The sequence below is a fragment of the Cibotium barometz genome, chromosome 56 (assembly GCF_041138505.1).
Source record: "Cibotium barometz isolate CiBa-2024 chromosome 56, ASM4113850v1, whole genome shotgun sequence".
NCBI lineage: Eukaryota > Viridiplantae > Streptophyta > Polypodiopsida > Cyatheales > Cibotiaceae > Cibotium > Cibotium barometz.
Genome location: NC_141101.1, coordinates 11,420,864 through 11,538,668, shown reverse-complemented (window position 1 = coordinate 11,538,668; position 117,805 = coordinate 11,420,864). Strand labels below are relative to the sequence as shown.

The 117,805-nt window shown below is 41.0% G+C and overlaps 2 protein-coding genes across 2 annotated transcripts; both read right to left on the bottom strand.

Moving 5' to 3' along the window:
• Positions 1-5,491: 5,491 nt before the first annotated feature.
• LOC147606900 (uncharacterized) lies at positions 5,492-9,376 on the bottom strand. Its single transcript, XM_086791459.1, has 5 exons — positions 9,078-9,376; positions 7,731-8,048; positions 7,184-7,655; positions 6,655-7,088; positions 5,492-5,504 (listed from the first exon to the last, which is right to left on the bottom strand). The coding sequence occupies exons 1-5, from the start codon at positions 9,374-9,376 to the stop codon at positions 5,492-5,494; spliced, it is 1,536 nt and encodes a 511-aa protein (XP_086647585.1).
• A 41,326-nt stretch (positions 9,377-50,702) lies between these two features.
• Positions 50,703-77,189, bottom strand: LOC147606899 (zinc finger CCCH domain-containing protein 11-like). Its single transcript, XM_086791325.1, has 8 exons — positions 76,951-77,189; positions 76,487-76,571; positions 76,236-76,373; positions 76,053-76,141; positions 75,614-75,802; positions 75,359-75,489; positions 75,092-75,218; positions 50,703-51,268 (listed from the first exon to the last, which is right to left on the bottom strand). The coding sequence occupies exons 1-8, from the start codon at positions 77,155-77,157 to the stop codon at positions 51,119-51,121; spliced, it is 1,116 nt and encodes a 371-aa protein (XP_086647451.1). The 5' UTR covers positions 77,158-77,189; the 3' UTR covers positions 50,703-51,118.
• Between the last annotated feature and the right edge of the window lie 40,616 nt (positions 77,190-117,805).

Genomic DNA, 117,805 nt, shown 5'->3' with positions numbered 1-117,805 from the left:
GTGTTTATTGGATACTCCCTTGAGCAAAAGGGATACAGGTGTTATAACCCTGCTACACGTGAGTTGAGGGTAAGCAGGGATGTTGTCTCTTTGATGAGATGAGCAGCTGGTATGCTACTGAAAAAGAAGCTGTTGGGGCTGATGTGAGTGGAAGTGTGGTTGCACAGAATGCAAGTCAGCAATCACAGTCTTTGAGTGGACCAGGAGAGTCCTCATCTAGTGGGTCTGTTGATAGACCATGGAGTGGCAGGCTGCGTCATAATACCAGTCCTGCAAATGTGATTACTACATCACGTAAAGGAAAAGAGAAAGTGGTTGAGCCCCTTGGTATGCCTGACATTTCTGCAGGGCATTCTCATGTTGATGGAGAGTCTAGTGGCTCAGATATGAGCCTTGATGAGGAGCTTGGGGTCCCAGCTATGAGAACACCTGGTGTAAAGAAGGCTATGGAAGCCATGAATGAAAAGCTACAAAGATCAGGGAGAGTGAAGAACCCTGTGCAGAGATTTACATATGATGGTTATGTGGCACATCACTATGCATATATGGCAAAGGTCGTGCAGGTTGTTGAGCCCACATGCATTGATGAGGCTGTTGGAAATGTGTGTTGGGAGAAAGCTATGGATGAGGAGATGGATGCACTATATGGAAATGAAACTTGGGATTTAGTGCAATTGTCACCCAGAAGGCAAGAAAGCCATTGGATGCAAGTGGGTGTACAAAGTTAAACATAACAGTGATGGAAGCATAAACAGGTACAAGGCTAGATTGGTAGCCAAAGGATATGCGCAGACATATGGGATTGATTATGAGGAAACTTTCAGCCCAGTTGCCAAGATGGCAACGGTGAGAGTTGTGATAGCAGTGGCTACGTCAAAGCAATGGTCTTTACATCAGATGGATGTAAAGAATGCATTCTTGCATGGGGATTTGCAAGAAGAGGTGTATATGTTGCAGCCACCTGGTTATGAGGATGTGGGTCACCCCGAGCATTTTTGCAGGTTGAAGAAAGCCTTGTATGGCTTAAAGCAAGCACCAAGAGCATGGTCTGACAAGATTTCTGAATATCTTGTCACTATTGGCTTTCATGTAGCCAATGCAGATTTCTCATTGTATGTGAGACATGGTGATAGAGGGGTTGTGCTTGTTGTCATCTATGTAGATGACGATCATTACGGGGGACCATGATGCAGAGATCTTTGATGTAAAGATCTTGCTTAGACAGAAGTTCGAGATGAAGGATCTGGGGGAGCTCAGATATTTCTTGGGCATTGAGGTGATTAGGTCACCACATGGTATTGGATTACTGCAGAGACAGTATGGCTTGAACATGTTGTCCAAGTATGGTATGACAGGCTGTAAGCCTATTTCTGTGCCAGTGGATCAGAATGGCAAGTTGAGTGCAGATTCAGGAGAGATCTTGGAGGATCCTACTATGTACAGGCGCATAGTAGGAAGTTTGATCTACATGACGATCACCGGACCAGATTTGAGCTATGCTGTTGGGTTGGTGAGTCAGTTTATGCAGGTTCCACGGAAACCGCATTTGGATGCAGTGAGACGCATACTGAGGTATGTAAGGTCTACTTTGCATTGTGGACTATTCTATGAGACTGGGACAAAGATATGTGTACATTGGTACACAGATGCTGATTGGGCTGGTAGTATCTCAGATAGAAGATCTACCAGTGGCTTCATGTTTTCTTTGGGGAGTGCTGCTGTGACTTGGAGCAGCAAGAAGCAGCCTACGGTTGCTCTATCGAGTACAGAGGCCGAGTACAGAGGAGCTGCTATGGCAGCATGTGAGGTAGCTTGGTTGAGAAAGTTACTTGCAGATTTGGGTCTATCAATGGATAGACAAGTTGTCATTTTTTGTGACAACATTAGCAGTATACAGTTGGCCAGGAACCCAGTCTTTCATGCTCGTACGAAGCATATAGAGGTCCACTACCACTTCATCAGAGAGAAGGTCTTGGCCAGGAGACCTTGACCTTGTTTATGTCAGCACACAGAGGATCAGGTAGCTGACATCTTCACCAAAGCATTGGGTACAGAGAAGCTCCGCAGATTTAGGGCTTCACTTGGTGTACATGAGATGGAGTTGAGCTCGAGGGGGAGTGTTGAGATATCGAGCTCGTCTAGTGAGGCGGTGGCCCCCACTGATGACCCGCCTGGGGGATAGGCCCCACACTTACACCACTGGCATGGTTGGTGAGATCTTGGGTGATATGTGGCCACTGGGATGACAAGCTGTGTGACACCCATTCTAGAGACTGGCATAGTTATAGCGCCAGCTCATTTAGTTGGGTTCACACTATAGAGAACCCGTGTATGTATTTGGTTGAGTACCTTTCATATGGTGTGTACTCTTATTCTTGTATATGGTGTGTTGAGTGTTGAGTAGAGAAGAAGAAGATTTGAGCCTCTCACCTTGTGTGTTCTCTATTAGGGTTTTGTGAGTGTGTGTGTGTGTGTGCTTGCAAGAGCTCAAGCTCTCTTCCCCCCTGCATCTTTTCAGTAAGGATGTGCATGCAATTGAATAAACTCTATCCTTTGTGAGGCCCTTCGGTCGGTTTCTCGTCCCAATCTATTTGCACAAGTTGGCTGCAAGAATACATAACAATTTTTGAATGGCCATAATAAACTCTATCCTTTGTCAGGCCCTTCGGTTTCTCATCCCAATTTATTTGCACAAGTCGGTTGCAAGAATACAAGAATACATAACAATTTTTGAATGGCCACAATATGTATCATATAACTATTTCTTACAAACTATACACCAATATATTGTACACAGCTAAAGAACTCCTCGCCATTCTCTAGATCAGCCACATTGTTGCTAGCCGTTGTGCTCTTTTTTGACACCTATGATCAACCTTGTAAAAGGTTATTTGCCATTTCTTATTAAAAGTCTATGAGTCCATCGTATCCTTCAATGCTAGAATGTCATGCTATCTGGCTTGGTATTCACCTTGACAACATCATATCATCATTGCATTTAATTATCTGAATCCCTTTTCTTTGTTCAATGTATTCAACAAAATAGATACTTGGAATACAATCTATAATAGTATAAGTAGTAGACATTGGTACCAACAAGGATGTTCTCCTTTCCCGCCTTCTGTCTCCAAGTGCGCTTGGCCCACTTTCTATTTCCTCTAATGCATGGTGTAATAAGGTCTCTTTTTGAGTGCACTTTAATGCTCAAATCATGCAAATCTTGTCTGTGACATGAGATGCTATTTATCCATGCTTGTTGATGCTTCGCACAAACAAGGCAAAGGTAATGGAGGTTAACAATAACATAACACTTTTGGAACAATTAAGATGACAATGGTGAAATAAAATTATACCTATTTAGCCTTGCTATCCCATTGATAGTAGTTCCCTTTTGTTTCTCTGCAGACACTTCAAGGAGAGAGGCCTCAACCAATGGGGGTGGTGTCCCACATCATGAGAAAAAGCTACCAAGAGAAAACTTGTTTTTAAGATTGCAATCTAGCCAATAATATAATTATGTATTTCAATAATTGTTGGAGGCTTACCTTGCTTAATCTCCTCCATCTAGGCCTGAACACGGTGGTGGTTACCATCCCACATGTAGAAAATCTTGTTGCTAAGGGATTTCCATTTCATGTTGCGTATTGCTTGCTTGAATCGTTCGTTCTTCTACACCCATATGTCATTCCACTCACAAGAGCTTGTCTATGTAGCACCATTAAGATCTTATGATGCTAAAGGAAGGCATGCTCATGGAGTAAATGAAGTGGCCCTTATCTCGTACGTAACCGTGGTTAAAGAACTCAATGCAAAGCTTCTTGTATCATTTATTGACCCTTTGGATAGAAGGATTGAAGACAAGGCAACATAGTGGAATAAAAGGCAATGGAGTTTCCTTTCTCACCTGTACAACTTAATATGATTATTCATATATATACATTGTGATCAACAAAGTAGCAAGAAGATTGTTTACCATGAGTCAATCTAAGACCTTTTGTACTTTGTCCATGTCGATTTCACTATGGTAGTTTATCACAAATATGTCTTGTTTGTCAGCCTCATCCTTCTCTTCACATTAAAGCAACCTCATGTGTGGAGTCCTCTTTTAATTCCTCTTCTTTTGTTGGATTCTCCTCTTTCCCTTCTTCCATGTTTAATATCTTCCTCCTTGTAATCTTCATCACTCTCACTTTGAATGATAACTTTTCTTTTCTCCCTTGGAGATTGGGAAATTTGAAGACATTCTCTTTAATATGGAAGAGCTATTCCCTTGAGGAGTAGGCAATATCTCCCTTTGCCTTCACCATTTTCCATACAACATTTCACAAACCTAATTGGGGAATGAGGTAAACCATGTATGAAATTGTGGAATAACTTACCAAACTTGACTTTGTGAAAATTCAAAATGATTTCAAAACATTATCAAGCATGTTTAAATTAGCATGCGAAAATGAATGGGATAGAGGAATATATTTTTCCAAAGATTTCTCTGCCATTACCTCAACATGTCCTTCTATTAAGAGTACACTATGCATGGTTTGACTGGTGGAAGTATGCATAACTTTCCTCTCTCCAACTTTTGATGACCATCTTCTAAGATACTTACAGCATCCCCATGTAGTACAAACCCTAATTAACATGATCCCCTCACGACTACCACAATTGACGGGAATTTATTTACCTCTTTGGCCCATTATCACATCCCTTATTGACTCGATGACATGGTTGACCCCTCTTGTGGGGCATTGCAAAACTCAAATAAATTAACAAGGTTTCTCCTAAATTTTTAAGTACCTATGTACAATTGAAGTTAGTGCTATGTGCATGTGCTCTCTCTCTCTCTCTCTCTCTCTCTCTCTCTCTCTCTCTCTCTCTCTCTCTCTCGTACCGCCATACCATTGACTTTATTATCCCATGTTAGTAGTGGCGAGTTTGAGTGGTCCTTTACCTTCCTTAACAGAAGGTATTTTGCTATACTTATATATATATATATATATATATATATATATATATATATCATTCGAATAATATCCCACGCTAGTGGCAAGTCAGGTTTCCCTTTACCTTTCTTAATAGAAGGTGATTATTATGTTATACTTACACACACACACACACACACACACACATATATATACACACATACACACACACACACACACACACACACACACACACATATATATACATATATACATATATATATATATATATATATATATATATATACATATATATATATATACACATTATATATACACATATATATATATATATACACACACATATATATATATATATATACACACACATATATATATATACACACACACATATATATATATATACATATATATATATGGGGGTGGTCAAAAAGCGAGCCAAGAGCAGCGAGCACAAAGCAATGAGTAGAGCTCATGTTCTTGTGAAAGTGAGCAGGTAGGGGCATGGTATGATGTTAAGTGAGCATGAAATGTTAAAGAGAGGAGTGGAATCACAGTGCAATTCTGTAGCAATCAAACAAAGAAGACATGAAATGTTCTAAAATGACCATTGCAATATTTTTTTTTTCGAACCAATGGTGCAGATACAAAAAATCACTATTAAACCCATATTGCTTGGCTCGCTAAAAAGATGTTGAATCTATAGTATTCACAATGTTGGAGAGCCATTAGCAAACAAAAGACAATAGACAGGAAAATTTATAAAATAACCAAAACATTTCCAAAACAATAACTAATAAACTCGTACTACGGTTCAGCTGGTATGACATGACCCCCATACATATTTCAACTAAAGTGGGTTGCAGGTTCCTAAAGCTGTTGAGGATGACTTCTAATAGACTTAGTTAGCATGTCTTTTACAATTCTCTCAGAAATACAAACTTGATGAATATGCATATTGTTGTTCACATCCTGTCCAAGAATCATTAAGAACACAAAGTATATGTGCTTGCATGCAAGATATGGTCTTTTCTTGGCCACTCTATCTCTGAACTCCACACATGAACACATTGGATTCTTCTGAATAGTGACCTCTATCAGAGATGTGTCTTGGCTCCCATTGGTCAATGGATTAATACTAAATGTTTCCTTTACCCCTTCTATATGTATATGGCTGCCTACAACTTCTGCATGCATATCTAAGGCCGCAGTGATTTGACCAAATGCAGCCTTTGAAATTCCTCGTCGATATGGAAATTGTTTCACCTCCTTGTTTGTCTCGCTAGTGCCTTTTGCAAGCTCCTTTTCTAGAAAAAACTCAAGAGGAATACCAATGTCATATCCTGCTCTAATAAGCTTGCAGGCTTCTTTCACTTGTAACTTGGTACCTTTAGCAATGGGCCAAACACAAGGGACATCCTCTGGTGGATGTAATATTGTCTTTGTAATTTTCCAAGTGTGCCTAACATCTGTATTACAAAAATAGCAATACTTCTCCTTTTTCCAGGAGGATAGTTGACAATCACTCCAAAAACAAGGACTGACATCACCCCCTCGCAACCTTGAGCTACACTTTTTCCCCGATGCCCAGTGGTTGCACTCAACTCGATTCACTGTTGGTATCCTCCGCAAGGCCCACTTTGTATCATGCACATCACTTTCAAGGCTCTCTAAAACTTTGCATTGCTCATCGACCTCTATTGCAGGCTCTAACCTCTCTCTTGTCACATAGTTAAACTCAGGCCTATGGCTAGAGTTGCCAAAGTTTTCTTCTGTCGAGTCGTGTAGTGGCCTTTTGGCTCGAATAGTTTTATTCTCACCCTTGAATTTTACCCTATTTGAAAACATAGGGGTCCCCGCCACTGCATCATCCACTGCTCGTGAGGTAGCTATTGGGGATGGACTTGCTTTCTGTCGAGAAAGAGCTCTCTCAACCAAAAGCTCCAATGTAGGCCCACAACCTGTGTATTTTCCTTCTAAGAAAGCCAGTTGTCTGGCACATTGGAAGTAAGCATTGATTAGATCTGTCACACAAGCATCATAAAGACTAATCTTTTGCCTATACCCCTCCCCTGCCAACCAGCTTGCATGCTTGGTCTCTGACATATTTGTCCTTGGGACAAGAGCATTGACAATAGGCTCTCCATCCTACAAGAGAGTGGTAGAAATTGATTAAAAACAATGCAGTGCACATAAGTAGGAGGCACACAATAATACAATGAATAATCTCTTACAAACATTACCTTTAAAATGAAATGACCCCATCGACTAACCCTATAGTGCCACCAACTCAACCAGCTAAGAAGCTTAGGGATGTTTCTATCAGCTGCCTTGCCAGTTGCCCACCATGCTCGTATCCTGCGAAATTGCTGAAGGGCACTTTCTTTATTTGGGGCAGTCCTCCACTTCTCACACATCTCCCTGTGCTTTTCTTGATGTGGGCTATAGATGTACCTCTGCGTGTGGACACGAAGGTTGTCTTCCCAATGCCATAAACATGACCTTTCCCTTTCAATCATCTCCTTTCCGTCGTTGAAGACACGTCTCACTGCATTCCAGTTAGCGCCAGCCTCATCCGCCATAAACCCAAAAAAATTTGCTACCTTTCCTGTGTGCTCCACCATTACCAAATTCATATTTTCCCAAAACATGACTTGAGCATCCTCATCCTCTTCTCTAAATTCACAAGTTGCTATTGTCAATAGCTCACCAATCCTGCATGCCACAAATGGAAACAGAGTTATATTAAAGACACAAATTAAGCAATGCTCTCTACCGCTTGTAACTTACATGTGGTCATAAACATGTGCTCCCATTGTATGCCATCCAGTATCCACTCGATGCACATGATCAAAGCAGACCCATGCTTGATTAAGATCCCCATTACCATCCTTGTCCATTCGCCGAACAATGTCAATCCCAGAACCAGGTCCAGTAGTAGACATCTTAAAGATAAAGCAACGCTCAGTAGTAGTGGTGGCTTGCAATGGAAATCGAGAACCATGGAAGAACTCAAAATGGCATGTTCTTTTTAGATTAAGAATGGCTTCATATCCTTCACCCAGAGGCCGTGTTGTTTTTCGTGTTTGCATTACCATCTGCTTCACCCTGCATTCATAAAGCATACTTAGTGTATTAAAGATGATAATTGCATACTATTCTTTGCTAAATTGCACTTTCTACATACTTTTTGACATTTATCAAACTTTGCAACTCTTGCGACATCTCCTGTAGCTCCCTCTCTGTCATGAATTCTCCCTGTGCCTTGTCATCATCAGTGAATGCTCTTAGAACCACCTCCCTTGCCACAATCATTTGTACCTTTCTGGGGCCAGCGTTGTGGTCGATGCCCACTGCACGTGCTACAAAGGCCTTGATATTTCGTATCGATGCTTGGCACATTCCCTTGGAAACCATGTGTGTATGTTTGCCATAATGAATAAATAGTCTGCTGTGCATTGATTCTTTTGGCATAAAATAATAGACACAAGCAAGACATTCTTTAAGACACATTGGCACATGCTTGCAGAAAAAACACTCAAGGTTCCCGAAGCTCCCAATTGCTAAATTCCCATATTTTGGAGGTTTTATCAGCTGCCCATTCCAATGGAGTTTGTTTGGTTGATTCATACGTGTCCTAAAGGAGCAGTGCTCATTCATGCACTGGAAGGTTCCCCCGCAGAAGCTCTTCCTAAGAACAAAAGTTTTATTGGCCCTAGTTTGCGTTTGTGGCTTTGTCCAAATGTTGCCCTCGTATTTTTGCTCCATCCCTTCCATACCTTTCCCACCTTCAAGCTCATATGTACTGAACTCTGGGTACACCTTGGGAAGCTCTTTTACCTTGCCTTTGTAATCACAATCATGGATTAAAGTGTGCAAGACACCAGTAGGAGGTAACATGCGGATTATTTGAAAGCAAGAGACCGCAGTATCAAACTGAACATCTTCCTCTTCCAAATGTTGAAAGCACTTTTCCATAGGAGAGACCTCTATCTCCTCTTGCAACAATGACCCATGTGCTTGGACATTGATTTCTTCTATCTCTTCAGTGTCCAAGTCACTGCAAAGCACAATGCTCTCTAATTCAATGCACAATGCAAAACAAAAAATGTCAAAGTCAAAGTTAATGCCACTTACATTGGAGTACTCTTTCGAGAACCGGGAGAAAATATAGTTGAGGGCCCTTGTTCTGGGGTCTCAAAATAATTCTCTGATTTAGCAATATATACAGAGGACAATGAATGCTCCAGGATAAAATATGCCTCGTCTCCAATCCCTGCATACAAGTGTAAAGGACAAATGGGCTCATACTCTCCTCCAATTTCAAGTAAGGCCTCCACATTTATCCCACCAATAGTTCCAAGCTTCCCCCGAATCATGTTGATTGACACAAGACATTTGCCATTCAAGAAGGGGACTCGGATGTATGCACCCATTGTAGAATGGAGGAAAACACGAGCCTCCCTGCATAATGCAATCACAACAACAATTAAGGAATTTACATTGAATATTAGCCAAAAATATTTTAATACTAGATGTTCTTGCTCTAATCAATAGCATATACTAGCCATAATACAATTTTACCAGGCTCATTTTAAGACTATGGGTAGAAGCAAATAAAAATATTTATTGCAAAAACAGTCATAATGAAGGGTATCAAAAAGAGTACATGTATATATGTATATATGTTTGTGTGTGTGTGTGTGTATGTATACACACACACACACGCATACACACACCCACACACACACACACACACACACACACACACACACATATTTGCTTTGGGTTAGTTCTTGCGCTTTTTTATAATCTCTTGATGAATTGATGAATTGATTTGGATTCTAATTGAAAGATGATAATTTTTGAATTATGGTTGAAAGGAGATAAGTTGAATAAAATCATGATGAGAATGAATGGAGAGAATCCCAATGATGATGTTAGTAACCTGGAAGATGATTAAGACTTTCAGCAGATTACTATGAGATTAGTAGATCATGCTGATAGATTGTTTGCAGTTGACCTTTGACCCAATGGACATAATTAAGGAATGACAAATTGAGATCTTGTATAACTGAAATTCCCATGGGGAATGTTCAGAAGGAATTTTTGGTTTGATGGACCATTATTGTGTTAAGAATATGAATGAACTATTTTTTGATAATGAGTTCTCTATGTTCTTCTTGTAGAAGGGATCTTTATCCCAGGATTCTGTGAGGGTCGACCAAAAGGAACCCGAAAATCAGTTGGATGATCTAAAGTTGGATTTGAATTTTAAATAAAGTGGTCTTTTCACCTATAAAAAGGGACTGAATTTTCATATTGATAGGATCATGGATCGAGGTCATCATGGTAGGAATGTTATCCCCCAACTCGATGAGGAAGAGCTCAATCCAGATGTTCGCAAAGCTCTTCATCATAGATCTCAGCCTAGACCTTTCAAAGGTGAAGGGGAGCACTTGGGAGAAACAGTAGAGAAGTGGATCGAAGCCATGGACGAATACTTCGATGTCACTGGATACAATGAGAAAAGTAAAGTGGCTCTTGCCAGGCTAAAGATTGGAGGAACCACTATGAGACAAATCATTTGGATCGGAGCACCCAAACATGGAATGATCTCAAAGCTTACCTAAGGAAGAGATTATGTGCTCCCGGCTTCCTGGATACTAAGATGAATGAATTCGTGGAGCTAACCCACGGAAGCCAAACCACGGAGGAATTTCACCAGGCGTTCACTATCCTCCTCAAATACTCGCCACACCGCTGGATGAAGAACACCTGATGGCCAGGTTAATTCGAGGAATGAACGAACCCTTGAATACCCTAGTGAAGAATGCCAAGCCAGTTTCCATGGCTAAAGCAGTACGGATGGCGAAGGATTTCGCCAAAGCTTTTGTTGTCAAAACCAGTACCATCATCTTTCAAAATATTCCTAGCTCCAAAAGGTGACTCCAACTTTCCACACAACAAGGTCAAACTTAGGATATGGGAAGTTCCAGAATGGAAGAAAAGTCTTTTTCCCGGAACACAATCCCCTGGAATTCAACTTTAGAAGTTCCACCCTTGAACAAAGAAGTTAAATGCTTTAACTGCCAAGGATACGATCATCGCGGTATGGATTGCCCAAATCCTTTTGGATCAAGGTTTCCAAGACAAGGAAGCTAGGGACCAAGATTCCAAATTCCATCTCCTTCCTTCCAGAGTAATCAAGGTCCTTTTCGACAAAATCAAGGAAACACCAGAGGTACACCCCCACCCTCAGCTTCAATGCAAAGTAATGCAAGACCTCATGCTAAGAACTGGGGAAATCAAAGAGAGAAGTTCCCAAACCAACCATCCACTTCCAGGGCAGTAGAAGAAGAAAGTGATGAAAGAGATTATTCCACAGTTGTGAGATGAGGACATCTCACGTTTTTTAAGTGGGATAGGATGTAAGATTCCTCCCTCTAGCTTTTGAGATATAAAGGTGTAAGAACCCTCCCTTCAGTCTCTGTAATCATCTCCTATTTCAGAATGCAAGAAAATATTATTTTTCCATGTTTTGGCCTAGAGAGAGATAATGTTCTAGGGAGAGGTAATTCAAAATTGAGATATTTTTGGATACAAAAATATTTCAGAATGCAAGAAAATATTATTTTTCCATGTTTTGGCCTAGAGAGAGATAATGTTCTAGGGAGAGGTAATTCAAAATTGAGATATTTTTGGATACAAAATTTCTCCTAATATCTAAGATGAATTCTCCTAAAACAGAAATTCAAAATAAATTTTCAAATGTGCATTAGGAATTAATTGAATATGTGTATTAAAGGCCTTAGCCTAAGGGTCCACATTTTGAGAAATTTTTGGATTAAGGTCCAAATAAGGTTTCGATGGGCCAATAGGATTAATCCAAGTGTTGGGATGACAAAAATGCAAAGAATAAAATAAAATACCCTAAAAATGAGTAAATGCTCACATAAAATGAAGATTTGACTAAGTACAAGATTTATTACTTAAAAATTAAGGTTTAAAAATTGGGATATTTTGGTAAAATGATAAATCTTTGACACCTCAATAAGGAGGGAGAGCCCCATCAAGTAGGCACCTTTTTTACATCATTACTTGGTTTTTTTAATTCAAAAAAATGAGATATTTTTATCTCTCCTCTCTCCTGATGCAAACTGGATAAAAAAGGGAGCCAAACTGATCCAAATCTTGTCCAAATCGGGTCAAACTAAACTTGAAAGCCTCTAGAACCCAGTTGGACTTGGTTAGTGGCCTCCCACACCTATAAATATACCCTCATTCCTTTGTATTTTCATCTTTGAGTAATTACATGCCAGTATTATCTTCATTTTAGTGTAATTCTATTATCCCTCTATTTTGCCTCTACTTTTGGGAGCTTTGGAGCTTCTCTATTCTCCATCCTCTCTTGGAGATTACCCTCCCCAAATTGGTGGCCAACCCTTGCTTTGTGGGCTTCACTTCTATCCAAAGAATCAAGCCAAAATCAAAGGTAAACCCTAATTATTCAATGGTTTTTTCTATTCTTCTCTATGATTTTCTTCTTCTCAACCCCTCTAATGCTTGAGAAGTTTCAATTGAATGGTTTTCTCTTGAAATCAAGCTTTCCGATGATTCATAATGTTTAATTAGATTAATGCTAATTTTTATGCTTAATAATAGTATTTTTAATTAATAAATCTCTCCTTTGGAAGGATTAATCATCTTTATGTTTAGATCATTGTAGAAGGATGATTCTTAATGATAATCTCATTGTTTAATCAAAACTCTAGGCTTGACAAGCTAGAGAAAGAGATTGGATATTTTTATGATTTTAATCTAGCTAAAAATGATGATTAATTTCTTTATGCTAATTTATGATTAAGAAAAATCATATTAACTCGTTTTAAATTGAAAGAGGGTTATGCTAACATTTTTTGAAATGAGGAATGGTTATTTTAGAATAATCAAGAAATTTAATCATAATTATGCTTATAATTATGTTAAGTATGCATAAATAAATTTTAGTTTAAAAGAGGAGTTCCTATCACATTTTAATTACAAGTATTCATTTTAAAATAGAGAATTGAACAATCTCAGTAATTGCAGCAAAGATATGGTAAAATTTCTCAGAAAAGAGATAAATCTTATTTTTATGCATAATTTTAATAATGCAAAAAGAGAAATTCCTATCATATTCTAGGCATAGATATTCCTATGCTAAAAGAATGATTTTTGTCATTTTTATGGAAAATTCTTTTATAGAATTTATGCATATTTAATTAAATAGAGAAAAGAGAAATTTTTATTATATCTATTTTTACATACATAATAAATTTTATGCAAAAAGAGGAGTTTTGAGCATTATCCAATTGACAAAAAAAAGAAGGTTATGCACATTTTTTTTCTAGAATCATTCAATTTATGAGAATTATGGAAATGAATCATTTAAATAATTTGATTAGTGTTTATACTGAAAGAAGAAATATGGGTATATATGATTTTGTAAATCCCATGAATCTTTTATTCAAAAAGAAGAATATTGAGTATATCTTATTTTGAGAAATTTGAGAAAGAATGAGAAAATATTCATCGAGAAAACTTGGATAATTCTTAATCAGAATAAAAGAATTTAGAATACATTTAACCTTTGGAAATTCGAAGTATACGCCTACATTCTTGGAAAATAGAATTTTGGAGTACTTCTGAACGGGAAAAGAGCTTCCCAAAAAAAGACCAGAAACACGCTTAGTTGAATGAACGTATGACTGATTTATTTCTAGATTCCCTGGAAAAGGAATCTAGAATCCCTGAGAGGATCAAGGATCCAAAAAGTGAACGAAAATTTAGATTTAATGAAAATTTAGATTTAAACATGGGACGTCTATCTATAAAATCCAATTCATTGATTAAAAGTCTTCATTAATGAAGCTTAAGGAATGAAAACACAATACGTAAATGCTCTTTTTGAGTTTTTATTATATAAAGTTATGATAAAAATTATTTTTCCTTTTTAAGCCTTCAACAACACTCAGATACTTAGATTTAATGGAATCGAGAAAAAGTTACCTTTAACTAAGCCAAGTGATTGGTGGAAACTTAGAAAAGCTCTATTAGTATAGAAAGTAGAGTAGCTGTACTTTCAACCTGAGCGAATGGATGTGAATGTGATGTGAATGGATTTGAAGACGGAGAGTCAATGAAGGACATCTCGCGTGGCAAGGTCGACCGAGGTCTTGACCAGCCTCGATTCGATTAAAATGGTGAGCTTCTGGTATGGTGGATGAGGAACCAAGGAAGTGCCCTATGAGTGAAGCGCTAGGTGACCTATGAAGGAGGGTGCTGACCATACGGTGCTTGGGCTCTTGGTCACCGAAGATACCCATGCGTGCATTGGGGAAGAAAATGAGTTGGAGTTGTTTTCTGAATACGGGCATAGATCTGGTTGATTGGCCTTGCTGGTCTTCAACGGATGAATTCATGGCTCTTTTACATGGATCTTGTTGATTGATCTAGCTGATCTTCAACGGAGAGTCCATATGGATTTTATGTGATTATATTCCTAGGTACTATAGGCTAGGGACTCTTGAAAAGGCCCCTGAGTGAGCAGGTGGTGAGCATTCTAGTTGCCGATGATGCCATAGGTACACCGAGGAAATGATTGAAAATTGGACTGGATATTTTGGAGGATTATGATCTAAATACTATGATCTCATTTTAGTTTTGCTTTAAAGATAGCTAAATCTATGAAAAAGGCAATTTCATATTGGGTGTGTAAGTGGTGTGACTATCTTGAATTTTGCTTGAAGCGCCGGCTAGGGGACCTGATGGTACCCGGGACAAAACATAACCAAATTTCTAAATGGATCCTATCAATACAGTGGTTGTGGGCGGTTAGCTAACCCATGGTATTGGATGGGTGGACTAATGGATCCCTATAATTAAAATTTGATTCTGTTCAAAGCTGTTTACGATAGTTGAAGTAAATCACGGATAATCCTTGTTTTATGAAAAAGAATCAACGGCTGTGCCTCTTTGATGAGAAAAAAAGCGTTGGTATCTATTATCCAAGTGCAAGTTCCTCCCTTGATCCGGCCATGTGATCCACAGGTTCGGTCGGAATGAAAAAAGGAAGTTAAGGCCTTTGACTACGTTAGAATAATTCTCCTAGAGGAATTGCCTATACTTTCTGGGCGAGAGAAGTTTTTTTCAGGTTCGATCTTCGAAGAACGGAGGGATTAGTCTCTTGTCCGGATATTCGTGGTTGGGTGAGGCCCCGAGTGGGAGGCTCTGCCTTACGCCACAAGAAGTTGCTACTTCTGCTGCTAGCACCCCAAAATTCGATGCGTAAAGGGGACAGGGATCTTCTAGAGGGGGCATGGAGACCATGGTGGCATCAAACCCCACCCACGTGAATGATCCCCAAGGGCCTTACATAGCTTGGCTGCAATGGCTACATGCTAGGGTATGATATAACCCCATGAGGCAACATGTAGACAGACGACCCCCACCGCTCTCTTCTCTTCGTATAATTAAGATTGGCAACAAGCATCTGCACTGGCCTGAGAGCGAAAACCCTTTGAAAGCTCCTACACGAGGACAGCCATGGCAATATTTTGATATCCTTGCTTTTGAATCTTTCCCTCCGTCTCGATCTACCCAGTAGCCAAGTGCGAGAGAGAGGGAGAGTTGAGTAGCCGGCGTGAGAGAGACCCTACTAAGCAGCCATGCGCGATAAAGAGAGACCCTGGCAAACCGCGCGGGTGAGAGGGACGCAATCAAAATAGAGGAAGAGAAAAAGAGTCACCCAGAAACACTTGGAGAAATCCCACCACCTGAACTTTAAATGTTAAAAAATTTAATCAACCCCTTAAAGGTTCAAGCCCCTCACAACACTAATTAATCAACCAGCGAAAAGAAATTTAGGACCCATATTCTTAAAAGCAGGCAATGAATGGACTCTAATAGAGCTCCCGTGGTCTGGAAATACTTGAAAACACTTGAGTTTGCTAGGATTGAAGACATTAGGAAGGTGTTCTTCTATGACCACTACATAGAAGGCAAGAGAGCATGCTACTTCCTCATAGTAGGCACTCCTATAGATGATAATGTTAAGGTGCATCATGAAGAAGAAGCTATGGTGGGTGGCGAAGACGAGCATGGAGACCTTCAAAAGCCTCATGCTCCAAGCAAACCTTATCTTTGTGGAGGACACCCTCTAGATGTGGATATGTAGGAGTCCCAAATTTCTTTTCGCTCTTAATTAATTAGTGTGAGGGGCTTGAACCTTTGAGGTTAATTAATTTTTTAACGTTTGAAATTGAGGTGGTGGGATTTCTCCAGATGTTTTTGGGCAACTCTTTTTATCTTTCTCTATTTCGATTGCGTCTCACTCTCGATTGCGTCTCTCTCTCACACAATCTGCCATGGTCTCTCTTTGTCACGCATGGCTACTAGGGTGCGGACTCTATCTCTTTTTGTATTTTGATTACGTCTCTGTCATCCTCGCCTCTGCCCAGGTCTCTCTCTCTCGCGCTCTCTTTAAAGAGAGATGAGCATGGTGGGTCGCTAGTGGGGTGTATCTATGTAAGGGTCTCTCTCCCTCTCTCTCTCTCTCTCTCTCATGATTACGCAGCTTTCTCTCTCGTGCTTAGCTACTACTGGGTAGATCGAGATGGAGGGACCCTAACATTTCAACCTTAAACACCATATTAGGGAATTTGGGAAAATCCACATACTTTGGGAATCTCAAATATAGAGCCTCCTAGTAATTTTGGTAATTTCATTAAATTTGAGATTTATTCCTTCCAATGTGTCAAGAAGACTCTTACACAAGCATGAATTGAGTTATTGTTCAACGGGTCTATAAATGCTATGTTTGTTACTTATAAACACTATGTAACATACATAGCATTGTTGATTAAAATAAATTTACAAGTGGTGTTTATAAACACCATTTAAGTCAGTTGTAGCATACATAGCATTGCTGATCGTTGATCTAAATTATTTTTTAGGTGGTGTTTATAAACACCATTTAAGTTTATTGCACTTGAACAATTCCATAATTATTTAAAAAAAATGTATAAAAGATATACAAAAAAAAAAGTATGGTGCCAAAATATTAAAAAGAAAAAGCATGACCATGTTCTCAATATTTACATGACAAAATAAGCTATGGAACCATAAATGCATCGTCAATCATTCTCCACATCGCAACCACGTAAGCTCTGAAGTGCCTTTGAGAAAATGTTTTGGTGGTATTTTGATCCTTTGTGGAATCTTTTGTCCCTTTGTAAGCCATGCAAACACTATTGAGTTAACATCTTCCCAATGAACAGGATCTTTCCTATTGCACATCCAAAACTTATTCCAACAATCGGCATAAACCTCGGCATCACTTGCATTTCTTTATTTACTAATTGGTGCCCAATACTGTATCAATACTTTCTTGTAGTTCTTAGATAACCTGTTCACATCAATGTTACTTTGTGTTGTGCTTAGCCAAATCGGGTAGATTGGATCTGTTGGCCGAATAAGTACAAAATCTCCCTTCCTAACATCAACCATTGGTTAAAATGCTTCCTTAGGCCTTTTACTAATTGGACCACAGTAGTGATCATCCAATTCTTCCATTCCCAAGAAGTCATCATCAAGATTCTCCTCTGAATTCTCTTTGTGTCTATCCTTTGTGTTCTTGGCCAAAAATCTACATACGAACCAACTTGTTCTACATTAGGCTTCTAAATCTCTTGCATCATGGTTTTCCAATACTCGATCATAGGTTTGATGTACAACGTGAAATCCGCTTTTGGTTCTTGGTCATCTGACCATCTTTGCCAATATTTTGTGTAATCCTTGATTCCCTTGACTACCTCTGAGTGGTCTTTAATGTACTCAAACATTGGTAACAAACAAGGCTCCCCTCTTGGCAATATAGGCTTCAACTCAATATCCTTTTTCCATAGCTCAATGCCACCTTCTTTTGGCAGCCACTCAATTGATTTTGGGTGGACCTTGTATTGCATGATTGGCACATTATCTTGCATGAAGAACCGAAACTGTAGTGGCTTTTAGTGTCCTATTAAGGCATCCTGGCCATCACATAAGTATCCATCAATGAAGGTCTTGAAGTTTGGAACTTGTGTCAAGAATGGTGTTGGAGCTGAAATTTGACATTGCTTGAAAATATACATCGTGTGGAAATGTGAATGTTTGGCTTGTCCTCAACCTTTTAGAGAATCTACTAAACATTGCATCAATATCCTCGTGTGTATCACCCACCATTAGAAAACCCAATTGTATCATTTTGAAAGCTCCTCTAGCAACCAACAAAGAAAGGTATGCAAACAAGTAACGATTTTTGTTCTCAGATGCACAATTATCCAATTGCAACATTAGGTTCTCCGGTAGCCTTTTGAAATCATTGTGTTGTGTGTTGTTTTGTATTTCCTCAGTTGTAGATGCAAGATCTGGGTCAACTATATAAGAGGGTTTCCCAAAGCTTGAGGTATTATGGTGATCGAGAGCCACTCGTGAGTTCAAGGCGTTAAATAATGTGCTACTCAATCTTGGCATTCCATCATATGCAAGGTCCCCATAGTCATGTTTGTCACATCTCTCCAAGTTCCTTAAACACAAGGCAAGAGAACTAATTGTGAAATTTGGATCTGATGGTGGCCATAAGCCGATAGAAAAGTGCCCATAATGCCCTTGACCATGTCCATGAGTTATCATGCCTGTTAATGATATCGGTAACTGCATGGATTTATCTATTTCCTTGTTTATACACATCTGGAATAACCAATTGGGTCTCTCTCGCTCCATCAGCTAAAGTCTTGCTTTTGTGGGGCATGCGCTCAGAGTTATTCTACACAAAATCTCAAATTATTGCTCTACCCAACTCTGTATGATCCCATCTCTTTCTGACTATACCCTTGTTGCAATGCATAGGTGTTTGCATACCATTCTCGAATTGCCCCTCCCCTATACCGATAGAATGATGTCCTTGGAATACCATGCATCTCATACCATGCTATAGAGCATATCTCCTCACCATTCATTGCAAACCTATATTTCCTTGTTCCTATAGCATTAGTACGACATGCCATGCTGAGACAGTCGTACACATAGTTAGTTCTAGCTTGCAAGCATTGTCCCCAATAATGTTTACGTAAATTTAAGACCATTCCATGATCTACAAGTTGACAACATTTCTTTTCACAACAATATATGGTGGACTATAGGGATACTATGTCCAATGATATCCTTATAGAGGAACCTGCATTTGTCGACACCTCCTTACCCTATATCTTCTCTTTTTGATGGGCAAGGAAGCAAGGCTCCCATTGAACTCATTGTTGGCTATATGCTCTACTTGCATTTTTTCATCCAATAATGGTGATCCATCTTCGAAGGTAAGTCTTTTAATAGGCCATCTCACAAGGTTAACACTTTCCATTGTAGGCAATGTTGAGGAGCTAGTTTCACATGTCTGCTCAATAACCACACCCACATCTTCTTCTCCAAACACTTCAAAGTTTACTGCCTCATATGGAAAGACCAAAAGAATGACTCCACTACCAATGCAATTAGTTTTGTCCTCAAACCATAGCAAAACACTCTTCTCTCTCTAGCTTTCTTGAATATTAACATCATCATATGAAACCAATCCAATCCCATGGGTTAGCCAACCACCCAACCACTGTAGTGATAGGATCCATTTAGAAATTTGGTTATGTTTTGTCCCGGGTACCAGGGAAAAGAGTTCCCAGGCCCCCTAGCCGGGGCTTCAAGAAAACTTTAAGATCGTCACACCACTTACACACCCTATATGAAATTGCATGTTTCAAAGATTCAGCTGTCTTTAAAACAATCTTTTAATGAAACCATAGTATCACTAATCATAATCCTCCAAAATATCCAGCTTGAATTCTAATTTCCAATTATTCCTTCATTGGTGTACCTATGGCATCATTGGCAACCAGAACACTCACCACCTGTTCTCAGGGGCCTTTTCAATAGTTCCTAGCTTTTAGTACCCGGCAATATAATCACATAAGAAAATACAGATAGACTCTCCGTTGAAGATCAGCAAGATCAACCAACAGATCCATATAAAAGAGCCATGGACTCATCCGTGTTGAGGACCGGCAAAAGGACAATCAACCAAATCTATTCCCATCATCCTTCATCCATCCTCGTCTAATCATATCATATTACATCTAATCACATCTATCCATATCACCTCACATTCATCCACATCACATCTCATCACATCTAATTACATCTATTCAGATCCTCATCACATCTCATCCATTCACATCTACCCATATCCACATCACATCACATCTCATCTCATCCATTCACAACTACCCCGATCCACATCACATCCATTCACATCTACCCTGATTCACATCACATCCGTTCACATCACATCTCATCCATTCACGTCTCATCACATCATATTCACATCCATTTGCATCTCATCATATCATATTCACATCACATCACATCCATTCAGATATCATCACATCACATTCACATCTCATCGTATCCATTCACATCTCATCACATCGTATTCACATCCATTCACATCTCATCACATCCACTCACATCTCATCACATCCATTCATATCTTATCACACCCATTCACATCTCATCACATCCACTCACATCTCATCACACCCATTCGCATCCATCACATTCATTGCATCCACATCACATCACATACATTCCATCCATATTTATCCTTATCACATCACATTCATTCCATCCATATCACATCACATTCATTCCATCCACATTACATCATGTCCACATCTATCCACATCACATCTCATTCATTCCATCCACATTACATCACGTCCACATCACATCTCATTCATTCCATCCACATTACATCACATCCACATCTATCCATATCTCATCACATCCATTCACATATCTTCCACATCCATCCATTCATTCGCATTCACATCTATCCACATCCATCCATTCATTCTCATTCACATCTATCACTTCACATCTCATTCTCATCCATTTACATCACATCACACCATTCACATATCATCACATTCACATCCACATCCATTTACATCGCATCACATCTCATCACATCCACTCACATCTCCTCACATCACATTCACATCTTATCACATCACATACACATCTTATCACATTCACATCCACATCCACATCCATTTACATCACATCACATCTCATCACATTCACATCCACATCCATTTACATCACATCACATCACATCTCATCCACATCCACTCACATCTCCTCACATCACATTCACATCTTATCACATCACATACACATCTTATCACATCCACATCCACTCACATCTCCTCACATCACATTCACATCTTATCACATCACATACACATCTTATCACATTCACATCCATATCCACATCCATTCAGATATCATCACATCTTATCACATTGCATTCACATTTAGTACCGTTTTCTACTTTCGATATCGATGGGACTTTTCTAAGTTTCTGCCAATCGCTTGGCCTAGTTAAAGGTACTTTTTCTCAATGGATATTTTCATATTCTTTCTCAAATTTCTCAAGTGAAATATATTCAAAATTCTTCTTTTTCAGTAAAAGATTCATGGGATTTACAAAAATCAACTCTACTCATATTTCCCAAAAAATTTAATAATGCTTAAAATTTCACTTTTGATAAATACTCATAATTTGAATTATGCCAAAATTTCCTATTTTACCATTTAATTACTTGGATCTCAATATCATGGTAATTCCTCTTTTTGTATAAAAATAAATTTACCAAAATTTACTCTTTTCTCATAATTAATTACCTATGCATAATTACCAAAAAAAAATATTTCTCATGAATATGATGAAAAATATTCTTTTTGCATAGGATGTCCAATCCTAGAATATGGTAGGAAGTCCTCTTTTAGCATTATGCATAAAATAAGATATGTATTATTTTCTAAAAATTTTGCCAACTTCGCTGCTATTACTGATATTTCTCAATTTTTTTCTAAAGAACAAAAAGCTTGTAATGAAAATATAATAGTAGTTCCTCTTTTATGCTTAAAATCAAACTATGAATTTAAATCATAATTTTAACCATAATCATAAACTTAATTATTATTATCTCACTAGATTAAGCTAATGCCATTATTTCTCTTTTTCCAAATTGATAGGAAATCTATTTCTCATTTAGAATCAATCAAAGTAGTTTTTAACTACTTATAAATAATCTAAAATAATTAACCATTATTTTGTTAACACAAAATCATAAAAATACCATTTTCTTAATCTCTAGCTTATCAATCCTAGAGTTTAGCTTTGAATTAAGAGACTATCATTGAGAAGCATCCTTTTTCAAAGTATTTAGCCATAAGGATGGCTATTCTTTTAGAGAGAGAGAGAGATTTACTTAAAGAAAGCATTACAAATAAGCATAAAGATTAACTTTCTCTTAATTAAGCATTAAGACTTTAAGGGAAAGCTTGATTTGAATTAAAACATTTATTTACAAAGCTTCTCAAGCTTGAGAGGGGTTGAGAAGAAGAAAGTCATTGAGATAAATTGAAAAAAACCATAAAAATTAATTTTACCTCCAAGTTTGGCTTGATTCTCTATTAGCAGTGAAGCCCCTAACCAATCATCTGGTCCACCAAGAGGAGAAGAGAAACTCCAAGAGTTATTGTAGAGAGAGAGAGCTCCAAGCTCCCAAGAGAGAGGAAAATTAAGGGATAATAGAAAATATGATTATTTTAATATAATACTGGCATGGTATAGCTCTAATATTTTTTTACAAATGATTAAGGGTCTATTTATAGGTGAGGGAGGCCACTAACCAAGTCCAACTGAGTTATAGAATTTTCCAGGTTCAGTTTGACTCAATTTGGATAAGATTTTGACCAGTTTGGCTCCCTTTTTTATTTGGTTTGATCCAGGAGAGAGGAGAGATAAAAATATCACAATTTTTTTGAATTAAAAACCCTTCCACACATTTAAAATAGGTGCCTACCTCAAGAGTCCCCCTTTCCTTACCAAGGTGTCAAAAATGCATCATTATTCTAAAATATCTCATTTTTTTAGTAATATCTCATAATTTTTAACTAAGAAACCTTGTACTCAGTCAACTCTTCATCTTATGTGAGCATTTACTCATTTTTGGGTATTTTATTTTATTCTTTTGGATTTATCTCATCCCAAAACTTGGATTAATCCAATTGGCCCATTGGAACCTTAATTGGACCATAATCCAAATGTAAAGCCTTAGGCTACGGTCCCTTATACACATTTTCAATTAATTCCTAATGCACCTTGGAAAGTTCATTTTGAATGTTTGTTTCACGGGAATCCATTTTAGACACTAGGAGGATTTTTATATCCAAAGATATCTCAATTTTGGATTATCTCTCTCTAGGCCAAAATAGGGTAAAACAAGATCTTTCTTCTATTTCAGAGAGGGGAATAATTTCAAGAACAGAAGGGGAGGTTCTTACACCTTTACACCTCAAAAGCTGGAGGGAGGAATCTTCCAATGTGCCTGAAAGGTAACCTCTTAGAAGTAGTAGTGTTGAAAAAAACTATAAATTATAATTGAGATTACATTAGAAATCATAATCAGCAAAAAGTTCATCTCTAGCAGTGATATTCTTCAGCAGTGATATTCTTCGATGCTTCTACATTAATGTAGCCATAATCATCTACATGTATATTTCTTTCTCTATGCTTATACCATGGAGGTAATGATAGTGAGAATACATAACACACATTCTCTCTTTCTTTGTAATCCTTATAGCTATTTATATAACCAACCACATTTCCATCTTGAACATCACCAACAATGTAAACTCTGTCCTCCTTAGGACACACACTAGGGTCCTCAATGATCGAGTACTTTTGTGGTCTAGGATTCTCTACACATAATTTTATCCAATTGACCCTCCATAGTGCAACAAGGTCCTTCCAGCTTGCACATTTGAATGTATAAACAATCCAAGCAGCCCAACCCCTTGGATTGATGAAGGTTTAACCATGTAAGCCACATCTTCAATGTAGAAGATCTCTACAACTTTGATAGGTAAATGCAGTGGTCGCATTTCATCATCTTTGATATGGTATTCACATATCAAAGATATCTTGATTTTTCTTAAAGCCTTGAATTCTATGAAAAGAAAAAACATAAGTTAGTCTTTACGTAAACTACATGCCATATATAGCATAACTGTTACATGCTTCCTCCTACACATTTGAAGGGTTCATGAAAAAAGAACCTAGTTTCTCCCTGGTGGGGCTGATGTTGATAAAAATCTTTTAAGTGTAATATATAACTCTTAGCATTGTGACAAACTTTAGCAAGATAGAGCCACTCACCCCAAGATGTTTGCATATCATGACAATAATGTCCTCATGAAAGGCAATAGAGTGTTGCAGAAAAAAATTATGTTGCAAGTTCTTATACAATTTTCATCAGATGAATCTTTACGTCAAAAACCTTAAACAAATTTGTGGTGCACCAAATGCAACAAGGAAGGATGCATCTTGCCAACAATAATAAACTTCTTAGAGAAGAACACGATAGTGAAAGTTCACATCATTGATGACATATAAGCAAAAGAATTTTTTATGCACATTTAACGACTTAGAAATATAAGAAATCAATGCAAAGTAATCACCAACTTCAAGAGCGAGATAAGTGGCTTCTTTTCTTTTTCTTTATGTTCATATGCTTAAATTTTTCTTTTCTTTTCTTTTCTTATTTTTTATATATTTTCCTTTTTATACATTTAAAATATAATTAATCGCATATATTTTATCATCATATGGCAATCACATATGTAAGATTCCTCCCCAGGCTCTAAAGATGTCCAGTATCTTCCCCTGTAATCAAATCCCTCTTCAGAAATATAAAAGATCTTGTCTCTACCTGTTTTTACCTAGAGAGAGAAAATGTTCTAGAGAGAGGTTATTCAGATTTTAGATATTTTTGGATGGAAAAATATCTCTTCTTATTAAAATAAATTCCCTCGAAATAGAAGTTCAAAAAGATTTTCAGAAGGTGCATTAGAAATCAATTATAATCTGTTTAAAAGGCCTTATCCTAGGGGTCCAGATTTTCTAAAAATTTTAAATTAAGGTTTTGAGAGGCCAATCAGATTCATCCAAATGTGTGGAAGAAATAAATAGAAGAAATTAATAAAATCCCCCCAAAAATGAGTAAATACTCACATAAGATGAAGAGTGGACTAAGGACCAAATGAAATATTAAAAAATGAAATTTTGACACCTCAGAGTGGGGATTCCCCCTCATGAAAAGGAGACGCCTATTTCACATGTGTGGTGGAGTTTTAAATTCCCAAAAATTGAGATATTTCATCTCTCCTCTCTCCTAATTCAAGTATAGTTCCAAAAAGTAAGCTAAACTGACCCAAAAATGGTCTCAAAAATTGACCAAACTGATCTGGAAAATTCTAGAATCAGTTTGTTTGGTTAGAAGCTCACTTTTTCCTATAAGTAGAAGCCTCCCCCTTTGTTGAAGCTTAATAGTGTTTTATGCACTGTTACTCTACTACTACCCAGAGCCAAAAACTGTGAATTTCTAAATAATTCATTAGTTTTTGACCTTTCCCTCTTCTAAAGAATTGGTGGCCACTCTTGTTGCAAACAAGAGTAGATCCCTCAAATCATCAAGCCAAAGGAAAGCTCCCAGAATTTCATGTAAGTCAAAAATCCTACTTTTTCTTATTCTTTTAATGGTTTTCTAATTTTTTGTTATCTTTAAAATGATAATATGATGCTATGCCTTGCTAGAAAGGCTTTCCCCCTCTCTCATTCTTAAATTCAGCCCTTCTTTATTCTAGTTAAGTAATCAAATTGTTTGAATTAAACTTTTCATATTGTTTCTCTTTTAAAAGTGGAATTTGATTAGTTTAGAATGCTTTAAACAAATTGGGGATAAGTAAATTAAGAATAGGAAAATTGAAAAACGGTCAACCATACAAAGGAGATTATGGTAAAAATTTCTTAAATTTTGTGAAATAAGTATTACCTTTTATTATTCAAAAAGAGTAATCCCCATCGTTTGTGTATTCTAAAAGTGTTATTTTCATTCTATGCATAGAAAAATGCATAGTAGAAATATTTTTATTATAAAAGTGTTATTTCTATTAGATTTAAATTCTATACATAGAAGGATGCATATTGGTTATTTTTTTTATTTTATAAAAGAGTGATTTTCATTAGATTTAAATTCTATGCATAGAAGGATGTATATTGGTTATTTTTTTATTATAAAAGAGTGATTTTTATTAGATTTAAATTCTATGCATAGAAGGATGCATATTGGTTGGTTATTTTTTTATTATAAAAGAGTGATTTTCATTAGATTTAAATTCTATGCATAGAAGGATGCATATTGGTTATTTTTGTTATTATAAAAGAGTGATTTTCATTAGATTTAAATTCTGTGCATAGAAGGATGCATATTGGTTTTTTTTTATAAAAGAGTGATTTTCATTAGATTTAAATTCTATGCATAGAGAGATTCACATTGGATAATTTTTTTATTATAAAAGTGTTACTTTCATCAATATTGATTTTTATGCATAAAATGATGCATAAAAGAATTTTTTTGTTATAAAAGCGTTACTTTCATCATTATTGATTTTTATGCGTAAAATGATGCATAAAAGAACTTTTTTGTTATAAAAGTGTTACTTTCATCATTATTGATTTTTATGCATAAAATGATGCATAAAAGAATTTTTTTAATTATAAAAGTGTTACTTTCATCATTATTGATTTTTATGCATAAAAGAAGTTTTTTATTATAAAAGTGTTACTTTGATCATTATTGATTTTTATGCATAAAATGATGTATAAAAGAAATTTTTTTTTATAAAAGTGTTACTTTCATCAAATAATAATTTTTATGCATAAAATGATGCATAAAAGAATTTTTTTATTATAAGTGTTACTTTCATCAATATTGATTTTTATGCATAAAATGATGTATAAAAGAATTTTTTTATTATAAAAGTGTTACTTTCATCAAAATTGATTTTTTATGCATAAAAGGATTTTCTTTTATATAAAAGTGTTATTTCCATAGAAGTTGGATTTTATGCAAAAATAGATGCATACAAAATTTTTTATCAAAATAAGAGTTCTCTTTAATCCTATGTTCAAATCCCATGAATATTGGTAAATGAATAAGTAAATACTCTATGAGAGGAAATTCTACCATTTCATATTCTCTAGGATGATAATAAGAAAATTCAGAGAAACTATCGAAGTCGAAATTTTAGATAAATGATTAATTTATTCCTCATAGGAATACGTGTTTAGTTTTGAATTCAATTAAGCAAAATACTCAATGAATGAAATTCAGTAAAGTAGTAATTGAAATATTACCCTTCGAGAAAGATAGTTCAGGGAGAACCTTTCCAGACTCAAACCCTGAATCAGACTATGACCAAGACGTAACTCCTTTGTCAGTTTCAAGAAAAGATGATGTGGCCAATTCAGTAATCTACACTCAAATCACCCACCGAATCTGAAATTAAATTGAGATCTTTGATTTTTATCTAAGGATCAAGATTACAAAATTCAAGGAATTCTGCTTGGGAATCCAAACCTGTGATCTAGAAGTCTTGGGATACGGAATTAAGATATACTCATTATATTCAAAAGAAAATCAAAACTGAAAACTTGCATAGAAACCCTGTTTTCTTAAAGGACTGTCTTACGCCAGAATGCTGGAGGGAGCATTTGGTATATGTGTTTTTCTAAGGGAAGTTCGGTTGCAACAGCTGGCGGCGAGGAGTGTTCAAAGGATGACTCACGCGGCAAAAACTTGCCTAGGTCTTAACCAGCCTAGATATGGTGTAAAATGGTGTGCTTCCACAGTGTTGTAAATTTACGTAACAGCATTAGAAATTGCTTAAAATTTTAAAGTAAATCTGGGAAATAATGTTTTCGCTTGTTAAATTTATGTTGAATGAACTTCAAAAATTGAAACTCATAAGTTGAATTGGAAATTTATAGATGGATACCCTGAATCTATCTGGCATTCCTGAACTCTCCCAAAGTCAGGATATGATAGCCTTTGCATTCGAGCACCTCATCAACTCTGCTACGACCCGAGTAAGCAGAGTGAGACTCGCACATCATTTTGAGAGTCTTTACTTTCCTGATCCTCTTGAGCGACATCGGTATATGTGGTTTTGTGGAGGACGATGCTGTTAAATGTATTTTTATGGGATACAGCTCGAAAAGTAAGGGTTATCGTCTCTATCATCCAACTACCAAGCGGATTCTTGTAAGTATAGATGTTGTATTTGTGGAAGATGCAATTCATCCTTTGATTTCATGTAAAAAATAGCAAAATGTATGTTCACATGACATATTTGAAACTCTCTTTCCATTGTTCAATGCAAGACACATTGATGTAGAGCATTTGGGTAATCAAAGGAATGTTGAAAATCATCCCACATAGGTTACAAATCAACATGTTTTTCAATCCACAGATTAGCGTATTGATGATGTAAATGTGGATGATACAATTGATTAGGAAAGAAGGAAAATCGATGATGCAAATGTGGATGATACAATTGATGAGGAAAGAACAGAAATCGATGATACAAATGTGGATGATATAGTTGATGGAAAGAAGGAAAATTGAGGAATCAAAAAGCATGCCAAAATGGCTGGTATGAAAACACTACATGACAACAAATTGACCACTCCTTTGCCTAGTAGAACATGTGCAGGCTCTTATCACATATCTTTTGTTGACACAAGTTATGCTCTTATTACCAGTTTATGTGATGAATCCTTTGATGAAGCAAAGGATCTAAAAATTGGATGAGTGCTATGCAGTCTGAGCATAATTGGATACTCAAAAATGCTACATAGGATTTGGTAGACTTGCCTCTTAGCAAGAAGGCCATTCGTATAGCAAGGCTTGCTGCAAAGGGTTACGCACAAGATAAAGGCATTGACTATGGTGAAACCTTTGCACCTACATGCCGTATGACTACCATGTTGACTATCATTGCATTTGCAGCACGTAAAGGTTGGAATGTATGTCAGTTGGATATCAAATTTGCTTTCTTGAATGGAGATTTGCATGAGGAGGTCTATGTATCTCAGCCTCGTGGTTTTGTTCAGAAAATTCAAGAATCAAAAGTATGCAGACTAAAGAAAGCTTTATATGGTCTTAAGCAGGCTCCCAGAGCATGGTACGAAAAGATACATGCATACTTGATTGCATAGGGTTTTTGCAATAGCCCAACTGATAGTACCCTCTATATTAAGAGGACTAAGGATATTTTTGGTCATTGTGTTATAAGTTGACGACATGCTACTCGCATGCCCTAATGATAATCATATTTTAGCTTTTATAGTAGCTGATTTAGAGAAGTCTTTTGAGATGTTAGATCGTGGATCATTGCACTATTATTTGGGCATTGAGTTTTGGGAGCCTAATGATGGTATTATTATGCTATAGAGGAAATACATAAATGCATTGTTGAAGAGGTTCAATCTTGAAGATTGTAAACTTGTGGCTACACCTATGGAGCCAGGTTTATGACTAAGTCTTGAAGATGCAAGTGACCCTTTTGATACTAGCTTGTATCAAGAAGCTATTGGATGCCTTATCTTTTTGTGTGACATCAGGCTTAACATTCAATATGTGGTGTCAATATTGAGCAGATCTATGCATAGCCCAGGCACAAAGCATTAGCAGTCTGTCAAACAGATGTTCCATTACCTAAAGGGCACTAAACACTTTGGGTTATTTATCCTAATGGGGGTATATCATAGTTTCATGCATTTACCGATTCAGATTGGGCTGGATGTTATGACACACAACTGCATAGTTGTCTCACGATTATGAAAATACAATACCGTATGGTATTGTATCGTACGAGAATTTCTGGTACAATATGAAATTTTGGGATACCGTGTGATACAATGTAGTTTTTTAATACTTACAAACTATGGAGATTCAAGCTTGAATGTGAGGGAAGGTTGGGGGGGAGGGAACTTACAAACTATGGAGCTTCAAGCTTGAATGTGAGGGAAGGTTGGGGGGAGGGCACTTTAAAAACTATGGAGATTCATGCTTGAATGCAAGGGAAGGTTGGGGGGGAGGGCACTTACAAACTATGGAGCTTCAAGCTTGAATGTGAGGGAAGGTTGGGGAGGAGGGCACTTTAAAGGATTTTCTCAAGAGCTCAAGCCTATAACCAAGACAAGCCAAAAAAAGGTCAAAAACAGTAAGAAAAATAGACCAAAAGGAGCAAAAATGACACTTTTACAAACCATCAACACCCAACAAACATATCGTATTGTACGAACCATACAGTATCGTATTGTACAAACCGTACAGTACGAATTGGTTCATACCAATACAAGAAACAACCATGTACGAGTGTCCACGAGTGGTTTTTTCTTTCGCCTTGGTGATTCATGTATATCATTTCTCAGCAAGAAGCAACCCGTTGTGCATACTTCTAGCTGTGAAGCTGAGTACAAGGTAGCATTTACAGTTACAGTTGAGTATGTTTGGCTCAGGTGCCTTATTTGCTGATTTGGGTATTAGTGAGCCCGTATCCACTACCATCTTCACTAATAGTCAAAGTGCTATGGCAGTTTTATAAGGAATCCAGTGTTTCATGCTTGCACAAAGCACAATGAGGTGCACTATCATTATGTCTGGGAAAAATGCTCTGCAAGGGAACTTAGCTTGGCGTATGTGCCAACACAAGATAACTTTGGCAAACTTGTTCACGAAGGCTCTCCCATGAGAGAAATTTAAAGCTTTTCACAAAGCTTTAAACTTACTTCCCTTTGGGGACTAGTATGGGCTCCCCAAAGTCATTAGCTTAACTATAAGGGGGATGCCTAAGGCAGGGCTAGTGACTGGAGTGAAGTCAAGGTAGTCGTTATCGGAAGGTGCGGCTAGATCACCTCCTTTTGAGAGGGAGAGTTAATGCTTCTTTGGCACTCAGGTCTTATACTCACCATTCCAAACCTCGAAACAAGAAAATCCACACATCTAATAGATGGGATTCTATTTTTGTGGAGAAGCAAGACCAAGTCCATGAGCTTATTCTCTCAGGTTAGAAAAACAGACTAAGAGTAATCCCATACTTCCTCAGGAAAGTATGAGCCTACCCAAAGATGCATATCATCTAAGGAACGTTAGCATGGCATATTCTTTTTGTTGAGATATCGAGCTCGTCTAGTGAGGCGGTGAACACTGATGACCCGCCTGGGGGATAGGCCCCACACTTACACCACTGGCATAGTTGGTGAGATCTTGGGTGATATGCGGCCAGTGGGATGACAGGCTGTGTGACAGCCGTTCTAGAGACTGGCATAGTTATAGCGCCAGCTCATTTAGTTGGGTTCACACTATAGAGAACCCGTGTATGTATTGGTTGAGTACCTTTCATATTATGTGTGCTCTTATCTTGTATATGGTGTGTTGCGTGTTGAGTGAAGAAGAAGAAGATTTTCAGCCTCTCACCTTGTGTGTTCTCTATTAGGGTTTTGTGAGTGTGTGTGTGTGCTTGCAAGAGCTCAAGCTCTCTTCCCCTCTGCATCTTTTCATGGTATCAGAGCTTGGTTCGTGTTAGATGTTGAGCTGCAAGCAAGAGAACCACAGGAAGCGGTACGAGGGTAAGAGCTTCAGCTACTCTTCCCTATTTGTGTTGGTGATGACTACACCCTTGTCGGGAGCTCTACGGGAGGCACCGGCAAACGATCTCTGATTAAGGAGCTTTCTTCGCAGGAGTAAAGCTATATAGGGCAACTATACAATCCTATCGAATAATATTTTCTGGACCGAAAACGCGTTTCACGCATGTCTAGACCTTCGTTTTTCAAAAAGCAGGCGATTTCGAGCACTCCAGGTAAGTCATCGATTCTCTGCAGAAATCTGTTTTAAGAACTGTAGGAAGACAAATTGATTGTGCAGACACTGTGGGTGCTGCAAAGAGGTCAATAGTTGCCATTGGGTGTATGTATGCACATTGAAGTCACTGGTTGTGACATTTGAGAGTACTACAGTACTGCTCTACAGAAAATACAGCAAATTGTGCAGGACAAACCAGAGTGCTATTTCTGGTAAAATTGTGTGTCTGGCAAGATGTCAAATGATGGCACAATACAGATTGTGGCTGAGAATCTTGATAAGAATAACTTCCATGCTTGGAGGTTCAGGTTGACAAATTTCCTGATGGGAAAGGGCTATTGGGACTACATAGAAGGTGAGCATGAAGAGGCACCGGAGATACCGGATATAAATCCGACTGCTGCAGATGTGAAAGAGTTTAAAGACTGGAACCAAGGAGCCAGGAAGGTTCTGTATTGGCTCTCCATTAGTATACAGGACACCATGATTGGGAACATTCAGGATGCCAAGTCCCCGAAGGAGGCGTGGTTAAACTCTATGAGACAAATACCAAGGCACGCGAGATACAGTTGAAGAACGAACTTCATACTGTGGAGAAAAAGAGCATGTCTGTGAATGACTATGCATTGAAGATAAAGGGTATTATGGAATCCCTTGCATCTATTAGTGTGTTAGCAGATGATGATGATAAGGTGGAAGTCTGTCTACGTGGTCTCGGGCCACAATACAAGGCGTTCAAGGCGTTCAAGATGTCTATTCAGACTCGGGAAAACATTCCCAACTTTACAGATTTGGTGTCCATGCTGATTATATAGAAGAGAAGAGCTTGGGTGAAGACCAACACTCTTCACAAAACAAAAACAGTTCAGAGTAACAGGCCTTCTACACAAGTTCAGGAAGAGGACGAGGTAGAGGAGGCCGTGGATGCGGTCAAGGAGGTGGCCGAACAGGTAATCAAAATTATGGCCAGCAGTAGCAACAACAACAGTCCCAGAATACACAACAACAACAACAACAACACGCAGGTGGAAGAGGCAAATTCAGAGGCAGGGGAAGTCAAAGAGGCCGTGGAAATTGGCAAATGCAATATAATGATGCATGTGAATGCTATTATTGTGGTAAGCCTGGACATGTGTAGACAGAATGTTATAAGAAGCAGGCTGGCATGCAAAATGGGAAAGTGCAGCAGAATAACTATGCATCCTCAAGCAGAAACAATGAGGATAATGAAAGGTTGTTTGTTATGCAGCATGTCGTGAATGCCATGTCTGAAAATGTTGAAGCATCACAAAAAGATGATGTATGGTATGTGGATTCAGGTGCTTCGAACCACATGACAAGTCATAGGGAGTGGTTCAAGGAGATGAAAAACCTTTAAAGACCAAGTTTTGTGGAAACAGGGGATGACACTGCTCATCCAATTGCCCATGTTGGAGATGTGCCATTGTCTATGCAGGATGGCAAAGTGAAGTACCTTGCAGATGTACTTCATGTTTCGAATATAACAAAGAATCTAGTTTCAGTTGGCCAGATGATTGAGCAGGGTTTGCAGGTTCGGTTTAACCCTGATGGTTGTTATGTTGAAGACTTTAAAGACAAGTGCACGTTGGTTGTTGCAAAAGGTAACAGAGTGGGTAGAATGTTTACGTTGAATGTAGACATGCCTGAAATGAGTGCTGTGATGTTTGCAAATGGTTCAGGAATTGTTGCAAACACAGACATTTGGCATAAAAGAATTGGACATGTGAATGTGCAGTGAATGAAGTCTATGCAGACTAAAGGAATTGTGACAGGGCTGCCAAAGTTTAAAGTGGTAGGTATGCAGAGAATATGTGAAGCATGCCAATTTGGAAAGCAAACAAAGCATGTATTTCCACGTAATAGATATGTGAGCAGAAATGCACTAGATGTTGTGCATTCATATGTATGGGGTCCTACGAAGACCATGTCTATGGGAGGCTACAGATATTATGTGACATTCATTGATGACCACACAAGGAAAGTGTGGGTATATTTCATGAAGGAGAAAAGTGAGGTGTTCACTCACTTTCAGCATTTCAGAGTTTTGGTTGAAAAGCAAACAGGGAAATATGTAAAGTGCCTAAGGTCAAATGGAGGGGGAGAGTACTTCTCTAATGAGTTCTCTGAATTTTTGAAGAAGAATGGTATTCGGAGACAGTTTACATGCAGATACACTCTGCAGCAAAATGGAGTTGCTGAGCGGAAAAATAGGCACATTGCTGAGATTGCGCGAGCATTGATGGAAGAGAAGAATATGCCGCATAGCTATTGGGCTGAGGCTGTTTCTACAGCAGCATACATTATGAACAGGACTCCAACTGCAGCCATACATGATGTAACTCCAGAGGAGAGGTTTACTAGCAGAAAACCAGATTTGTCTCATCTGAAAGTCTTTGGATGCATTGCATATGTGCATGTGCCAGATGAGCTGAGAACTAAGCTGGATCCGAAAGCTGAAAAATGTGTGTTTATTGGATATTCCCTTGAGCAAAAGGGATACAGGTGTTATAACCCTGCTACGCGTGAGTTGAGGGTAAGCAGGGATGTTGTCTTTGATGAGATGAGCAGCTGGTATGCTACTGAAAAAGAAGCTGTTGGGGCTGATGTGAGTGGAAGTGTGGTTGCATAGAATGCAGGTCAGCAATCACAGTCTTTGAGTGGACTAGGAGAGTCCTCATCTAGTGGGTCTGTTAATAGACCATGGAGTGGCAGGCTGCGTCATAATACCAGTCCTGCAAATGTGATTAGTACATCATATAAAGGAAAAGAGAAAGTGATTGAGCCCCTTGGTATGCCTGACATTTCTGCAGGGCATTCTCATGTTGATGGAGAGTCTAGTGGCTCAGATATGAGCCTTGATGAGGAGCTTGGGATCCCAGCTATGAGAACACCTAGTGTAAAGAAGGCTATGGAAGCCATGAATGAAAAGCTGCGAAGATCTGGGAGAGTGAAAAACCCTGTGCAGAGGTTTACCTATGATGGTTATGTGGCACATCACTATGCATATATGGCAAAGGTTGTGCAGGTTGTAGAGCCCACATGCATTGATGAGGCTCTTGGAAATGTGTGTTGGGAGAAAGCTATGGATGAGGAGATGGATGCACTATATGGAAATGAAACTTGGGATTTAGTGCAATTGCCTGAAGGCAAGAAAGCCATTGGATGCAAGTGGGTGTACAAAGTAAAACATAACAGTGATGGAAGCATAAACAGGTATAAGGCTAGATTGGTAGCCAAAGGATATGCGCAGACGTATGGCATTGATTATGAGGAAACTTTCAGCCTAGTTGCCAAGATGGCAACAGTGAGAGTTGTGATAGCAGTGGTTGCGTCAAAGCAATGGTCTTTACATCAGATGGATGTAAAGAATGCATTCTTGCATGGGGATTTGCAAGAAGAGGTGTATATGTTGCAGCCACCTGGTTATGAGGATGTGAGTCACCCCGAGTATGTTTTGCAGGTTGAAGAAAGCCTTGTATGGCTTAAAACAAGCACCAAGAGCATGGTCTGACAAGATTTCTGAATATCTTGTCACTATTGGCTTTCATGTAGCCAATGCAGATTTCTTGCTGTATGTGAGACATGGTGATAGAGGGGTTGTGCTTGTTGTCATCTATGTAGATGACTTGATCATTACGGGGGACCATGGTGCAGAGATCTTTGATGTAAAGATCTTGCTTAGACAAAAGTTTGAGATGAAGGATTTAGGGGAGTCAGATATTTCTTGGGCATTGAGGTGATTAGGTCACCAAATGGTATTGGATTACTGCAGAGACAGTATGGCTTGGACATGTTGTCCAAGTATGGTATGATAGGCTGTAAGCCTATTTCTGTGCCATTGGATCATAATGGCAAGTTGAGTGCAGATTCAGGAGAGACCTTGGAGGATCCTACTATGTATAGGTGCATAGTAGGAAGCTTGATCTATATGACGATCACTAGACCAGATTTAAGCTATGCTGTTGGGTTGGTGAGTCAGTTTATGCAGGTTCCACGAAAACCGCATTTGGATGCATTGAGACGCATACTGAGGTATGTGAGGTCTACTTTACATTGTGGACTATTCTATGAGACTGGGACAGAGATATGTGTACATGGGTACACAGATGCAGATTGGGCTGGTAGTATCTCAGATAGAAGATCTACCAGTGGATTCATGTTTTCTTTGGGGAGTGCTGCTGTGACTTGGAGCAGCAAGAAGCAGCCTACGGTTTCTCTATCGAGTACAGAGGAGCTGTTATGGCAGCATGTGAGGTAGCTTGGTTGAGGAAGCTACTTGAAAATTTAGGTCTATCAGTGGATAGACAAGTTGTCATTTTCTGTGACAACATTAGCAGTATACAGTTAGCCAAGAACCCAGTCTTTCATGCTTGTACGAAGCACATAGAGGTTCACTACCATTTCGTCAGAGAGAAGGTCTTGGCAGGAGACCTTGACCTTGTTTATGTCAGCACAGAGGATCAAGTAGCTGACATCTTCACCAAAGCATTGGGTACAGGGAAGCTACGCAGATTCAGGGCTTCACTTGTGGTGTACATGAGATGGAGTTGAGCTCGAGGGGGAGTGTTGAGATATCGAGCTCGTCTAGTGAGGCGGTGGACACTGATGACCCGCCTGGGGGATAGGCCCCACACTTACACCACTGGCATAGTTGGTGAGATCTTGGGTGATATGCGGCCAGTGGGATGACAGGCTGTGTGACAGCCGTTCTAGAGACTGGCATAGTTATAGCGCTAGCTCATTTAGTTGGGTTCACATTATAGAGAACCCGTGTATGTATTGGTTGAGTACCTTTCATATTATGTGTACTCTTATCTTGTATATGGTGTGTTGAGTGTTGAGTGAAGAAGACGAAGATTTTCAGCCTCTCACCTTGTGTTTTCCCTATTAGGGTTTTGTGAGTGTGTGTGTGTGCTTGCAAGAGCTCAAGCTCTCTTCCCCCCTGCATCTTTTCACTTTCCAGTCTTGACTAGACTAGGTCTCATGGCCAAACTACTCTTTAGAAACAAATAGATGAGGCGATTCAGGTAAGATCTCATGGAGATTCAACCTCCCATTCACTTGTGGGATTTGGGCAATCCAGGGAGGACCGATTACCAGGTAAGGTTCTTTGCATTGCATCGAATTAAACCACATGCTCCATCACTTGTGCGGGCCCCCATCAATTCCTTTTAGTTCCATTCTTGTGAACGTACTCCCCAAACTCCGCGATAGAAAGGTTAATGAGAGTTTTCCAAGGAGATTTATCCATTTGTTAATGCGAATGACATTGATAAGAGTATAAACAGAAAGTGTGTGTGTGTGTGTGTGTGTGTGTGTGTGTGTGTGTGTGTGTGTGTGTGCGCGTGTGTGTGCGCATGCATTTGTTATGGGGGCTACCACACCTCCAAGAGGAAACTCAATGAATTCACCTAAGGGAAAAGCAATAGATCACAACTGTCATGGGGCACTTACCAATGCTTCAAACTTGAGTCCCTTGAGGCCTCCAAGCTCACTTATCAAGCTCCACCTCCATGATGTCCTCACCGTAGAGTCGCTCACACCGTTGCATAAGGCAATCTCTCTCTCTCACTCTCCCACACAAGCATGAATCATACAAGCATAGAAGAGGCACAAATGCTAGAATGCTCTCTCTCAATCTTTCTCAAGACATAAAGAAGAGCTCTCAATAGCACACAAAGGGGGATTGTGTCTTTTCATTCAGAAAATGCCTTATATACAGTTGGCCCTTATTCACACTTGGGCGCCCAAAATTTACTTAACTAAGGCCTTGGGTGGCCAATATCTCATAATGTACAACTTTTATAGTGCATTTTCATGACACTTATTAATGTCCTCAATTGGAGGAGCATACTTGTTAATCCAAAATGGGATTAACATCCCCCCCTACTTGATGAGGTTCTGTCCTCATTCAGAACTTGTTACCGAGGTCTAAAGACTTGGTCACCAAACTCATGACGGTAGAAGTTTTGGCATGACTGAAGTTTTTTGAGGGTTCTTTGGAATGCTGTGTGAGCACCAGAACCTCGTGTCCACCATGTCTTCGAATGTGACATACATGTATGTAGGAAGACACCACCAGCCAATGATAATACAGCATCATATCCCTGTCAAATGGGCCTTGATTCATGTCGAATTGCAGTTGTTCAGCTTGATATCCATCATAGGGATCTTTGGGTTGATCAATCAAAACCACGAGAAATTTTAAAAATCAAACACTGGCCACACGATTGCTAGGTCCGAGATACAGCACCATGCTTGTATCCAAGTGAGCATCTATTTTCTTTGCTCCTGTATGTCTGTAAAGGTTACTGGCATGAAGACTAGGAAATTGTAATAGACATGGGAGTCACACTGCTTGGCCTCCTGAAACTCCAGTAGTGGAGTCCATCTTCTCTTGAGTGGCATGTATAATATGGGTCAACTCGCTGAGTTGGTGGCACGCACATATAGACTTGGCTGTATTCTGGAATTGTTAAAAATTCTTTCCTCCAATCCGACTGTATTCCAAAATCTTCTAGTCCGGGATGTGCATCATCTGTATGATAGTGGCATAGCCTCCTCGTGTGTGTACTGGATGAGCTTTTCTCCACCTGCGAAAGCAATAAATGATCATAAAGGTAACAATTGGGATCTCAAGCAGGTCGGCCAGTTGGGGATTGGCTAATTTTATATGCCGCGCCACATTAGACCACAATGTATCCTCTCCAGCCAAAGGGAGTAGTTCTTCTAAATCTGGGTGAGGTCCTTGTAGAGGGTATGGTACATAAGGTTGTTTTGTTGAAGTGACCTCGGAGTAGGCTTCTGGTAGAATTCTTCGAGTTGGCTCAAATGGTGTTACTTGCATTAACACCTTAAACATCAGCTTCTTCGGCTTTAACAATGGATTGGTAGTGTGACATGAAAAATTGATATCTTTCATTTTCAGTTTTGTGCATATTTTGATGGTTTCCAAATGGTAATAAGGTGGAATCTTGTCCAAGAAGATTACGGCGCCCCCACAAAATGGAATAACGGCGTGGTGATGCGGCGGCTTGGCGGCTACCCTGATAACAGCATTCTATCTTCAAATATGATGGTTTTACTTGATTTAGGGTGCACACATTGTAAATGCCACAAGTATGCTTGATAAATACTTTGGTATGGTAGATAGGCTAGTGATGTGGAAAATAAAAGTGGACCTTCATGCTCACATGGATTTTAATTGTATTATTAATATAGTATTCACCATAAGGCTACAAGTTAGGGAGTGTGGAAGGCATGTGGAGGAGTGTGTGTAGGTGCATAATTGGGAAAGATTCTTCTAGAATGCCTACATGGAAGAGGAGAATTCCGCCATCATGTATAAGTGGGATCTCCACCTACATGCCACTTAGACTTGGCTATTATCTCATCACACTTTCAAAGTCAAAAAGTCTTCAATTTTATAATCAATAGAAGACTTAGCCTAAGAGGACAATTGATGGTGACATCTACCCTTACGTCACTGAAGGGTTGAAGATTTTTATGTTGTAATTTGTAACAATGGAAGAGAGGGTGATTCTCCACCTATAAAAGGATCCCTCCTCTCCCTTTCAAATCAATGAATGAAGCCTCCTCAATTGAGCATTTTGTGTCATTACCATTCTCTTATCTTCAAACCCTTATTCAAACACTCTCTTTACATGTGAATATCTCATTTAGCATTAGCTCCTCATGCTTAACCCAATTTTGGACCTCTTTGATGATTCATGAAAAGTGGGATAAGGAGTTATTATCTTGGTGGGCCTGTGACTTCTCAAGGTAGCCCTTGCCTTATTGTCGCCCTCCTTTGGAGGTACCAATGGTTTTAGCGGTAATGAGCATGTGGAAAGACTTTGGGAACCATAGGTAAATCTTTACGATTGTCCACTGAGCAATGTTAACCCTTACCCTCTAGCTTGAATCATGAAGGAGATGAAAGGCAAGAGGCTATGTGAAAATTGAGGTTTCATGCAAAGAGAGGGAAGTGCAGTTTTTGTGGTCTAATACCCAAATTTCAACCGGTCATCACTCAGGTATTGGTTTCTAAAATTGATCATATAGCTAGGAAGCTCTTTATATGCTCTTTCCACTCATGTAACTAATTTATTAATCCTTTACTTCATTGATGATCAGAATTTCTCCCAAAGTTGCTAACTTTTAGGCGAATTTTAGCAGTTTTACAGTCTTGTAGTAAAATGCTCATAACTTTTCGCTCGGTTGCCCATTTTTGAAAGTTTTTATATAGGCGCAAAGCTCTCTTCAAGCTCTACGTACTTATGTAATCCTCTTTTGTATAGTCTATATGGATTTAAAACTGCAATTCTCTGTGTATCTCTGTTTTTATAGACTTTTGGCCATTATTTCTTCTTAATAATGATTAATTCCTCCTAATCTCTTATCAAAAGGCAAATCCCATGTGTCTTATCCTCTTGTAAGTGATTGCTATATTCTTTTACTTCAATATGTTCCGTCCAAATCGCCCAATTCGAATGGATGAACCTTACCAACATTCCCCATATGTTTTTGTTCACATAATCCTGAGTCGGAAGATTTTCTTCCAACAAAGAATTGCCCTCTTGTTTGGAGCTGCCAGATTGGCCGAAATTCTTGCTTCTCCTAAGCCTTTTATCTTTTCTTCCATGAATTATGATCTCACCTTTGATGTGTTTTTATCCTTATCTTAACCTAGGGAGAGAAAGGGAGGTGAGAAGGCTATGAGGTTTCATACAAGTGTGTTTGCTTCGGAGAAATGCAAAACTTTTAATATGATGAATATGCCATGGTGAGGGCATAAGTTTGTGGTTGATGATTGTTGGATGCCTTTGGTGTTTGCATATACCTTTTGGTAGGAGGCATTATTTGGCACGTGTTCTTTGAAGTAAATCTTGTGTGAAGCTTGTGTCAAGCCTCTAATGCTAAGCCTACGAGTGGATATGGTACAATGGAGATGCTAGAAGCTTTAAGTGCAAGGTTCAACCAAATGGGAGACCAATGGTGAAGGGTGAACATTATTATGGATCTATGTCATGTATAAGCTCTTCAATGGGACCTTATTATGTATAAGAGACAAGATCATTGAGAATAATTTAACTCATGGGCAAGATTGATTGCATTTTGGTGAATTTTGGGATGATTATGGCACATTGCATGCATACTGGTGAATGTGGGATATGCTATGACCCATATAGATGGCTTTCATGTATTTCCTTGAGCCCTTGGTGAAAGATTTGGTATCGGATACATTGTAAAGCATATGCTTATGAGTTGTGATGATCTGGAAAAGCATCTATAAGTGCCATTTGTAAGTGATCTACACTCTATTTCATTTGATTCTTGCATAAGTAGAAAGCTATATGTGCACTGAGGGTACCTTGGCATATGGTGGAGAGGCCAAGGAGAGAGTCTTCTTGAATCTATCTATCCGTATGAGTTTCGTAGGAAAGTAGATAGATAGAGAATTAGGTACAATGGTGGTGAAGGATTGACCCAAACTCTTGCCCTTGGACCATCAAACTTGGGTAAGAGGGTTGGAAGAGCTTGGACCGGGAGTCTTCAATGCACTCCATCAACACAAATCGAGTGGCATTGCATTCATACAATGGGGAAAATGGATATGTGAGCTTTGCATGGGATTTTGATTTGATTTTTCCATTGAGATTTGGTTGCAAAAACAAAGGAGGTTATGGCAAAATTTTGCCATAATCTTATGGGAGCATTGGATTAATGCATGCTTGAGTAATTTCATGTTTCCCTATTGATCAAAGGATGCCTATGCACATGTGTCAAAGACAATGGAGTGGGGTGAATTGAGGATTTTGATATTTTTTTTCAGTAGTACACAAAACCCTAATTCAGTCAAAAAAGGTTCAGAGTGTTTGAATTTGAGCATAGGTTTGTGTTGTTTCCCACTCCTTAAGCTTCGTATCAAGCCCTTAAAATTGCCATTCGGACGACCAACCAAATTTTGTACCGGCTACCTTGTTTTTGCATATTTTGAGCCGTTCGGATTGAAGCAAAATTGGAACCATAGTGGATAGCATTCTCTTAAATCTCTCCATAGAACTTAAGAACTGACTCCGTTTCGATGGTCAAAAGGGGAAAATTCTCACCGGTTGACTTTTTGTAAAATTCCAAACAAAGAGTACTTCTACAAGGGCCAAGGTCAAAGTGTCACATACATGGATTTTACACTCCATTACCTGTCCATAGAGCTAAGGATCACACAAATCGGAGTTTGGCAGAATATCCAACTAGAAATTGGTAATTTTCATGATGGCATCAAAGTCGAAGTCCAAAGGCAGTTACAAATAGGTTGTTAAGAATGATGATGGTGCATCGAGGAGGTGAAGCAAGATGTGAGGTAAGATTCTTAAGGGGATATCAATGCACAAGTAAATATGGAAAGGCATCAAGTGATACGCCTATGGCTTAAGGGTCTAGTAGTGGCATAGATCAAATGTTGCTTTCCTTACAACATTTGCTTGAGAAAATGCAACATAATGAGCAAAACAACTTTCTAAGGTTTCAAAAGATTATGGAAGGCTTGAACCCCAAGAGCAAGTGCTCGTGAGGATCAATTATTTGATCACTTGGATCAATGATTGAAATCTATGGATCAACACTTTCAAAGAATTGAAAATACATGGCATGATGGCATTAAAGACATGAGGGAAGGGTTGAGTGGCTTAAGGTAAGATATGGGCAAAGATAAGGAAGTTCACAATGGACCAATGGTATCTCAAGCTTTGGGACTACAATTTATTGGGCATTCCATCGATACTCCAAATGTCAATGCAGCACACTCATCTCAAGCTAGTGTTCCACAAACTATTATGGCTATTGAGGATGCAAGCAAGTGCAAGGAAGCAAGAATGTTTTTGATGTATAAAGTTGCGTACCCTACTTTACTGACACCAATGTGCATTGAAGACTTCGTGGCATATATGATTATTACCACTCAACCGATAAGCTTTTGGTTTGACAATGGAGTGTCATTTGAACATGCCAAGTTGAATTTGATGGAGAAGAATTAACTTCCTCATATCTCATAGAATTGATGTGGAGTTGGGAATCCTATTTCTTTTCTTTCCCGTGTGATGGTGAGCGAGAGCAAGTTGAAATGGTGACTTCTTATTTTTATGGAAAAGCTAAGAAGTGGTGGTTTGCAAGCGAGGCAAGATTTTGATTGGTGTTGGGAGAGTTTAGCCTATGATGTTATGCAAAACTTTGTGGATGCTCGAGAGAAAATGAGCTTTAGAAAGGGATGTATGCCATTTCTACATGATGATTCCTTGCCTAGTTATGCAAAGGATTATTGGTATCTCTCCTTCTTTGAGCTACATCTCAAGGAGAAGAAAAACATTGAAGGATTATACAAAGATTAGGTTAAGGATTCAAGAAATGGTTTGTTGCATTATGGAGAAGGATAATCTTATTGCTCTTGGAAAAATTTTGGCATTGTGTGGACTTTTCCACATACACACTTCATCACTTTGTGGGCATCCCATATGTAGTTCACTTCAGTCCATAGCTCCTTTAGAACATCATCATTATTATGAGGAATTTTCAAAAGAAGATGGTGATACAAATGAGGCATATAAAGGAGATTTTATGCATGCCATTGTGGCTGAAAATGAACTTGTGGATAGCCATGACTATTCAAGTGAAGATGAAGTCAAAGAGGTGCAAAAGGAAGTCTCTCTTATAGGGAGTGAGGGCATAGAAAATGATTCAAGGGATGATGAATCTATCTCCCACAAAGAGGATAGCCAATTAGATCATGGCGATGGGTCACACATGTATGGAATGCCATGCAACAAATCAAGTACAAAGGGTCTTTGATTCTTGAAGCAAGATCGTGCTTGTGTTGGACTAAGTGGCTCAATTGAGATCATTCATTCTTGCAATTATTTTAAGAGATGCAAGGAGGGTGGTATACAAAATGAGGTGGTTTATGTGTTTGAGCACCCCATGATCCTTCTACAAGAAGATGATGATACTTTTGTGCCGGATTTTTCTCAAAGATCATCGAAGAGGGGAAGGAATGCTAAAGAAGGGTTGCATACAACCAATGTTAGAATGGCCAATGTGGGAACAAAGAGGATGAAAATTTGGAATGTTTCTATGGTTGAAAATATTGAGAGAATTATAGCAAAAGGCTCTACTTGGGTACCATTCATGGAGGTCAATCTTAAGGACACCACAAATCCTCTGCATCTGTGGCTGGTTAAAGGAGAAAAGAAAGCTGAAAATGGGAATGTTCGGAAAGCCATTATAAGTACTTCTATGGATGCATTTTCAGCTTATGATATGTTGTCAAAAATAAATCTTGATTATGAGGATTGCATTGATAAAGTGTTGGATGACACATTTATTGAGGTGTCACATGTGGAGAATGCAATCTTAGATGCCGACCCATGCACATGGAAGAGACTTATGAGTGCATCAATGACAAACTCACAATGTTCTTTTCACCCCTCTGGATGAGAAGCATGTTTGCATACGCTATGCAACAGACATAAGAACCCATTCTCTCAAAAAGAAGAGTAGACACAAGAACTTGTTGCTCGCAAGGTGGTTTTTTTTTTTAACAAAAACAAAAACAAAAAAAAAACAAAGACAAAGAAGAAAAGAAAAAAATAGACAAAAACAAAAGGGAGTCACAGTATGGCCTACCTAAAAATAGTAGAATATCACAAGAAACTCCCAACAATTTTCAATAGCCAATACATTTTTTTAAAGCTTATAGCTTACTATTCTTTTGGCTAAGTTAATGTAGCAACTGCTCCATGGGTACATATCCATACTCATGCTACATGATGGGAGGAAATTTGCACGAAAGCCTCATCATCATGACAACTTTCCAAGTACATCTCTGGATGGGGGGGGCATGGTGGGCGAAAGCCGGTCAATGGTACAACCCATCGTGCCTGGAATTTTCTTTCAAATTGCAAACCTCTTCAAACAAAAACTAAAGTCTTCACAACACATTGATCTAACCTTGCAAGTCAACATAATTCTTTCAGGCCTCACCAACATAATTCTTTCATGCAAGTCAACATAATTCTTTCATGCCTCACCAACATGTGGCTACTTCAACAAGCTGCAACTCAATAAGAGTCTATTTGAATCAGTTCATGTACTTCATGTATATCTACTTCATAAAGCACTTAAATATACATAAAATCATACAAAGCACATGGGAAGAAGCATACAGGAACAAGTCCTCCTCAACACCATTTGACAAGAGTCCTACCACACACAAAGGGACATCATCGAAGGCCAACTTCTTCAAATGATGAATGCCGCTTCAATAAATCAAATGAGGAACTAAGAATCACAATTTGATGATTATGCCTACGTTCCTCCGGTTCCTCCCTTCTCATCTTTCCCATTATTAACATCTCTTAGATTCCCCACTAACACAAATAACATGTAACTTTGCTTATGATTGCCAAAAACAAAGTGACCAAAAATATAACCCACATAAAAGCATGCCCACAAAAATATAAAAATGCAATCACTCGTCTCAAAACCCCCACCACCACCCCCACCCTGTCAAGAATTCTCGCTAATCTCTAACCTTCTCATTTACTAACTCGCCTTTCTTATTCCTTCTTGAGGAACAACGACCATTGAACGTCACTCAACATCAAAAGCTATCAACAAAGCTTGTCAATTCTCCCCATACAAAGGTCTTCAACGTGATTATGAGGATGCGATCGGCATCAAGAAGGAAAAAATGTTAACCCATTCCTAGGGTTAAGAGCTACCACCATTATCTTACATCAAGAAGTCAAGGTAGATACACCAAAGGTCATACATTCAAGATATGAAGCAATGGTGTCCAAATCTACAACTTGGACGGGCACCCGTAATGGTCCGATGGAATACTTATGGCGATTCTCATTTCAAGAGCGTGTGGTAGTAAGTTAGGATGAAGTCCCAAGTCATGTACTTCATGGATATATTATGAGAGTAGTCATTGTAATAGCATTATGCCTCTTATGAGCCTAAAGTGCCCGATCGGCCACAGTTTAAGTGAGTGTGAACACTTATGGCCATGTATATAAGTGAATATCTCTCATAATACAGAACACTCTCCCAGTGTGCAATAGATTCTTGCTCTTGCTAATATCTCTCTAATCCATGCTAGTGAGAGTGTGTGTGTGAAGTGAGGTGAGAGGAGAGGAGGGAAGAGTACATGTAGTGCAACGCGACGGTGTGACAATGCTGTGGGAGACGCGGTGGAATTTCTTCTCAAGGAGTTGTAGAGCTTGGAGACCTCAAGCGTTACGAGCTCAGCCATTGGAAAGATCCTCACGATAGTTGTGGCTCACCAGGTAATCTTCTTGTTAGATGTGTTCCAAGGGCGGTTTGGGTAAGCCATAACAATGGCATAACTCGGTAGAGAACGAGACAAGAGAGAGGCAAAAGAACTTTCGAATAAATTGAGGAGGGAAATTCATATCAAGTGAGTTTAATGTGAGTACAGAATCAAGAGATATTTTCGTGCTCGTACTCTACAACATAATGGTATTATAGAGTGTAGAGTTGTGGAGATGGTGTGGAGTATGCTCAAAGGTAAAGTATTACAGAATTTTTTTGGGCCGAGGCAGTTAACATTACACAACATATCTTAACAAGAGTTACACAAAGGCAATGAAGGGCATGACACCTCAAGAAGCTTATTCAAGTAAGAAAGTTTTAGTTACATATTTCAGGACATGTGACTGTTCTAGACTCATCCATAACCAAGTGGGATTCCAAGGTCAGGAATTGGGGTACAGTATGGAGTCAAAGGGTTACCAACTTTACAGCCCAGAGACAAAAAGGTGATTGTCCAGCAGTGATGTGGTGTTCGAGGAGGAACAGCCTCATCAAGTGGAGGAGAAGGCTCCGTCCACACTATCAACAACAATGAAGTAGCCTGGTAGGCACAACCCTCTACTAGTGAACAGCACCAACACCATAAGAGGTGAATTCTCAGAGGAAGAGAAGCCTGTAGCAACACCACAAAAGGAGCCATGTCCTAAATGGGTGAAGTAGCTTTTGAATGGGAAAGCTCCATCGACAATCACAGAACAGCTCGTAGATCCAAGAGAATAGAGGAGCATCAAAGGACCTCCACCACTCACATTGTCAATATCGCCTTGATTGGCTGAGATGATGGAAGTATAGGAGACAACCAACTTGGAGGAAGCATTAGTAGATCCGAACTGGAGGAGAGGGGCCATGGAGTCAGATTTTAACTCAATTTTGAGAAACCACACTTGGGATCTTCTAGATCGTCTAGTAAAACATAAGGTTATTGGAACCAAGTGGGTTTGGAAGGCCATGTACAAGTTTGATAGTACATTGGATAAGTCCAAAGCAAGGCTTGTGGTGAAGGGTTTTGCACAAGTCGAAGGGTTTGACTTTCAGGAGACATTCACTCCCACATCTAGATTGACCACTATTTGCACAGTATTGGCCTGGAAGTGGTCGGTATTGCAAATGGATGTGAAGTCATCATTTTTAAATTGCCAACTCAAGGAGGAGGTTTACGTGGCAAAACCACTTAACTTTGAGATAATCGGCTCAAAAAACAAAATGTGTAGACTCCAGAAGGCATTGTACAAGCTAAAACAGGCTCCTCGGTCATGATACCAACATGATACTTTCTTTGTAAGTATTGGTCTTTCTTAAAGCTCATAACATGCAAATTTGAATATTTCCTCTAAGAAGGGCAGGTACATGATCATTGTCATATATGTGGATGGCCTCATCATGACGAGAAACCATGAAGAGAAGCTCTAATAGACACAAGAGATATTGAGTTCAAAGTTTAATATTACAGACCTTGGGCTTATACATTTATGTTTAGGGATTGAGGTCTAGAAAGAGGCAAATGAAATCTTCATTTCTCAGCAAAACTATGAAGGAGGAATTCTGAAGGAATTTGACATGGTTGAGTGCAAGTCAATGGTTACACCCACTAAGGTTGATATGAAACTATTTGTGAAAGATGCTTCTCACTTGTGGAAGTGCAAGTCAGTGGTTGATGTGAAGTTGTTTGTGGAAGATACTTCTGCACGTGTGGATACAGAAAGCTACCAGGGAATTTGATCTTTCTGTGCAATACAACTTTATAGTTAGTATCCTTTGCAGGTTCGTAAATTAGCCCTGAGGGAACCGTTGGAAGGCAAGGATGCGGGTGTTCAAAATACATCAAAGATACCATTGGTTATGGCATTACTTACAAATCGGGTAATTCCTTGACTAGATTTTGTGTGACTCAGATTAGGCAAGAGACTATGTTAGTATGATATCTATTTCTGGTTACTGTTTTCTTATTGGGTCTATAATTACACCTTAGTTCAATAAGAAGCAGCCTACAATGGCATTTTCTTCTACAGAGGCTAAGTACAAGGTAGCATGCTTTGCTTCATGTGAAATAGTCTAGTTGAGGAAGGATCTTAGGAGACATGGGTGTTGCTCAAAAGGGAGCGACAGCGTTGCTATGCGACAATCAGAGTTACATGGCGATCACCAAGAACCTGGTGTTTCATGCTTGCACGACGCTCATTGTGTGCATGAGCTTATTATGGATGGAGAGATGGAGCTTCTCTAATGCCTGACAACAGAGAACTGTGTGGATATTTTTCCAAAGGCTCTTGGGAGAGAGATGCTAGAGTGCCATCTTCATCAACTCAACGTTGAACCGAAGAGGTAGTTCACCTACGAGTGGACATTGAGGAGGGGTGTTGGAAAAGCATTTTCTCAATGCTCCACCCTCGTGTTGTTTTGTGGGTGACAGATATGCTCTATTTTGTAAGGCTCCCTTTATGAGGAGCAGTCGTTGTGGTGAGAACCCAGGCACCCGATAATTCTCGGTTTAGACATTGGATGGTGGCCAAGTATGGCCAGATGGTTGGGAGATGGCTTATGTAGACTTTGCACTCTACCAAGCAGGATGCATGCTTGTGCGAGCTAAGTGAATGCATTAGTGAGTGATGGACAGCAAATTGAAGACACAATTCTCTCGAGATGTGAGGCCCATTTAAGGATCCAAATGGTCTCAAATGATCATGGGAGCTATGCTAAGTCCCAACAGAACTTAGTTGTAGTCTAATATAGTCCCAATTGGATGATATGGTCAGCTAGTTATTTTGGACCAAGTTGTGGGTTGACCGCCCATGTCCATGCTGACCTTGGGTACTATATATAGACTAGTTTGACAACCTTAGTTTAGGATCGAGTTCATTGTGTTCAAGCACTCTTGTAAGCAAGACATCCTCCATCCATAGTCCGAATAGATCACCATCAAAGCTTCTTACCCGGAGCACATTGATAGGTAGACACCATCATTTTATAATCAAGTTTCCAAGCAACAATATTGTTTACTTTCCACTTCTTTATGCAATTCAATGCTTTGTATTGTGTTTATCGTGCTTCCACTATTGTGTATTCTTACACCGTGTTGATATTATGGTCTTTTATTTGCCATGGTTGGCCATGAGGTAGTCATGGCAGCCATGTCTTTTGCTACTTTGTTACTTTCCCAACTTCTTGTTCTTTGAGGACTAGAAAAGAGGAAGTGATGAGGTTTTATTGCTAGTTTGAATGCTATCCACACACATGCACGCACATACAAACAAAAGAGAGTTGAATGATCAAATGGCATTGACGACTCCCAAGTCAAAATAATGCTCCAAAGCAAAAAGATGTGGCAACCAAACCTCAATAAACAGAGAGCAAATGCATACATGCCAAAGACACACACATACACACACCTTCAATTGAAGCCTTGAGTTATGGCCTACCAAAGCATTTGCAAATACACCTCAAATATTTTTAAGAACCAATGGCCATGACTTTCTGTAGTTAAGAAACCTTCAAATATTTACTAACACTCCACTATCCCATCTGAATTTACCTGCTAGATAATACAAGAAAAAACCTATACAAGCTAGGGGGTCTACTCGTACTTCTCCGTTAAGTAAGCACCAAACAAAAGTGTAGGTTTTGTAGAACAAAACATATCTTCAATATTAACCTGCAAAGCAACTATGCTACAATACACTCTTTACTGTTCACAATCCAAAACAAATGAAGAAAGCCGAGCATCCATAGACAAACACTTACTACAAAGACAAAGTACTTGACATACATATGTGGGGTGATTGTTTGTTTCCCTCTATATTGCTCTCATGCAAAAAGAATACTCGTAGGCTGCGCTAGTGAACACATGCACACATAAGCAGTCAAAAAAAGTTAAAAGAAAGCAAACTCATTGAGCTATGAACCACCTAAAGGAAAGCTTGCAAAACATATTTATTTTGTTACTTCAGAATTGATACATGTACCACAAGGTTGTTTTTGGCTTCACACTTGCTTAGTGTGTGGCTGACGAGACTTAATATGTTCAGTGTGTATATTATGTTCACTGGTGTCTATTTTATGCTTTATATTGTTGAATGAATGCAAAAGGAATCCATGATTCTAGGAAGAAATACAGAAGCATGCGATGTGTGTGTATTATGTTCACTGGTGTCTTTTGTATGCTTTATATTGAGTTGAATGAATGCAAAAGGAATCCGTGATTCTAGGAAGAAGCAGAGGAGCACACACGCCCACACACAGATCAGGGGGGGAGATTGGGGAGACCAAAATATGATCTACAGGACCTGTGCGGTAATATACAAATGGTGATACACAGTCTACAATCTGAGAGAGAGAGAGAGAGAGAGAAAGGGGGGGGGGTGGGGGGGGTAAGAAGTCAAATGCAAAGAAAGAGCAAGGGAGGTGCAAAAGTTCTCAGAGAAGGGACAAGTCACCATTCAATTAGTGAACGAAGCAATTCTGCAGACCCGATCAGTGGCATTTGTAAATTAGAGTAAAATATTATATGTATACTTCACCTACATACAACTCACCCCTTATTTCTACAATAGCACTTGAAGCATTCCTTTGATTCATTATTTAAAAATCCACCTTGCGACACCAGAATTGCAGCTTCCCCTATGTAAGTAACAGATGGAGAAGCAACATTTAGTTGGCCATCATAAAATCCTCAGTGTCTGATCTAGAGTTATAGCACTTGATCAACTCACTGCTCCCTCTTACCTTCCTCTCATTCAAATCTCAGAACCTATGTATGGACATCCTTGCTTTCAACATTGGCTCAAGCCAACCAGGTGATCCTTCAACTTGTGTGAACCGAAAACCACTTGATCTTCAAGGGCTTCCAAACCTTTGCCCCTCTTAGGTATCGTCCAATGAAGTTTTTGAAATGCTTGCCTCCAATTCATCTAGCTCAGCTGGATCCAACTCATCATCATCATCATCAAAAATATCATCTTCTTCTTCAGACAAGGGTTGAGTTCCTTGAGATGTACTTGGGCCATTTTCATCCTGCAAACAAAAAACAGTGTATGTGTGTGTGTGTGTGTGGGGGGGGGGGGGGGGGGGGGATGTGCGCACGTGAGCATATGCAAAAAAAAACCCCCACCCCGCGTCCCCACACCCAAAAAAAAAAAACCACCACCACCATCAAAAAAGCAGAGAATGCAGCAAAGGCTGCAACCACCACTGCCATCAAAAAAGCAGAGAATGCAGCATGGCTGCACCTCAACATATAACGAACACAAATTGCATTCAATACTACTGCAGCAACCATAATGGTTGCTCTCAACCACAACATATAATAGCCTGCTCTACAAGCTGTGTTAGCACCCACAACAGAAGAGAGACAGCAGCTTTTCAAAAGAAAAAACTACGTCATATGCATATGTACAATTTTCAATAGGTCAAAAATGGGGTTGCGGGCAAACGGCTTAAGCAGACTTACAATTGATTGAACTCTACCATATAATTCTCACTTACAAAAGGTCCTTGTCATTGCATGCATGTGCCAACAGGGAACTTTAGGGTTAGCAGACCATTGCAAAACCTCACAGAAGGGACAAGATCTTTGAGAGAGACTGAGGTTCCACAGGGTAGATTTAGGTGCACGCCTATGAGGGATTAAGCTTTTGTCATACGCATTTAATGAGAAGTACCTAGTGGAGGCTATTCAAATTTGAATTACCAATTCCGAGGCAGAAATCCATGAGGTTATCTTCTTGATTCCTCTCTTTTCTTCTTCTTCTCCAAACGTTGATGATCGCATGGATCCGTAGGACCATGAGGATTACAGGGAGTTTGAGTTGAGTATGTTTAGAAAGCTGAGTTTGACCAGCTTACAGGGGAGAAGTGATTCCTGCAAGTGCAAGTTGAACTTGTGCAGTGTGCTAATCCCTAGCATCAAAACCTTGGATATGTAGTTCTCCTTTTACCTCTGATATGTTTTGGGGTATTAAAAGATCAAAGATCGACAAGAGCGTGTTCACTCTTGGTTGAACAAGTGGGGAAATGACTTTGCCTTATATCTGTTATATGATAACTGTAAGATCCAGTTTCCTCAAGGGGGAAAACCTTAACCAAGTGAATGAGACTTTTAAGCAGAAACCCATGACTTGAACTGATCTTGAGAGCACTTTTGTCCAAGGTGCAGATAAGTTTAGTGTTTTCAGCGAACTCTCTGACTTGAGATACAAAATGTGTCTTTCAACACCAAGTGCAAAAACTCAATGATGAAACCACACGTGTGGATTCTTGACGAGAGATTTGGAAAGATGCATTGTGTGGTGATCTATGTTCAAAACACCCAGACGATTACTAGTGCTTCCGAGAAGTACACGGCCCTACATGACCGATTCCAGAAGATCTTTCTTCGAGACAACCTCCCCCCCATCTAGACCACAGGACCACAAAATTGAACTCCTCCAAGGTTTCGAAACCCCGAGCAAGTTTCCATATCACCTTAGCAAGGCCATGAAGACGGAGTCGAACCGTCTACTCCACGAGTTGCTGCAATCTGGTTTCATACGCTCTAGTGTGCCTCCATTCACAGCCCCGATCCTTTTTGTTAAAAAGAAGGACGGATCCTCCCGACTTTGTGTAGATTATCAGACTCTCAACAAGCTGACAATCAAAAGCAAGTTCCCAATGCCTCGGATTGACTAAATATTAGAGAGGCTGAATGGAGCTAAGGTGTTTTCGAAGATTGACCTCAACAGTGGGTGCCATCAGGTACAAATTGTGGACGGAGACATCCCCAAAACTGCATTCCAAAGTGAACACGCCTAGTACGAGTTCGTGGTCATGCTCTTCAGTCTGAAAAACACCCCAACTACACTTTACCGCATGATGATGCGGGTATTCAAGGACTTGGTAGGCAAGCGTGTTTTCATCTTCTTGGATGACATACTAATTTTTTCAGCTACGAAAGGGCAGCACGACATTGACGTAGAAAAAATGATGAAATTGCTGGAATGTAATGAGTTGTATGTCAATGAGAAAAAATCAGAGTTTTGTCTATACGAGTGTCATGTGCATGCACATGGACATGCCTAACCCAAGGACTAGCCAGGTGGAGAGCATTCCACTGACGTGGTCGGGAGATTGTCCTTGAACTGGCCATCGGCCAGTTGGGTGGTTAATGAGCAGGAATAGGCGCATCTAGTCTTTAGTTCAGCATCTGACACCTTCCAAGAGTTGGGTCACAGTAGATAGGTGGGATAGGGTTTTTCCACCTTTTTTCGGGCATGCCTATGGTTGCCAAAACCGTATACATTTTTGTACTATATATATATACCTAGATGAATCCAAGAACATGCCCAAATTGTAATATGCGGAAGCTTAAAATCGGTAACTTCAAAACTCAGAATTCAACACTCTTTTCGCGATGGAAATTAACGCACAAACTGAAAGGAGATGTGCAGAAAAATAGAGAGAGAAGGGGGAGATGGAGAGGAAACAGTATTGGGTCCCAATTACCCTCTGTAGGGCCCCCACCACGGATGGTGTATTTGCTTTATTAGAATGATGTAAATCTGAAAACAAATACAGAATTCTTGACCTTTCTTGGCTGGGAAATCCCTGCCCTTGACCTTCAGAAGTCCACCCCTTTGCTTAGCAATCTCCTTGGCTTGTCTAGCCCTTGATTGGCTTGAGCTCTTGGTGAATACTGAGATGAATGATGGGATAGTGGACCTCTCCTATTTATACTACCCTACAACAGCAGTCGGCCAATCTAAGAGCAGGCGGCCAGTAGACAAATCCCACGACTGAGTAAATTCAGCATTAAATGCTCCAAAAAATCCTAATAAATGCTGCGTAATTTCCCTAGCAAGCTGGGGAGGCAGGCGCTTGCTTCTAGAAGGCTGGGCATAGCCTTTGACCACAATCCATGGGCTGGGCAGCCTGTATGGGCTGCCCCATACTTGCCCTACAGCCCTATGAAGGCTGTAATCTCCTGAAAATAGCCTTATTCTTGCCTTAGGACTGTCCTACAGCCCTTCCATGGCTGGTGGGTCCAGCCTGGGCCTTACTGGCCCACATGGGGATGGTTTCACACCACTCCCATGCCCATACTAAGCTCCGGGGTAGTCCATGGGCTGGCCCCTTGTCCTCCTAACCACTATCTACTCATAGATCTGGCATCCGGTACCATACCAGATACACAGAACCACTGACATCATTCTAGAGGGACACTCACAGCGCGGACTGGCACTGTTTCATGTGCAGGACAGTGCACACCTGACCTTGGACTCATGTGCAAGACAATGCACACCTGACCTCGAACGACTGAGATGGATCCCTGGCTGACTCGTCCCGGACTGGGCTCACATGGGACCAGTTCACCATCCCAGGTCCTGCACCTTCTGTACAGAAATGTCTACGTGGCATCCAAGTGCGGGATGCACGTGACATCCCCTTCTGCTTAACTTGACGGAAGCTGCATAGCCTCCAAATAATCCGTTAATAACGCCGGATAGTCTTCAAAGAACTCTTTGTCGAGCCATACCGCTTCATGAGTTCCTCGGTCCTGAAACTTCGTGAGGAACTGTCGTAGTCTTGGGCCTGAGCCATGCTTGAAACGGTGCAGAAGGATCTGTTCTGGAACCATTACTTCTGCTTCATCCACAATGTCTGGTTCCGCTTCGTCTTTGACCTCTGAAGGGGGTGGACCTGCATATGGCTTTAACCAACTGACATGAAATACATCGTGCATAGTCCAACTCGGAGGTAGCTTTAACTGCATAGACACCTCATTAATCTTTTTCCGGATGGGAAAAGGTCCGAAGCTCCTGAAAGACAACTTTGGGCATGACTTGCCTACCTGTTTCAGTCTTTGCTTCATAATCCGAAGATAAACCCAATCTCCTTCCGAAAACTTCATATCCCTTCGGTCTTTATTAGCCTGTCGAGTGTAGGCCTCTTGTGCTTTAGCCAATCTGTCCTTTACTGACTCTAGGATCTCCTGGTAAGACTCCGTCACTCTGTTTGCCTCCGGTACTGAAGACGAAGTCTTGGTTAACAACGACTGGAAAGGTCTTCCAAACACTGCCTCATATGGAGTCCTGCCAATAGCTGAAGAAAAAGAGTCATTCAAAACAGCTTGAACTAAAGGCAAAAACGATTCCCGCTTACCTTGCTGATCGTGGACATAACACTTCAGCACATCAAAGGCCAACTGGTTGTATATCTCTATCTGGCCATCTGTCTGTGGGTGGAATGCACTGGAAAAATTCAACTTAGTACCAAAATTATCAAACAATGCCCTCCAAAAATGACTGGTAAACTTGGCATCTCGCTCTGACACTGTCATGACCCTGTGAAAGTGGAACAGCACAAGTGTGGGCATGGTGGTTGGTGAGCAAAATAAATATTTAATGATTCACATTTGGGTCCCTGGACAAATAGAAATATGGTGGACATCTTCAAATGTGAAGGGGGACCAAGGACATTAATATTGTTAATGTTTTAACCTTGGGTGGCCCCTAGGCATAAGTGGCCCTTAGGAACTTTAATGAACATTAAAAAAAGGAGCCTAGGATATTATTGGAAGGGGGACAACTCCACTTTTGGGAGTTACACGCCTCTCTCATCTCTCTCTTGCTTTTGGGAGATCGTGCAAGCTACGTGCGTGGAGGAGAAGAGAAACTCTGTCGACTGGCTGCATAGAGGTGGCAACTGCTAGTCTACCGCACTTTGGTTTCTACCAGAGGCCGGTTTCAAGGTTCCGTTGCCGGGACCCATCATCAACTTTCTTAAGGGGGTGAGCTCGTGGTTGACTCGAGGAAAGTCATTGCTGAAAAATTCAGCAACATGTCAGACACAGAAGACGAATATTTTTATAACGAAGAGGAAGAGCAAGAGACCTCTCTTGAGAGAAATGAATCTGAGGATATTCTTGCAGGAGAACAGGCTGCAGATGATGCACAATATGAGGATGTAACACAGCCAGAAGATATGCCTAGTAAAGAGGAAGATGATGCTCAGTTTAAAAATCGTTTGGCAGGTGTAATGGATGTGTTTATGCAGCTCACACAAAGTGAGAAGTTTGCTGAATTTATGAGATCCCGTTCTGAGCCTGAAAAGAAGAAGAAGAAAGTGCATTCTAAGAACCCACCTCAAGGCAACAGTGGTACCTTCCCATAGGATCCTTCTTTTGGACAGTTTCCGAACATGCAACATACTTTTGGTACTAACTCACAGAGTTCCTTTTTCGGACAGCCATCTATTCCACAGCAGTCTATGCATCTACGTTATTTTGGTGGGGGCAATGTGTTCCAATCCATGACTGGGGGTTATCCTCAGGGAGGCATGGGTATTCCAGGGAATTTTGGAGCTAGTTTTCAGCCTGGTATGCAAGGGAATATGTATGGTGGGTGGCATGCAGTCCGGAATGCAAGGAAACGTGTTTGGGGGCATGCAACTTGGAATGCAAGGAAATATGTATGGGGGCATGCAGCCCGGTATGCATAATGGTATGTTTGGAAACATGGCTGGAATGTATGGAATGCCAGAAGTGGGAATTGGTAATGTTGACCCTATGATGGGCATGAATGCTGGGGGTAGCAATCTTGTGAAGCCACTTCCTTACGATAACCTAACGCCTATGGGTAAGCACTTACCTTTTTACAACAGTTTGATGCTGCTTTTTCTGGTGGTAATTACACGGAGTCCTCTAAGGTGAGAAAAGCTGCGACTTTTCTCAAAGGCAATGCATTGCAGTGGTGGTCCACTCTTCTTTTACAGGGCGTAGCACCATCCACTTGGGTACAGTTTAAGCAGGTGTTCTCTTCCGTATGGCTCACATCTACTTTTGAGGTGGATGTAATGACAGCATGGCACAAGTTGGATGCATCAAAGTGTGAAAATCTTGAGGATTATAATAAGAAGTTTTGGGAAGCTTTACTCCGAGTTACTTCTTATCGTGCAGTGCCTTTGTCTGAGCAGGTGGAGAAGTATTGTTGTGGGCTGCCCAAGGAAGTGCGTGACTATTGCATAAAGACTGGAGTAACAAATATGTCACAGATGATAGAGAATGCTATGACAGCAAATGCGTTACTCACTGGGGTCTCATGTGGATTTAAAGGAAGTAAAAGCTCAAGCAAGAAATCTGAAAAGTCAGGGCAAGCAAGAAATCTGAAAAGTCAGGGCATGCTTCGCGTGATGCAAAAGGATCTACAGAGAAGCGGTATAAGAAGTTACCAATGCCCAAGAGAACTAAGGAGAGACAGGCTTTGATGGATGCTCGGAAATGTTTTTACTGTACAGAAGAGGGACATATGTCTTTTAATTGTCCCAAGAGAAAGTCCCAAAAGGACTCTGACACTAAAGGGGAGCCCAAATCAAAGAAACCAAAACCTTCTGCAAGGTTAGTTCCTGATCTTGTTGGGGAACAGCCAGGTGGTGAAGAGACTGAGTTGTGCAGGGCATGGGGCAAGGTGAGAGATCAAAATGCCTTGATTTTCTTTGACACAGGTGCTAGAGCCAACTTTATTTCACCGGATTTGGCTGGCCGATTGGGGATCCGTGCAAAGGAGATGGGGCCTTTGTATGAGGCTAGCATGGCTTGTCCTGGGTATGCAGAACCCGTCACTCCTATTATTGGGAAGCTCAGGCTTCATTTGCAGGGTTATGTGGACAGCGAAGAGTTTTTCATCATGCCACTTGATGGATGTGATGTTTTGTTGGGTATGCCATGGTGCCATAGAGTACATGCGGTGGTGGATACATACAATAGGAAGATTACTTTGACTCATAGAGGGAAAGAACATGTTTTGGATGTAAAGCTAAAAGGAGAATCTGTTCCTATTGTATCAGCATCGGCAATTTCATCAGTAATGAAAAAGCATCTTTCCGCGTACTTGATTTACGTAAAGGATGCAAAAGATGATGAGTCTAAGTCTAATTTGTCTACGTTAGATAAGGACAAGACTGATTTCTTATGTGAGTTCCAAGATTGTTTTTTCGAGTCATTGCCAGGAGAACTTCCTCCGGAAAGACCAGAAGATCATGCCATTGATCTAATTCTGAGTAGTACTCCACCAAATAGACCGCCGTACCGTGTTAGTGCAGCCCAACAAGAAGAAATTATGAGTCAAGTACAGGAGCTGTTGAATAAAGGGGTGATACAGCCTAGCTCATCACCCTTTTGCTCACCTGTGCTCTTAGTGCAAAAGAAAGATGGTTCTTGACGCATGTGTATTGATTACACGGCGCTGAACAAGAATACCATCAAGAATCGATTCCCCATTCCGAGGATCGATGACATTTTGGACCGCTTACAGGGCTCGACAGTCTTTAGTCGGATTGACTTGAAAAGTGGGTATCATCAGATACGTATTAGACCCGATGATGTGCATAAGACAGCATTTCGAACCACTTTTGGGTTATATGAGTTCTTGGTTATGCCCTTTGGTTTGATGTTTTAACCTTGGGTGGCCCCTAGGCATAAGTGGCCCTTAGGAAATTTAATGAACATTAAAAAAAGGAGCCTAGGATATTATTGGAAGAGAGGCAACTCCACTTTTGGGAGTTACACGCCTCTCTCATCTCTGGTTTCCACCAGAGGCCGGTTTCAGACACTATGGTTCTAGGAATCCCGCCAATCGGGTACCAATGCCGAATGAATAACTGGGCCACATCCTTGATGGTCACATTGGCCCTGCAAGGAATAAGCATAACAAATTTGCTAAACCTATCAACAATAGTTAAGCACTGCGTATTACGCTTACTCGGACTGGGAGGTGGATTTGTGACAAAGTCCATCGAAATGTCCTAGAAAGGACCCTCAGAAATTGGCAAGGGCTGTAACAACCCTATCTTCTTTCCACGAGAAGCTTTCACCTTTTGACAAATGGCACAGCATTGTACATATGTAAACACATCACGCCTCGTCTTTGGCCAATAGTATTGCCGTTCTAATTTCTCCAGAGTCGAATTCATGCCCCTATGACCACCTGTAATGGCGTCATGGACATCATGGAGAAGAGCTGCCCGAAATGACTTCATGACACATAGTCGGTCTTTGTAGAAAAGCCAACCATCGCGTATCAGAAAATGGCATGGTCTTGTGGCATCCAATGCCTGTTCCCACTGAGTACCGAATTCCTCGGAATCCGCGTACGTGTGCTTCATGTCCTCTAGTCCTGTACCAACAACAAGGTCAAGTCTAGTGGCCTGAACCGTAGATACTTGTCCCTTCCTGCTCAAAGCATCGGCCACTGGATTGGCCTTTCCCGGAAGATACTCAATCATACCACCGAACTGCTGGAATATCTGACTCCAGCGGTGTTGTCAATCACTCCACTGTGCACTTGGCATCGTCTGAATCCAGCCCAATGCCTGATGGTCAGTGCAAACCTCGAAGTCACGGCCATACAAAAAATGTTTCCAATGTTTCAAGGCATGTGTAACTGCTAGGAGTTCACGATCATAGACTGAGTAGTTCTTTTCGGCAGGCAGTAACTTACGAGACATGTAAGCTATTGGATGACCATTCTGTTGCAATACACCTCCAATTGCGATGTTACTTGCATCGGTGATCACTTGAAATGGTTCGTCCCACGAGGCAAGGACTAAACAAGGCGCTTCTGATAAAGCCACCTTGAGGTTCTGGAATGCCTCCAACGCTCGTGGAGTCATTCGAATCTTTTGCCTTCTTGTTTTCACTCCCTTTAGCAGATCGGTGAGATCTGCCGAGAGATCCCAAAACTTGTCGATGTGGGTGGAATATGCCTGGCATATACCCACAAATGATCTAATGTCATAAGCTGTCTGAGGTACTTCCCAGTTAACAATCTCGGCCACTTTAGCCGGATCAAGTCGAATACCTTCAGCACTAATTATATATCCCACGTAATGCACCTGGAACGGATAAAATTCTGACTTCTTTTCATTGACATACAGCTCGTTGCTTTCCAGCAACTTAAGGACTTTCTCCACATCGATGTCATGCTGCTCAACTGTAGCTGAAAATATTAGTATGTCGTCCAAAAATATGAACACACACTTTCCAATCAAATCCCGAAAAATACGCATCATCATGCGGTTAAATGTAGCTGGGACGTTCGTCAAACCAAATGGCATGACCACAAATTCATAGTGGGACCGTTCTGTACGGAAGGCTGTCTTGGGGATGTCCCCCTCTACAATCCGTACCTAGTGGTACCCACTCTTTAAATCCAGTTTTGAGAACACCTTTGCTCCATTCAGCCTCTCGAGAATATAGTCAATTCGAGGCATCGGGAATCTGCTCTTGATAGTTAGCTTGTTGAGTGCACGATAATCGACACACAACCGAAAAGACCCATCTTTCTTCTTGACAAACAAGATCGGTGCTGCAAATGGCGACACGCTGGGACGGATGAAGCCAGCTAGCAACAATTCTTGGAGTTGGCAGTCCAACTCCGATTCCATTGCCTTAGAAAGGCGATACGAAAACTTGCTCGGGGGTTCCGAGCCTAGGAGGAGGACAATCCTGTGATCCTCCGGTCAGGACGGGGGGAGCTGGGGAGGGAGGCTGTCCCGAAGAAAAATCTTCTGGAACTTTTCATGGAGAACCGAGTACTTCTTATGAGCAGAAAGTTCGGAATACCTCGCTCACACTTAATGGTCACCGGGGTGTTTGACACATTCCGATTGATCTGGAACGTGTGCTTGTCCCACTTGACATCAGGAAGAAACTTGTGAAACCACTGGATACCCAAAATTATGTCTGCTCCTACAAGAGGGGCAATCATAAAGTCACGCACAAACTCTATGTTCTGAATCACTAACTTAGCACCTGGAGCTTCATACTTGACGCTCGTTGTCATACCTGTGCTAAAACCCTCAACCTTTTTGTCCACCGGAGTCAGCTCGAAACGGGCACGCCTAGCGGCCTGTTCTGTGACCACATCCTCTGTGCTGTCGCTGTCAAACAAGACGACGACTCTCTGGCCACCTATGTAGCCAAAGGACTTGAGCAATTCGTTGCGCTCATACTCCTGGTCATGGACGCCCTTCTGCTTATCTTCGAGCTCCCGGCTAATAATTGATCCAACTAAAGCACCGGGGTTTGAAGAACTAGGGGTAGCCGCTAGGGTCTGCGTGGGAGCTGAGCTCACCACGGAAGCTGTGGCGGCGGCGGCGGCGGCGAGCTTTGGAGGCTTCTTCGGACAATCCCGAGAAGTATGTCCTTTTGTATGACAAAAGAAACATCTACCCTCCTTCTTGTACTGAGAAAGCTCCTCAGCACTCAACTTGCCACCTGTCTTGCCAGCCTCCGCTTTCTGGTCTGGAGTAAGCTTTGACGCATTGTTTGAGTTCTTAGCGCCAGAGGCTCCCGGGCTCTGTCATGGGGAAGACCCCGTCTGGTTCTGGCTTTTGCCCCCCGAGGTGTTAGCCCTGGGAGAAGCCGGCTGGGAAGTCTTGGGCTTGCCACCATTGTGTTTCATTTCTGCACTCTGCGCAAACGAGAGTGCGTCCTCAAAGGTGGCTGGCCTAAACATACGCACCTCCCATTGGATTTGCGTGCTCAGGCCATACAAAAACTACGCTTTCTTGTCCGTATCAGATAAGCCTAATTGCAAACATAAGGTCGAAATTTTATTGACAAACTGAAGGACTGGTTGCACGTTCTAACGCGCTCCCCTGAACTCGTCTTCAAGTCGCTCAACGTAGTGGGGCGGTAGAAACCGCTGCTTAAGGTCCCGGACGAACTCGTCCCACACATAAGCTGCCATACCTGCTCTGGTGTGGGCATGAGCCCACTGAGTCCACCAAGGAATGGCCTCACCTTCCAAGTACCAACTGGCTAAGATCACTCTGTCAGTATCTGTTTTCCTCATTGCGGCAAAGTAAGCTTCAAATTGATGTAACCATGTATAAAGAGTTGTGGGATTGAGTTTACCATTATACTTACTGAAATTCATTTTCTCGGGAAAATGATTCGAGGACGCCACTGGTGTCAATCTGGCGTCCAAAGCTCTGAGGTAACGCTCGTGTTCCACGCGTCGCATGGCGTCGTCTTCTCGTTGTCGGATCTCCAATGCACGCATCTGCAACTCAAGCAAGGAGCTTGGCTGAGGCTGTGACCCCGCGAGAGGATCCCTATGACGAGAATCTGGTATCTGGGATACGGAAGGAGAGGGAGGAGGAGATGGGAAACGCGACGCTGGAGAGCGGGTACGCTCCTCCAGAGCCAAGATCCGCGCCTTCTGCTCATCCAACTTGGCTGTCTCTTCTGCGAGTGCTCGCATCATCTGCTGAAACATGTCTGTGACACTCAAGCCGAGTGTCCTAGCTAGGCTGCCTAGTGCACTTTGGTCCCATGGCTCTGGGTATCTCTCGTCGCCGAAACTCGCCATAGCAGGAAAATGCAATTCCTTTCCGGAATGCAATCTGACCATCCACTATCTGTGTGGGAGGCTTTCGGAGGCTAAAAACCAACCGTCCTTCAAGGGAAAGGAGTCACTCCGAAAGAGGTAGTCCACCGGCGTCTAAAAACCAACCACACGAGCGAGAAAAATTTTTTGGTTTTCTTTGCTGAATCTGTCCTTGAAGTAGGCTCTGATACCACTGTAATATGCGGAAGCTTCGGAGAAAAATAGGTAACTTCAAAACTTAGGATTCAACACTCTTTTTGCGACGGAAATTAACGCACAAACTGAAAGGAGATGTGCAGAAAAATAGATGGAGAGGACACAGTATTGGGTCCCAATTATCCTCTGTAGGGCCCCCACCACAGATGGTGTATTTGCTTTATTAGAATGATGTAAATCTGAAAACAAATACAGAATTCTTGACCTTTCTTGGCTGGGAAATCCCTGCCCTTGACCTTCAGAAGTCCACCCCTTTGCTTAGCAATCTCCTTGGCTTGTCTGGCCCTTGATTGGCTTGAGCTCTTGGTGAATACTGAGACGAATGATGGGATTGTGGACCTCTCCTATTTATACTACCCTACAGCAGCAGGCGGCCAGTCTAAGAGCAGGCGGCCAGCAGACAAATCCCACGACTGAGTACATTCAGCATTAAATGCTCCAAAAAATCCTAATAAATGCTGCGTAATTTCCCTAGCAAGCTGGGGAGGCAGGCGCTTGCTTCTAGAAGGCTGGGCATAGCCTTTGACCACAATCCATGGGCTGGGCAGCCTGTATGGGCTGCCCCATACTTGCCCTACAGCCCTATGAAGGCTGTAATCTCCTGAAAATAGCCTTATTCTTGCCTTAGGACTGTCCTACAGCCCTTCCATGGCTGGTGGGTCCAGCCTGGGCCTTACTGGCCCACATGGGGATGGTTTCACACCATTCCCATGCCCATACTAAGCTCCGGGGTAGTCCTATGGGCTGGCCCCTTGTCCTAACCACTATCTACTCATAGATCTGGCATCCGGTACCATACCACATACACAGAACCACTGACATCATTCTAGAGGGAGACTCACAGCGCGGACTGGCACTGTTTCATGTGTAGGACAGTGCACACCTGACCTTGGACTCATGTGCAGGACAATGCACACCTGACCTCGGACGACTGAGATGGATCCTTGGCTGACTCATCCCGGACTGGGCTCACATGGGACCAGTTCACCATCCCAGGTCCTGCACCTTCTGAACAGAAATGTCTACGTGGCATCCAAGTGCGCGATGCACGTGACAAATTCACATTTTAGGAACGTGCATGTTATATACTCATGGTAGTCAACCCACAAGACTATATAACTATCAACTCCATTATGCATAGTATGTACTATATGAATATACGAAAAATACAGCTCTCTCTCTGTCTCTTCTCTCCATCTCTTCTTTGCATTTTGCATCAAGATGTTCCTATGTAAGGAGCTTCCGCGCATGTAACATTGGTATCGGAACAAGAGGCTCAGCAAGGCTAAGCACTAATGGTGTCCCATATGAAGTCCAAGGAGAGTAACACAAGTTCCCAAGAGGTTTTTCCACAAGACCCAAGGGTAATGGCAGCCCTGTGAGTTGGATGCCACTTGGTGCATACCAAGAAAGGCTTCCGAGAAACGGTTCCAAGGGATGATGATCATCCAAGGGTGGAGTGAGGATGCCAGACTCAATACTCAGGAAAAGAAGACCAAAGAAAGTGTTCATGGACAGGGCGTGAAGGGCCACGGGACAAGTGGAACAAATGTTTAGATCTACACCAGACTTTGGAGTGGAATCAAGGAATGGCAAGGTTTTCAGTGAAAAGGTTGCCAGGAAGGAAAGGATGACAAGTATGGAAGACCACATGTGGAGGCCAAGGATGATGACAAAATTGTCCAAGGTCAAGGTTGGAATCATGTCATCAAGTTCAACAGGAAGGGATGTCATGTGCATGCACATGGGCATGCCTAACTGTAACTTGGTTGAACACAATGCTAATCAATACACTTAAATACACTAAGATTTCACTTAAATACACTAAGATTTTATGGACACTTGCTCAAATACAAGAAGTAAATTGCTGAATTGACAAGAGACACACAATGAGCCAAAACGGCCGACCCCTCCCTCAAATAAAGTATATTGATCTTGGGAGAATCAAGTACATAGTGTCATGGGCATTTCTAACCAGATTTCCATACCAATGCATATGAATACAGTATTGCAAACAAGTGGTCGCAGATGTAGACTTGCAATCCACGCTACCCTCTCAAGTGCCCATGTTCCCTACCATCTGCTCTCTATTGTTCCACTAACACATGGTAGCAACAATCTGCAAGAGAGAACGTAGGACAAGAGAACACTACATAGGGTATGTGATCTTGTAATCCGGTCCCTCCCTCCTGCTACTTGCTCCCATATTTAAGCATAAAAGCTTACCAATAGCAAGTAAAGTCGATGACAACGGAAGTCTTCGCGATGGAAGTCCTTGGAGTGTTGAGATCTTCGATTTGTCGCATTTCTTCGTGACAAAAGTCTTCAAGAAGATGAAGGGAACATTGGGAAAGCTTCCCCTATGATTCAACTTGAGAAAGGAGACTGAAATTAGGGTTTTCAACAAAAAGACCAAAAATTACAGTAATAAACAAAGCTGTTTTGCTGATTTCGATCATTGGGAGTGTGTAGGAGAGTAATTAGCATCCAAAAACACTCTTGGAAGCTTGAAAAACACCTTAGCAAGCTTGGAAATGAAGTTGGGAAGGAGAATGTGCAGAAAATGCAACCCAACAGCCCTCATGAAGGAGGCGCAAATCTCTAGAGAGAGGAGGAGGAGTGAGGTGGTGAGTTGTCCAATGTAGGTGTGTCATGTGCACAGTGTGTATCTACCGTGTGCTACACGCACGCACGACTAGTTTCGAGGCTTGGGGAAGCTTGGAACTAGGCAGGCTGATTGACGAGCTGAGTTAGGGATATACTAACGGGCGGGCACCCAAGTATGGACGGGCGGGCACCCAAGTGTGGACGCCCGATGACCGGCCAAGAGCCTATAAAAGGGTGGCCAAGGTTAGTTATTGGGATATAGAGAGTCTCGCGAGTTTGTGAGAGCTCTATGGTCTTGGAGCCTGGATCTAGTGCAGACATGCACCTGCTTTACGCAGCCGAGGCCGGCAGCCATCTCGAGGCCCGCGAGGGCAGCTTCGTGGCGGTATGGGACGTCGCAAGGAGGAGATTGGTCGGTACATCAACCTAGTTAGCTCAGCTCGTGGCTCGTTGGGACAACCAAGACTGTGGGCTCGCCCACGGCTCATGGTTGGGAGGTGAGTCAGGCCTGCACCCCCTTGTTGTTTGTTTGTTCGTTTGTTTACAAGATTCGAGTCTCATCCAAGATCGATCACGAGGAGATCCGTGGGGATTTGACAGTGGTATCAGAGCATACCTCGTGAACGAACAAGTCGGTAGGTAGAGAAGATGAGGTCGAAGAAAGGTATGTGTTAAAAAGCTTGCTGTTTTTCTATGCATACTGCTGTTTTCAGATTCAGTATGTGTTTTTTCTTCATCAAAGAAACCCATGTTGATGGGAGGTGGTAGTCTAAGTAGGGTCGTTGCTTTGCAAAGAAGAGGAGAGTTCGCTTGTGTAGTTGTACGCATGAGCAAGTCGGGTGAGAAGCAGAAAACAGAAAAAGCACGATGCTTTTCTGGTTTGAACGAGTGAGAGAGAGCACGTTTATGAGAAGGAGGCGCTGGCGGGTTTTTCAGGTTTTGCAGGAGGTGGCTACCGGCGGCTAGGCACCTAAGGCTTGCAAGCCAGGCGGCTAGGCTTGCAAGCCAGGCGGCTAGGCTTGCGTAGCCAGCCCAGGCAGCGCCTAGGCCAGGCCAGGCCCACGTTGCCTTGTGGCCACGCCTACGCGGACTGTTGCAGGCGCCGGATAGTGAGAATATGCCGGATGTCAGCAGCCGTCGACGGGAAAGCAGGCACCGGCAGCACATCAGGCGACGGCAACTGATGACGCCTGCAGACAGCACGCCGACAGCGCTAATCCGGGAGGAGAAAAAAAAACAAGGAAAGCATACGTTTTTTTTTCTAGAGCTTTCGCTTTTTTTTGTTCTTTTTTTTTAGATTTAAAAACTCCTCCAAGGTTTCAAAGTGTTTTTTTTTTTTTGAAGAGTATAGAATATATATATATATATATATATATATATATATATATATATATATATATATATATAAACACACAAAAGCAAAGCAAAAGCTAAGCTTGGCTTTTGGAGATTTTTAGCTTTTGGGGCTATCTTTATAAACCCCTTAAGTGGGCTTCTTGCCACACATCTCTCAAGTTTTCAAGCTCTCAAGTTCCCTTGCACTTTCATTGTGCAAAGATCGAATTTTCTCTCCACGTACCCTCTTCATGATGTCGACCCAAGAATCGGAGTTGGAGTCCCTTGTGGAACGCGAAGGCTTGCCGGATACGGAAGGTACCGATGCCGATCTTTTTGACGATTTTGTGTCAAAATCAAATTTCCAAGAGTTCAAAGTAGCTGTCGAAGCTTCTTCGACGGAACGGCAGACACAAATCGCAGCCCAGATGCAAGCTTTGCAGAACTCCATCGCTCTATTGACCACTACCCTCTCTACTTTCTCGGGTATGGATACCTTGGCCTCTGCTTTAGGCCCCAACATTACTCCGGAACCGTTCGGGGGGGCGAGCAAAAGCAGCGCACCAAGGAGATCGTGGACACGTGGCTACATAAGTGGCAAGTTCACTTTCAGTTTCATCCATATGATGATGGAAAGAAGATCCAGTTAGCAGCAGGTTTCCTGTCCGGCAAAGCTTTGCTTTGGTGGAAGGAACTCAACCCTAAGCCAACGACTTGGGCCCAATTCGAAGATGTCTTCAAGAAGGAATTCCTCAAGAAAGAGGATGACTATGATGTTGTTGCCCGGTTTTCAGCTTTGACCATGACCTCCCAGCACCTCACTTATGAGGTCTACCTCCAAAAGTTTCGTGACTTGCAGATGAAAGCTACAAAGATGGATCCCACTACTCTTTTGGGGTTTTTCGTAGCTGGTTTACCAGACTCGTACCGATTACAGGTTAAAAATAACAAATGTACAACATTAGATGAGGCCATTCATTCAACTCGTATCTACGATGATACAATGGTCTCTTCCAAGTCGAAACCTGTTTACCGAGCAGGGGAACAAGCATAAAAGAAAGTTCTCCGCACCTATGGCTAACACGACAGAAGGAAAGTCTTTGGACCAACCTTCGAAGAGTTCCAGTTCGACACCAGCGAAGAAGAAACGACTCCTTAGGGCTTTAAAGCTCAAGAAGGAAGGACGTTGTTTTATCTACGAAGAAAAAGGACACATGCGTAACGAGTGCCCAAAGCAAAAGGGTACCAAGACGAACGCAGGACCCAAGCCAAAGGCAACTAATCAGTTGTCTTTGACAGGTACGTCAATTACTGTACTTTCTCGCCCTAGTACTTGTTCTGATTGTCTGTTCAATTCTAAAGTATTTGGCTTGCATGATCTTCTCCGAGTTTATGGAGAAATGAATGGCCATAAAATTCACATTCTTTTAGACCCTGGCAGTTCACATAACTTTGTTAACTACAAACTTGTGCAGAAATTGAGTCTTGATACGACACTCAGCGACCATACCTATGAGGTACGTCTACCTGCGGAAAGGCAAGTTTGGGATCGCAAGGTGGAGATGCTTCCAATCAGATTCAGGACTACAAAGATACTCTGGAATGCTATGTAATGCATCTAGAAAATGTAGACTTGTTATTAGGAATTGAGTGGTTTAAGACTCTTGAAGTCCAGATAGATTGCTCTAGTCATATTTTTTCTTTTCAGCATAAGGACACCAAGTATAGTATTTTAGGTGATTGTATTCATCCCTCTCAGGGACCTCTTGTAAATACAATTGATTTTGGAAATATAATGAATACTTCTTTGTATACCGCTTTCCATTGTGTATTGATTCCACTTTCTTCCTTTCTCATCCCTTCCATGGATGTAAATGAATTAAGTGTGTTTGAAAGCAAAGAATTACAGAAGATACTTGATTCGTTTCAAGACGTATTTCCTAAGGAACTGCCATCGGGTTTACCACCTGAACGGGCAGTAGATCATCGTATTGACTTGATCCCTGGTGCTCATCCTGTCAGTATGCCACCTTACAGGATGAACCAAGCTGAGGAAGATGAGTTGGCTAAACAACTCGAAGATTATTTGAGGATGGGCCAGATCCGTCCAAGTAAATCACCTTGGGGTGCACCTGTGTTGCTTAGGAGAAAGAAGGACAACACCTGGAGAATGTGTATAGATTACAAGAGATTGAACAAGCTGACCATTAAGAACCGTTATCCTCTCCCTAGATCAGATGACCTGATTGACCGGTTAGCAGGAGCGAAATATTTCACGAAGATAGATTTACGTACTCGCTATCACCAGATACGTATTCATGAAAGGCATGTCGAAAGAACCGCCTTTCGGACTAGGTATGGCCATTACGAGTTTCTCGTATTACCTTTTGTCATGCGCACAGTGCCCAGCAGCCTATTCATCATGCGCCTAGTGCCCAGCGCAATATGAAGTCATGCGCAGCATTTATTAGGCTTTTATGCTGTATTTTTCCAGTCATGGAGCATTTTGGGATAGCTGACTGCTGTCCAGAAGGGTATAAATACCCAAGCCCACAATTCATTTCATTTATCTCATCATTCATCAAGTGCTGAAGCTGAACCAAGGGCCAGGACAGCCTAGAACAGTCATCCAAAAGGGGTGAAGGATTGAAGGTCCAGGGCAGAGATCCATCTCAGCCAAGAAGGTTCAGTCAGTCTTTTATTTCAGTATTTTACATCATTCTAATAAAAGCAAATACACCATTCGTGGTGGGGGCCCTACAGAGGGTATTCGGGACCCAGTATCGTCTCCTCTTCTCCCTCTCCCTCTCTCTATTTTTTGCACATCCACATTCAGTTTTGTGCATTAATTTTGTCGCGACAAGTGTGCTGATTTCTGAGCATTGAAGTTACCGATCTTCCCCGAAGCTTCCGCATGTTACAAAGCGGCAGTTTTATTGGCCCAAAATGAGGCGACACGTGTTTACACATGTGCAACACTGTTTGATTTGTCAAAAGGTGAAAGCTCCCCATGGAAAGAAGATAGGGTTGTTACAACTATTGCACATTCCCGAAGGACCCTTCCAAGATATATCTATGGATTTTGTGACGAATCTGTCTCCCAATCTAGGTAACCGTAATACATAGTGTTTGACAATTATTGATCGTTTTAACAAGTTTAATTATGCTTATTCTTTGCAAGGCTAATGTTACTGTTGCATATATTAATAGATTGTTCATCAGTCATCATTGGTACCCCTATAGGTGGCATACCTAGCACCATTGTGTCAAATTGAGATGCCAAGTTATACCAATCATTTCTGGAGGACATTATTTGATAACTTTGGGACTAAGTTGAATTTTTCCAATGCATTTCACCCACAGACGGACGGCCAGACAGAGATTTACAATCAATTGGCGTTTGATGTGTTTAAATGTTATGTTCACGACTAGCAAGGTAAGTGGGAACAATTTTTGCCTTATGTTCAAGCTATGTTGAATGAGTCTTTTTCTTGAGCTATTATTGGTAGGAGTCCATATAAGACAACTTTCGGAAGATCGTTCCAGTCTTTTGACTAAGTGCCTAAAGCTAACATATTGACGAAGTCTTGCTAGGAGATTTTGGAGTCTATGAAAGACAGGCTAGCTGAACCATATGAAGCCTATACTCGACAGCCCAACAAGGACAGAACAGATGTGATCTTCTCGGAAGGAGATTGGGTATATCTCAAGATTATGAAGCAAAGATTGAAACAAGCAATGCCCAAAATTGTCCTTTCGAAGCTTTGGACCTTTTCCCATTCTAAAGAAGATCAATGAGATTTCTGAAGTTAAAGCTACCTCCCAGTTGGACCATGCATGATGTGTTTCATGTCAATTGGTTGAAGCCTTACATAGGAGCTCCTCTCTCCATTGTCCACAATGAACAAGAACCAGACATAGTGGACGAAGTTGAAGTTTTGGTTCCCGAACAGATCCTCTTACATCATTTAAAACACGGCTCCGGTTGAAGAGAACGACAATTCCTCACGAAATTTCAAGACCAAGGGACACATGAAGCAGTGTGGCTTGACAAGAATTTCTTCAAAGATTATTCGGCATTCCTGATGGACTACTTGGAGGCTTTGCAGCTTCCATCAAGTTAAGCAAAAGGGGATGTCGTGTGCATCCCGCACTTCGATGCAACTTTCATCAAGTCCTACACACGGTCTTAGTTAGGTGTGCAAGTCCCGCAAATAGAGCAGTGCCACTCCGTACCGTGAGTCACTCTCTGGAATGATGTAGAGGCGTATTGAGCTCTGCCTGGGACCCTAGTCATAGGTTTAGAGTTCTTTTAGCCTACATACCTTGGTATGTGGGCAAGTAGACAGAGGGGCAGCCTGTCGGCCACCCCAAAAAGGCTTAAAGGGCCTTGCCTCAAGGGAGGGTAGCCCTTGCCTCAAGGGAGGGTAGCCCTTGTGGGCCACCTTAGGGGCCAAGGAGGCCCCGTGGTCAAGCACAGCAGCCCATGGAAGGGTTGGGCATCCAGTTGGCCAGGCCTAGAAGGCCTGGGCAGCAAGGTGGCAGCCCATAGAGGCTATTACCCCAGTCAGCCAGCAGCCCTGACTGCCACATGTGAAAAGCGCCTCTTCTATGGGGAATTAATTCAGGTCGTGGGGGATTTTCCAGCAGGCTAACAGCCCTTGTAGCAAACCAACCAGCAGCCCTTTGTGCCTATAAAAGCAAAGGCTTGGCAAGGGTCAAAACCATCTCATTATTCACAAAGTGCTAAAGAACTCCAAGCCAAGGGGAGAACCAAAGCAAGGGGAACTTGAAGGTCAAGGAATTAGGTCATCTACATGCTGCAGATTTACAGCCAAGGAAGATCTACACAAAGTCACTTGTTTTCATCATTTAATAAAGCAAATACACTAGTCCTTGGTGGGGGCATTTCAAAGGGGTTTTGGGACCCAATCGGGTGTACTTATCTTTGCTCTTCTTCTTCTTCTTCTTCTTCTTCTTCTTCCTCTCTCTCTCTCGCTCTCAACTCTGCTACATTGTGCAATCGTCAAGAACCAAGGTGCTGAATATTGTATAATCTTGTTTGTAAGCTTCCGTATGTTACATCTCGAGCTCTGGCTCTGACAACTTCATCTTAGGCAATGATACACCTTCTTCTGTGATCGCATCTCCTTGGTGCTCCTCTTGTCCTGGAAGCTCTCCCTCACTTGGACCAACTCTCTCGATCTTAGGCTGTGCTCCTCATTGACATACCTCTTCTTGAAGCTTTACTTGATGTGCTTCTTTCTCGCATTGCCGACAGTCCTCTTCTATGAGTTTTTGCCTATCTCGGCAATGATTTGTTCGTACTAGGCTTGGCGTGTACCGTTCTTCATCTTCCCGTCTCCAACGACTCTACATAGTCTCATACTCACGCCGTAACTCTTCTTTCCAAGCATCATTTGAGGTTTTGGTGAAGGGAGTAGCAAAAAGAAGTCTTTTCCTACCTAGGATAGACCTAGGCTAAGTCTTGTGCAAATTCTACCCTACATGCAACCTATGCTACATGTAAAAATGGGCTGAAACCCTAATTTGATTTTCCCACTTTCCACATTGAATCTAGGACTGAAAACACTGTTGCTAGGGTTGAGCTCATGCAACATATGAAAACCCTAATTTTTGGCCAACAAACCCTAAAACACAAACCCTAATTTTCAGCATGCATAGGTTCAATCTAAGCTCATGGCAAGGGCCAAAGCTCTAATACCAATGTAACATGCGTTGCAGAAGTGTGTTCTTGATTAACGCTAAGCAAAGAAGATTAACGCTAAACTTATGTTAAGCAAAGACACAGAAGAGAAGGAGAGATAGACCTAATCTACTATATATTGCCAAAACATGCTATATATACAATGATCTTGTTGATTTTGGTCTTGCTGATTCACAGCTTCATGATGCATGCCAAAGATCCCTGCATCCCTCTACTTACAATCGGACAAGAGAAGCTCCCATTGATCTACCACTAGGTCCTTGCTGCCTAGCAGACTCTAACAAATGGATCCTCTTGATCTTTAAATGACGATTCTAATGAATGCCTAATGATCCTATTTATAGGGAAAAGGTATGAATTCGGAATCAAGAGGGTTTTGCCTATTTTTACCACAAAACATTGTCCAAAAACTATGCCCAAAAGGTGTCCCAACCCTTGGACTATGTCTTGGGCACTCCCAGGAGCCTATAGGACTGCAAAATCCGCTCTAAATCTGCCCATGTATTTGCTAATGAGAATATACATGTCTATGAGCATCGGGATTAACGGATGCACATGACAAGCTGCCTCTATGCGGGGGATCTTGCCAACAACTAAGAGATGCCTAAGAGATTTGTGAGATGTATGTCCCTGTTACCTCCTTTATAAAGGGATAGGATGCAAGTCGTTTTCAGGTCGGCCATCCATTTTTCGGATCATAAAACATCATCAAACTAACCATAAAACAGATTCATATTGTTTCCCGACCATTGGGTCGTTTCGTGGGCATCTTTGCGTGCATATTGGGCTGCCTAAACTGCCAAATCGGACCATATTCTGCCCCTCATCTTGCCTAAGAGGAAGCTGCAAGTAAGATCCACGTCCACGTGACACTCATAGATGTGATGCACATGACAAACAAGTTACTTCTGGAGTTTGAGCAGCCAGAAGCCCAGAATTCAGCAGCTGCAGCAGCCCATCCCACACAAGACCAGATGGATGTGTCAAACAGAGATGAAAAAAATCTGTAAAGAGTAGTTTGTGACACACACCAGAGCCAGGAGGTAAAGGGTAGTTTACAGCCTTTTGTACAGCTAGTGTAGAATCTTCGAACAATGCAAGTTTCCAGTTTTCCAGTGTTTTGAGCATTCAACAAGCATGCTTAATTAAGCGTGCTGCCATTTGTTCCCTCATTTCTAAACTGGCACAGCTTCCACACTTCAGATCTGGCATTTAGCAAGCAATGTGTGGACTTTTCTACTTTTGCTCCTATTGGTGAAGCATATATACTAAACAACAATAGCAAAGGGAAAGCCCCCCGACTGGTCAATATTGTGGCCGCTTTGCAACCACAAGTTGTAACACCTTTCGGCAGGAAGACCAAGCCATCTCTGGGCAGGTACCAAACCTTGCGACTAAATAAGGATCTACTCATTTTTTTGTTTTTTATTTTAAGGAAAATGGGGAGGCCATTGGGATTCAATCAGAATGCCTTTTGCAAAATTTCTCAAACAATACCCTCATGTGTATACTGTTAGTGCTGCCTCAAATGATTTACCTTAACTTTATCACAATAAAATTTTGAGTTTAGTCATGCTTTCACTACCTACCAATGCATAAATAGGAGGTCTAAACTTCTAATCTTTAGCTACAAATTTTTCTCTTCCAGTTTCAGTATTGTGGACCATATTCAGTCCTCCGACATGGCATTCTGTGCAAATTGACCAGCGTATGACTCTTGGCCACCCTCTCTGTAGGTATTGCACCCCAAAGAAAATCTAATTTATATTTGTGTTTCAGATCACGGCTGCACAACAAAGATAGTCACATCAATTACAATACTTGTTTTCCCTTTTCATGATCTTTGGAGGACACCTTTGTATACTCTAAAATTTTATTTGTCGTGCACCTTGCTGATTTATGGTCCTACTTCCCCTTCAATATTGAAAATCATGCATGATAGAACAGCACACTTCAAGAGATTGAAACTATTGCTCATTGCTAACACAAATCTACTGTCTGCTCTATAACACCCAGTCTCTACTAAAGACTGCAGCATTCAAGGAAAAGAAGAATGGCTGACATAAGCACAATACACAGAATACCGGCCAAAAGAAAAAGGGCCACTGCTTGCTGGTTCAACAATATTCTCCCAAGATTGATCTGGCAATGATTCTAATTTCCTCGAGCCTGGTTCAAGTTTTGTAATGGTACCACTGAGCCAGACATAAGTTGTTTATAACACTATAGACAAGCCCTACTGCATGGGCAACTACAGCAGTAAAAGGTGGGCAAGCAAAAACAGGACAATTGACCATAAGTAAGGACAAATTAGGAGAATCTTGCTTCAAAGACTACATTACCAATTCAATCTTAAGCTGCAAATAATCGAGGCAAAAGTGACTTGAAATGCTGTTATAAAGTATGAAAGAGCTCTCTATCTTGTAAACTAAAACCAGAATCAATCAAATCCTACGCTTTCATGCTCAGCTCTCTAAGTTCCATCCCACAATCAGAAGTCCTTTCTTCATCCTAGAGTATAAACATGAACAAAAGATGAAGCAACCACAAGCTAAAACTAGCAAGAGGAAAGAAAGAAGTAAATACATCAATGCTTTGTGTTGAAGATGGTGCTGCTGCTTCATCTTGCTCCTCTTCATCACGCTGATACCGGTCATAAGCTTCAGCATCATCTACAAACAAGCTTGCATCTGACACAAAAAGCTCTCGTCCACTGCTTGATGCAAGAGAATACTCATTAATATCTCACAATAATTGTGTGAAAGACATGTACCATGACTAGTTCTAGGGGCTGGTTCATGTGCACATTTGAAGTGTCCTATCAATGCAATGCTATGATAAAACAGAAATCACCTCATGCGATCATTTTTGGCCCTGTCTGCTTTCTTTGCAGCTAACTCCGTCTCCCTTTCATCCATCTTCTTCCTTTTCCATTGTGCAAAAAGCTCTGGTGTGATAGGTGTTACAGTGTTCACCTTGGATCTCTGCAAGCACATAACAAAACTTTTACAAACCATAACTCACTGTAGACAACTACCGGGAAAAGTCCTCTATAACTAGTAATTGCCAAAACTTAATTTATCAATCTTATGTGATGTTCATGAATACCTCATTCTCTATCTCCTCCTCAATGGATATTTTCTCAGCTTCTTCTTCAAGTAATGCCTTCATCTGAGACTTCAGCACATATCCAGGTGGCAAAGCATGTCGATAATGGCACTCCTTGCCTCCATTTGGACAAACCCAAAACCACCCATATTGTTTTTTCTCAACAGCCTCCAGAAAATATTTACAGACCTGCTCCCACATACCAGCACATTGGGTATAGACATTATAATTTGATAATCTCAGCAAAATCATTTGTCCCAGAGGATAGGCATGTCTTCCCCTTCTGATCAGGGCCTAAGCTCTCTCACTCTATTATCAAGAACAAAAACAGTTAATCTCCCACACTACTCAACAACAAAACCCATAAAATTTGTACTGCCAAAAAAAAAAAATCAACACTAAATGCTGACAAATTGATTGGTTTGTCAAAGGTCCATACTATCTCAGTTGGCTTGTTTTGGCTATACTCGTTGCCCTTGGACTCTACCACCTTTTCCAGAGTTTCCTGGTCCCAGTCCTCCATGGTCCCTGAGAAAAAAAATAACACGTGAATCAGTGATGGGAAACAGATCTAGAAATACTTTGTCATCAACCGGTTGATCTATAAAAAAATCAGCCTTACCATCACGCTGGTCGCTATACAGATCGATTTTTTCACCCTTCCTTTCAACATTTAAGTCATGTGAATATTTGCACTTAAAGCCCTTTGCACACTGACCTCGCCTGAAGAACTCACACACAACAGACTTGGGATCCACACCTGCAGCAGGCATGGCCAAACAGTTCAAAATAAGCCAAATTACCAATCCGAGTCGTATCACAGACACAGACCAATCTGTAAATGTGATAAAATGCATCAGTTGCATGGCATACCAACAGGCACCTTAGGTTGGCTGATGGCAACTTTAAACAGCTCATTGAGCTCCTTCTCTCTTTGGCTTTCTTCCTCTTTCTTCTTCTGCATGTGTTCAGAAAACAAGCAGTGAGCATTGCTTGAAGTCTTTCTTCTATTGTTATCTGCGTATGGTCATAGAAAACACAACGCATGCTGACAAACTTTCCTCTTTTGACATGTGCTGTGCATGTATTCATAGCGAGCATGCTTTAAAAATTTACAGTTACGCAGGGATCAAGAAACCCTAACTTGGGCTAAACCCAACTTCTGGAAAACCCTAACCCTAGTTTCTGCAAAACCCTGCCTTCTGCTAAACATTAATTTCTGCGAAACTCTAACCCTGTTTCGTTCAGAACCCAACAACCTTCACTCCTGCAACACAATGCAAAACCTTGACCTTGATTTTTTCAAAAATAACATCATCTGAAGCATTGAAGGATACCTTTGCTAGCGCTTTGGGATCCTCGTCTGCCTTCTTCTCGCGCTTCTGCACGGATTGCTGCACGCTTTGCACGTATTTCTGGACACTTTTACTCTTGTTTTTGTTCTTCAGACCGAAGGTCTTGTCCTCCACCTGCTTCTGCTTTTTGGCCGTGTCTGCTTTCTGTTTCTCCTTAGCTGCCTTGTTGGGGTTTGCTTTGGGAGGCATGGCTGTGACAAACAAGCAAAGGATAGACAGCACCCACCACTCTGCAAGTTATTCTCTGTGGCTTTATATCAGCATACTCGTGTATTTGGCACGCTTTGTGTGAATTCACATTTGTCCGGCCATCCAAGCGCGGTAATCGAAAAGCTAGAGCGCCCTTTTTAACTCTAATTGCTATCAGCAGTAAAAAAAAGAAAACGAAGATTATCGTATAATAATCCATGCTTAAGAATGGGAAACGCTCCCGTCGTCCTACAGTTGCACCTTCCAAGTAGAGAACAATCCCCTGACCCGCTTCTCTGTCTATCCAAGGGATGGACAGAGAAGCGGGACGGAACTCTTTCAACAATTCTTAGATCAGTTTCGAGGGAGGCTGATGCTGTCAGAAAATCGAATAATAGGTGGCATTGCCTGATCGAATTGATCGGGTTCTGCAGGAACAAAGTTCAAACGTCTCAATCTGTTAGGATGAAAAGAATTACCTTGAGTTTTTTGGAGTTATCAGGTTCCAAATCATTAATCATTCCCATATATATCCTTATTTTGGAAAACCTCCTTCATTTGATGCTTCATCTGCTTCCTCCAAACTACACTACACTACATTTTTTGCCTATTCTTTTAAGGTGGAGCCTTGCACACTCATCAAAATCAGAGGCATTGCCTCAGCACAAAAATTGGGCCTTTTCCCAAATATGGAAAAAAATCAACATATTGAAGCTCTTGAAGCCATGAGAAATTGGGGCTTTTCAAAAATAAGGGCAAAGTTGGCCTAATCATAGCTTCAAACCCATCGAGAATTTGGGGCTTTCCTAAAAATCATCAAATTGAAGACCCAACCCACCAACAAAGTTTTGGGGATTTTCCATAAGAAAGCCTTCTGCATCAAACTAACCATGTTACATCAACAAAAATTTGGGGATTCTTCATTACAACTTTCAAATTGCACATTGAATTAGTACTTTGCCTCGGACCCTGAGCCTAAAATGATAGCCCAACTGTCAACCGCTTGGGTTAGCAAAAAATATCTTCATCAGTATTGCAATAGCATGGGGAGTTTTTTAAACTTCCAAAATCATATTCTAGTTATGTATGAGTCAATATGAATATTTTATAGTCATGGGTTCTGTTTACCCAGCATTTGGGTTCTCTGCACGAGATGTCCCCCCCCAAAAAAAATGCATATTTTGGATGTTTTTTGTAAGCCTTATTTCTATAGAAGGCTCGGCTCCTTTTTATTTTACTTTCCCTACTTAAAGCTATAATGAAGGAATCTTAATGAGCACATACATATGGGGAATGGGCCTAGGCACATAGGGCTTAGGAACATTTGCACATGGGGGCCTTGGGACTATAAAAGGCACCAGCCTAGGATATTATACCTTTTTGATACCTTTTAACATATTACTATTTTGGATGTCTTCTTTCCTAGAGCAAGCTTCCATGGTTGATTCCTGGCAGTCCTTCCATGTTTAGGTGCTACTCCCTGTGATGAGTGGGACATGTGTACTCCATGCTAATGAGTGCAACCCCTAGGTCCCCTTCATTGCATTATTATCAGAGCTCTTGGCTTATATCTTGATGCTTTGATTAGGAGATTAATCATTTTCATATTATTCTTAATTTAGTTTTTAGAATACATTTTCTTGATCATGATTAGTGAGAATCATTTTCGGATTACTGTTAATTTAGTTTTTCAGAATGCATTTTCTTGATTATGATTAGTGTTAATCATTTTCAAAATTAATTTTTACACAGTTTTTCAGATTTGCTATTTTTTTATTTGAGAAGATTAGCAATAAAATTTATGTTTATCATTTTTTAATTTGTATTGATCACTATTTTCAAAACCCTAATCCACTTTATTGTTTGATTTCTTGATCTTGATTCCATGTACAGGGTTTAGTGGGAGAGGACGCCCATGCGGAGTCATGGGCGGCCAGGCTAGTGTGGACGGCAGGCCACACACTATATAGCCTGGGGGATGAGGGGCAATCCTCATTCTTCCTCTATGGCTGGGTGGTGAGCCAGAGGCCGTCCCCTCTTGTGGTAATGCCCGTAGCGGCGTTACGGAAATGTAACACTGGTATCAGAGCGTGGTTCGAGGGGATCGTGAGAGTCCGCGCGTGAACGGGGGACCGGAGCCCACTCGATGGTTTTCATCCACAATCTTCTCACCCTTATCTCGAATGGAGGGTGTGGAGGGAGGCGGCCAAGGAAGAATGGAGGGGAAGAACTCTCTCTCTCTCTCTCTCTCTCTCTCCCCGTCACACACAGCAAGCATATTGGAGGTAAGCTTCTTGTTTGTTTTCCTCCGTTGAAGCTTATCTTCGAATATATTTTTCATTTGGTAATGAAACTTATCTGCGAAAGAATTCGCTGAAGCTTTTCTGGAACGAAAAGCGTTTCGTTGAACTGTGTGTGGGGGGGGGCGACACCAGCCCCACGGCAATGGCCAGAAAACACTGTGTTTTAAGGTGGGCGCGTTGTCCAGCGCCGTCCGGCAGAAAGCGCCCACAATGACACCCGAGGCACGGTCGCCGAAGTGAACAGCAGCCCACGGACTCACTGTCTACGGTGAGGGTTGTTGTGCGAAGGGGATAAGCTTGCCTTTCCAAAGCGAAGAGTCAAAGGTGAAGAGTAGGCTGCGTGGCCAACCAGGCCTACGTTGCGTTGAAGCAGGCGAAGACACGAACAGCATCCCCACGCTTGGCTGTAGCACGCAACGTTTAAATTGCTTGAATGACCAGGCGGCGACGGCAAAGACCACGTCTGAGTGGGTGGGGGCGTAGAGCCCAGGCGATACGGCGCTGCAGCTAGGCCAGCTAGGCGGCCAGCTCAGGCGGCCAGCCGGCCAGGCAGGCGGGCGGCCAGCCTTAGGCGCCCAGCGGGCGGCTAGCCCAGGCGACCGGCCAGGCAAGCGGCAAGCCCAGCGGCGGCCAGGCGGGCGGCCAGCAACGACCACTAGGCAGCCGACCAGCGCACGAACGGAGGAAAAAAAATAAGAATTTTAATTGTTCATTTTTAATTTATTAAAAATGAAGCGGGCGGCCAGCCCAGCAAGCGGCCAGCCAGCGGCGGCGGCTAGACTCGGCCAAAAGGACACTCCCCACGGGCGGGCGGCCACGCCCGAAGCGGCGAGGGGCCGGCCGGCCCGTTATTTTTTTTATTTTATTTTATTTTATTTTTAAAAAAAAACACACAAAACAACGGTACACCCAACGAAACAAACCCAACACGGCCGTCGTGCCGTGTGGCCGTAGTGCCCGTTTTCCACGAAAGAGACCCACCGCACACGGCCGTAGTGCCGCGTGCTAAGAGAGAGACAAATCCCACGGCCGTAGTGCCGAGTCCTTTGAGAGAGACGTTCTATGGCCGTTGTGCCTAGTGAACACGTCTATGGCCGTAGTGCCGCGAGAATAGCACATGTGGTGATCACACATTTGGTTCAGAGAGACTAAATTTAAGCTGAGCATAGACTTAGTATTGATCATCAAAGTCACGTAGTTTGGCTATAGTGTAAATTTAAAACTGCGGTGTGTTTTTCTTGGGCTAAGAGGACCGGCAGTGGCGTCAGTTGTGCCCAAATTAGACGAAGTGCTTATCATGAGAAATCAAGGTAAGCCTAATTGAGCCGTAGTGCTCATAACCCTTCACAATCTTTTAACAGTTGCTAGAAGATTGTGATAAACTTTGGCAAATGAGAACCATGTACAAGCGTAGTCTTGATGTGGTTATGCCTTGTGTCCAAACAAGTTGCTTACTGTTTGTAGCAACAAGAGAACCTTGGCCCGTACAGGCAAGCTGGCCCTTGTTGGTAGTAACAAAATAGTGTCACTACTTGGGCCTAGAGATTAGTGACTAGTTTGATTTAGTCACGTGATTGCCTCGTAAAAGTAATCCCTAAGGTGTGTATTACTTGGGATAACGGGGCTAGCAGTACTCAATTGAATAGTTTATCTAGAAGTACTAATCTGAAGGATTAGCATACGCCTAGATAATAATAGCAGATTTAGGATTGATTTGTAGAAATCAAAGGTAAATCTGAAGGGGTATAGTCTTGAGATGTAATGCTCAATGCCCTTATAGAAGTTGATCGACGAAGAGAATTGTTCTTAAACTTACTAGCATGGTTTTCTCTTCTTTTTATTGCCATGCGTCGACATCCCACTACTCGAGAGTTTGTGGTGATCTTTCGAGGGGGGAAAGAGCCTTTTTATATGTCACATCAATTGGTTTGGTGGTAATTTGATGGTATGGGACATCCAATTCTCACGGAATCGATTGTAGTCTTGGTGGAATGGGACGCCAAGGCTTGTGCATGTAACTTGACTCTTTGGCAGGTCTGTATGTACACTTGTCTCTGCAGTGATAAAGTGTGCAAGATAAAATTTGAACTTTGAAATTTACCAAATATAGCCATAAGTTGGGATAAAACCCAGTTACAGAGTTCGGAGAAGCTCTAGGTAGCAAGACCATGATGGTGTGCTAGTGCTAACAGAGTGATTTAGTTTCGGAGTGATCTAAATCTAGAGGTTAGCAGTAAGACTAGTTTGGTTGGACAATTTCATGCATGGGGGACGCCCTATAGCATTTTGCAAGCGTAGTCTTGCCTATGTTCAACATAAGTGTGCGATTGTGTGAGCACATTTTAATTGTTACCATATGAATTTGGGAAATATATTACTTTTCTACATAAGCAATTGCATGACAGGCTATTTGCTTACAAAGTTCATGTGCGTGTAAACCCTATAAGTCGTATGACCCCTGGGGAATGACTGGAGCATTTCTAGGATTTAATAAGGTTTTACATGGCAATAGTGAGTAGTATCTCACTCCAGACGAGCCTGGTTGTTGTTAGTATCGGATCCGACATATGTAGTGTACATAAAATCGGGCTGAGTTAGGATAGGAGGCTAAGCCGGAGAGCTTAGTGGTAAATCCTACTGTATCTGGTGAGTTTTGACTTAACCGGAGTGTTAAGAAGTAAACTCAAAGTCTGGGGCTGAACTGGAGTGTTCGGAGGCAGACATATCTTTTGTTAAATCGGAGAATTTAGCAAAAGATGAGCTTGGGGTGAACCATGGTACCCAGGAAAAAAGCTCTTCACACTAAAATAGTGCACAATAATTTTAGAGTGATAAAAATCCATCGCAGGAATGTTTTACAACTTTCCATGGATGATAGATGAAGACCATGTACTTTACGGAGTTAAAGTACATAGGTGTGACTTCGGCGCCACATTTTTTGTAGGAAGTCACCAGTGGTGTGGTTAGGTCAGCCGAGACTCCACAAGACCTATGCACTAGTTTTTAAGTTGACCTCTATTAAGGACGTCCAAAAATTTGTGTTGTAATACCAGAAATTGTACTGCAATGTGCAATGGAGGGGTCAATTTGTGTAGTCACTTCTTAGCAGCAAGTGACTTCAGCATCTTGTTATAGATGGTTGTATATGGTACTCCCACTCGGGGGAGGTATGCCATTGGGTACGGAGTTACTCACAGACTAGTATGTCAATTTGTGTAGTCACTTCTTAGCAGCAAGTGACTTAATCATCTTGTTATAGATGGTTGTATATGGTACTCCCACTCGGGGGAGGTACGCCATGGGTACGGAGTTACTCACAAACTAGTATGGAGCTACTAGTGTGATGATAGTGGGTACGTAGTTACTCACTACTAATACATAACTGCTAATAACATTAAGATCCTCGAGTGAAAGATACTCTAGATCAACATTTTAAATTACCGAACCACAATCCATGAGTATCGAGGTACTCATAAATATGTTGACGTTGCTCAAATCGAGGGACCGATTTGTTCGATGGTATGGAATAAGCAAGAGAGTGGAGTAACTTAAAAGTTACACATCACTAGTCCTAGTGAGTTGTCGAGGTCTAGTGAGTTGTCGAGGTCATCCGTAGTTTGATGATCCCCTCTACCTATCAGACAACATTCAATTTTGCAAGCCCTGGTATTTAATCCGCAGTGATTATGAGTTTGGTGTGAGATATGGTTATGAAGTTCTTACAAGAGTACTTGTTTATTTGCTTGTCATTGGTTATAGCTTGGTAGAGATTGCCACCTGTGATGGGTAGGTAGCTTTGCCGCTATAATGAGAAGGCAGCAAATAATGTTCTCATAGTTATACTTCATACCAACACCAAACAGGGATAGGATGAAATTCCTAAGTTCATCATCACGAAGTACTGTGATGTTTGCATTTATATTGAATGTATGATGTAATGAGACATTGAGCTTGTGTAATTACCATCAATTATCTAGCAACCTATGGCTTCACAGCAAGCTCAGTCATTATCTGTGGATTGATATGTGGTTATTAGTAGTTTAAAATTTTTCTTGATAGATGGTACAACCCACCCAAATGATTCATAAGTGTGTAACCGCTTATGAAGGGTAATAATATGCAACAATGAAGCACTTTGTTACAAGTGTGAAACCACTGATCTGTTGCAAAGCAGTTTATCAATAGTACCACCATATGTGCGTAGACACTATACCACATCTTCGTTGCAAGATGTTTTAAAAGTTTCTTGGAAGGACTCAAGAATATAACATATGATATTAAACACGGTCTAGATTTGTTCTTGGACATATGACACTAGCGCGTAGTCGCTTGAGAGTAGAGTTTATGAGGAAATAACCTTCCTTGAGGGAAAGGAGGGATATTCTCAAATATCACATAAACTCGAATAGTTGTGTGAGTCTAGACAATACTTGAAGGGATGTGTCTGGTAATAGCAACAAAGAGTTGTAAGTGATTGGATGTAACTCCAGACACCCGTAGTGGTGCAAGAATCTTTATCAAACATCTCCACATACTATATAGTCTACCCGCATATATAGTATGGCATAAGAGATAGGAAGTTTGATTGTTATATTTGAAGGGAAATTTTCAAAACTTACATTTACTCTAAGTTAGAGTGGAGTTTAACCATCCGTAGATTGATGGTAGTTAGAAACTCAACAAAATTCTAGAGCATATGCTTGTGCAAAGATGTTACTCTAAGAGAGAAAGTATCTCTCAGCTTTGGAACTAATCCTTATGATGCATGATTAGATTGGCTCTAGTTTATTTCTCCTATGGCTGTAGAGCTTTCCAAGGAGAAGTTTTAACAAGTTGGTGAAGCAACATGGTAGCGTAGTCTACAAATATCTAGTAGCATAGTCTAAGAACTTGCGCTACTAGAGTGCTCTCCAGTACATTAGCTTCTGTGCTAATGACATGATGCAAAATCAAGGTATGAAATTTGCCTTAAGGTTTTGGTTGAAATACCAAATCATGGCTTGTGTGAGCATGATCCTGTCTTTACAGAGGTCTGGCGTGCTGTACGCGCACGCACTTTGTCACAGCCTCGCCCACCTTCCTCGCCGGCACGTAATGCTAGTCCGGAGAGACTGGCCGTAGGTGCGGCGGGTAGCGAGGCGAGAGTTAGTCCGGAGAGGCTAGCCGAGTCTTCGGGGTATAGTTTTGAGCCGGAGAGCTCAGACGTAGGCCCTTCATCACCTTTGTTTTCCTACACGGTTTTAAAGGATGATGCTAAACTTCGTCAGGGGGAGAAATATGCTAATTACTCCATTTACGACGGGTACTTACTTTACAAGGGTAGAGTATGTGTACCAACTATTGGTGACTTTCGGGCCCAAATTCTTAAAGAAAGTCATGATAATCCAAGTGCGGGTCATCCTGGGATTCAGAAGACCTATGCACTTGAGTTACCGGAGAGTTCTCAAGTCCATCATGTCTTCCATGTCAGTAAACTGAAGAAATCAGTTCGCGGGTTAGAGAACGCAGTTTCTCCAGATATTTTGGTGGACTTGATAGAGCCACCAAAGATACTACATGAACCTGAAAGGATTCTACAGTATCGTGACAGACAAACCCGACATAAAGTGTACCAGGAGGTACTTGTTAAATGGACAGATAGGGATGAGGAGGTGGCAACTTGGGAACGCCGTAGTGCAATTTCCAAAAGGTTTCCCCAGTTTGTTTTCGAGGACGAAAACTCTTCTTAAGGGGAGGGTAATGTCACGTAGGCTGTAATGCCTGTGACCGATGGCAGACCGGATGGCCATGTCCGGGGTTCAGTGGGAGAGGACGCCCATGCGCAGTCATGGGCGGCCAGGCTAGTGTGGACGGCAGGCCACACACTATATAGCCTGGGGGATGAGGGGCAATCCTCATTCTTCCTCTATGGCTGGGTGGTGAGCCAGAGGTCGTCCCCTCTTGTGGTAATGCCCGTTAGCAGCGTTACGGAAATGTAACAAATAGTGTCCAAAGCTACAGCTTGGACGAGCTCCTATAATTGTGTGACGGAGTATTTATGGCGATTCTTGCTTCAAGAGCGTGTGGTAGCAAGTTAGGAGATAAAGTCATAAGTGATGTACTTCATGGATATATTATGAGAGTAATCATTGTAATAGCATTAGGTCTCTCATGAGCCTAAAGTGCCCGGTCGGCCACCACAGTTTAAGTGTGTGAACACTTATGGCCATGTATATAAGTGAATATCTCTCATAATACAACATACTCCCATTGTGTAATTGAGTCTTGCTCTTGCTAATCCTCTTGCTAATCTCTCTCCCTAATGTATGCTAGTGAGTGTGTGTGTGAAGTGAGGTAAGAGGAGGGACGAGGACCCGTAGTGCAACACGGCGGTGTGACAACAGTCGCGGGAGACATGGTGGAATTGCTTCTCAAGGAGTTGTAGAGCTTGGAGACTTCAAGAGTTATGAGCTTGGCCATTGGAAAGATCCTCACGACAGTTGCGGTTCACCAGGTAATCTCTTTTTGGATGTGTTTCAAGGAGGGTTAGGTGAGCCATAACGTTTTTGGCACCATTGCCGGGGAGCCATCCCTTGGCTTTTTTCATCGTTTTGCCTCTAATCTACGCATAACCCATTGCCCATTATCTTGATTAATGATTTAAACCTTATCCCGGATTAAGCCATATCACACAATAGCCATTATATATTTGTTAAGCTTATTGCTTACTATTCTTTTGGCTAAATTAATGTAGTAACTACTCCATGAGTATATATCCATACTCATGCACTAGAGAACATTTGCACCAAAGCCTCACCATCGACAACTTCCAGGTACATCTCTAGATGGAGGGACCATGGTGGGCGAAATCCTAGTCAATGGTATAACCCATCAGTGAACCCAACTAAATGAGCTGGCGCTATAACTATGCCAGTCTCTAGAATGGCTGTCACACAGCCTATCATCCCACTGGCCGCATATCACCCATAATCTCACCAACCATGCCAGTGGTGTAGGTGTGGGGCCTATCCCCCAGGCGGGTCATCAGTGTCCACCGCCTCACTAGACGAGCTCGATATCTCAACACTCCCCCTCGAGCGCAACTCCATCTCATGTACACCAAGCAAAGCCCTGAATCTGGGGAGCTTCTCTGTACCCAATGCTTTGGTGAAGATGTCAGCTACCTGATCCTGTGTGCTGACATAAACAAGGTCAAGGTCTCCTGCCAAGACCTTCTCTCTAACAAAATGGTAGTGGACCTCTATATGCTTCGTGCGAGCATGAAAAACTGGGTTCCTGGCCAACTGTATACTGCTAATGTTGTCACAGAAAATGACAACTTGTCTATCCACTGATAGACCCAAATCTGCAAGTAGCTTTCTCAACCAAGCTACCTCACATGCTGCCATAGCAGCTCCTCTGTACTGGGCCTCTGTATTGGATAGAGCAATCGTAGGCTGCTTCTTGCTGCTCCAAGTCACAGCAGCGCTCCCCAAGGAAAACATGAATCCACTAAGAGATCTCCTATCTGAGATACTACCAGCCCAATCAGCATCTGTGTACCCACCATGTACACATATCTCCGTCCCAGTCTCATAGAATAGTCCACAATGCAAAGTAGACCTCACATACCTCAGTATGCGTCTCACTGCATCCAAATGCGGTTTTCATGGAACCTGCATAAACTGACTCACCAACCCAACATCATAGCTCAAATCTGGTCTGGTGATCGTCATGTAGATCAAACTTCCTACTATGCACCTATACATAGTAGGATCCTCCAAAATCTCTCCTGAATCTGCACTCAACTTGCCATTCTGATCCAATGGCACGGAAATAGGCTTGCAGCTTGTCATACCATACTTGGACAACATGTCCAAGCCATACTGTCTCTGCAGTAATCCAATACCATGTGGTGACCTAATCACCTCAATGCCCAAGAAATATCTGAGCTCCCCCAGATCCTTCATCTCAAACTTCTGTCTAAGCAAGATCTTTACATCAAAGATCTCTGCATCATGGTCCCCCGTAATGATCAAGTCATCTACATAGATGACAACAAGCACAACCCCTCTATCACCATGTATCACATACAACGAGAAATTTGCATTGGCTACATGAAAGCCAATAGTGACAAGATATTCAGAAATCTTGTCAGACCATGCTCTTAGTGCTTGTTTTAAGCCATACAAGGCTTTCTTCAACCTGCAAACATGCTCGGGGTGACCCACATCCTCATAACCAGGTGGCTGCAACATATACACCTCTTCTTGCAAATCCCCATGCAAGAATGCATTCTTTACATCCATCTGATGTAAAGACCATTGCTTTGACGCAGCCACTGCTATCACAACTCTCACTATTGCCATCTTGGCAACTGGGCTGAAAGTTTCCTCATAATCAATGCCATATGTCTGCGTATATCCTTTGGCTACCAATCTAGCCTTGTACCTGTTTATGCTTCCATCACTGTTATGTTTTACTTTGTACACCCACTTGCATCCAATGGCTTTCTTGCCTTCAGGCAATTGCACTAAATCCCAAGTCTCATTTCCATATAGTGCATTCATCTCTTCATCCATAGCTTTCTCCCAACACACATTTCCAACAGCCTCATCAATGCATGTGGGCTCTACAACCTGCATAACCTTTGCCATATATGCATAGTGATGTGCCACATAACCATCATATGTAAACCTCTACACAGGGTTTTTCACTCTCCCAGATCTTTGCAGCTTTTCATTCATGGCTTCCATAGCCTTCTTTACACCAGGTGTTCTCATAGCTGGGATCCCAAGCTCCTCATCAAGGCTCATCTCTGAGCCACTAGACTCTCCATCAACATGAGAATGCCCTGCAGAAATGTCAGGCATACTAAGGGGCTCAACCACTTTCTCTTTGCCTTTACGTGATGTACTAATCACATTTGTAGGACTGGTATTATGACGCAGCCTGCCACTCCATGGTCTATCAACAACAGACCCAGTAGATGAGGACTCTCCTGGTCCACTCAAGGACTGTGATTACTGACCTGCATTCTGTGCAACCACACTTCCACTCACATCAGCCCCAACAGCTTCTTTTTCAGCAGCATACCAGCTGCTCATCTCATCAAAGACAACATCCCTGCTTGTCCTCAACTCACGTGTAGCAAGGTTATAACACCTGTATCCCTTTTGCTCAAGGGAATATCCAATAAACACACATTTTTCAGCTTTTGGATCCAGCTTAGTTCGTAGCTCATCTGGCACATGCACATATGCAATGCATCCAAAGACTTTCAGATGAGACAAATCAGGTTTTCTGCCCAGTAAACCTCTCCTCTGGAGTTACATCATGTATGGCTGCAGTTGTGGAGTCCTGTTCATGATATATACTGCTGTAGAAATAGCCTCAGCCCAATAGCTATGTGACATATTCTTCTCTTCCACATCAATGCTCGCGCAATCTCAGCAATGTGCCTGTTTTTCCGCTCAGCAACTCCATTTTGCTGCGGAGTGTATCTGCATGTAAACTGTCTCCGAATACCATTCTTCTTCAAAAATTCAGAGAACTCATTGGAGAAGTACTCTCCCCCTCCATCTGACCTTAGGCACTTTACATATTTCCCTGTTTGCTTTTCAACCATAATTCTGAAATTCTGAAAGTGAGTGAACACCTCACTCTTCTCCTTCATGAAGTATACCCACACTTTCCTTGTGTGGTCATCAATAAACGTCACATAATACCTGCAGCCTCCCATAGATATGGTCTTCGTAGGACCCCATACATCTGAATGCACAACATCTAGTGCATTTCTGCTCACATATCTGTTACGTGGAAACACATGCTTTGTTTGCTTCCCAAATTGGCATGCTTCACATATTTTCTGCATACCTTCCACTTTAAACTTTGGCAGCCCTGTCACAATTCCTTTAGTCTGTATAGACTTCATTCTCTGCACATTCACATGTCCAATTCTTTTATGCCAAATGTCTTTATCTGCAACAATCCCTGAACCATTTGTAAACATCACAGCACTCATTTCAGGCATGTCTACATTTAACGTAAACATTCTACCCACTCTATTGCCTTTTGCAACCAACCTGCACTTGTCTTTAAAGTCTTCAACATAACAACCATTAGGGTTAAACCGAACGTGCAAACCCTACTCAATCATCTGGCCAGTTGAAACCAGATTCTTTGTTATGTTCGGAACGTGAAGTACATCTGCAAGGTACTTCACTTTGCCATCCTGCATAGACAATGGCACATCTCCAACATGGGCAATTGGATGAGCAGTGTCATCCCCTGTTTCCACAAAACCTGGTATTTCAAGTTTTTTCATCTCTTTAAACCACTCCCCATGACTTGTCATGTGGTTCGAAGCACCTGAATCCATATACCATACATCATCTTTTTGTGCTGTTTCAACATTTTCAGACATGGCATTCACGACATGCTACATAAGAAACAACCTTTCATTATCCTCATTGTTTCCGCTTGAGGATGCATAGTTGTTCTGCTGCACTTTCCCATTTTGCATGTCAGCCTGCTTCTTATAACATTCTGCCTGCACATGTCCAGGCTTACCACAATAAAAGCATTCACGTGCATCATTATATTGCCTTTGCCACGTCCTCTTTGACTCCCCTGCCTCTGAATTTGCCTCTTCCACCTATGTGTTGTTGATGTTGTTGTTGTGTATTATGGGACTGTTGTTGTTGTTGTTGCTGGCCATAATTTTGATTACCTGTTCGGCCACCTCCTTGACCGTGTCCACGGTCTCCTCTACCTCGTCCTCTTCCTGTGAACTTGTGTAGAAGGCCTGTTGCTCTGAACTGTTTTTGTTTTGTGAAGACTGTTGGTCTTCACCCAAGCTCTTCTCTTCTATAATCAGCATAGACACCAAATCTGTAAAGTTGGGAATGTTTTCCTGAGTCTGAATAGACATCTTGATGAACGCCTTGTATTGTGGCCCGAGACCACATAGACAAACTTCCACCTTATCATCATCATCATCTACTGACACACCAATAGATGCAAGGGATTCCACAATACCCTTTATCTTCAATGCATAGTCATTCACAGACATGCTCTTTTTCTCCACAGTATGAAGTTCATTCTTCAACTATATCTTACGTGCCTTGGTATTTGTTTCATAGAGCTTTACCAAGGTGTCCCACGCCTCCTTGGGGGACTTGGCATCCTGAATGTGCCCAATCATGGTGTCAGGGGCATTTTCAATAGTTCTTAGCTCATAGTACCCGACAATATATTCACTTATAAAAATCCAGATGGACTCTTCATTGAAGATCAGCAAGATCAACCAACAGATCCATATAAAAGAGCCATGGACTCATCTGCTGAGGACCAGCAAGGTCAATCAACCAGATTCATGCCCGAATTCAGAAAACAACTCTTACTTCTTGTTCCAATATCTTCCTTGAAGCACATGTGGGTATCTTTGGCGACTCCCCAGAGCTCGAGCACCGTATGGTTAGCACTCTCTAGGATCCTTTGCAACATGTTAGGTAGCAGCATGTGTGAGACATAAATGACAGCGTCTCGCTGGTCATAGTGTGTGTCCTAGCGCTTCACTCATAGGCCGCTTCCTTGGTCCCTCATCCACCGTACCCAAAGCTCACCATTTAAATCGGCTGAGAGTAAGCGCTCTACGTACATTCCATGCAAGCACATGTACTTTGTTTACTTGCAGGTCCTCGGTTTGGATGCGATTACACATGAGTTTATTCACCAGAGCAGTAAATGTCACACCTTGAAAGAGCGTGGCTAAATGTGGTTATGTTTCATTAGATGTTTATGCCTTTTTGGGGTCTGCAAGACATGGGATTGTTAGAATGTTTTGTGTGGTTATAATGTTTTCCTTACCTTTGTTTTGGACTGGTTTTGTGTGTTGGTGGTTCAGGAAATTTTGGGATCGTCCAACAGATTTGTGGTTGTGTAATAAAGGTCACTTATATATGTACTCTGGTATAGACCGGTTTTGTGTATTGGTGGTTCATGCAATTTTGGTGTCTTTCGATAGGTTAATGGTGAGGTGAGAATGGAAAATCATGTAAGTGTGTATGTCTTATGCTCGTTGGATTGGCACAAAGTGATGCACTACTTTCTAATTACATTTGTGTTGTATAATTTAGTCTTAAAAAATCCATTTTTTGGGGATTTATTACCAAGTTTGGATCTAATTTTCACCTCGCTCGGAGAAGGTTTCTCGGAGAATGGGACTGCTCCTTTGTGTTGGTGGCTACTACATCCTTATCGGGAGCTCTTTGGGAGGCACTGGCAAACGAACTCCGCTTGAGGAGCTATCTTCACGAGAGAGAAGCTGCAGGACATAATTTTTTGGGCCAAAAACGCATTTTGGGAGCATCTTGACCTCCTTTTTTTTAGTTCATAGGCGTTCGCGTGCACTGCGGGTAAGTTTTGATTCTTTGTAGGTCAAACAAAGTGTTGTTTAGTTTTGATTCTTTGTAGTTCAAACAAAGTGCTATTTTTGGTGAGTTTGTGTTATAAACAAGATGTCAAATGATGGAATTATCCAAATTGTTACAGAAAAGCTTAACAAGAACAACTTCCATGCTTGGAGGTTTAGATTAACAAATTTCTTGATGGGAAAAAGCTATTGGGACTACATTAAAGGTGAACATGAGGAGGCACCAGAGATACTGGAGATTAATGCAACTGCTGCAGATGTAAAAGAATACAAGGATTGGAATCAAGGCGCAAGAAAAGTCATGTATTGTCTTTCTATTAGTATACAAGACACCATGATTGGGCATATATAGGATGCCAAGTCACCTAAGGAGGCATGGGACACATTGGTGAAGTTGTATGAAACTAACACCAAGGCACGAAAGATTCAGTTGAAGAATGACCTTCATACTATGGAGAAGAAAAACATGTATGTGAATGATTATGCCTTGAAGATCAAGGGAATTGTGAAATCCCTTGCATTTATTTGTGTTTCTGTTGATGATGATGATAAGGTGGAAGTATGTCTACGTGGTGCATTCAAGACATCTATTCTTCAGACTCAGGAGAACATTCCCAACTTTATAGATTTGGTGTCAATGCTAATCATTGAAGAAAAGAGTTTGGGTGAAGACCAATCTTCACAAAACAAAGGCAATTCGAAGCAACAAGCCTTCTACATAAGTGTAGGTGGAGGACGAGGTAGAGGTCGGTAATCAAAATTATGGCTAGCAAGAATAGTCCCATGAATCACAACAACAACACATAGGTGAAAGAGACTAGTTTAGAGGCAGGGGGAGTCAAAGAAGTTGTGGAAATTGGCAAAGGCAGCAAAATGATACACAAGGCTATTTTTATTGTGGAAAATCTAGGCATGTGCAGGAAGATTGCTATATGAAGCAAAATTACATGAGAAGTGGAAAAGTGCAACAAAATAATTATGCATCCTCTAGCCGAAGTAATGAGGACAATGAAAGGTTATTTGTTATATGTGACATAAATGTGCTTAATGCTGTGTTAGAAAATGATGTATCTACATGCAATGATGATGTATTGTATATGGATTCAGGTGCTTTGAACCACATGACCAGTCATGGCGAGTGGTTCAAGGATATGAAAAATCTTGAAAAGCTAGGTTTTGTTGAAAACAAGGATGATACTCATCCAAATTCCCATGTTGGAGATGTGCCATTGTCTCTGTAGGATGGTAAGGTGAAGTACCTTGTAGATGTACTTCATGCTCCAAACATTACAAAGAATCTGGTTTCTGTTGACTAAATGATTAAGGTTTGCGTGTTTGGTTTAACCCTGATGGTTGTTATGTAGAAGACTTTAAAGATAAGTGCAGGTTGGTTGCAAAAGGAAACAGAGTGGGCATAATGTTTACACTAAATGTAAACATTATGCCGGAAGTGAGTGCTACAATGTTTGCAAATGGATTAGGAGTTGTTTTAGATACAGACATTTGGCATAAGAGAATTGGGCATGTAAATGTGAAAAGAATGAAGTCTATGTAGACTAAAGAAATTGTGACAGGGCTGCCTAAGTTTAAGGTTGATGGTATGCAAAAAGTATATGAAGCATGTCAATTTGGAAAGAAAACAAAGCATGTATTTCCACATGACAAAAATGTGATCAGGAAATTACTAGATGATGTACATTTAGATGTATGGGGTCCTACAAAAACTACGTCCATGGGTGGCTTTTATAGGTATTATGTAACATTCATTTTAATAACCACACAAAGAAAGTGTGGGTGTATTTCATGAAGGAGAAGAGTGAAGTTTTCACTCATTTTCAAAATTTCGGAGTGATGGTTGAAAAGCAGATAGAGAAGCATGTGAAGTGCCTAAGGTCAGATGGAGGGAGAGAATACTACTCCAATGAGTTCTCTGATTTCTTGTGGAAGAATGGCATTCAGAGGATAGTTTACATGTAGATACACTCCATAAAAAAATAGAGTTGTTGAGCGGAAAAATATGCACATTGCAAAGATAACACAAGCATTGATGTGACAGAGAAGAATATGCCGCATAGCTATTGGGCTAAAGCTGTTTCTACAGTAGTTATATCCTGAATAGGACTCCTATTGCAACCATACATAATGTAATGCCAGAGGAGAAATTCAGTGGTGTGGCAAGAAACCTGATTTGTCTCACTTGAAAGTTTTTAGATGTATTGCCTATGTGCATGTGCTAGATGAGTTGCGTATGAAGCTAGATCCAAAGGCTGAAAAATGTGTGTTTATTGGATACTCCCTTGAGCAAAAGGGATTTAGATGCTATAACCCTGCTACATGTGAGTTGAGGGTAAGCAGAGATGTGTTTGATGAAATGAGTAGCTGGTATCCTGCTGAAAAATATGTTGTTGGGGTTGATGTAACTGGAAATGTGATTGCACAAAATGCAAGTCAGCAATCATAGTAATTGAGTGGACCTGGAGATTCCTCTTGTGTTGGGTCTATTGATAGACCATGGAGTGGTAGGCTATGTCAAAATACCAATCTTGAAAATGCAGTTGGTACATCACGAAAAGGCAAAGAGAAGGTTGGTGAGCCTCTTGGTATGCCCGACATTTCTGCAGGACACTTATGTTGATGGAGAGTCTAGTGGCTTGGAGCAGAGCCTTGATGATGAGCTTGGGATTCCAGCTATTAGAACACCTAGGGTAAGAAAGGCAAGAGAAGCCACAAAAATGCCAAGTAGTGATCATGGATAATGCAGGTCAGGGAGATTCAGAAAACCTGTTTAATAGGTTGACATATCATGGTTATGTTGCTCATTATTATGCATATATGGCTAAAGTTGTGCAAGATGTTGAACCCGCATGTTTTGAAGAAGCTGTTGGAAATTTAGATTGGGAGAAAGCCATGGATGAAGAAATGGCTACATTGTACTTGGGATTTGGTGCCATTTCCTAAAGGCAAGAAAGCTATTGGATGTAAGTGGGTGTATAAGGTGAAACATAACAGTGATGGTAGCATAAGCAGGTACAAGGCTAGATTGGTAGCCAAAGGATATACACAGACACATGGGATTGATTATGAGGAGATGTTTTCCTTGGTTGCAAAGATGGCAATTATGAGAGCTGTAATTGCGGTGGCTGTCCTAATGGTGGTTGGTTTTTTACATTAGATGGATGTAAAAAATGTGTTCTTACATGGTGACTTACAAGAAGAAGTGTATATGGATTAGCCACCTAGTTTTGAGGATACAGGTTACCCAGAGTATGTATGTAAGCTTTGTAAGGCCTTATATGGGCTGAAGTAAGCTCTACAAGCATGGCATAACAAGATTGCTTAGTATCTTGTCACTATTGGTTTTCATATGGTAGATGCAGATCCCTCTTTGTATGGGGTATTGTGAGCATCACTATCTATGTAGATGATCTTATTTTTGGGGGTGACAACTTGGAAGAGATTGATCATGTGAAAAGTCTTCTCAAAAGGAAGTTTAACATGGATTTAGGAGATCTACGCTACTTTTTGGGCATTGAGGTCATTCGTACACATGATGGTATTTGGAGCCCTATTCACAGAGACAGTATATATTGTAAATTTCATCCAAGTATGGGATGGTTGGTTGTAAGCCAGTCGGTGCCATTAGATCAAAATGACAAGCTCAATGCGGATGCAGGTTATGTGTTGGAGGACCCCATTATATATAGGAAGATTGTGGGGAGTTTGATCTATGTCACGATCAATAGGCTAGATTTGAGTTACATTGTTGGCTTAGAGAGCCAGTTTATGCAGGTTCTGTGCAAATCACATCTTGACAGTGTGCAACACACACTTTGTTGAAATATACAAGTGAATAGGGTGTGTGCAGGAATAAGCCCTTGGCTAGAGGCTATAAAAGAGAATCTATAAATGTGAGAGAACCTGTGAAAAGGTGAGAGAGTAAAGGGTAGCATGAGGAGATTTAGGAGGTGTGGAGATATTCTGGGAGAGGTGGAGAGAATCAAGCAAAAGAGGTGGAGTGAATCAAGGAGAAATCAGTGGGATTGGATGCTTGGATGTAAACTCTATAACTTGAGGCATTGGCCTAATGAGAATTTGCTAGTTTTTGATTATCCATGCCTACATTAAGTTATCAGTTAATTGCTCACTAATCACGTGTTAATTATCATCTAATCTCTTTATTAATGATGTTTATTCTAGCATTTGATCCACCATAGCTCATCACATTGCTGTAATTTTAACATGGTATCAGAGCCTAGCTTAGAATCCATCAATTTGTGAGCCCATTATCTTGCTAATCACTTGGCTAATTAGGATTAAAAGATAATTAATATTTTTACCTCTTTTTCAACAAACCCTCTGTACCCCTAGCTGGTGGAGGAGCTCTATCTCCCATCATACATCAAATAAGCTCAAGCCACTTTAGCCAAACATAGCTAACATCCTCGTGCTCCAGCCCCCATCCAAACAGAAGCTCAAAGCGCCAGCGCACGTAGCTGTTCCACGCGATTTAGTAGGCGATGTTTTTCTGGAGAAAATTTGAGATTTCTGCTTTATCAAATCAAATTGCTCTAATTCCTCTTGGCCCTAGGGGTTTTCAAGGGTGTTCTACAAGCTTATGAAGACAGAATTTGATTTGATCAAGTCTACAATGAGATCCAAGCTCTTCATCAAATCTGCAGGTGACTTTGGTAAAACAGAGATTAAGCATTCAATGTTTGATCAAATCTTGTGTTTCTTAGCTTAATCCTCTACTAGACTGATTGCTATTGATGGCCTTGAAAGGATTTGAGCTCATTTGAACTCTAAGGCCTCAGATCTGGACTCCCCGCATACTCTGTTTTTTGCACATAAAACAGAGGATTAATTTGCTAATCAATAATTAATCAATGCTAATCACTATTTTTTGGTGCAATTGAGGGTTCAAATTAACCATCAGGTATTTGATACAGATCCTTATAACTTCAGATTGCAATTCGGAGATGGGTTGATACTCCAACCATTCTGTACAAATTTGTTACCCTTGGTTTAATGTAATTTTTTGCTAATAAATCTGTTGTAATCATCTCCTAAACACCAAATTGAGTTGTAAAAGGGTAGACACTGCCCTTGAATCTTGAAATTGGATCAAGAGGTAAGACCCCCTTCACATCATCATGAGTACGGCACAAGAGATAGCCAAATTTAATGGGGGGAGCAGTTTTACACAAGGCAGACAAAAACCATGTATCTGCTCATGAGGAAAAATCTGTGGGGGCTAGTTGAGGGAAGAGATGAATGCCTAGAGGTGAGAGGGAAAAATGAGTGGAAGAGCAGGAATGAAAAAGCATTGGGATTTATCGCACTCACTCAGTTTAAATGATGAAATCATTCATCACATCACAGGGATACAGTGGGCAAAAGATGCATGGGATGAACTCAATAAATTATTTGGCACACAAGCTAAAAATTCAAAGATAAATCTGTTAATGCAATTTTACAAATTGGATATGAAGGAAAGTTAACCTTTAATCACAAACATGAACAGATATAAAAGCATTAAGCAACAATTGGCAGCTACTATTGGCAAAAAGGTAGAAGATGATGAGGCACTACTAGCAGTGCTTTTGAAGAGTGTGGACAAAGGTGAATATGAAAACATTGTAACAACACTAAAGAATGTACCTGAATTATAGCTACACGAGATAGAAGGAGCTCTACTAGAACAAGAGACCAGAGGCAAAGAGAAGAAATGGCTCGACTCAACAGCAGGAGAAGCAAAAACATTCTTCACCCGAGGAGGATTCTCTCGAGGACGAGGACGAGGAAGAGGCAGAATAGGAGGAAGGACCTTCACTTGCCACAACTATAGAAAGCTAGGACACATGGCAAGAGACTACTACAACAAACTGAGTGGAGAAGGAACGACATCGGCAAACTTCATGGAGGCTCCTAAGGAAGTGGAGTCAGATCATCTTTTCTGAGAGAGAGAGAGAGAGAGTGAAACCCCACAACCCAATGTAACCTGCCCCAACAGAGTAAAACCAACTCTGAGCCACCGATGATGTAGGCCATGTGGTAGATGTATGTGTGAGCACTTTAGTCAAGGTCACGGGCACTTGTAGTAGCCTTGGACACATAGAGAGAGAGAGAGAGTGTGTGTCAAGGACTATGAGTTTAGGAACTTGAGGCACTGGTTGTGGACTATCAAGTAAGAGGGAAACCTGGTATAGGGTCCAAGTGTGCTAGGAGTATTCACTTGAGGGGAGATGTTGAAATATACAAATGAATAGGGTGTGTGCGAGAACAAGCCCTTGGCTAGAGGCTGTAAAAGAGAATCCGTAAATGTGAGAGAACTTGTGAAAAGGTGAGAAGCATCTACTGGGAGAGAATAAAGGGTAGCATGAGGAGATTTAGGAGGTGTGGAGATATTCTGGGAGAGGTGGAGAGAATCAAGCAAAAGAGGTGGAGAGAATCAAGTAAAAGAGGTGGAGTGAATCAAGGAGAAATCAGTGGGATTGGATGCTTGGATGTAAACTCTATAAATTGAGGCATTGGCCTAATGAGAATTTGCTAGTTTTTGATTATCCATGCCTACATTAAGCTATCAGTTAATTGCTGGTTTTTGATTATCCATGCCTACATTAAGCTATCAGTTAATTTGCTGGTTTTTGATTATCCATGCCTACATTAAGCTATCAATTAATTACTCACTAATCACGTGTTAATTAAGCTATCAGTTAATTTGCTGGTTTTTGATTATCCATGCCTACATTAAGCTATCAGTTAATTTGCTGGTTTTTGATTATCCATGCCTACATTAAGCTATCAGTTAATTGCTCACTAGTCACGTATTAATTATTATCTAATCCCTTTGTTAATGATATTGATTCTAGCATTTGATCCACCATAGCTCATCACATTGCTGTAATTTTAACACACTTTGGTATTTGAGGGCCCCACTATGATTGTGCATTGTTTTATGTAGCAGGTGTACCATTGGAGCTATATGGGTACACAGATGCAGATTGGGCAGATAGCATCTCAGACATGAGATCTACAGTGGATTTATGTTTTCATTGAGAAGTGCTGCTATGACATGGAGCAGCAAGAAGCATCCCACAATTGCATTGTCAAGTATAGAGGTAGAGTACAAAGGAGCTACGGTGGCCGCATGCGAGGTAGCTTGGTTACACAAAGCTACTTTGATTTGGGGTTGCATGTAGAGAGAAAGGTTGTCATATATTGTGACAATCTTAGCAGTATACAGTTAGCCAGGAACCCAATTTTCTATGTGCAAATGAAACACATTGAGTTACACTACCACTTCATGAGGGGGGAAAGAGTCTTGGCATGCGACATCAACTTGGCCTATGGTAGCACATAGGATCAGGTCGCTGATATCTTCACGAATGCCTTGGGAGCTAAGAAGCTCTGCAGATTTTGAGATATGCTTGGAGTTCACGAGATAGAGTTGAGCTTGAAGGGGAGTATTAAGATGTTAAGCTCAACATGAGATAACACTTATGAGGCGCGTACGTGACCGTTTGACATTTGCATCACTGGCGGGTTTGGTAGCTGTCACCGACATATCTTCTCTAGAGATTCTACAGCTAGACTACACCAACTAGTCCACACACCTACCCACTCCACTTAGCGTGTTTGATGAAAAACAGGTAGAGGAAGAGGAGACACACACACAGGAGCAAACCCTAACCATAGAGGGAAGCCATCTCCCTTCTCACACAATGCATAAAGCCATAATCCATAATCTACAACACACTACTTGTGTTGTGTCCACACACAGCAACCCTAGCTAATGTCCACACATTATGACTAGCTGGACGCGGTCATTTATGTCTCACACATGTTACTACCTAACATGCTAGCACATAGTGCAACTGGCACAAAAACTGACATCGAGCTTGAATCTCAACATCCCCTCTCAAGCTCATGATGTACTACCATAGATGAAGATGTAGATGAGCTTGGGCTATTAAAGCTCTTAACACTCCCCCTCAAGATCATCCCACGTACTCCCAACATATGTACGGAAGTACTCAAACTTCTGCTAAGTGGCTTTGTGAAGATGTCGGTTCTTCAGTCTTCACATACTGCAAATCCACTGTACCATCCAACACTTTCTCTCTGACAAAATGATAGTGGACCTCTATATGTTTGGTCCGTGCATGAAAAACTGGATTCTTGGCCAACTGTATGCTGCTCATGTTGTCACAATGAATGACAACCTTGCCATCAATAGGCTCACTCAAATCAGCCAAGAGACTCTTTAACCATACTTCTTCATATGTTGCAATGGCTGCACCCCTGTATTCAGCCTCTGTACTAGATAAAGCAGTAGTAGGTTACTTTTTGCTACTCCAACTCACCACTGCACTTCCAAATGTAAAGGTATAACCACTAGTAGACCTCTTGTCATACGAGCTACCTGCCCAATCTGCGTCTGTGTAGCCATGTACATCCAAGCCTTTACCATGCTCATAAAGAAGACCATAATGTGCAGTGGTCTTTACATATTGCATAATGCGTCTCACTCCATCCAAATGAGGTTTTCTCTGGGGCTTTCCATAAATTGGCTTACTAGCCCCACAGCATGACGACTGAGATCCGGGCGTGTGATAGTCATGTAAATAAGACTGCCAACCATCTTTCTATACATAGATGGATCATCCAACTCTTCACCAAAATCAGCCCGTAGCTTTACATTATGCTCCAAAGGTGTACTCATTGGCTTACACCCTGTCATCCCATATTTTGCCAACATATGCAATGCATATTGGCGTTGCACTAACCATGTCCCTGCATGGTCTTTGATCACTTCAATCCCAAGAAAATATCTCAATTCACCTGTCTTTCATATAAAACTGCCCACTCAATGCCTTTTTGACATGCATAACATCTGTACCATGATCTCCTGTGACAATCAAGTCATCCACATAGATGACAAGTAATACAATCCCATGATTTGTTTTCTTCACATAGAGTGAAGAATCTGCTAAAGAAACCTGAAATCCAAGGGAAATGCATAACATCTGTACCATGATCTCCTGTGATGACAATCAAGTCATCCACATAGATGACAAGTAAGACAATCCCATGATCTGTTTTCTTCACATAGAGTGAAGAATCTGCTAAAGAAACCTGAAATCCAAGGGAAATAAGATATCGGCTTATCTTATCACTCCAAGAACGAGGTACTTGCTTCAAACCATATAATGCTTTCTTTAACCTGCATACATGAGGGGGATACTCGGGTGTACATATCCTTCACGCTGTGCCATAGAAACTTCCTCTTGTAAATCACCATTTAGAAATGCATTTTTCACATCCATTTGATGCATTTCCCAACCATTTGCGCTATAGCCATAGCAATGACTGCTCTCACTATTCCCATCTTTGCAACTGGACTAAATGTTTCATCATAGTCCAAGCCTTGGGTTTGTGCATAACCCTTAGCTACCAACCGCGCTTTATGGCGCTCAATGGAACCATATGACTTGCATTTCACCTTGTCAACCCATTTGCAACCAATGATATTTTTGCCTTGTGGTAAGGCAACCGAATCCCATGTTTCATTATGAACCAATGCGTTCATCTCAACATCCATTGCCTTCTCCCATACATGCTTCCCAATAGCTTATGTATAACATGTAGGTTCCAAATGCTTCACCAAAGAGGTCATATATGCGTAATGCATAGCAAAGTCATGATATGTTAACCTGTCAACTGGATACCTGACCCTTTGGGATCTCTGCAATGCATGCGGATCACTCTGAACACCTGTCACTCTAGCATGTGGAGGCACATATCTATCCTGCCTTGCACCTGGTGTTCGTAAAATTGGTATGCCAAGTTCCTCATCCAAACTTTCTGAACTTGACGACTCATAACCTGTAATGCCAATTCCTTCAACCTTCTTTTTCCCTTTATCCACAGCATGACTCCTAGTGCTCACACTCTCATGCCTCAAGCGTCTTGACCATGGACGTATAGTGCTACTCTTGGACTCTGTTGGCCCAAACATAGAAATAGAACTTGCTTGTGGCAAGTTCACATGCACATCAGCATCAATGGAATCAATGACACCCTCATCCTTTGCCTTGTACCAACTAGCAAGTTCATCAAAACACCACATCTCGTGAGATAACCATTTGCCTAGTATGCAGATTGTAACATTTATATGCCTTGCGATCCTGTGCATACCCAACAAACACACACTTTTCTGCCTTAGGATCTAACTTTCTTCTTCTCTCGTCAACAACAGGCACATGTACATAAGCTATGCAACCAAACACTTTGAGGTGTCCAATGTCTGTCCTAAAACTTGTAAGCTGCATCTCTGGCGTAATTCCATGTATGGCTACTGTGGGTGTCTTATTAAGTACATACACCACTGTGGCACACGCTTCTGCCCAATAATAGTTTGGCATTCTCTTTTCATTGAGCATCGCCCTGTCCGCATCATAAATGACTCTATTCTTCCGCTTAGCAACACCATTTTGCTGAGGTGTGTACCTGCAAGTTAACTGCCTTCTTATGCCATGCTTTCTCAAGAAATTCTCAAAAGCATGTGAGGTGTATTCACCACCTCCATCTGTCCTCAAACATTTTATCCAAGAGCCATATTGCTTCTCTGCTCTGCAAAAGCTTTGAAGTCCATAAACTTTCCCAACACTTCACTTTTCTCTCTAAGAAAGTAAATCCAAGTCATTCTGCTGAAATCATCAATGAATGTCACATAATACAAGCTGCCTTTAATGGATGGGTTTTGTGCTCAGGACCCCATACATCGCTGTGAACTATCTCAAGTGGCTTGCTACTCATGTTGCCTTCTTTAGGAAATGGCAACCTTGCTTGCTTTCCAAACTGGCAAGCATCACAGACATGCATATTCCCATCATACTTGAATCTAGGTAGCCCACTAACAATGCCTCTTGCCTGCATGTTCTTTAACCTTTGTATGTTCACATGTCCAATCCTTTTATGCCACATGTTAATGTCCTGTACCACATTTCATGGCTGATTTCAACTCAAGAATCCTAGCATCCAACTTAAATAACCTGCCTTCTTTCTTGCCTTTGGCAATGACTCTACATCCATTTTTGAAATCCTCAACGAAGCAACCATGCTCGTTGAAACAAACCTGTAAACCCTGTTCGACCATTTGACCAACTGAGACCAAACTTTTTGTAATAGAAGGCACATACAAGACATCTGCCATAGACTTTGTTTCACCATTGTGCATAACCAATGGTACACTTCCAACATGTGTGATAGCATGTTGGGTATCATCTCCTGTCTCCACATAGCCTTTCACATCCATAGGATTCATATGTTCAAACCATTAGCCATGACAAGTCATATGGTTTGATGCTCCAGAGTTCATATACCAAGTGTCATCACTTTCACCATTCGTCATCATAGATCCCACAACATGTTTCATAGCAAACAAGTGATTTGCGCTGCCATCATTACTGCTTGATGCATAATTTCCACCACTTGCATAATTTCCACCATGTTATGCATAATGTCCACCATGTTGTGCTCTACCCCCTCTCAAATCATTTTATTTGCGGAAACAATCACGTGTCATATGACCAGATTTCCCACAGTAATGGCATTCCACATTTTTGCATAGATGTTTGTTGGCCTTGCCAACGTCCTTTACCACGAGGATTACCTCTGTCTCTCTGAGGTGTATATCCACGACCACCTCTAGCACCATATGTAGGCTGAAAATTCTGTTGTGGGTGACCTATCTTGCCATCCACGACCATTACCATGACCACATGATGCAAATCTCCCCTTGCCTCTAAATCCCCTTTGTGAATAGAAAGCCTGATTTCTGCCATTATCATCATGGCTAGTAGATGCATCATGAAAGGAGTCACTAAGTTTGATTTCCTCAACAAGCAAGAGTGAAACCAACTCATCAAAATCTGGTAAACCTATACTCCAAACCGAGATAGATGTATCAAAAGACTTGTACTCCTTGTTGCCAAGACTATGCAAGGCAATGTCTACCAAATCATCATCAAGCATGGGGGCATTGATTGTTGCCAATGCATCTGCATACTTCTTTATCTCTTGTACATAATCATGGATGCTCCTTCCTTTCCGTTTCACATTATGAATCTATTGTCTCAACAATTGAGACTTGCGAGCACTAGTGTCTGTATCAAACAGCTTGTATGAAATAAGTGTGAGGCTTAAGTGACTAGAACATGTAGTCATCATTTTTGTAAGAATTCTGAGAAGAACATAGAGACTTGCCAAATTGTCTAGATATAAATTATTTCTATATGTTGGATATAATTGTGTTGAAGAATGTGCAAACTCAATAAGTGGTTTCATGTACAAAATGGGGAGCCAACATGTACTAAGAATTGGGCCTTTAAAACACTACAATATCACCAACAATCTAATCATTTCTAGTCATTAGCAATTTCTCCATTCTCATCCCAATCTATAAATGAAAGATTGTGTTTTATATAAACCAAATCAAAAGTTTAATAAAAAAATTTACATAATTAGACATCATTAACCTTTATACAATTGATTTAAAAACTTGTATTATTTATATATCTGATGCATCCCTTAGATATTAGGAAAAAATTGGACTAAAAAATGAACTTCTCTCTCTTCCATGAATCAAGAGAAATTAAAAAAAAATGTTATAATAATATTGTCACTCTCTCCCCTCTTTTAGAATCAAGGACATCACCTTTCACTATTTTTACAATAAATTCACGTACTATTTTTATTCTAACATTCTAACAGTGTCTTAGTGCTAGATTGGGACCACATCTCCTCAAAATTTAAAAATTTCAAAAACTACTTTTTTATTTGAGCTAAAAATGTGCATCTTCAAAGATGTGACACTTGTAACTACCCACATGAGTTTTCAACTTCAAATTCCATCAAATTATCATCTTTCTCAATGGCCTCCCCAATCTTTAGGGATGAGAGTAATGCAAAAATATCAAGGATCAATTTTCCCCCTTGATCCTCTTTCTCAACGGCCTCCCCGATCTTTAGGGCTAACCTCATTCACAACAAGTATGTTTTTGAGGGCAATATAGGATTGTTGGGATATATGCTTGGAGGCCTCGTTTTTGCAGGCTTGCAACCTAAGCCCGTAGTATGAACACATCCACCCCCAATGGATCTTAATCAACAAGGAAGAAAGGATTGTGGAGCTTAGTAACTCACTGATAAAATGGGAAAGAAGTGCAATTATTTGCAAAATTTGCTACATACAATGCAAGTGCATAAATAAATACGTGGTTTAAGGAAGGGATGAAAAAGAGAAGGGTTTATTTCTCCCTAAGTAGGTTTTTTGTATCACAAGCACAAAAATTATTGAATTATAAGGCATTGGAGGTAATTATTGAGCTTATGCATCTATGCCACCACACGCATGTATTTAGGTTTAGTTTGAAAGTATCTTTTACCATGCATGTAAACAATAGCTTATATTAGATTCATGCATACAAGCAACAATGATGAAAGATGAAATTTGTCTTAAAGCTTGATGAGAGTGCGGTTGTGAGGGGTAAAAAGCTAGAGTGAGTATGCATAGTTAGTAATCTTAATGCTCATAAAAGGATCATTGGATCGTAATATCTCATAATATCTTTCCTAGTCAATGAAAGATCCCTGCCCCCTCTATGTATTTCCCACACTGACTTTAGAAGGCTTTGATGCTTCAACATTCTTCATCTTTGGGTGCCTCAACTTTGACTTTAATTATATTCCTGGTTCATATACATCGACATGAACTTATTCTCCACTCATCTTATTTGCAAGAGAGATGTTTGATACTAAGGACAACCCCACTTCAAGATCTATGTAATGGTTTTCACCATCATTTGTTGTGGAGGAATCCATGTTCTTCACCTTGTGTTCATTTTGTGTACTAGACCCATGCACATTTGAAAAACTGATCCAATGGCACTAAGATAGGCTTACAACGTGTCATACCATACTTGGACAACATGTCCAAGCCATACTGTCTCTGCAGTAATCCAATACCATGTGGTGACCTAATCACCTCAATGCCCAAGAAATATTTGAGCTCCCCCAGATCCTTCATCTCAAACTTCTATCTAAGAAAGATCTTTACATCAAAGAACTCTGCATCATGGTCTCCCATAATGATCAAGTCATCTACATAGATGACAACAAGCACAACCCCTCTATCACCGTGTCTCACGTACAGCGAGAAATCTACATTGGCTACATGAAAGCCAATAGTGACAAGATATTCAAAAATCTTGTCAGACCATGCTCTTGGTGCTTGTTTTAAGCCATACAAGGCTTTCTTCAACCTGCAAACATGCTCGGGGTGACTCACATCCTCATAACTAGGTGGCTGCAACACATACACTTCTTCCTGCAAATCCCCATGCAAGAATGCATTCTTTGTCCATTTAATGTAAAGACCATTGCTTTGATATAGCCACTGCTATCACAACTCTCACTGTTGCCATCTTGGCAATTGGGCTGAAAGTTTCCTCATAATCAATGCCATATATCTGCGCATAATCTTTGGCTACCAATCTAGCCTTGTACCTGTTTATGCTTCCATCACTGTTATGTTTTACTTTGTACACCCACTTGCATCCAGTGGCTTTCTTGCCTTCAGGCAATTTCACTAAATCCCAAGTCTCATTTCCATATAGTGCATCCATCTCCTCATCCATAGCTTTCTCCCAACACACATTTCCAATAGCCTCATCAATGCATGTGGGCTCTACAACCTGCACAACCTTTGCCATGTATGTGTAGTGATATGCCACATAACCATAATAGGTAAACCTCTGCACATAACTTTTCACTCTCTCAGATCTTTGAAGCTTTGCATTCATGGCTTCCATAGCCTTCTTTACACCAGGTATTCTCATAGCTGGTATCCCAAGCTCCGCTCACATCAAGGCTCATCTCCGAGCCACTAGACTCTCCATCAACATGAGAATGCCCCGCAGAAATGTCAAGCATACCAAGGGGCTCAACCACTTTCTCTTTGCCTTTATGTGATGTACTAACCACATTTGCAGGACTGGTATTATGATGCAGCCTGCCACTCCATGGTCTATCAACTGAACCACTAGATCTCCTGGTCTACTCAAAGACTGTGATTGAGCTGACTTGCATTCTGTGCAACCACATTTCCACTCACATCAGCCCCAATAGCTTCTTTTTCAGCAGCATACCAGTTGCTCATCTCATCAAAAACAACATCCCTGCTTACCCTCAACTCACATGTAGCAAGGTTATAACACTTGTATCCCTTTCGCTCAAGGGAATATTCAATAAACACACCTTTTTCAGCTTTTGGATCCAGCTTAGTTCTCAGCTCATCTGGCACATGCACATATGCAATGCATCCAAAGACATGAGATGAATCAGGTTTTCTACCAGTAAACCTCTTCTCTGGAGTTACATCATGTATGGCTGCAATTGGAGTCCTGTTCATGATGTAAACTGATGTAGAAACAGCCTCAGCCCTATAGCTATGCGGCATATTCTTCTCTTCCATCAATGCTCGGGCAATCTCAGTAATGTGCCTGTTTTTTCGCTCAGCAACTCCATTTTACTGCGGAGTGTATCTACATGTAAACTGCTCCGAATACATTTTTCTTCAAAAATTCAGAGAACTCATTGGAGAAGTACTCTCCCCCTCCATTTTACCCATAGGCACTTTACATATTTCCATGTTTGCATTTCAATCATAACTATAAAATTCTGAAAGTGAGTGAACACCTCACCCTTCTCTTTCATGAAGTATACCCACACTTTCCTTGTATGGTCATCAATAAATGTCACATAATACCTGCAACCTCCCATAGACATGGTCTTCGTAGGACCCCATACATCTGAATGCACAACATCTAGTGCATTTCTACTCACATTTTTGTTACGTGGAAATACATGCTTTGTTTGCTTTCCAAATTGGCATACTTCACATATTTTCTGCATACCTTCAACTTTAAACTTTGACAGCCCTGTCACAATTCCTTTAGTCTGCATAGACTTCATTCTCTTCACATTCACATGTCCAATTCTTTTATGCCAAATGTCTGTGTCTGCAACAATTTCTGAACCATTTACAAACATCGTAGCACTTACTTCAGGCATGTTTACATTCAACGTAAACATTCTGCCCACTCTGTTGCCTTTTGCAACCAACCTGCACTTGTCTTTAAAGTCTTCAACATAACAACCATCAGGGTTAAACCGAACCTGCAAACCCTGCTCAATCATCTAGCCAACTGAAACCAAATTCTTTGTTATGTTCGGAACATGAAGTACATCTGCAAGGTACTTCACTTTGCCATCCTGCATAGACAATGGCACATCTCCAACATGGGCAATTGGATGAGCAGTGTCATCCCCTGTTTCCACAAAACCTGGTCTTTCAAGGTTTTTTATCTCCTTGAACCACTCCCCACCATGACTTGTCATGTGGTTCGAAGCACCTGAATCAACGTACCATACATCATCTGTATGTGCTGCTTCAACATTTTCAGACATGGCATTAATGACATGCTACATAACAAACAACCTTTCATTATCCTCATTGTTTCTGCTCGAGGATGCATAGTTGTTTTGCTACAATTTTCCATTTTGCATGTCAGCCTGCTTCTTATAACAATCTGCCTGCACATGTCCAGGATTACCACAATAAAAGCATCCACGTGTATCATTATATTGCCTTTGCCAATTTCCACGACCTCTTTGACTCCCCCTGCCTCTGAATTGGCCTCTTCCACCTGCGTGTTGTTGTTGTTGTTGTGAATTCTGGGACTGTTGTTGTTGTTGCTGCTGCTGGCCATAATTCTAATTACCTGTTCAGCCACCTCCTTGACCGCGTCCCATGGCCTCCTCTACCTCGTCCTCTTCCTGAACTTGTGTAGAAGGCCTGTTGCTCTGAGAATTGTTTTTGTTTTGTGAAGACTGTTGGTCTTTACCCAAGCTCTTCTCTTCTATAATCAGCATAGACACCAAATCTGTGAAATTGGGAATGTTTTCTCGAGTCTGAATAGACGTCTTGATGAACGCCTTGTATTGTGGCTCGAGACCACGTAGACAGACTTCCACCTTATCATCATCATCTACTGATGAAACACCAATAGATGCAAGGGATTCCACAATACCCTTTATCTTCAATGCATAGTCATTCACAAACATACTCTTTTTCTCCACAGTATGAAGTTCATAATTCAACTATATCTTTCGTGCCTTGGTATTCGTTTCATAGAGTTTTACCAAGGTGTCCCATGCCTCCTTGGGGGACTTGGCATCCTATATGTGCCCAATCATGGTGTCCTGTATACTGATAGAGAGCCAATACATAACTTTTTTGGCTCCTTGGTTCCAATCCTTGAACTCTTTCACATCTGTAGTCGGATTGATCTCCGGTATCTCCAGTGCCTCTTCATGCTACCTTCAATAACCCTTTCCCATCAGGAAATTCGTCAACTTGAACCTCCAAGCATGGAAGTTGTTTTTTAGGTCAACCAACACTCAAGACACATCTTGAAAGGATTACCTTTACACAAGACTTGAACATGCCATGTTTGAGGTACTTTGAACATACAATGTATATTGAAACTAACCCCCTCACTTGCAAGTTTTTTGTGGTTGAGTATGTATTGGAAGCAGATTTGATCTTGGGGCATAAATGGAGTGTTGTTGCCCAAGCACCACTGTGCTTTGCTAGCGATAGAGTCATCATGATGGGGCCAACGACAAAAAGCTGACAATACCATACTGCTAGGAAGAGGATCCAACTTTAATGGATATCTATGATGCTAAACGCAAAAGGATACAAGCCTCTTCCACAAAAGCCCCTCCACACAATGACCTACCATCTGCGTCAACAACCAACTCCAATAAAGCCTCTACTCCTTCAACCCCATCCTCACCTATGAAGTTCGATGCCAAAACCTTGCAATCAGCAGCAGCTATTCCTAAAGAAGTTCCCATAGCCAAACCATCTATCTCTAACAAGGAACTCAAAGAAAAGACCCCGGAGCCTATGCATCTTCATCAACAAACCTCACCAATGGAGATAACCACATGCTCAAAGGCCTTGTCAATCGATAGCCACTCCACAAGAGGCTCTAACCTCATCATCAACAATGCCAATGAGTCTCAAACCTGAACATGCAGCCCTGGCATTAAATACGTGTTCAATGTTTCCACTCATAAGTTGGCTATCGTAACTTGCTCTTTTCTCAACTTGTAATTGATTAGTCAATTATACTCTTCTGAGATCTTATTCACTAAAAGTATGATCAAATCTGTATGGTTCAATCTGTACCTTGATTTTATTTTACATGAACTGTGAGAATTGAAAGCAAAAATAGCTTGTTCTTTCCTAATTTTCATGCCCAAATCTAAAACTTTTTCACATTTATGTCTTTTGGGACCAAAATCATGCTCTAACACTAATTTTAACCTAATCACTTCTCAACCCCATTTATCCTTTTAGTGAACAAACGTTTTCCATGCTATGAACATTTTAGAAAGGGGGGTCACACATGGGTTGTTCTAAGCTAAGAAGGAGCTGCACATAGCTCAAGGGATGTTCTTAAACATGTTGCCTAGAAAATATCCAAATATATGAATACATTTAATAGTTCCATGGACCCATATAAGTTTATGCGTGTTTGAATAGCATTGTGATGCTTTTGGATATACTGATTTCCCATCTAAGGTTCAAGATTTCACATTATTCTAATGGGAAAAGCTAATTGATGGTTTACCACACTTTAGCCTGAGATCAAAGTCAATTTTAAAAATTTGAAGGTAGCTTTTATCTACGAGTTCTTGAGGCAGGGTCACTAGTTGTGTGTGTGTATCACATGAACTTTATTCAATTGAGTGGAAAATGGATGAAACCATACGAGATTTTATCCTCCAAATAAAAAATCTAATTCTTGTCAATCACCGAAACAACTATGCTACCTCTTGAGGATCCAATAAACATTTGGCTAGATTTCCTCATGGGCAAAAACATTCAATAACGAACGGCCATAGTGATTATCCTCAACGCTACTCACAACATTATTTTGGGAAGAATTTGGGCATCTTTCGGTCAACCCCTACACTCACTCCTAGGCAAATGAATGTGCTAGATGTGTTGATGACTAAGACCTCAAAGTCAAGGGTTATTTCTCACACACAATTCATGCTGAGGGTCACAACATCAAGTGTGAATTTTAAGTTACCCTTAAGGAGTTAGAGTAGATTTTCCTTGGTGGTGATTGTTTGGCCAACACCTAGTACTCCATTTGATTAAAGTAAGAAAACTATTCTCTTGGAGACTGATGAAACATCCTTCACATTTCTCTTAGACCAGAGGAACCCTTGCCTAAAAGTGAGATTGTAGAGTCTAAATACATCTTACCAAAGCTAAAATAACTGAAAGCTCAATAACTTGAAGCTTCAAAACCTAAGACTCCAGAACCTGAACCATTCCAATGGATTTCTAGGATAGAAATTAGCTTTTAAATGAGCTTGGGAGTCAAAAGCATGCAATATCAAATCTATCCTTACATGCAAAAAAATATAATCTATCCTTATACGAAAAAAATCTCATGAAAAAAACCATTCCAATGGATTTCTAGAATAGAAATTGGCTTTGAAACGAGCTCTATCCTTACAGGCAAAAAAACCTTATCCATCCTTATAGGAAAAACAAATCTCATGACATATGAGCTATAGCGTTGTATAGGTGATACAAGCTTGTAGACTCATGAATCGATTCTGTGGACTGACACTCAAGGCATGCCATGTTTATGATATTTTGAATGCAGTTTATGTGGAGTCTAACCCCTTGAAATGTAATATTTGTGTGCTAGACTTTGTGTTAAAAGTAGATCTTATCCTAAGAAGAAGGGATTGAGCTACCTTGGTGCAAACTATACCAAACTTTATCAACCAAACATGTGCCATGAAGATTTCTAACAAAGAAATGGTGGTGTCATTTTGTGACAAAGATGAAATAACACTCAACTCTCTTTATGGCCTTGTTTGAAAGAGACAATTAGCCTCTACATCAGAAGCCACTCCTACTGAAGACCCACCTTCTCCATCGAAGATCCTTTGTGACTGACTCTCTAAATTAGTCATATCCCCAAAGAAGGAACCAGTCCCAAATCTACATATTCAGAGTCCTTTGTGATGGATTCTCTAAATTAGCCATATCCTTTGTGTGATGGATTCTCTAAATTAGCCATATCCCCAAAGAAGGAACAAGTCCCAAATCTACATATTTAGGGTCCTCAACTTGTAGATCTCCATGATGGTGACCATTAAATTTCGCCAAGGCTCAGAGTAAGGGCCACATCTTTTAAAGGAGTAGCCACCTAGGATACAACCCCCTATGTTTCAAGAGCCTCTTCCATAGGTGTCAACAACAAGGAAGTAGCAAGATCTCAACCATAAAACCTCATCTACAACAACCACTCCTAAAAACAATTCCCAATCACCAATAGTCAAACCCATGTTTAACAAAGAACCCAAGGATGAAAGTTCTACGACAAGGAAAAATCCATGATTGCTATCACCAACAAAAGAAAAGACACACACCAAGAGATTCTCATCTCATCTCAATAGCCTCTCTATTACCAAATTTACACCCTTGACCATTATAACAACCAAAATTATCAGTGCAGCCGACAAAGAAAAAGCTATCATCATGACCTCGTCACAAATGACAACCCCTCTTGCTAAAATCCCTAATACTACAATAGAAAATGATATCAAATCCAAAATTGGATAAGGTAAAATTGAAGACATAGCCTCAACATCGGTAGCCCCTTCTTTCTTGAAGACCCCAGCCTTGTTATTAATGTTGCCATAACCCATAGCTCAACCCTTACCAAATCATATTAAAACAGGTACAAAAGCTTCAATCCCAACAAGGAAAGCTTGTTATCCACCACTAAGAAGCTCTGAGTGGTCACATTTTAAGTGTGTGTGAATACCTATGGCCATGTATATAAGGCCAATTTCTCTCATAATTCTAAATCTGCTAGATAAACTAATCTTGCAGGAAAGTTGTCTTGATGGATGTTTCTTCTCTTTAGGTGTTCAACTTCACCATCAAGCACACACCAAGTAATCAATATATAGTGGTAAATTTCTTATCCATATTAGAGTCTAGAAAAGCCCCAATAGGAGTAGATGATGACTTCCCAAATGCACAACTATTTGGAGTGGACAGGGAGAAGTTAAAGTAGTATGAAGAGATATAATTTTTGCCAGATTTGTCCTTTCTAGAGTATATGTCAAGAGATCAGAGGAAAAAGCCAACACTTAGGAGTAAGTCATTCATGGTGATGGTTAGGTAACTTTACAAAATGGGCATTGATAAAATACTCATAAGGTATATTTGAGACATGTGTTGGTAGAAGCACATCAACAAGGGGTTAGTGTAGGACTCTTATTTGGAGAGATAATAGGAAGGAAGGTGTTTCAAGTAGGGCTATTGTGGCCAACAAAACTCAAGGATGCTCACACTTTTACAAAAGAATGTGATATGTGTGCCAAAGGTTGGGGACAACACTCAAGGATACTCACTTTTACAAAAGAATGTGATACATGCCAAAGGATGGGGATAACCAAATGCAAACATAATACCATTAAACCTTGTACTACCTCTTGAGCCTTTCCAAAAGTGGGACTTGGTCTTTGTAGAACCATTCAAATCTATAGCCCAAAGAATAGATTATAAGTACATCATTGTGGGGCAACATATTATTACATAAAATGGGTTAGACGACCACAACGGCAATGAGGGATCTCAAAGTAGCATCAATTGGCCAAATTCATATATATGAGGTGATAATGACAAGATTTTAATTCCCAATTGAATTAGTAAGTGACCAAGGGACACACTTCCTAAAGAAGTAATTAAAAAACTGACAGAGCAACACATGGTGATACATAAGAAGGCAATCCTGTATTATCCACAAGCCAATGATCAAGAAAAATCCAGAAATAGGATCCTAATGGGAATACTAATCAAGATAGAAAGTGAGAACTTGATGGACTAGGACACAAAGCTGCATTGTGCATTGTGAGTGATTAAGACGCCTTATACAAGTCTTACAGGCTTTTCCATGGTGTATGGTTTAGGGGTTGTTGTCGTGCCCATGGATTTTCTAGTGCCGACTTAGAGTAGTTTTAGTAGAAAGGTTGCCTCAAGAGGAGTCAAAGATGCATAGAATAGATCACCTCCTAAAATTGGAAAAGAAAAGTCAATTCCATGAAGGGAACACACCCTAGGAAAGCTAAACATGAGATGGGTTAGACCATATAAAATATGTAGGAAAATGAGTACTGAAACATTTGAATTGGAAATATGGATGAAACAAGACTTCCAAAGCCAGTAATTGGTTATAGAATGAAGTCGTATCATAGAATGGTTTTGGAAAAAACACTCGAGAATTTAGATCTAGAAAGGGAAGATCAAGACCAAGAGGCAGACTATATCTTGAATGATGTGCTCATAATTGATGCAATCATGGGAGAATAAGATCCATTTGTCGAGTGGCGATGTCAATAATGCAAAAGGAAATGACCATAAATAGTGAGCATAAGAAAAAGGATGGAGAGGTGACATTAGTACATGCTCAACCTTTTATGCCTAATCTATCAGCAGGTCACTCATATGTGGAGGGTGACTCTAGTGGATCCAAGCATAGCCTTGATGAGGAGCTTGGAATTTTGTCAGTGATTACTCCTGGTGCAAGGAGAACTAGGGCTATTTTGAGGACACCCATGTGTACATAGGTCTATGAGCGTTAGATATCTTGTTGAAAGGTTGAGATATGATAGATATATAGCCCATCATTATGCCTATATAGAGTTAGATATCCTATTAAAAGGTTGCGATATGATTAGATACATATATTCTATCATTATGCTTACATAATAGAGTTGGAGCCCACTTGTTTTAAATAGGCACTTGGAAATAAAAAATGGGAAGATACCATGAAAGAAGACATGACAACATTGGATGCAAATGCAACACGGGAGTTAGTGCCTTTGCCTAAGGAAAATAAGGCAATTCGATATAAGTGGGTGTATAAGGTCAAGCATAACTTAGATGGATCAATAAGCAGGTATAAGGCAAGAGTGGTTGCCAAGGTTTATGCATAGACCTATGGGATTGACTATGAGGAGACATTCAGCCTAGTTGTGAGAATCGCAACTGTGACAGCTATCATTGCTTTGGCACTGAAGGTTTATACTGGATTCCTTTCCGAATGGCATTGCCATTGATATCTATGATGACTACACCAGCCTTATCGAAGAGAACTTTCAAGTCATGGTCAGCTATGTGGCTGCAACAACAAATAGTGGATTTCTCTTGATTTCTGGTACACAAAGGACATTAGATAACTTCTTAACATCACCATTTTGCTAGAAGCGAAAGAAATGGTACCTAAACCCATGGGTGGACATTTGGTATATCATTCCTAATCGCTACAAGGATGGACTCCCCTACAAGCCTAAGGGAGGTATACCAACCTTTCTGATTGGTCATATATTGGGATTCTCTACCACTGTTGATGATCCATGGACCATTGGATGATGAGGAATATTTTGCATTCAGCTTCAGCACTATTCTCGAACTCCTTCCAAGGCTTCAAAGCGTCATTCTTCTCATCTTCTTTCTTCAATCCACATGCTTTAAATGAATAACTAGGCTTATTATAGTATTAGATACACTTTACCTTAGATTTTTTCTTCTTTTCAAAAGCGTTGGGGTTATTGGAGCCCTTCCCCTTGCCTTTCTTTGCATTTGCACGAGAATACCGTATCACTACCATCTCTGACTTTGAAACGCATCTCCTCCACTAGCATTTTACCAAACTCCTCAAAAGTAAGAGGAGGGGTTGCACACTTGTGTGTTTAGTGAGGTCACCAAACTATCATGCTTTGGGGGAAATAGGGAGCAACACTCTGATATGCATCTACATGCTAGTTCTTCACTAGTCTTAGTGATCCCCACCATTGCCCACCATCTGATCTTTCAGATTCTTTATCCGCCCCCATAATGTGAATTGCTCTATAGCTTCTCCATCAAAATGCCTCTCTACTATAAGTTGATTCTCAATGTTTTTAATCCTTATCTGATTCGTCGTCTCCTTTAAAACTTGCCATGCTTTAGAAGTTTGGTAGTAGTATGCTAAATTAAGGTTGTCACCAAATCAGTGATGCTGGTGATGATGGCACATAGCATATATGCATTCCTTCACCTTATTGCTAAAGCAAGAATAAGATCTGGTAATATGGTCTATAGAGGATTTGCTAGATCAGAGTAGGACCCGGCTTTGCATCATCAACCCTTAGCGATTTTCCACAACTCATATGAATCAAGAATGGACCTGATCTTGAACTTTTAGAGAGTGTAATTTTTTGGCATCCAACTTTCCATCTCCAAAAGGTGTAGGATGGGCATGAGGTGACTACATTATTTCCAGGCTGGTCCATCTCTCCAAATCTACCTTTAAATAGAAAACTATCAAAAATAAGCTTTTCCTAGATCCTAGGCTCTGATACCATATGTTAATACATGATAGACAGAAGCTGGATTAAAGCAATAGAAAGCACTGAATTACAGAAACAAGTGGAGAGTAAACAATATTATTTCTTGCAAAAACTTTATTTACAAACTGATGGCATACACTCGCTTGGGTGCTCAGCGCATGGAGCATTAGTATATTGATCTATATAGACTTTAGATAAAGTAATTCTTGCTTATAAGAGTGCTTAGACACAATGAACTCAATGATAAATGAAGGTTGCCAAACTAGTCTACATATAGTACCTAGGGTCGACATATATGTAGGTCGTCCACATTTATGTCGACCAACCCACGATTTGGTCCAAAATGACCAACTTAATACATCATCTAATTAGACTACAATTACATTGTGTAGGGACTTAACGTAGCTCCCATGGCCATCTATCTGGACCCTCAAATGGGCCTGCTACTTGAGAATAGAGTATCTCTGGTTTGTTGTCTAGCACTCACTAATGCAGTTACACAGCTTGCACAAGCATGCATCCTACTTGGCAGGGTGCCAAGTCTATATAAGTCGTCTCTTAACTATATGGCCACACTTGGCCACCATTTAGTTTCTAAACTAGAAACTGTTTGTGCGGGTGCCCAAATGCTCACCAAAAGAGCTACTCCTCATAAAGGGGGCCTTACAAAATAGACCACATCTGTAAAAAAAAAACACAAGTACATGTGGAGAATTAAGAAAACGTCTTTCCAATAGCTTCGTCCAGAGTGTGTCCAGATCGCCATCAGAGCTCCTTCCCTCGAGCACATGAGTGGCCATCCATTTGTAGTTAACTTTTGTGCAAGAAGTAATATTGTTTACTCTCCACTTCTTTTTGCAATTCAGTGCTTTGTATTGTGTTGATCCTACTTGTGCTATTGTGTATTCTTATTAGGGTTTTCAATTAGGGAGGTAGGCAATCTTGAGAAACTTTCCTTACATCTAAATTGGAAAGGGTGAAGTAATATTAGAGAGAGTGGAGCAAGAGTATAAGTTAGGAGAAGCCTACCTGACAAACGAGTTAAAGCTAGGTGTTACTTTATTTAGTGACATAACAAAGAGGGTGGAATAGGCAAGTGAATGAATCCCACCTTAGGCTTTGTCTAAGTTGTGCTAAAAAGTGTAGTTTCTCACTGGGGAAATGGTACTTCCCTTCTTGGGGTATGCAAGGGTATGTATAAGCAGTAATGGGGGAAAATTACAAAAGTGGAAGGCAACGAAGAGGAGCTCCATAGATACCAAGGGAGATGGGAGGATAAGGGTCTATCGAGGGGTTGTAGAGGTGAGAAGAAAGGTTGATGATGGCACAAAGGGTAGGGTAATAGTGAATTTGAGATTAA

Excerpts from the sequence above, each read along its gene's own strand:
- LOC147606899 (XM_086791325.1), bottom strand. The coding sequence starts at position 77,157 with ATGCCTCCCAAAGCAAACCCCAACAAGGCAGCTAAGGAGAAACAGAAA. Across the intron at positions 75,803-76,052 it reads AAAACAAGCCAACTGAGATA|GTCTGTAAATATTTTCTGGA; the intron begins GTATGGACCTTT and ends ATGTGGGAGCAG. Across the intron at positions 51,269-75,091 it reads CTTCAACACAAAGCATTGAT|GATGAAAATGGCCCAAGTAC; the intron begins GTATTTACTTCT and ends TTTTGTTTGCAG.
- LOC147606900 (XM_086791459.1), bottom strand. The coding sequence starts at position 9,376 with ATGGGTGCATACATCCGAGTCCCCTTCTTGAATGGCAAATGTCTTGTG. Across the intron at positions 7,656-7,730 it reads GCACATGTTTATGACCACAT|GATTGGTGAGCTATTGACAA; the intron begins GTAAGTTACAAG and ends TGTGGCATGCAG. Across the intron at positions 7,089-7,183 it reads GGGGTCATTTCATTTTAAAG|GATGGAGAGCCTATTGTCAA; the intron begins GTAATGTTTGTA and ends ACTCTCTTGTAG.